Source organism: Cryptomeria japonica, chromosome 4, assembly GCF_030272615.1.
Source record: "Cryptomeria japonica chromosome 4, Sugi_1.0, whole genome shotgun sequence".
In the NCBI taxonomy this organism is placed as follows: domain Eukaryota; kingdom Viridiplantae; phylum Streptophyta; class Pinopsida; order Cupressales; family Cupressaceae; genus Cryptomeria; species Cryptomeria japonica.
In genome coordinates this window covers 693049891-693194069 of record NC_081408.1, presented here as the reverse complement: position 1 = coordinate 693194069, position 144179 = coordinate 693049891, and the positions used below count along the sequence as shown (strand labels likewise).

At 37.2% G+C, this 144179-nt stretch overlaps 1 protein-coding gene across 2 annotated transcripts; it reads left to right on the top strand.

The window, feature by feature from the left end:
* The first annotated feature begins 38951 nt into the window (after nucleotides 1–38951).
* Nucleotides 38952–118739, top strand: LOC131041631 (uncharacterized). Of its 2 annotated transcripts, XM_057974781.2 has the most exons (15): nucleotides 38952–39357; nucleotides 40298–40383; nucleotides 70629–70783; nucleotides 77631–77695; nucleotides 77837–78019; nucleotides 78115–78169; nucleotides 95406–95633; nucleotides 95796–95929; nucleotides 96288–96477; nucleotides 96660–96719; nucleotides 96864–97127; nucleotides 117335–117593; nucleotides 117700–117905; nucleotides 118061–118111; nucleotides 118226–118739. In XM_057974781.2, the coding sequence occupies exons 1-15, from the start codon at nucleotides 39287–39289 to the stop codon at nucleotides 118511–118513; spliced, it is 2295 nt and encodes a 764-aa protein (XP_057830764.2). In that variant the 5' UTR covers nucleotides 38952–39286; the 3' UTR covers nucleotides 118514–118739. The 2 variants fall into 2 exon arrangements, with proteins under 2 accessions (XP_057830764.2, XP_057830772.2); XM_057974789.2 differs by lacking the exon at nucleotides 38952–39357 and having other exon boundaries at nucleotides 40297–40383; nucleotides 70615–70783.
* The last annotated feature ends 25440 nt before the right edge of the window (nucleotides 118740–144179 follow it).

Sequence of the window (144179 nt, the reverse complement as noted above, 5' to 3'; positions counted from 1 at the left end):
CCAAAGATTCATTGCACAATTGGCTAATAAGTGTCACCCATTCACACACCTGCTACACAAAAACATCCGCTTTCAATGGGATGCTAGATGCCAGCAAGCATTCCAGATGCTTAAAGACTATCTCATGAGTACACCATTATTGATCCCACCAGATCCAAGTAGACCGTTATTACTCTATATCTCAGCAACAAGTACAACATTGGGTGTACTACTGGCACAACATAATGCAGAAGGGAAAGAGTGTGTTGTTTACTACATTTCTCGAACATTGGTTGGCTATGAACTCAATTACACACCTATTGAGCGAGTTTGCTTAGTAGTAATCTTAGCAGCCACTAAACTGAGGCACTATCTGTTAACACACAAGGTACAACTCATTGCAAAGATTGATCCACTCAAGTATTTACTCAGCAAAGCAGCATTGACAGGCCACTTGGCCAAATGGGTGATGATTCTAAGTAAATTTGATATCAAGTATGTGGACCGTAAGGCTATCAAAGGCCAAGTTATTGTGAATCAGTTGGTCGATGCACCACTCATAGGCGATCATCCTCTCATTTCCAATTTTCCAGATGAAGAGATATTCATGATCACAATAGCACAACCATGGAAACTATACTTTGATGGTTCGTATACTAGGCATGGCTCGAGGGCAGGCATTCTGTTTATCACACCTCAAGGTGGCAGCATCCCGAAGTCTTATAGGCTCACATTTCCATGCACCAACAACATAGCAAAGTATGAGGCCTTGATCACAGGACTCAAGCTAGCCGTACAATGGAAATTACAAGAACTACAAATATATGGCGATTCCCAACTGGTCATTCGACAAGCAACAGATGAATATCAGACCAAGGATGATAAACTCATGCCATATAAGCAAATGGTGGACAATCTAAAGGCATCATTTACTACAATTGCCTTTGAGCAGATACCAAGAGATTAGAATCGAGTTGCTGATGCCATGGCTACCATCGCATCTCTCCTAGATCTTCCACAGAATTCAACATGCTACAAGTTCTTGGTAGAACGGCTTTGGATCCCCGCTTATGATATCCCCGAATTCGAGATGATATGTCGCCTTGTCGGTTCTGAATCCCCATGGTACAGTGAATTATACACCCATCTCCGCAATCACACCCTTCCTCCCAACCAATCGAATAACCAACGTAAAACCTTCATTCGCCAAACTGCTCGATATACCATTATTGTCGAAACCCTATACCGACGCAGTCTTGATGATACTCTCCTTCAATGTCTGGAACAAGATGAGATAACAAAGGCCTTGGAAGAGATACATGAAGGAATTTGTGGGACTCACTCAAGTGGTCCGTCACTAGCCAAGAAACTCGTACGCAATGGATACTATTGGCCATCTATGGAAAAAGATTCCTACTACTTTGTCAGAAAATGCAAGAAATGTCAAGTTCATGGAGACCTGATACATGCACTGGCATAAGAATTACAACCAATCACGACACCATGGCCTTTTTGTCAATGGGGTCTTGACCTTGTGGGTAAGATTCATCCATCTTCATCCAACGGCCACAAATTCATTATTACCGCCACTGAATACTTCACAAAGTGGATCGAAGTTGTTCCACTTACCCAAGTCACCGACAAGCAGATCACCTCATTCATCCTCAATTACATCATCTATCGGTATGGTGTACCCATGTCCATCATCATAGATAACAGTCTTCCTTTCAAAAATCAGGATGTCCGTGAACTTTGTGAGAAATTTCATATCCAACACCGCTTTTCCACTCCCTATTACCCACAAGGCAATGGTCAGGCCAAAGCATCAAACAAAAACATATTGAGAATCCTAAAGAAGACAGTCAATGATGCCGGTCGTGATTGGCACGTTCAATTGAATCCAGCACTAAAGGCATATCGAACTAGCATTCGAACCCCTACAAGCGCAACTCCATACTCATTGGTCTATGGTGCAGAGGCTATTTTACCTATTGAGGTCGAGATCCCATCACTACAGGTTTCCTTACACAATCTCATTGATGATGAAGCCTACAAAGTATCTCGTCTTCAGGACTTAGAGCTACTTGATGAAAAGCGGCAAGCTACATACAATCACCTCAAAGCCTATCAGTAGCGCATGAGCAGAAGTTATAATCATCGAGTTAGGCCTTGTACATTTGAGGTAGGTGATCTTGTTCTTCGAGAAAATCCTTGTAACCAACCCAACCGAGATCATCAAGGAAAGTTTGAATCAAATTGGCTGGGTCCATATGTTGTCACTGCTGTATTTGGGTCTGGGGCATATCAGTTGGCTACTTCAGAAGGAGAACCGATCGTAGATCCAATCAACAGCATGCACCTCAAATGGTTTTATACCTAATTTGTACAGAGCATCAGGCTCCCCTACATACCATAAAAATAATCCAAAAACATTCAGATAAATGTCTTGAAGAAAATACAAAACGTCAAAAGAATAAAGAAAAATCATGCATCCAAATGGTGAACAAACACTCCGGTGGCACCTTGGGTAAGTGTGATGGTGAAAACCTGGCAAATAGGTGTCACTCATAAAGACTATGGCTCCATTATCTTTCAGGCTCGTTGCAATCACATTCATACATACACACATCCATCCATCCAAACCATGGCTTTTTATTTGATCTGTAATCAAAGAAAGTACTTCATGCATCTTGCATCCTGCTTTTTCATAGTCATGTCTAACTTGGGGGCAATGCCCTCAATCTAGTTGATGGAAGTGGATTCTACATTACTTTTGATTCATTCGGTTCATCATTCAAAACTGTCTCACAAAATCCAAAAACATTCAAAAAATCACAAAATCCAAAAAACAATGGAAAACATCGGAAATCACACAAAAACATGGCAACACCTTGTACATACTCATCCACACAGATACCAAGCAAACATTGAACAAAATAATTGCACAAATGATCACTTATCAAAATTGACCAAAACAATCAACATCAACAATCAAACTGTCTTCAAAAAGGATGCATCCTTCCTTACCAAAACAAAGACAAAAATGACGTTTTCTTTGATAAGAAAATTATGTTAAGCTATCAAATACTTGGTTGATTTGTGAGTAATTCATTCGTTTATCTGTATCAGGATCTTTCAGCATTATTTGTGTATCGTCGACGCATTATTCTGACGAAGTACTGGGGCATGTACTAATGGTGTCTACATGGGAAGTTCACTAAGCTACATGATCTTATGCAAAATGCAGTCATAGATCACTACGGCTTGCTGACTACAGCGTATACCTCGACCATATGAGCATGAACCATTACCAAGGATCCATATTCTTTATTCTTTATGTATATACTATTTATTTGCCGGTACAATGCTCTTTCTTTGGTTCCTCCTACCTCATCCAAACTGGATAAAGGTTTTATCTCTTATTACGGTATGCACTTGTCTCAGGATATGATCAGCCTAAGATCAAGGAGGACGATCCAAGTCATACATGAAAGGAGATAAACCTTGTCTGTTCTGCAAGCAATACTCTGGTCAACTTGACCCATTATATCAAGTTGCTTGTATTAACTTGCTATATCAAAATCCATGAAAGGAATACTCGGGTCATCTTGAACCATTATGTCAAGTTGCTTGTATTTTCTTACAACATTTTAAAGCTCAATGATGAAAATAGAGCACTATTGATCATCATTTCATCTCATCTGTATATATTGCATTTTGTTGCATTCCACCCATCCATACATTCATAATAGATGCATATCATGCATACATAGTAATGACAATGCATACTCTATTTTCCTCTTCTTCCATAGGAATGAGTCATAGGTCCTCCATTTCTTCTATCTAACATCGAACCCCCCCCACCCTCCCCATCTCGATAATCAACATCACATACCCTTCATCGTTTCCCATCAACTCAATCAAGCAACGTTCATCACCATCCATCTCTAACATGAGGGACCGCGCTTCCCATCCTTAGTCATCCACACAATCAAGCAAGTTACTCTGTCTGCACAGGTACATCAACTCACACACCTAGAATATCAATAGATACTTTGATCAAGTATCTTCGAGTCTGAATAGGTAATCGATCATGGTAATCCTAGACTACATCGGGCATTTATCATAATGACCTAGTCTCAACGGGGCTGCTATGATTAACCACAATCATCCATCACCTGCACACACTATCAATTGATCAACCAATCAAACACAATCTAACGGACAATTACATCAATTGTCTAAGTCTCAATGAGTATTTTTGCTTCATATATCTTGACTTCATTAGGCAATTGCATCAACTGTCTAAATCTCATCAGGTCACTTTGATTCACTTACTCAGACTTTATCTTGTCCAAGCAAACAACTGGCATCAACTGTCATGCTTTGACTCACCCGGGGCAATTAAACCAATTGCACCAGATTGTTCAACCATTTTGATCAATTATATAGCATCAATCCAAAGCACAACCACCACATTTTCACTGTATCTCCTGCATGACCTAAAGGTACTCACTGGCTTGATGTTTCTCCATTTTATCTCCGATTTCTTCTATTTTTCATCCATATTGCTAACTTCTTCTCTTCTACCACCCTGCCAATTTTCATTCTTTTTCGAGAGACCGCCCGATTTTTTGAAATTTTTCGACCCATCTCTCGAGGGGGCATACCACCCATTAAATCTACATTTTATGGGGCATTTCTTCACACCTATTTTTCTTTCTTTGAAACGACGCAATAAACCACACCATCTCAAAGAGGGGCAAATGTAGTCACATAAATTTGTCCAATTTAATTAAATGAATATTTCCTATTTATTTGATTGAAAATCCACTAGCCATCAGTTAATTAAATTAATATTTAATTAATTCATCTTCAAACATTCTCCTATTAATTAAATAAATTATTCAATTTATTATAATTCATTCATTCAACCAAATCCACACCCAATTAAATGAATAAATCTTATTTATTCAATTTAATCCCCCTATTCCTCTTTTAAATAAATTAAATAAAACATTTATTTAAATCATTTATCCCCCCCCACTTGCATTTTCCTACAAATGCAACTTGCACACATTTATTGAAATAAATGAATTTTATTTTAATTAAAATCCTATTTTCCCTCACCCACCAAATCCACTTGCAAATCTAATCCCCTTCTACATTCTTCTAACCCCTTCCTAATTAACCTAATCCATTCCCTAATTATTGTCACATTCCTAAGCAACTTGGAGTCACTTCTCAAAGACTTCAAAGTCTTTGAAAAGCATTTAATGCTTTGTGTGTTCAACAATCTAACCTCCAAAGTCTTCCAAAACCACTAATGGCTCTTACATGACCATTTATGGCTCTTACATAACAATTTATGGTTATTTCAACTTGCACTCATGTGTAGCATTTATTGCTTTGACCATGGTTATCCCTTTTGCCTTTTGCACAAGAGTTTATCCATTGGATAAAAGCTTTATTCTTTGAATAAAGAATTTATTCATTCAACCTAACCTTGACCTTAACTTCCAAGATAACCCTCAAGTCATGTCAAACATTTAATGCTTATTCCCTCTCCTCTCAACCTATCTCACATTGACACTTGTCATCCTGGGATTGGGTTGAAAGCCCTCACATGGATCTCAAACCATTCAATCCTGACCCTTGTTGAGATTACTCAATCTCAACCATCCATTGCTCCATTTTTCCTATAAATAGAGCCCATTTCTTCATAATCCGGATCCTGAAAACTTGTATGCATTTAACCTATAGGCATTTTAGAGAGCATTTAGCATAGCAATCTAATATCTTGTTATTTTGGTTAAAATCAATCATTTTCAATAGCATCTAGTATTTTAGCTTTTCATTTTACATTTGGAGCAAAATACTCAAATCTCAATCCTCCATAAGCATCCATAGTGCAAAAAGCTATTGAGAGCTACACTATTTTGGAACTTGGAAAGGAGAGGAACAAAGGAGAAGGAGCCAAGAGCATGTTAGGAGGTATTTGGAGATGCCTCGTCATATTTGCTTCTTTAGTTAAATATTCTTTCATGTTCTTAGTATCTCTTTTGATATGCCTGTTTAGATTAGCTTTTGGTTAACTAACACTAACGATCTCTTGTGTCTTGTGTTGTTTGTCATTTGCTAACCTTGTCCATTTTGCAGAGCATCAAGATGTGTATGAAGCCTTTCATACCATGCTCTAGGTGCCTACTTTAATCCTTATAAAGCCTTATGCAATTTGCATACCATGTCTTTCTCATCACCCAAAGAATAACCATCTGGTTGCTCTATATATACCTCTTCTTCCAATATCCCATTCAAAAATGCAGACTTAACATTCATCTGATATACCTTAAACTTTTTATGGGCTGCAAATGCAAGTAAAGTTATGACACCTTCTAGTCTTGCTACTGGTGCAAAAGTTTCACCATAATCTTCTCCTTCTTCTTGCGCATAACCCTTGCAGACTGATCTTGCCTTATTGCGAACTACAACACCATATTCATTCAACTTGTTCTTGTATACCCATTTAGTACCTATAACATTCTTATTTACCGGTCAAGGTACTAGGGTCCAAGTGTTGTTTTTCTCAATTTGATCCAATTCCTCTTTCATAGCTTTAGCCCAATGATCATCACCAAATGCCTCTTTAGCAGTTCTTGGTTCAATGGTGGAGATCATGCAAGAATTCTCTTTGATTCTTTGTCTAGTTAGCACATCTTCTCAGGATTGTGATTTAGTCTCACATATCTAGAAATAACATGATCATTATCTTCGGGTTCAACTTCTTCATTGTCATCATCTTCTTCAGAATTTATCTGTTCTGGCTGAACTGGTGTATCAAAATTTGCTTTTCCAGTTTTAGATTTCATAGTTTCTGATTCCAAAAACAAAATGCAAGGATCTTCATCCTTTTTCTCTGAACGAGTTCCTTCCAAGACTTCAGGAAATTCATCCACTTGAACATTAGCACTCTCAACAATTCTCTATGTCTGGTTGTTAAAACATTTGTAGGCCTTACTCTTGGTGGAATAGACAAGAAATATGCCTTCATCACTCTTAGATTCAAATTTGCTAATGTAATCACCTCTCTTAATAAAACATTTGCTTCCAAATATCTTAAAATAGCTAACATCAGGTGATCTTCCATACCAATATTCATAAGGAGTCTTTTCCTTACCTCTCTTTACCAGAACCCAGTTCATTGTGTAGACAGTTGTGCTGATAGCTTCTCTCCAAAAGGTTCTTGCTACACCTCCTTGTATCAACATTATCCTAGTAGCTTCAACAACTAACCGGTTGTTCCTTTCTATGATACCATTCTCTTCACAATACCTAGTGAATTCCTCATAAGTAAATTCACCGCCTTGATCTGTCCTCAAACATTTTATCTTCTTACCGCTCTGTTTCTTAGCTAAGGCCCTGAATTCCTTGAACTTACCAAAAGCTTCAGTCTTATCCTTCAAGAATGTGACCCACGTCATCCTTGAGCAATCATCAATGAGAATCATAAAATATTTGTCACCTTGAATGCTTTTTGTTCTTATTGGTCCACATAGATTTGTATGAACCAAATCTAACAAGTGCTCTCTTGAAAAGGATTTGCGTTTGAAAGTTGAAGAAGTCATCTTTCCTAACTGACATTCTTTGTAAAGAGCATTAACCGGTTTGTCTAACTGAGGCAAACCTCTCACTGTCTTGGACTTACTTACTTTAACAATGTTATCAAAGTTTATATGACAAAATCTCCTATGCCAAAGCCAACTATCATCTATTTTTGCAATAAAATAGTTGCTAACTTTAGAATTAAGATGAAACAGGTTACCTTTAGTTTGTTTCCCGGTTGCAATCAATTCACCTTTGTTGTCAAAGATTTTGCACATACCATTTTTAAACTCCAGTGGGTATCCTTTGTCATTGAGTTGTGCCACACTCAAAAGATTGTGCTTTAGTCCTTCAACCCAGTAGACATCATCTGCACTGCTGTTCCCATTAAGAGAAATAACCTCTTTACCTTTAACCATGCAGGGTGAGTCATTGTCAAAGCTAACAACACCACCATCAAATTCTTTCAAGGAAAGAAATATTCTCCAATCACCGGTCATATGATGTGAACAACCACTATCAATGATCCAATCATCAGAGTTATCCATCCTAGATACTAATGCCTTCTGGTTTGATATCTCTTCCTTAATAGCTATAAACATAATATCTTCACTAGCATCACCATCAGATTCTTCATCAGTGAATGCCATTATCAATAGCAATAAGACAATCTCTTTTGCCTTTACCCTTATACTTATTGAATTTATCTCTCTTGTGGTCATTTTCACCATTAGAACAATTAGCCGCTATGTGACCAATCTTGTTTTATGCAAAACATTTTAAAGGTAATTTACCTTTGATGCTCTGCAAAAAGGAGATTGTTAGGACAATGTAAAGTTGAACACAAACAACAAGCAACAAAACTAGGCATTAGTGTTAGAAATCACAATTTAAACAATAGCCTAATCAAGCATATCAAGAGAGACACAACACATAAGATAGAAAGCTTAATGAATCTAAGAAATGCAACAAGACATCTCCAAATGCCTTCCACCATGCTTGCAGCTTCTCCTCCCTTGTTCCTTTCCTCTCCAAGTTCCCAATTGAGTGTAGCTCTCAGTAGCTTTTTGCACTATTTTTTGGATGTCTTATGGAGATTCAAGATTATAAATAAGATCTCATGAAAATGCAAACATGAACAAGCTAAAAAATGAGATATTATCTAATATAGTGTTAATTTTAGTCCAAAAGAATAAATGTAAATGATTATGCTAAATGCTCTCTAAAATTCACTATAAGTTAGATGCATACAAGTTTTGAGGATCTAGATTATGAAGAAATGAACTCTATTTATAGGTAAAATGGAGTAATCGAGGGTTGAGATTGATTAATCTCATCAAGGGTCAGGATTGAGAGGTTTATGATCCATGTGAGGTCTTTCAACCCAATCCCAGGATGACAAATGTCAACAAGAGATAGGTTGAGAGGAGAGGGAATGACATTACTTGAAGGTTAACTTGGGAGGTAACGTTTATGCTGAGTTGAGTGAATAAATTCATTATTCAAGGAATAATGTTTATCCAATGGATAAACTCTTATGCAAGAGTTAGTGAGGATAACCATGGTCAAAGCAATAAATGCTTGAAGATACCCATGGGTTAAATGAGGGTTGAGTTAGAGGTAAAGTCTCTAACCATTGGAGCAAGTGGATTTTACCATAAATGGTTATGTAAGAGACATTAATGGTCATGTAAGAGCCATTAGTGGTTTGGAAGACTTTAGGGGTTAGCTTGTTGACCAAATAAAGCATTAAATATTTTTCAAAGACTTTGGAGTCTTTGAGAAGTGACTTCAAGTTGCTTAGGAATATGACAATATTTAGGGGATGGATTAGGCTAATTAGGAATGATTAGAAAGTGGTTAGAAGGGTCTAGAAGGAGATTTAGGATTGCAAGTGGGTTTGGTGGGTGAGGGAAAATAGGATTTAAATTAAAATAAAATTAATTTATTTCAACTTGTGGTTGCAACTTGCATTTGTAGGAGAATGCAAGTGGGGGGAGTTTAATGATTTTAATTAAATGTTTTAATTATTTATTTAAAAGAGGAAAGGGGTTGAAATTAAATAAATATGTTTATTCATTTAATTGATTTAGAGGCGTGGTTTAATGAATTAATTAAAATAAATTAAATAATTTATTTAATTAATAAGAGAATTTTTTAAGATGAATTAATTAAATGTTAATTTAATTAACTATTGGCTAGTGGGTTTATTAATCAAATAAATAGTAAATATTCATTTAATTAAATGGACAGATTTATGTGACTACAACCTTTGTATTTACCAGTGCCTCTAGGCAACCACTTTGCCAATAATGCTTCAAGCTCCACTAAACTGTCTTCATCATCAGCATCTCTGTTGGATCTAGATTCATAACCATGACTAGTATCTCTACTTTTTCTCACAGATGGGTTAGAAACAAAAGCTCTAAATGCATACTCATATTTCTATACACTACCATCATAACCATTTAATTCAAAAGCAATAAGCTTGCCAATAATGGAGTCAAGAGTTACCTTAGTTTTGTCAATGGACTTCAACTCCTAAATAGCTGCAACTCGAATAGCATAGACCAATAGCGGGGTTCTTAGTACCTTACTGATTACTGTGGCATCTTCCACTTTCCCTCCTGCACTCTTAATTTCACCGACTATCTCTTTTATCCTTTGACCATACTGCTGGATATTCTCACCTTCAGACATCCTCATGTCATCAAACTTTCCTCTTAGACTCTCTTCTTTAGCAATCTTAACATGTTCATCACCGCTATAAATCTCTTCAAGTTTTTTCCATAGTTCATATGCAGTTTCAAGACCATGAACATCTACATATTCAACGTCAGACATGGAATTGATAATAGCCTCCAATGCTTGATAATTTTCTTGTTGTTCTTTCTTCTGATCATCAGTCAGAATTACAATAGGTGCAATATACCTAGTAGCTACATGATCCCAATATCGACTTCCCAGTCTCTTGATGTAAATTTTCATTATGTCGCTTCATTTCCTATAGTTTTCTCTATTGAAATTCGGACTTTCCTTCTTCATCATGATCTAGCAGATATTTTCCTCAAGTTGTTAGGCTTAGACCTTAGAGGACCTGAGATGCTCTGATACCAATTGATGGTATGATGAAAGAATAAGTATTTGGTAGATTACTGAGAGGGGCGGGTGAATCAGTAAATAGAAAAACTGATACAAACTTCCCTAAATTCAAACTCAAACATACAAAGTAAACTTATAAATGAAATACCACTGTCAAGATTAATACTCATAAGAATACCGATTGACTGTTACAGCTACTTAATAGTAAACAACATTTAACTTGTAAACATCCAAATGTTTTATCATATGTCAATGCTTCATTTCTCAATGCTTTTGATTATCATGCCTTATCAAAAATAGTTAAATAGTTAATCAAATCAACAATAAGATCATAACCACAAAAACATTCACCACATGACACTAGTATATATACGTGGAAAACCCAAATAGGTAAAAACCATGGTGAGATGGGACTCACAAGATAATAACTAAACTCTTCTAAAGTTTGCCCTATTAGGAGCCAAGCTTGTTAAAGCTTTTACAAAAGTCCTGTTAAGAACTTATCCTATTAGGAATCACCCAGTTAAGGGATTGACTACAAATGCCTTGTTAGAAGAAAATGTCTTCTAAGGAGTAACCTCAATAGAGGATTTGAAAATCCAATCTAATGGACCACCTTGTTAGAGGATAAGTAACCAAGCTTGTTAGAGCTTACCCGGGTAGGGGATTTCAATTATGCTGTAATTGTTAGAAAACAACAAGAGTTTCTTAATCTGTTTGAATAGCACTACATTTGCTTGATCAGATCCATTTAAGCTTCTATCTCCCTTTACTTAAATTGTAGACTCATTCTCTGGTTTGGTAACCACACACTCAATTGATTTCTACCAACTTTTGCCAACACTAAACAAAACAACTTCATTGACCTTAAATACAAATCAATTAGGTTGGTAACACAACAAAAATCTAATCCTCATCGAGATTACAAACAAGTCGGTACAAGCATGACCGTTGGATTTCATAGAAATCTCTACACATCAATCAAGAAAACCTCAACCACTCCTTGATTACCACTACGTCAAGCTCAATAACTCATCACACGCTTTTCATTAGATGTAATACACTTTGCTCATTCCCTAGACAAACAATCACGCCAAAACATTTTGAACTTATCTTCATACAGTGACCTTACGTGTCACCATCATTACCGCTCAACATCAGATCATAAACCAACATAACCAATTCAACAACCTTAATCAGTTAGGGTTTAACAAAAACAACTAGTAGGGTTTACCGGTTACGTAACATAGAAAGGGTTTAACCTTTTACTTCGATTATCGGTTCAACTCACAAACTTACATACCAATTTACAATATCCTTCACAAAGCTCTTCCTACCGGTTATAAGACAATATCAACAATATCAACAATATCATTACCGGTTCAATTGACATCAATGACAATATAACATATCATTAATGCAATCTTCATACAAATGCCAACAGAGTGCAGAGTTGAAGGTCTGAGGATGGGTAGAGTGCAATGTCGAGGGATAGGTGACTGACTGAGTGAAGAGTCGAAGGTGTAAGAAGGAAACCGGTGTTGTGTAGAGGAGACACAACTGGTGTATATTGAGTGTGATGCATATTGAGATATGATCAAGCTATCAGTAGCTAATTCAACAAATCATCCATTTGTTGCTTTCTAACAACTGCAACTTAAATCCCTTAACTAGGAGGACTTTAACAGGTCCCTATTATAAAATCCCTTAACCGGGTGACATCTTAACTGATATTCTAATTTCTCTAACCAAGCTACCTTTAACAGGGTAAAGGCACTAACCGGCCTTGTTCAAAACCCCTTAATCGGGTGGCACCTAATAATGTCTTTGTAATCTCCTAATAGGGATGGCTCTTCACCAGGCATACTCCAGAAGAGTACAAATTTTGTGAGTTCCTACTCACATCGTGGTTTTCTCCCTATTGGGTTTCCACGAGATAACTCCTTGGTGTCACTGTCAACTTTTCATGCTTGCATATTTTACTTCAATGATTAAGTATATTGTTGGATCTTAGATGAATGCAGATTTAAGATAAAAGTTAAATTGTGAAAATTTGATTAAGTGTTGATTCACCCCTCCCCTCTCAGCATCGATTGGGACTAACATGATTGATAAGACAATTTGATTAGTTGATTACATATGTTTGACAAGATAGTTTTATCCTTTGCGAACTTCATGCAAAGTGTTTGTTGGATATATGCTAGGGTGTTTGATTCTTGTGAGACATTTTATTGCAAGTTTTTTTATTGTTTTTTTAATTTTTAGTTCTTTTTCAAGATCTTTTTCGATGTTTTTTGGTTTTTTCATGATCGTATTTGAATTTTTTGGGTATTTTTTGTTGTTTTTGGTATTTGTTCAAGATATATCTGAATTTTATGAATTTTTCACAACTTTATCTGATTTTTATGATTTTTCTTAGGAGTTTTTCGATTTTTAGGATTTTTTCAAGGCTTTTTCTGATTTTTAAGATTTTTTCAGGACTTTTTCTTTTTTTAAAGATTTTTTCAAGACTTTATACAAGCAAGATGTCCTTGTTTACCCCTAGTGTCTAGCAAGGCAAGGAATATTATGAATGGATGAAAGATGGAGGTAGCTTATTATGGAATCATAGGTGAGTTGGTTTCCAAGGACCATCTCGCGATGGATAACATGCTTCTTGGCTAATGTATGGCAATGACTTGTGGTCCACATGAAGGGACGTGTCAAGAGCTTTTTGAAACCATGTTTTTGCATTTTTCTTTTTGTCCTTAGTTTTGATCAAGATCAAGGATGGAAAAAGGGTATATGGATTAAGATAGGGATATGGATAGGAGAAGCAAGATTATAGATAGTGATGGATGATGGAAGAAAGGAATAGATAGGAGAAGGGATATGGACTAAAAGGTATTGATAAGGTGAAGAAGAGAGGATGCCTAATGCTTATGAATATCCTTAGCTTTGTCAAGATCAAAGATAGAAAAATAAGATGGATGCATATAGGGTGATGGATATTGGAAGAAGGATAGTGGAAGATGTGGTAGGAAGAATAGAGTGGATGAAAGTTACCCCCATGTATAGAGGTATCCATTTGCAAAAAAGGTGATATGTGAGATCGTCACAACATCTAGTGTCACTCGAATAAGTGTTATTGAACATTTCAAAGATAAAGACCCAACCCACACTTAGAACATCTGGAAAATTCAACCAAACATATCTAGCGACTAGGAAGCATATTCAAAAGGGAAGAAGAATCCCAAACTGAATCAAAGTACTTAATCTTTGATTACCCATGTGTGTGAAAATGGGTTTATTTCGGCTTATATGATCATTGTAATATTTAAAATCCGACATGGCTAACTACATGAGTTATCCTAACTTCAAAAGCATCCTGGATAGAGCCTCGCTGCCAGTAGATGTCTATAGCCCCGACAAGGTTATTGTTGTAATCTCGCGAATATTCCTCCATTTCCAGCCAGGCGTCAATAGCCTTGATGGAGTTACTTGCATGTTCCCATAGCCAAGCATTTTGATATTGCATTTCATTACATTTTTGTTTTTCCTACCTTTTTTTTGGATCTTTTGATATTGCTTTTTCTCTTGTCATTGATTTTTTTGTGCATTGGCTTGTAAGAAATGAAGCTCATAGAAGTTTGAGAATTACAATGGCATTGAAGCTGGATTTTAGATTTTTCACTAGCTACGTCTTCACCTAAGAAACCACAATGACTTAGGGCAATTGATTAAGTGTGTGAGATATAGTAATCAACAAATGTTAGTATCAAGATACAAAAAGTGATTCTCTCACTGGATTGAGTATGCATCCCAACAAAAAGATAGTGTCAAAGAGGAACAACCTCGTATCCTAAATGATTTCATGAATATATATCTAGGAAATTGGATAGACATAAGATTGAGTGTGGGAGAGCATGTGAAAAAATAACACAAACGCCTATTTCATAGATGAAGGATTTATGCAAAGGATTGAATGAGAGGGATGAAAGGATGGGAAATAAGTGTTGGATAATAGATAGGATGCTGGAATATTTGTGTAGGGATAGATGGAAATGTATTCAAGATCAATGTTGGCACACACCTTGAGGGGTAGAGTGATGGAGGACAAGTGGACTTTGGATCTTGAGATTTTGTTGAAGTGGATGTGAATTTCGGGACATAAGGACTTAAAATTAATGATGGACGTGATGGAAGAATAGATTTGGAAAGTGGGAGATGCATGGATGGACGATTGAGGGAAACTTTTGGAATAGAAAGTCTAGAAGCCAATTTCGATTTTTCTTTGGATTGCAATGCTTTTATGGGAATCCACATTGATTTTGATTTTTCTTCTGTTTCTGGTTCTTTGGGACACATTACTTCTAAGAGTGATTTAGGAATCCACATATTTTTGGATTTTTCTTTTCTCATAATGGGCCTTTGTAGCTTTTTGGATATTTCTTTCTTCTTTTGGATCAGAATTAACTTTGATTTGATATATCTTTTAGATTGGACATGTTGATCTTTTGATGCATGTGGATTTTTGGACTTGTCGAATTTATTCTTGACATCCAAATTGCTTCCAAAGGGAATGGAATTCATGGATAGATAGGAATGATACAAAGGTCTTTTGGATGGGTTGATGAAGGTAGATGGTTGGAAGGTGCTCAGACATGTGTGATTTTGATGGTCTCGATTGGATTGTGAGCTAGGGATCATATGAATAGTAGATAGAGAGATGTAGGGTCCTAATATGGATGGAAGGGAGGAAGGCTTTGATTTCAGGATAAAAGGATCCAAAATGGATTTGAAGAGTGAAGGAGGATGGTTATGTTAGGATTTAGAAAAAGCCATGTGGAATTTAGAAGAAGATATGGAAGAAATAACAGGATCATGAAGTAGATCGGATCGAGATTCATGAACCACTTGGATAGATGCAACAAGATCTAGTGGAATATTAGGACCATGAGAGGGATATGAAGGAATGATGAGATCTTTAGGTGGATATGGAGGAATGTGACATAGAGGTGAACAAAATCTCTGATCTTGAATTAAAAAAGGAGCACTGGAGTTTGTGCTTTGCTCTTGATTTTAAATTGGATCATTAGAGTTTGCACTTTGCTCTTGATTTTGAATTGGATCACTGGAGGAGATGGAAGGGATATTATGATCTTGATTAGGAGGTGGATGTTGAATGGGACTTGGAAAGACACTTTTATCTAGAGATGGAAGGTGATCTTCTTGGATGGAATAAAAAAGAATGAGGGGATCATCATAAGATTCTTGATAAGTGGGATCTTGATCAAACATTGGGTAGGATGGAAGGGTTTGTTCTTGACGTTGATTTATTTTAGGATTCATTTCTTCTGACTTTGGATTATCCTCTTGACACAAGGTAGGAGTTTGGAAATGCATGGGAGACTCTTGGAAGGTCTCAACACTTTGGCCTGATGGGAAATGATTTTGAATGGGACTCTCTATAATAGGAATATATGGTGTGATTGGGTCTTGAATTTCTGAAGCATGGAAGGGACTTGCAACATGAATTGTATTAGCTTGGAAAATTATTGTGGATAGCCTTTAGGAGGTTGCATTAAAAGATAAAGATGGTGTGGACTTCTCTTGTGTGACTTTAGGGTATGAGGAAATGGCAGAAGATATGGAGGCTACTTGAGGTGCAAAGTCTTGATGAGAAGAGCCAATGCTAGACATGGGTAGATGATCATGTTCTGAGATAGTCTCTTATGCATGGACTAGTATTTGAGGCAAATCATCAAAATTTTCAGGTTGGCATTTTTGTTGTTTAGATGATCGTGTTTGTGAAATTGTTCTAGTTTTTGTGTGTTGCAAGGTAGTTGTCGATTGACCTTGTTGCATGATAGGTGACACATTGACCATGTTCGATCGATGTCCAAAGGGTGACATATTTGTAAATACATTTGCATTCATTTGGGACACCCTTGGTGGTGTATTTGAAGACATGAGAGGATATTCACAGACATGTGATGTGATCAAAGACAAAATTGATTGTGTAATTGGTTGTGAGTGGTTGACTTGTTTGCACAATTTGTAATGCTGAGAGTTGTGTTGTTTGTTGTATTGGCTGTTGGACTTGCATTGTTGGATGTGTTTGTTGTTGATATTGGTTTCTAATGTTTATTTGTGTGAGAATAGCTGGTATGTTTGATTGCATAATAAGAGCTCACACATTAACTAGCTCTAAGTTTGTATTGGGACCTCTAAATTTTTGAAATAGTTTGGACATCTAGGATCTACTCTCTTCACTTTTTTTAACCTTTTGTTCCAAGATAGATCTATTTCTCGAGCTAGTTTATCTTCAAGTGATGGAGAAATAGGTATGGCACTTGTTTGTTCTTGATAAGTTTGATGCATGTTTTGGGACATGTATATGTTGGATTGAGATGATTGATCATTAGGTTGTAGTGACATGGTCCCATGAAAGTTGGAATTTTGATAAGGGTAATGTTGTCTCCTAGAAGTTTGAGAGCTTGTTTCAATAATTGCACTACATGCCATTTTTGGGGGGATTTTTGAAGTTTAGGGATGAAATGCAATGCAACCAAGGGGTGAAACTGCAACCCTATTTTATTGGATTCCGAGAATTTTAAAGATGACAAATGCAACCTATGTTTTTGATTTTTTTTTTGACAAATTGGATTAAGGAATGACAAGATGCAATCCTAAAGAATAACAATGCAACCTATGTTTTTGTTGTTTTTGACAAATTGGATCAAGGAATGACAAGATGCAATCCTAAATAATAACAATGAAAAATAGAGATAATGATTTGACCCTATGCCTTATGAGGATGAAGACTATGCAAAAACTAAAACTGGGGTTATGACGATTGTGCTAGGACAAAGTGAATAATGATGACAAGGGAAAGACTATGCATACACTATTAGGACTTAATTAAGACTAAAGCAATAATAACATGGACTTCTTAAGGGCAAAATGAGAACCAAGAATGAACCATGAAGACATGAACTATTTAATTGTGCAAGATAAAGATTAAGATGAACTATGCAACCTATGAGACTTAGGATCACAAAGAGAAGTGTTTTTTTTTTCATTTTTCAAAAGTGTGACTATTGTTTGGTTTTTTATTTGATCAGCTTGTTGAGGGGATATTGTTTTGGTGATAAATTTTCTGACTTTTGAGAACACTTGTTTGTGAAAAAGTACGACCAATGTATTTTGTTCAGACAAACTTTGAAAAACATAGTTTCGTAAGGAAGGGCCCGAATTAGCCCATATCAGTAGTGACTCTATACTAGTTTGGAACATACGATACACAAACAATCATGGTAGACATTGTTAGACAACTCAGATAACCAATGAACAATTTGAGAGGGGGGGGGATCAATTGTTAACAAACTATAAAACTTTAAGAATTAAAACCTTATTACCATAATACATAAACCAAATACCAGAATAGCAGATATAACAATTAAGCACAAATATAATCCAAAGAACATTTACCAACCATCCAGAAAAGATAACACCAAGATTTGTACATGAAAAACCCAGTAAAGGGGAAAACCACTGTGGGAAGCCTACCCACAGTCAGATAATACCTTTGCAGTAGCTATGTGATTACATAAAGATGGGCCTACACATGTAGGAAGCCCAACAACCTAGAGCACACTACTCATCACAAAAGGAGCCTGACTGACTACAAAATAAATCTAGACTACAATCCAGAAAGAAGAATGAACTGCAAGAATAACATCTCCTATGCCTGAATATAGTTTTGGTTAAGCTCAGTACCAGAGGTCTTAAACCTCTTTCACTAACCCAATTTGATCACCTATGATCAACCAAAACCTTTGCATATGATTACAACCTTATTCACACATAGATAACCCTATATCCCAAAAACCCACAGAAATGCCTATACACCCATGATCTACAAAGAGATCTTACATCATATTTATACCAACCTAGGACCTAAACAATTAGGTCTGCCACCTAAAAGATAATACAATAAATTCATAACATAAAACCATAATCTAATGATCAACCAAGTCGACCTAAGACCGAAACAACATAATCCAATGAATAGATCCAACCAAAAACGCATTGGGGTCATCCACCAACACGTTACATAAACCGGTCCATAACCTAGCTGAATAAGATAGCATTAGGTCCAGACCCAAATCCAATACCACTGATCAATAGGAACACAAACAAGATAACCAATAGCATCCTGGAAGCCATCTAGAATTCGTGCCAACACCACTTATCGTGTGCATCAAAAGATCTTTAACAAAGCTCTGCCAGTAGAACCCTTATCGGTGACCAAAAGGCTTACTACAACAAATGATAGCTCCTAAGTCATCAAATCCCAAACCAACTGATCGTGATACACATCTGAATAGCATGAATAATGGATCCAAACCAATTCCACAAACTGAAGCATACTAGAGCATACCGGATCAATATCATAATCCAACCACTCTACCAAAACCTACCGGAAACCGGTAAACAACCAAAACAACCGGTGTTGCCATAAATGACAAAACATCAATACAACACATAATCAATTCCTCCAATTTTCCAACAATCTCCCCCTTTGGCATTGATGGCAACACTAGATGTGAGAAACATCCAAGTGCCAAGAAATGCCAAACAAATCTCCCCCAAAGGAAGACAACTAATAATCTCCCATAGGATGATATTACAGTGAAGTCAACAAACTCACCCTGTGAATGATGGTCAAAGATATTCTGGCTCCAAAATAGACCTTTTGTACAATGTGTTAATCAATCGCAGTCATTTATTGCCAAATCAACGGTGTAAAATGAGCAACTAAAACGCATGTTAATCATTCCATACTGTCGTTTTGGAGCCAGAATAGACGCGTCCATGAATGATATCCTTGTTAAGCTCTGTTTTTCACATATATCTCTCCCCCTTTGACATCAATGCCAAAAATATGACATGAACATCAAAGAAAAATCATAAATCCATTTAACCACACAGCTAACTACCCCCCTGAATAGAAACACCAACACATCAATCTAGAATGAATAGTAGCTCTATAAATGCATACTGGATTGATGCCAATCAACATCACTCAGGTCTCTACTAGAGGGGCAGAAATCCCTAATCTGTCTCTGAAGTACTCAAATGATTCCTTAGGTAAAGGTTTAGTGAATATATCTATAATCTGCTCTTTAGTGTTCACATAAACCAGTCTGACTTCATTTTCTTCCACCTTCTCCTTCAAAAAGTTGTACTTGATAGATATGTGCTTTGTCTTAGAATGAAATACTAGATTCTTTGATATGTTAATAGCAGTAGAGTTATCACAGTGAATAACTACCGATTCATTACAGTCCACCCTTATATCCTTCAACAATTGCTTCATCCATAGAACTTGTGTATAGTTAGTAGCAGCAACAACATACTCAGCTTCAGCATTAGATAAAGAGGTACACGACTACTTCTTGTTGATCCATGAAACAAGTTTCTTTCCAAGAAAGAAAGATCCACCGGATGTGCTCTTCCAGTCATCAACATCTCCAGCCCAATCTACATCTGTATATGCACATAGTGTAAAATCATCATTTTTAGGATACCACAAACCATATTCAGTTGTTCCTTACAAATACCTAAAAATCCTTCTCATCGCACTCTCATGATTCTCTCTAGGATCACTATGATATCTTGATACAATACAAACTGCATTTATTATATCCGGTCTAGTTTGAGTCAGATATAACAAATCTCCAATCATAGACTTGTACCTTGTAGGATTTATCGGTGCTGATGCATCTATCTTAGTCAAATTTTTACTTGTAACCATAGGTGTACCAATCGGTTTAGAGTTTTCCATACAAAATTTCTTCAATAACTCCCTAGCATATTTAGTTTGATAGATGAAAATACCTTTATTAGTCTGAGTAATCTCCAAACCTAAGAAAAATTTCATCTCCCCAATCATAAACATCTCAAATTAATTCTTCATATTATTAGAGAATTCCATACATAACTTATCCTTGCCTCCAAAAATGATATCATCAACAAAGACTTCAACAATCAATATTTCATCATCAACGATCTTATAATATAACTTATTGTCAGCATTACCTTTATTGAAACCAAGCTTCAAAAGATTTTTATCCAATCTTGCATTCCAAGCTCTAGGGGCTTGTTTCAATCCATATAAAGCTTTCCTTAACCTGCAAACCATGTTTTTGTCATCTGAAAGTGAAAATCCATCAGATTGCTCAATGCAAACTTCCTCTTCAAGATCTCCATTCAGAAATGCACACTTAACATCCATCTAATAAACCTTGTAGTTCTTATGGGCAACATAAGCAAGAAATAATCTCATAGCTTCAATCCTAGCTACCAGAGCAAAAGTCTCATCATAATCAATTCCTTCCTTTTGAGAATATCCTTTACAAACCAATCTAGCCTTATTCCTCACAACTTGTCTGTCTTCATTCAATTTATTCCTAAAAACCCATTTAGTCCCAATAACATTCTTCTTTTTATACTGGGGAACTAAAGTCCATGTATTATTCTTTTCTATTAATCTAATTCCTCTTCCATAACTTTTATCCAACATTCATCTTTACATGCTTCAATTACTGATGTCGGTTCAATTTGAAAAATTAAACATACCTCATCAGTTGCCAACCTTCTTCTTGTCATCACTCCTTTATTCTTGTCTCCAATGACCTGATCTTCTGAATGATTTAACCTAACATACTTAGGAGTCTTCTGATTTTCTGTTCCACTGCTCTGATCTTCAGTTACTATTTTAAGGATACTGCCAGAGTAATTGGTTCAATATTTTGTTCTGGTTTAGGTGCTACCGGTTTAGTTATGATCATTTCCCCTACTGGTTCTCTCTTATAAGTTCTGATTTGACTTCTGTTAAGCTCATCCACCTTGACATTAGTGCTCTCCACACTTCTCTGCAATCTTTTGTTATAACATCTATATGCTTTGCTTTCATTAGAATAACCAAGAAATATCCCTTCATCACATCTAGGATCAAACTTTCCAATGGAATCATCTCTTTTGATATAATATTTACTACCACAGATTCTGAAATACTTAACTGTAGGTGTATGACCAAACCATAACTCATAAGATGTCTTATTGGTGTCTTTGATATGAACTTTGTTAAATGTGTATACCATCATGCTCACAACTTCTCTCCAGCAGATATGAGGCAGATTAGCTTCCATCATCATAGTTCTAGCCGCATCCAAGATAGTTATGTTCTTCCTTTCCACAACTCCTACTGAGGTGTTCGGGGTGCAGATAATTGTCTCCTTATCCCATTCTTCTCACAATAATTGTTAAATTCACCAGATGTGAATTGTCCACTCTAATCAGACCTTAAGCATTTAATCTTCAATCTTATCTCTATCTCAACTTTAGCTTTAAATATTTTAAACTTTTTGAATGCTTCATAATTCTCCCTTAGAAAAGTAACCCACAATATTCTAGAATAGTCATCAATGATTAGCATAAAATATCTATCACCCTGAAAACTCTTGATTCTAGCAGGACCACACAAATCAGTATGAGTAAGATCAAGAACATCATTATATTTGTCTTGTATACTCTTAAAAGAAGTTTTGACTTGCTTTCCCATTTGACATTCCTTACATACTGGATTATAGGGCTTCTCAATCTTAGGTATATCTCTAACTGCCTTAGTAGAATTGATCTTTACAATACAATCAAAATTCACATGACACAACCTCTTATGCCATAGCCAACTCTCATCAATTTGTGCAATCAAACATGTCTTCTCACAGGAGTTCAAATGAAACATGTTACCTTTAGTCCGAGTACCGGTTGCAATCTCCAATCCAGATCTGTTGATAATCTTGCATTTTCCATCCTTGAACTGTAATTGAAATCCCTTATCCACCAATTGTCCTACACTCAAAATATTATGCCTTGAACCTTCAACATAATAAATATTATTAGTATCATGCTTACCATCCAATGATATAGTTCCTTTTCCCTTGATCATGCATGCTTTGTCATCTCCAAATCTAATCAGACTGCCATCAAATTCTTGCAAAGATAGAAACTTCCTTTATCTCCAGTCATATGATGTGAACATCCACTGTCTATTACTCATCCATCCTTGTCTTCAACTTTAGTAGCAAGGACCTTTTCTTCAGGTACCAGATCATCTTCCTTGATAACCAAGAGTACCCATTCCTTTCCATTGCCAGATCCACTAGCTGAATCTTGTGTCGATTCATCATCAGAATCAGTCACACCTTCCTCATCCACATAGTAGCATGATTTGTCTTTGTTCCTCTTGTACTTATGCTTGTTCTGATAATCATGGTTAGGCCTAAAAGATCTTCTAGCTATTTCCTCAAATCTTGAATTCCTTTCAGGACATCTAGATGCAAAATGACCTATCTTATTGCATGTGAAACATTTAAAGGGTGATTTTCCTTCATACTTACTTCTTGTCGGACCTTTAGGTACTCTTCTAGCAAATAGGGCTTCAAGTTTCTCAAACTTTTCATCTTCTTTCTTCATTTCCTCTAGTTCCTTAGCATATAAGGCTTTCCAATCACTCTTGTCGGTAGATGATGTAAACGCATGAAAAGAAAGTTCAAATTTTACAACTCTAGAAGAACCAAATTCCTCAAGCTCAAAAACAAATAACTTCCCAACCAAGGTATCTCTATTAACAGAGGTGTTTTCCATTGTTCTCAACTCATTAATTGCAGTAGCTTTCATTTTATATGTCGGTGTCAAAGCTCTCAATACTTTAGAAACCATTTCATCTTCGCTCAGAGATCCACCACAACACTGAATTCCCAAAATAATTTCATTAACTCTCTCCATAAAAGCAATAATCCTTTCACCTTCTTCAATCTTAAGGTTGTCATATCTCACCCGATAACCATCAAGTTTAGCAATTTTAATAGTAGGGTCACCTTCATTCAGAGTCTCCAATTTATCCCATATAGCCTTTGCAATTGATTTATCAGTTAGTCCCATAATTTGTTGATCAGAAAGTGCACACAAAAGGGATTCTCTAGCTCTACGATCATTTTAAATATCCTTATCCAAGCTTGTCAGAGGAGGATTGCCAGATGTCAGGTTATGAGGTATATATCCTTTCTCAATGGTCTCCCAAATCTCCTTACCAAGACATCTCAGATGAGTCTCCATCTGAATCTTCCATACTCTGTAATTTTTTCCATCAAGCCTAGGAATTTCTCTCCAGAAAACAACTACAAATTAACTTGAACTATTAGATTCCATAGGATCTTCCTCAATCGGTTAAGCTTCTACAGAGAGGACCAAGATCTGATACCAATTGTTAGACAACTCAGATAACCGGTGAACAACTGAGAGGGGGGGTGAATCAATTGTTAACAGATTATAGAACTTTAAGCATTAAAACATTATTACCGGAATACATAAACCAAATACCAGAATAGAAGATATAACATTTAAGCACAAATTTAATCCATACAACATTTACCAACCATCCACAAAAGATAAAACCAAGATTTCTACGTGGAAAACCCGATAAAGGGAAAAACCACGGTGGGAAGCCTACCCATAGTCAGATAATACTTCTGCAGTAAGTATGTGTTTACACAAAGAGGGGCCTGCACATGCAGGAAGGCCAACAACCTAGAGCACACTGCTCATCACAAAAGGAGCCTCACTGACTACAAAATAAATCCAAACTACAATTTGGAAAGAAGAATGAAGTGCAAGAATATCATCTCCTATGCCTGAATACAATTCTGGTTAAGCTCAATACCGGAGGTCTTAAACCTCTTTCACCAACCCAATTCGATAACCTATGATCAACCAAAACCTTTGCATATGATTAAAACCTTATTCACACACAGATAAACCTATATCCCAAAAACCCACGAATATGCCTATACACCCATGATCTATAATGAGATCTTACATCATATTTATACTAACCTGGAACCTAAACAATTAGGTTGGCCACCTAAAAGATAATACAATAAATTCATAACATAAACCCGCAATCCAATGATCAACCAAGTCGGCCTAAGACCGAAACAACACAATCCAATCAATAGATCCAACCGGAAACACATCGGGATCATCCACCAACACATTACATAAATTGGTCCATAAGCTAGCCGAATAAGATAGCATTAGGTACAGATGCAAATCCAACACCACCGATCAACAGGAACACGAACAAGATAACCAACAACATCCCGAAAGCCATCTAGAAGTCACGCCAATACCACTTATCACGTGCATCAAAAGATCTTCAACAAAGCTCTGCTAGTAGAACCCTTATCGGTGACCAAAAGGCTTACTAGAACAAATGATAGCTCCCAAGTCATCAAATCCCAAACCAATTGATCATGATACACATATGAATAGCATGAATAACATATCCAAACCAATTCCACAAACCAAAGCATACCAGAGCATACCAGATCAATGTCATAATCCAACTGCTCTACCAGAACCTACCGAAAACTGGTAAACAACCAAAACAACCAATGTTGCCATCAATGACAAAACATCAATACAACACATAATCAATTCCTCCAATTGGCCAACAGACAAAGCCTAGGCTGGATAGTGGAAACCATTCAATGGGACCCCCACAACAAAATACCGAAACAAGATAAACAACTAGAAAGTCTAGTAGCATTAGCTCCACTCCATGTCACACACTTCTCCGACATGCCAGACTCTCTTACCCCAAAGATCTAAAGATCTTATAACCGAGGATTTTTTGTCTCATCATGCAAGGTACATGAGGGTATCTATGGGGTACAATCCGCACTCTCAGAACCATTGAATGTGGGATTTTTGGCTACTACTTTGGTTCTTATTGTAATTTTGAGAGATCTCAATCTAATGACAGATTCTCGAAGCAAGCCACTTAAGGCTTTAGTTAAGCTTATTGGTGCAACCCCCCCCCCCCCCCCCCAACATATGTTGAATTCACTCCACTTTAGTTGCCTTACCAATATATTTATATAGTGTCTCAAAAAACCCGCTCGAGAGTACGATGGGAGAGATGATATCCCCAACGCATCTCAATTCGAGATACCAATGTGAGGCGATGAAATCCCCATCATCAATAGCCCTCAACTACTGAAAATAAAAAAAGATGGGTGTTGTTATCACTTTTCCCAATCCCCCAAGACCTCAAAGGCGAGTGGAATGGTACTTCGTGCAATGGTAGGTCCACCCAAGATAGAGGGCAAGCACTCTAGAGTTATTTTCCTTTAAGATTGCAGTATGTGAGCTATCCTAAACATAAAGTAGACACATGTCCATTTTAAACCCAAAATACAAATGTGAGATTCACAAGTTCATGTCCATTTTAAACACAAAATCCAAATGTGAGTTTGTCTTGTTCAATTTTAATCCCATTCATTCAAGAGTATGTTTCAGGTTCTTTTTAAGCACCAAATCAAAAGATTAAAGCATACATGTCCATTTTTAAAACCCAAATCCAAAGATTGGCTAATTCTAAAAATCCTACAAGAACATATTAGTAGTTAGATAACCACAATCTTCAACCGATCGTGCCTTCCTAGTTCTTCTTTGCCACACACTACAATGGAATATCAGTAGAACCAAAAAACCAAATAATAGAGAAAAATCAAAGAAATAGGAAATTCCAAAATTATCCAACAATATCAGTGTGAATGCGTAACAATATGATAACGAATGCGCATTTTTGTTAGCACGAATGTGAATTATTATTTAAGCGAATGTGCAAACATGTCAAGACAAATGCGAGATAAAATGACAAAGAGATTTCAAAATAAAATTTGGAAACCTGCAAACAGAGAGTTATGAATGAATGCACAATATTATAAACGAATGTGCAACATTTATGACGAATGCACAACATTTTTGATGAATGCACAATGGTTTTAGCAAATGCACAACATTTTTTGTGAATGCACAACGTTTTGGTGAATGCACAAAGTTTTTGGCGAATGCACAACGTTTCAGCGAATGCACAATGTTTTTGGTGAATGCGCAGCGTTTTTGGCGAATGCACTTTACTAATAGAATGACCAAATGCTTTCGGTCATGATAATGAACAAAATGGGTGAGATTGAATACCCTTGCCTAAACCCTCTTGATATGTCAAAATACCCTTCTGGGGTTCCATTTACCAATATTGAGAACCTTGGACTTGAGATACAACTAAAGATCAAGTTGATATACTGTTTAGCAAAACCAAAGCCTTCCATTAATTTGCATAAGAACCTCCAATCTACTTTATCATATGCCTTCTTAATATCAAGCTTAATGAGCATAGAGGGTTCTGAATTGTGTTGGATCGAATGAATGGTTTCCTGAGCTATAATTACACCATCCAGGATATATCTCCCAGGAACAAAACCAGTTTGTTCTTCTGAAATGATAAGTGGAAAAACTTTCTTAACTCTGTTGGATGGAGCTTTATATAATACTTTGTATATTGTATTGCAAAGTGATATAGGTATGAAATCGTACAATTATACTGTTGTCTCTTTCTTAGGTATAAGTGCAAAAATGTATTGTTAATCTCCCTCAATATCCTCCTAGAGTTTCTCATATTTTCTAAGGCTTCTAACATTTCCGTGCCTAAGAAGTGCCAACACTTTTGGAAGAAACATGTTGGGAACCCGTTCAACCCAAGTGCCTTATCAAGGTGAAGCTGATTTAGTGCAGCTTCAATTTCTGCTAAAGTGAATTTGCATTTAGCATCTTATTATGTTCCTCTGTAATTATTTTCGGGATGTTAGCTAACATATGTTGCTACGCTGATAAGTCATAATTGTTCCAATTATTAAAGTGTGTTTTTGAAGAAATTACTACTTCTTGAGCTATCTCTATATGTTTTTCTACTAAGATTCCCCTATCTCCTCTTATACTAGTGATTCTATTGATATTTCTTCTTATTTTAGTATTATTATGAAAGAATTTAGAATTCCTATCTTCTTCTCCCAAGCAATTTTCCTTGGATTTTTGTTTCTAGTAAATTTCTTCTTTTGTCAGAACATCTTCATATTTGAGTAGTAGCCCTTTCTCTTTGTGGTATTTATCCTGGTCCATACCATCTTTGATGATCTCTTCATTTATTTTGTCTAGTTATGCCTCTATATCTTCTTTTATCATGAAGATATTCATGAAATGTTCTTGATTCCATTGTAACATTTTCTGTTTGAGTTTTTTTAATTTCGAATTGAAGTAGAACATTTTGGATCCAAAGAACTGCTCTTCCTTCCACCAATTTTCTAGTAAACTTAAGAAATCCTTGTCCTGAAACCATATTTTTTTAATTTTAAAATCCACACTTTCTAGGTTTTTGCTCTTCTCTTGCTTCCAACAAGACAAGGAAATGATCTGACCCTCCAGTGGAAAGAACAAATGAGCTAAGAGTATTTCTAAAAGTTGTGAGGTCTCCTTTGAAGAGGAAACTATCCAATTTTTCTGCTATGTGGCTGGATCCCAACCTCCTGTTATTCCAAGTAAAAACTCTATTGTTTGTTCTAATATATGATCATATTATTGTTTCGCACCCACTCTCTAAAGTTTTTTTGAGCCTATGATTCCTGTTGAATGCCTCCTCTTTTTTCTGAGAGATCTAGTATGGCATTGAAGTCTCCTCCCAGAATATAAGTTGAGTCAGGGATCTGGCCCATATAAGCATCATTTTCAACCCATACTACCCTTTTGCTAATATTGTTGATCGGTCCATTGACATTAATTAGATTAAATCTCAGAAATGTGAGGGTACTTTTGACCCAACAACCCTATCAGTGTGATCTATTTGTAACATTTTCAATACTTACTCTCCTTGGGTCCCATATAACTGCTAACCCTCCTGCTATTCCTTCTGCTGGGCTATTATCTATTTTCCAAATCCCCAACTTCTTAATGAAATTATTCATTTCATCATTGTTCGACTTAGTCTCTTGAAGTAAGATTATGTTTGATTTAAATATTGATAAGCTACACTTTACTAAGTGTTGTTTATTAGGGGCATTCAGGAATCAGGCCCCTAACATTCCAAGTTATAACCCTCATTTCTCCCAGGGAAGGCTTTCCCCCTTCCCAACATTTAACAGTGAGGTAATTTTGGCCTGGTTTTCTGTTGAACTTGCCAATAGCCTTAACTCATTTAGGGACTTCCTCCCTCTCTTTTTTGCTGACTTCCCACATTCTGGGGTTGTTTTCTTAGGATAGTTACATTCTAATCTTGCCTATGATGCTCATGCTCTCAACCTGCCTGGTGGTTTCTAAAATTTCACTAGCTGCCTCTTCAACCTCAACCATCTCCTTTGCATCTAGTTCCATAATATCTCTTATAAGCCTTTGCTTTTCCTCCATCACACTCGCAAAGTCCTCATCCTCTGTATCATATTCTACCTCCAATGGGCGATTGATTCCCATCAAATCATGAGCCACTTCTTATTCGATAAAAAATTGATTCTCTTATGCTTCCTAGATTTCTACTGGATCCATTCTATCAGTCCCCACCCCCTCATCCTTTTGATGTGTGGCAACATTCTGTAGCTCCTTTACCTTGAGACTAGCTTCCCCTACTAATATTTATTTCCTTACTTCCACCTTGAGTTCTACTTCTGTTGAATTCTTATCCAAGACTGTATTCTCCAGAAATATAGATTGCTTCATCCCCATATCTTCAATGATAAAACCCCCCAAGTCATCATTAAACTTAATTTCAATCCCCATAGGCTTTGGAAGCTCTATATTTGGCTTAGCTAGGTTTTCTACTCGATCCTTGTTTGAAATAATGTTTCCATAGATGAGACCGTTGAAGAATTCTGGCCTAATATAGTAGGCTTCCTAAGTTGTTGTAATTTCCAAAGGGTCTAAAGTCTTCGCCCTATTATCCATTCTACTAAGATTTTAACCTCTACCGCTTCAACAAAGTTCTCTTCCACCTCAATAAAGGAGCCTAGAGCATTGCCGATCTCTGTAAAAAAATCTAGGTTTAACAATTCTACTGGCAAAAACAGGATTTTGATCCATTTACCTAAAATTTTATTGGTTTATATGTAGACGGGTTAAAATTCCTTTTCCAATCTAAAAAATGAAAACTGAATCCTTTATAGATTACAGGCTTACCAGACAACAATTTATTTTTTAAAGATGCTTCTTTGCAATCTATGAAAAGAAAATCATTTGGAAGGATAGATATACTTACCTGGTTCAGACAAGCCCATTTCCACCAATTCACAATTTGTTGAATGGGTTGCCCTATGCCGCTCCATTTTGCAAAAAGGCCATACTTCTTGCAATGATTCCACCTCTCCTCCATAGGGTTTTTGTGGATGATAAAAGCCTTATAGTCCTTTCTTTCAAGTTGTGGCATATCTTTCTTATGTTTGACTCCCTTATATAATTGTTGACTTCGAAATCCATAGTGCTAATCATTTATTTTCTGATTGAATCTGGGTAGCAGCTTCCACTGAGAATAAGGGTTTCTAGCAAATTGATTATAATCGCTTCTCTCATATTCCTTGCATTCCTGAAGCCCGCCTTTGAATTGTTCCTATCTATTCTGTTAACCCCAGATGTTTGATCCAACCTTCTCTGGCCTAAATTGCATTCCACGTCTGTCCTAGGGATAGTTTTGAAGAATTTTGCCCTAGGCGCAGAACCAAGACGATTTTGAGCTTTTTCAATTCTTTTTACTTTCTTTAATTTAACCATTTGCCACCCATTACTGGAGTTACCATAGGTATAATCATTGATATGCCTTTCCTGCTTGGCCAAAAAGTTCCTATTGCCCGTCTTCTGCTGAGCATTGAATTGGATTTGTTTGTTGCGTTTATCCACCCAAACACCATTTTCAAATACCCATTGCAAACGGTGCCCTGTTCTAGTCAAATTTTGTTGTGTCTCATTTACCATATCATGGAATGTTGGCAAATTGGATCTTGTAGCATGTTGAGGGGGAGCCACAGGGATACAGTTTGCCTCAAAACTACATTTTTGGAAAATTACACCTCTGTAAGAGTTTTCCATATCTGCTTGGTTGCCAAGTTGAAGTTGTCGAAAATGAAGAAGTCCTACTATGTTTTTGTTTTTGTTTTTGGTCGCATTTTCACATTATTCGGAGTAGACCATAAATTTATTATAGTACATTAACCAATATATTGTAAACTTATAATTTATTATTTGTATTATATTTATTAATTTGAAATTAAATTAAATATATATTATATTATAATATTTATTAAAATATTTAAATGATTAAACGTATCAATGAATGCACACTTGTTATAAATTTGATTTCAATAAATAAAATACTAAAATCTTTACATTGAAATTTGTTTTGATAATTTAAAAAAAGAAAAGATGAAAATATAATATAATTAACTATTAATTATAAATCTATAACATATCATGTATTTGACTTTTATGGCAAGCGCATAGAAATATATGGTTAGCCAATCTCTAACTTAATTGAATTTGTTAATTATGTTTGGATCTGCTTGAGTGGATACATAGCTAATTTGAAGCTATCACTTCTCCATTGAGACCATTGTTGCACAAACAACATCATTTTCTAAAGGTCCTGTTGTCATTTTATAACACCCTTGGTCCAACAGTAAGTACCGATCAAAGATACAATCCATAGACCAACATTGCCCTAGTTGATCAATGAGGAAAGCAGAATAATTATGAGGTGTGAAGTGTTGTCTTGTTTGGAGGAGGTCCCTTCCCTTTACTTCCCTTTTCTTTCATGTTCCTCGGAATTCTGGAACCCCGAAGTTCCGAAGTTCCTTCTCTTTGCCTTCTCTTCTTCTCTCTCTCTTCGGAACTCCAGAACCCTGAGGTTCCAAAGTTCCTTCTCTTTGCTGCCTCTCCTTTCTCCTTCGCGGAACTCCGGAAGCCCAAGGTTTCGAAGTTCCTTCCCTCCTTGCCTTTTCTTTGTTCTTCGGAACTCTGGAACCCTGAGGTTTCGAAGTCCCTTCCTTGCTGCCTTTCCCTCTTCTTCGGAACTCCGGAACCCTGAGGTTCCGAAGTTCCTTCCTTGGCCTCTTTTTAGTTCCCTGGAACTCCGGAACCTCGAGGTTCCGAAGTTCCTTTGCTAGGTCTCCCCTTTTCCTTTTGCTTAGTCTCTTCTTCCCTTTCCTGGAACTTCGAAGCACCGAGGTTCCGAAGTTCTCCTTCCCCTTCTCTGGAACTCCAGAACCTCAAGGTTCCGAAGTTCCTTCCTTGTCTTCCCCACTTCAGGAACTCGAGTTTCCGGAGTCCTTGAACTTCTTTCCGGCTGGCAACACTTCTCGGATGGCGTGATCAACACTTAAAGCTTTAAATGCTCCGATGACTTTTGTGACTTGTGCGCCTTCTTTTGTGGAGCCACAAGGGTGCATTTAATGATTTTGGCACGATTTCCATCAAGAGAGGTGTAAGGCCATGCTTGTTGTGGTAACTTATGTCATGTCTGCATGCTTTGACTTTGAAAGGTTAGTCAATCCACCCTTCTCAGGGTTGCATTTTCAGGGTATGGCCAGGTTGCTTACATGTACAAAATGTCAGGTGCATGCACTTCCCTGCATTCCTTGAGTGACATTTCCTTGCACACACAAGGGTCGTGATCACTCTTGTAACCAATCTTCTATATAAAGGCTGTTAAACTTCATTGTAAAGGGTTCTCTCCTTGCTGGCTTGAGTTATTCTATGCTCTTTCACTTCTCTTGTATTTATCTTGCATTTTTGCAACTGTAAGTTTGGCCATTGGCTTTATAATGAATTGAAATCACCATTCTTGTCTTCCTTCAACTTATGTATGTAGTATATGTTTCTTTACCTTCATCATAGGTGTATGTTTTGTGGCTCTTCTCTCATATATGCCATGCTGACTTATTTTTGAGTGTGACTTGTGGGAAACCTTCTCACCTCTTGACATTTAGTGAATTCTAACCTCCATACATGCATTGGGGTCACTCATACAACTGAAGTTTGTGCATCTCCTGGGTATTTCAGTTGATTCTTTGTGTCATTTCAGGTAGGGAAAGAAACAATCTCTTCTTGGTGCATCACCTATTTTTATTTCAAGCATTTCCCTCTTCCCTTTTCCTCTACAAGTTGTTAGGATAGTCTTAGGAGTAAGTTTTGAAGTGTTGAGTTGGTTCTATTGGCATTATGTGAACCGACATGAAGACATAATGATATTGTATGTTGTCATTGATGTCAATATGAGACATGGTGTAAACCGGCACATGTGATAGGTGAAAAGAAAGAAGAACCGGTTTATATGCCAAAGTGAATCGACATATTTGTTCAAGATGAACCGACATGCAGTTACGGGAACCGACACATGGAAGCATTGTGTTACTACCAGTTGGTAGGTAGTTCACACTTTAGGATTTCCGGTTGGAGCACCTCAAGCCTGTGTCACTCAATCGATGATCTTTGTGTGGTGAGTTAGCAGTGTAATGGAGAACAAATCATGTTGCCATGTAAGCTTTGTGCGCGTGAAGGATCTTGCATGAAGAAGACTATTCCTATCTACCTCGGGAATGTGCGAAGTCTGTCAAATGGTGATAACGCGTGATGGGTTATCAGCCGCTATGAAATCAGTGGAAAATGGACGATGGAGAATGCCTTGAGATCGATTCAAGATTGTTGCACTTAATGCAGTATGATTCAACGATCAGGATTGAATCACTTGAATTGCTTAACCTAACAGGTTTAGGGTTTAGGGTTTTTGCTATCGACCTGTTTGTTTCCTATAAGGACGATGTTGAGTTTCTTTCTAAGGTTGTTGGCAAAAAGTTGTGAGTGTGTATCCAAGGGAAGAGATACATGATTCTTGCCAGACCAAAGGAGAAAAGAGATACTTGCAAAGTAAATGTGCAGAAGGAGAAGAGGAGCCGAAACGGATCTGCATTAGCATTGAGTGTTGTTATCAGATCATTGTAATTCCTGTTGATCTCTAACAACTTCAACAGTTGTGAAATCCCCTAACAGGGTAGCCTTAACTGACTTGATGCAAAATCCCCTAACAAGGTGGTCTTAACAGGCTTGATTCAAATCCCTTAACCGGGTGACTCGAGGTTAATGAGTTCTGAGAAGCTATGGAGCTCGGGAGATCCTTTAGCTATTGAGTTCTAGAAATCCTCTAACTGGGTTTAACCCTTAACCGGGTATTATAGCCATCCCTTAACCGGGTGATCCCTAACAGGATCGGTTCCTAGCAGAACCTATTGTAATGTTTTTAACCGGACAAGCCTCCTAACAGAGCGAACTTCAAAAGAGTTCAAAAGCAGCTTGTGGGTATTCATCCCCACTATGGTTTTTCCCAGTTGGGTTTCCACGTGAAAAATATGTGTGTCATGTGTGTTGCTTTTATCTTGTGATGCTTTGTTATTACCTGTTGAGCATATGATGGTTCTGTGTTTTATGCCTGTCTATAAAGCATACTGAACTAACTGTTGTGACGATCAGATGATAGTTTACCTGTTCATGCATGAGGGTGAAATGGTAGTATTGTTTTGAGTTAAATGAAAAGCTAAGTGTTCTACCGGTCAATGCTTGTTTCAGACACTCTTGGCTTTACCGGTTGTAGTCTGTGTTGAGCAGATATCCCTGTTTGCCAGTCGTTTGGAGTATTTGCTGTCAAACCGGTTTTGGACTGTATTTGTGTTTGTACTGATTCACCCCCCCCTCTCAGTACCGGTTTGGTACTAGTGGTTTATCATTGAATTATCAGGTTCAACACCTGCACCTGGATTGAGAAGGAAGTCGACCTTCTCCGGAGACTCAACCCCCTTGCGCAAGGTCCCACACTTTGGGGTTGTTTCCATGTTTCACGAGGTTGCTAAGTTGATAGCTCAACAAGGGTGCAAGCTTTTGTGATAACAAGTCCTACTAATTGGCCTCACTTATTACACATATGTATACAAAAAAATAGCTAAAAAAAATCGAATTGACCTTCTGCACCTTTTTGACGTACCCATTGCACACCAAGGTGCAATTGTTATTAAGACAATAATGATTTGACCCACAAAAACTAAGTAACTAAGAAAAAAGAATTACAAACATAAATTGTTAGTTGCTAACAATGAGAGATCCTTTTATTAATTTTTTTTTTCTTAATAAGAAAATTAAAAACCTAAGCAATTAAGGTGGTATGCTGATACCAGATCATTGTAATACCTCCTTGCAGATATAATCAAACATAAATAACTCTCCCAAGATGTTTCTCTTGAAAAACTTCTCTGTTATATATTCTTAAATTTTATCAATAAATGCTCTTTTCCAATAAGAAAGCAGAGGAATTACAAAATTGTACTATTTCCAGGATGTCATGTTATGTCCCTGAAAATCAATTGGTGGTGTTATGATAGATCTGAAACCAGTCTCTGTGCTATTTAGATATCTTCCCTCACATGATTTGCAATGTGTGCACTAACATGGTTGATCTGCATACTCATTCAAGAGATCGTAAGGAATTTATACCCGTATATCATTTTAGTTACTGAAAAATGAATGCAAAATGCAATAAACCCTAAGTTAAATCTCTGTTAAGTTCTTTGAAATGAAAGTCAGAGCGATAACATACTACTGCTCATTTGCGTTCGTATACAGAGGATTCTGTCCACTGAAACGCTTCATTTATACATCTGTTATACAGATTTGTTTTACTGCAAAAGTTTCAGTGCACTGCATGAAGGTGAGCGAGTTAATGACATTCATTTCTCTGCTCTTTCTTTCTGCATGTCGGATTTATTTATGAAATTTAGGTTCATTTAAATCTCTGTCTGCTACAAACATTTGAACACTGAATGCATGGCAGAGGGTTAATGGCACTGCATTCTGGATCGATTTTAAAAATTTGTACGAGATTTTCAGCTGCGAACGAACAAAGAAATATCAGATTTGGGCTGATCTGATCATCTCTTTAACTTCCAGTATTTCCTGCGCCTCACATCGTGCCTTCATCCATTTTGTTCGGATGGATAAACCAAACAAAACAAACAATAATAGGGTTGTTCTTACATATTAATGGGTTCAAGTTTGATTTTTCATCCATCAAGTCATTTTAGTTATCTAAAATGGGAGTGTTATTCTTAGGTTGAAACTTCTTGGGCTAAGAGTCAAGGTCTGTGGGGTATCCATTCCGTCAAATTTATCAAGGTCACGATCTGGACCTCATCTCAACAAGACTTCATCTTGGTGGGCTCAATAAGAACCTGGTGGGCTCAATAAGAACCTTTCAACTTTACCAATATACCAAGATTAATTTTGGATTTAAGTAAACTGTGTAAACATGGTTTTTGGTCTTTTGAAGTGTAAGGGAATAAAAGAGCCCAATAAGAACTTTCATACTTCATCGATAGACCAAGATTAATTTTGGGTTCAAGTAGAGTTTGTAAACATGATTTTTGGTCTTTTGAAGTGTACAGCAATAAAATGACAGGTTAAAAATTAAGGATATAGATTTGGATGATAATTGAATAGCGTAATATGTTATGTAAAATAAAGAATAATAGATATTTAGTTTTGTGTGTAGTTTGATATTATGTTGGTTGAATTTTTTAATTAGGTTTGCATGTTATGGTTGTATGTTAATGATGTTTATTATGTCTATGTTTTATAAGTTTAAAAAATTAGTGTCTTTGTCATGTTTCTATCTTATGATTACAAATTATGATTCTTGTTATGTCCACACATTTTATATCATTTCCGTACCTTCATTATCTTTATGTAGTCTTCATGCCATCCTTATCATTTGTTTATATTAGGAGCAAAACACCTTTACACATGTCTTCATGCTTATCTCCTACTTATGTGTTTTTATGTGATATTATTTATAGATATAATATGATTGATGTGTTTAACTTTACATGATTACATCTTATTCAATTATTGTATAACTTTCTATTGTTTATCATTACTATAATATATCTTTATTTTTCACTATTTCTTATATCTATTGAAAGTAAGCAATTGGAGAAGGCATATATTGTCATTGACCTTTTTCATGTTTGAGATTTTAAATGGTGTTTGTGTCAAACAAATGCTAATCACATATTCAAATGTAGAGACATCACCACATCACATGGAGTTTAATTACATTACCACATCATGTGGTATTTTGTTACATTACCACATCATGTGGTATTTTGTTACATTACCACATTGTGTGGACCTTTATTGCATGTTTGCATTGTGTAGATTCTCATTGCATCTGTGCATTATATGTGTTTTTTCATATCGCCCTTTGGATAGAAAAAATATCCTATTTCCTCTCTCCTTTTTTTTAAGCAATTAAAGCAACTTGTAGTTTGTGCTTATTTTGATCGTGTACTAGACACTATTCGTTGTATGTTTTTAAAAGTTTTAAAGGTTTTTATGGAGTACTAATATGAACAAAAGTACAAAAAGAATCATTGTATTATTTTTTATAGACAAGATCCTTTACGAATCTAAATATTACTTTATTTTGTTGAGAATATATATTTTGAAATGTAGTTTTATGTTAGATTGCCATTTCCTATTTAATTTTGTGCCCACTTTGATGGGATGTCTTTATAATGAGTGACATACTCTTAGGTTATATTTGGATCATGATCTCATGCATATTCATATCTATTTCATCCCTATTTGCACTATATATCATATATTCATTCCTCATCATAAAATTGACACTTTATCTTTTAAGCTTATTTTTAGGGATTTGAGATTGACCCAAGTCAATCCCAAGCAACTTGGAACTCCCAAATTTAGAACTTCAAAATTTAAATTCTAACTTTTTCCAAGCTTTCCCACTAATGCTAACTATTATGAGCCAGTGTAACACATGTTTCATGAGACATTGTTATGCCATGATATTTAAAGACATCCATTGTGCACCATAACATACATTGAAGAATATAAAAAAGACTTTTGAGAATAATTAGAACACACTTCAATTTGAAAGGGCAAAAAATGAACTAAATCATCATCATCATCATCATTAAAGCCATTTACACATTTGCAAATTTTGTCTTTAATCTTTCTCATCATTCTTAATTTGATTTGCTAAGGGGTTTAACCTAGAAGAACCTACTTGCCGATTGAGTTGACAAACTCTTCAATGGTGTCTGCATACATTATCTTGATACATTCAAATATTTGGAAGGCAAAGAAAAATAGATTCCAAGGAGGTTTTCTTTCAAATTGATCCTACACATCTCAGATCATCCTTGTACACAAAATTGATTGTTATGGTGCACAAATTGGATAACTAAATTCTAAGAATAAACCAATTCATGTTTGATCTTCTTTTTCAATTTTTTTTTTAAATGTGATAAAAATTACAATCAAAATAATAAACAAGACTAAAATTTTAAATTTTGAAGGGCCAGGTTGGATCATACTTGATAACTTTTAGTAAATCTTTGACCCTCTAACAAAAAAAAAATTTAAAATAACTATATAATAAAATAAAATAAAAGCATCAATTTTTTATATATAACAAATAAAATAATTTTATGATAAATAAAATAAATAAATATAATTTTAATGTTTATCCATCTTAATAAAAAATTTAATATAAATGCTTTCAAATATCTCTCAATTTCTTTAAAAATATCTATATTAATTAAATTAATTTAAATAGAAGAATCCACATATACGATCCAACTTACATTAGGGGAAAGGACCCAGTAGTCGTGCACCCTAACTTCACGCTTCTCAAAATCCTACTTGGAAATTTCGAATCACTCCAATTTTTTTACAGCAGCTTACTTGGCAAGTCCCCTACTTATAACTAAGGTTTCAGGGCCACATCATCAAATATGATGCCACATCAGCATGCTTTTTGCCAAGGTGTCCAAAACAGCCCCAAAAAAAGTGAGACCAATAGGCGTGCATTAGAGACCCCAATAGTTGTGCAGCCGATGTGGCATCCCCTGATTGATTACTTTTTACAATATTAGTACATTTCTTAACAACTATTGGTACATTTCCTAACAACTGTTGGTACATTTCCTAACAAAAATTGATATTTTTTGTTTCAAACAATAGGTTTTATTTGTTCAATTTTTGGAACAAAAGGTATCAACAACCCTCACAACAATTGGAACATGCTCAACTACTGGGTCCTTTCCCCTAGTTTTCTATTTATAACCATTTCATACGCATAATAAAAACATATTCGACATACGATTAAATTAATATTGTCGGCGGCGATCTACACTACATTCCCAACGGCAAAAGTCTTACGGGGATTTCAAAACATACCTTTCAGCACATGTTAGGTTATACACACAAATTGATAATTCAATAAAATTAAGGCTCCAATCTACAAATTAAGATTTGATGTCCTCATGTGAAAGAACTGTACAGATTAAGATTTGTTGAACTGTAAGAGATTCCCTTTTAAAACTTTTTAACATAAATCCGAGCTATCTGTTAAAGGCCAATTTTGAATTCACACAGACAAGTTATCTGAACCAACACGACAATTTATGGGTCGATTTTGAAACTGGCTTTTCGTCCTCAACTGAAAGCAAATCGTAGCAATCCTTTTAACAAAAAATGATCAGTTGACATCTGAACTGGTACTAGTATCTAGACTAATGATACAAGGAGAATAGAGCAAAGAATTCAAACAATGTCGAATGCTGTTGTGGAGATCTCTATCTACATTCACAAATTTCATAATCTCGATCTCTTCCAACAAGGGTGCGTTTTAACTTGTCTACATTCAGTTAAAATAAAAATGTAGTTTATATCGTTGCCATTCTTTATATTATATTGCGTTGGACATCTAACTTTTTAGAAACAATTGTTTACACTCATGTTTAATTCTGATCCAGGACTGGTTTGCCCATGTACTCCATGTATCATTCATGGCCTTTATTTTGCAAGTAATGGTTTTGAGATGTGGGCTATCACCTACGTTTTCTAACTAATGATTTTGAGACGTGTGTTATGGTTTACGTTTAACATCTGATGGTTTTGAGATCTGGGTTTTGTGTATATCGATGCTTTTGTTGTGAATGTAGACGAACTTCACTTTTTATGGGATTTTTTCTGCTTTGGTTTTGTTTAGTTTTTCTGTAAGGTGCTGTGTAAATGATTAGATCATCCCACAGTCGTGAAATTTGCGTTGATATAGCCTACTGTGGAAGGTGGTCTTGATGGTCTAGTAAATCAATAAGAAATCTGCACTGGTCTAAGTTGATTTGCAAATTGTTGATTCTTAGGTGAATGCTCATTTAGGTTTTCACTTTCTTCTAGTATTGGGGATTTCAATTGTTGCCTTGTAATAGTGTACAGACACGGGAAAATTATGAAGAAAGAAAGAAATTATGCTAAGGAAACATGCATATGTAGAAGTTTAAATAGAAACCATTGACAATTATTTTTTCCAATTTTAATCTGTAGGTTTGGAAAGAAAAGAAAAATCAAAATTCAATAAGTATTATGAGAAATTTTTTCTGCATTCTCGAAAGAGAAAGGTGTTTTTTTAACTATAATTGAGGGAAAACTTTGTTCTCAAAAGAAATTGCTAAATAAACTAGGTTTACTAGGTTTCCTTGGAGACTGATTATTAAAACTTAATTTGAAATTCAAAATTCCTCATTTCGGTGTTTTGACTCATCTCTTTGGGGTGTGATAGATGGTACAAGCTAAAGGTGAATTCAAGGTTGGAGGGTTCTGAAGATGCTGCTCGGGGCGTTCCTACTCGTGTAGTGCAATATGATGGTAAACGGTTGCCAAATTTATTTTTATCCTTTATTTATTTATATTTTGATATAATCACATTTATATGATATACACGTACAAGCTATATGTAGGTACAAAATCAGTTCACATCTGTTTTTCAAGAATATTCACAATAATCACTTGGTAGTATAGTCTAGACTCTACATTGTTATTTTTTATTTTTATTGCATTTTTTCTTGTTGCATTGCATACAGTACTTGAGGTTGGGTAGGCTTTGTTTTTGCACTTAGTAGCATGTCAGTGTACCTCTACTCTCTGAATTAATAGTATACATATCACTATGTATGGGACAATAAACTATCCAGAATACGCAAATTAATAGAATGCATAAATACACGAACATCGACTACAATCAGCAAGTGAAATTCTTTTGCTTATCTCTTCAACAATAGTTATGATGCATGCATAATTTGGATAGCATTTGGCTTCCATACTTACGAGACAATGTTGCAGCCTCTAAGCTCCCTGTATGTGATATGTATATGAATGATACAGTGAGAGTGTAGCTGCTTATACAAGTGCATGTGAATAATTAGGAAGGAAGTGAATTCATCCCTAAAGATTTGATTCTGAATTTCTGTTCTCTTGCAACTTATTATCTTGCTGTCTTCTATATGGAAGTAACATGATCTACCTTGAATTTAGAGACATATTTACTATGGTAAAATATTTTCCTCTTCTATTAGATACTAGAAAATTGCTGAAGGAAATTTTGAACTAAGATGTGCATAACCTTATAAAAGTTATTGCCAAAATTAGTACAGTGGTTTTTATACCAGGTTTTTTAATTTTGTTTACGTCTAAGTTACCAGTCTTGTTGTGGGTGTGGATACGGGTATGGCAATTTTTTCCCTTGGGTATGGGTACAACTCTCTCTCTCTCTCTCTCTCTCTCTCTCTCTCTCTCTCTCTCTCTCTTTTTCCCCCTTGGGTATGGGTACAACTCTCTCTCTCTCTCTCTCTCTCTCTCTATATATATATATATATGTATGTATGTATGTATGTATGTATGTATATAAACAGTGATACTCATAATTGCCAATAAACAGAATATTTAAATACTAAGTTACCGGGTTCCTGGTTCGAGTTCGGTTCGACAACAGTCAGTAAAGTCAATACACCCCCCGTTGCAGTTGCCGTCGACGAAAACACTTGTTTGCAGGTTGCCGTCGATGAAAACACCCATTTGCAGTTGCCAACACTAGTTTGTAGTTGATTGTTGATGGAGGGAGAGATAGAGTTGCCGTCGATGAAGGGAGGGATTCGACGAAGAAGGGCCGGCTTCGAACAGTGAAGCCTTCGATAATTAATTGGCTTTCGGTTTATTATTTTACACTTTAAAAGCTTTTCTATAAATTCATAATTCACTGATTTATGATTTTATACACATATTAATAATATATGTTATTATATAATATATTATTATATTATATAATAATATATATTATTATATATTATATTATATTATTATATAATATTATATATTTATATATATATTTTTTCTATTGTTTTTGTACTAATGAACCCAAACCCCTTTTCAAAAATTTGCCGTACCGGTTCTTCGAACCCGAACCTAGTAACTTAGTTTCAATACCTTATATTCTTAATTTACAAAAATAAAAGTACTCATAGATTCATTATTCAATGATTTGTCAAATCAAAATGTCAAAACACAATGAAAAGCATTTAAGTCAACATTTAGTTTAATTTCATTTGAACCACAATCAATCGGAGTGCCACTCCTGCTAGCTATGTCACATGCAAAAGTTGCCTCATCTATAGAGACTTTGGCAAGTTGTGCAATTGTAGCACCTGATTCGGCACACTCAAGTCGATGTCAACCTCTCATTGTATTCAGGGGTCTTATGTGACAATAGATGAAGGTTGGAGTGCACAAAGACTAAACCCTTAGCTTTTTTTGCACCTAATTGGATGCGCTTAACCAAGTGGATAGATGTACTCCAAGTCTACTTAGCTGAAGAAGAACTCACAACTTGTTGAATTTGTATATAACGTTTTGTATTTAATTTTATAAATACAAAATATAAATTATAAAAATATATTATATTAATATATAGCAGCAAATGAAAAATAGGAAAAAATGATGCATACTTGAGAGAGAATTATTATTGCAAGAGTTTGCAAATAATAGAGCCTTGTCTACCACCAATCATTAGCATCATTTTTGTAATTGTCTCGAAGAGTGCAAACATCATGATTCCTTGAAGATAGGAAGTTGCCAAACCCCTCGAGACAAAACTTTGGATATGTAGATCTAGAAATATTCTTCTAAATGCAATCTTGTAGTTAGTAGCAACTTATTCATCCTTATATGGTGCCACCCTCCTCAGCAAGAAAAATATCTCTTTGCTATAATACTTTGGGGACAAGCAAATGCTAGGAGATGTAAGGGCGTGGTCTTCTTGTTCCAACGGTCAGCAATGATCTTTTGCACACTTTTGAAAATCATTTTTGTTCAGTTATTCCCTTTGGCTTATATTATGGTTCTTATTTTTCCAACCGTAGAGTCTATGCCTGATGAACTTATAAGGCACTGAGAGGGGAGGGGTGAATCAGTGATAGTAAAAACAATACAAATCTGATTATCAATTTCACCAAGTTAAAACTCAATAGGCATATAAGAAATAAAACCAAGTATGCAATCACCACATAAAGCATAAACCACGTGACACAAGAGTTTATACGTGGAAAACCCAAATGGGAAAAACCACGGTGGGAGTTAGTGTCCACAAGAACCACTATCTGCAGTATAGAGATTTGACCGGTTAAGGTCTACAACACCCGGTTAGGGGTACACCCTGTTAGAAGTGTCTAAGCCCGGTTAAGAGCTATACAATAAGGCCTGTGAGGACCAGCCCTTCTAGGAGCTACCCAAGTTACTGGGATTTGCAAACACAAGTTAATGTGTCACCTGGTGTTGATGTGTATTTTGTACCCGACCAAACACAGGAATAAAATACCTAGAGGTATCTTATCCTCTCTTGAATAAAGTTTCCGAATGCTAAAGATATCGCAAAAAGGATCAATCAGAGAAACTTCAAGGTTCTGTTATGTAGGTTCTCTACTCGTGGATAAGCTCTTCGTGGTATGATGTGATTTGCTGGAATCACAAGGGGACTTACACTCGATGACCTGAATGTCTGATTTGCTGGAATCACAAGTCCTATTTACTAACTGGAAGACAAACAAATGGTAAAAGATGCAGGGTTCAGGAAGTCTACTCTACTACCTAGAGTGCGAGAAGATGGATGAACGACTAGGTGGAGTCCTACTGGGCTGGGTCTCATCATCAGGCTTGAACAATCCGACACCAACTCAGTGCGATCTTCTAAGGGATGCTTCCAATACGTTCAAATCGTACGCCATCAGACACGGATCACCATTCAAGATAATGTATGAACAATAAACGTGTAACGACTTAAGATTAAGCTCATTTTATGCTAGTTGACCATGCAGGGTGCACTTACAATCAGTAAGAGGCTAGTGGTATGGACTAGACGGATTCCACATAGGTGCATTCAACAACTTCTTTCATTCAATTTAATTATCTATCATCTAAAATGAAGATTCAACAAGAGACCATGCATATTGCAACGAAACAACACACTACACCATAACTTCAATGAAAATGGAGTTTGTTTACAATCACTGGCAACAATTTCTTGCCTTGTCCTCCTAATTTACTCTAATTGCTATTCTATCAGCTGACTATTCACTATTAGCTAACTATTCACCCACTATCAACTATTGACTCCACTACTGACTATTGACTAACTATTCGCCTTTACAAATGAGGAGCCAGGGCTTATATAGTGCTCTCAATACAATTCAATGGCCTAGATCAATTTGAGATCATGTCCCCATTTAGGACTTACCATAATTTAATACTGAGACATCAATTTCAAATTAAAGTGAGAATGATAATATATTAATAAACATAAAATTATTAAAAAAAACACATTTCATTAAAATATTGAATTTAAAAGAGTAGTACTTATCTTGGCACTCTCCCAAGCAAAATTCTTCAGCATGTTGTTGACTCCTCTTAAACATTTGTTAACCCTTTGGCTCAAATCACAAACCAAAATTCCCAGATTCCTTGTAAAAGCTTAAGTGGTGTTGAAATTGAAAACACAAACAATATCTCCAAATATTACAAGTGGGCCCCATTCCCTATAGTGGAGCTGCTGCTAAAACACACAACAAAAGTTGTGAAATCTTCAACCTTTTCTACAAATACTATTGGAAGATTCTTTTATTATAATATTCTGAATAATTATTGGGTGGGCCCACAAAGCACTTTGGCAAGCTCCTTCTAATATTAATTAACTTAAATTTCTGTTGAAGTCTCTTTCCTTAAATTCTGATTTCTCTGTCAGATCAGAGGCCTCCCATGTGGTATTTCTTCCTTTATAATAAGATATGGTGTTCTCCCAGACTGCTGACTTTGTTCCTTATGCAATTGATAGTATGCCCAAGGTAATTGCTCACAAGGAGCGATCCAAAATGGATCACTAATAAGAGACAAACTTCCCACGATCCATATGTATATATTCACGTATACAGTATATTATTAACTTGTTGATGTCCTCCCCCTGTTGAATGATTTTGAATGCCTCCTTATATCTTGTGTTTGGAATGATAAGTCACATTGCAAAAGACTTGACTCATGCCTATCCTTGGTCGCACCATTTCATGGCATTTATGGTTATCGATTAATCTTATTCATCGATTAAATAAGCTTAATGATGCTGAGATTATATTGGTCAATACTTGCATATGTCGCTGTTGTCCTGCATCGATCTCTTAAATTAATCCATGTCTTTAATCAATATCCTTATGATTGTATCCGATCTTTCATACCTTAATATACGACAATATCCCTTTCTCATATTGGTCCATATCTTAGTTGATACGATCTTCACTCCTTGACAAAGATCATAATCTCATCATTGTCAATATCAATCATTAGTGATGTTCCTTATACTATGGATGTTGACCGCTATATTATCGCAGACCATGGAATGTCGCCTCACCAGGAATTACCGCACAGAATAATGAGAGACTTATATAGATTTGTTTGTCCATAGAATTATTGATGAAAAGGGCGGTGATGAGGAGTTGTTGTTGACTCTTTCTCTCATTGATGTATCATTGTTAGTGGCTTATGTTTTAAACAAACTAATCGGTGTTTTACTATGCTAATAACTCATTGTTATCGTGCCTTCTCTTAACCACCGTCGACATTTTTCTAATTGCCTATTCTCCTTCGATAGTCTTGCCTTCTATATTGGTATTGTAAATCTCCACATTCGTATGATTGTCGAGCCTTTCAATAATCAAGTGATAGTATTATTTATTTAGCTTCCCACTCTTACTGGTCGTAGTTCGATACATATTGCCCGCATTATTGCCGAGTCATAAGACTTACCAAGAGACCGATGGCTTTTTGAAGACAAACCGATTCATAAATGTAATCGAAATAATAACCAAACCGATACAGATATAATCGGTTATGTATAATTAATAACAAACAACCATAAACGATATTAACCAATACACTAATATAGGGAATCGGTTATGTAAAACCGTTCATAACCAAATGTGATGCAATAAGATAGTCTTTGTTTCATCACCGCCATCATCTCATGGCCCGCAATCGAGTGAATGCCCGCAAGGAATATGAGTCATGATCTCCAATATAGGAGACTCTTTAACGGTCTAAGTATAGATCTTCCGCATTCGTGACTCTCCATTCTTCCACGGGTACGAAGGAAAAAGAGTTCTATTAGGTCCGATGCATATGGGTTATACAATATGAATTAATAGTCAAACACTTCCGATAATTGATTTATCGGTATGTATAATGATTCTCGTGTTTACCGGTTCTCATCATGGTAAACATTAAAGGTCGTCTTCAAGAGATATTTTCGATTTTGCTGATTCTCAATCTATTCTAACGCTTATTGCATTATAATTGTTTGATAGTTGCTATATAAATAATAATAAATAATAATCATATATAACAATAATAATAAATAATAATCATAACAAATAAAAATAAACATTAATAATTATATATTAGAGGAAAATCGTGAAGTCTCATAAATGAGACGATTTTTCAATATTATTAAATGTTAATTTAATAAATGTTTTAATTATTGTATTTATTTAATCCAATGTCCAAAGAGGGGTTATGACAGTCCGCCCTTCCCAAATTTGCTTGTCCTCAAGCAAATGTTTATTTTAATTTCCTCAACCAAGTCATCTACCAACATGAGTTAAACAACACAGAGCATATACATGGGAAACACGAAGCATACACGTGGAAGGCACAGAGCATACACATGGAAAACACGAAGCATACATATATGCAAACATGGAGTATACATGTGAATACACACATTGTGAAATTTCTATGAGTAGAAACATAAATCAACACCAGCTTGATGAAAAAAAACATAAACACTCAATCTAGTTTGTGATCTCAGGTAGAGTATTTAAGAATTTCAAATGGAGTAAATATAATGAGTTTGAATAGCCATATCGACAAAGAGGATAGATAGCACAATGTTTGGATACTTTCCTCAAGTGTTAATTAAATGGACATGGCTTAATTCCCTATTTGCCATTAATGAAAGAGAAAAGATTTAGACACAACGAGACGCCCGTAGCGCTTATCAGGCCCAAGAGCGGTGCACTCCCCCTTGGCTCAACTGATGGCAGACTTCGAGTCATCCACAATGGGTTGCCTACCTGACAGAGGCCTAGTTCTGCTGACCTCATTGCTCTATCTCTCTCCCACACTAGTGGTGAATGTGAAGTATACATCTATTATTAGTCAATTTCTTTAAGATTATACTATTATCAATGAGATAATTCCATACTCATTCCCTAGTGAGACCAAGGAGAAGTAGGTGTAATAGGATGCCCGTAGCGCTTATCAGGCCCAAGAGCGGTACACTCCCCCTTGGCCCAACTTGTGGCAAATCTTCAGTCATCCACAGTGGGTTGCCTACCTGACAGAGGCCTAGTTCCTGCTATCCCATGACCTTATTCCCTTGTATCTTACTGGGTTTGGGTATGCGATTTATCCATTCATCATTACTTACTAATTAATCCATGGTTTCTTTATGGGACTAACCCTTGTGATCTTAAAATCACATTAATAATGCCATTTAATACTGACTTGTAATTCCAATAAATATTTGTGTATGCATTAGCCTTCTCTGTATTCACTTCCTCAGTGAGATCAAAAGGATTTAGACACAATGAGACGCCTGTAGCGCTTATCAGGCCCAAGAGCGGTTTCCTCCCCCTTGGCCTCACTAATGGCAGACCTACAGTTGCCATAGCGGGTGATGTACCTGACAGAGGCCTAACATCTGTTGTCCTCATTGCTCTACCCCTTTTCACTAATGGTTCATATTGAATTTATGATTAATTTATTCTCAATTTAAATGCTAGCTTATTTGTTATATATATATATTTTTTTTGTCATTATCATTATATATATATATATATATATATATTAAGTATTTTAAATGCCACATGGATACACCTAGTTATCCACAATTCTAATTTGAATTATTCTGAAGTCATACCCATTCAATATCTATTTGGCTGATAATAATATATTTTAAATTCATCTTACGAGATGGCACCCTCGTTGCTTATCGGTCATGGTATTTGCCTCTGTTTATTGACTAGAATAATTCGTTGATTCAATCTTACCCTACAGGATGGCAAGAACATTGCTCTGATACCATTTGTAATGTCCCCATTTAAGACGTACCATAATTTAATACTGAGACATCAATTTCAAATTAAAGTGAGAATGATAATATATTAATAAATGGCCGAGATTTTACAATGAAAACCCTAATTAGGGTTTGTTACAACAAACTCAATTCTAGCCAATGAAATAATTGCATTATTTGGACACATGTCTTCTCTGAAATATTCGACCAATGGATAACCGGGGTAGGTACATCAAGGTTAGTGTCATCTTTGATGAGTCAGGCACATTGAATCTGGACCCGCTGAGATGGACCAATCTGACTGGAGGAGTGATGACTGGGATGCCACCTTGTCTGACACTTGCACCTTGGTAGATATTCAATATGATGATGCTGAGAAGCTAACTTTAATTAACTTTTCTGAAACTATTGGCTTCTTCAATGGATCCTTGCTTTAACCTCCTTTGTCTTTGATGTGCTGGATGGATGGTGTACCTTTCCTTGAAATGATGGATTGGAAGAGGTCATCCTTGATCTTGCTGGATTGGAGAAGGTCGTCCTTGATGATGTTGGACTGGAGGAGGTCGTCCTTGATCCTGCTGGACTGGAGGAGGTCGTCCTTGATCTGGCCTGGCCTTCTTTCATCTGCAAGACAAACCATAAGATGATTCAGGACACATAATATAATTATTCTAACATAGCATTTTCTACCTTAAATCATCAACAAGAAGATATCAAAATGAAGTTTGCTCGAGATTCCTTTCAGGGATAGGCTCTATAAGAATTTCGCCTTGGACCCTTTGGAAGGGTCAGGAGCGAATTTTGCATTCCTGGCCAATTCTATCACTTGTTTACTCCACAAATCCTCCCAAGGCAAATATATGATAGTTTTCCTTCCTCCAGAGCCCAGGGATCCATGCCTTGACCTTTATCATGAGCAATCTGAGTGAAATTAGGAATTTCGCTCTGGACCCTTTGGAAGGGTCAGGAGCGAAATTCCTGTTTTAGGCTTATTCCTCCATCTTCTTCACTTTCAATTTATCTTGCAAGGCTTAAATAACCTCCCTCCAGTCTTTTCATGCCTTAGGAATCAAAATCTTGTCTTGACACAAAGAGGAAATAGTGACTTTGATGAATTTCGCTCTGGACCCTTTGGAAGGGTCAAGAGCGAAATTCACTTTTTGCTTGCCTATTCACGCTAAATTTCACTTTCTTCACTTCACTTCATCTGGAATCCCCCATATTGAATCCACTTCTCAAATTGGCAACATTGGTTCAATCTTCACAAGGCCCAAAAAGGAGAATTCGCTCAAAAAACTAGCTAGGGACAGGACCTATCCAGAATTTCGCTCTGGACCCTTTGGAAGGGTCAGGAGCGAATTTCCAATTTTAGCTCAAAATTTGCATCTTTGGTGGATAAACATCTTTCCAAGGCATTCCAAATAGCTTCTCTCGCCCTAGTCTAGGCCTGACTTAGCACAAAATTTGGAGAAAAGGATGGTTTTAGTGTTTTTCGCTCCTGACCCTTTGGAAGGGTCAGGAGCGAATTTCTTGTTTTGAGCTCATTTCTTCATATTTGATGACTCTTGACAATTCAAGGACATGGCTAAGGACACCTCTAATCTTGACCCACACTAGACTTGGCATAAATTTGAGGGAAAAGATAGGTTTTGCACAATTTCGCCCTGGACCCTTTGGAAGGGTCAGGAGCGAATTTCATGATTTGCTTGTTTATCCTCATTCAATTCCATTCTTTAACTTTGCTTACTTGGACTCTTATGCTTGGATCCCTCTCCCATGCTTGCAACATTTTGCTTGACCTCAAAGTGAGTAGAAAAGAGAATTTCACTAGAAATCATGGCTAGGGACAGGACCTATAATGAATTTTGCCCTGGACCCTTTGGAAGGGTTAGGAGCGAAATTCTTCCTCTAGCCCAAAATCATCATTTTTTTGAGACAAAAATCCATTCAAGGGCAATCTCAAGGGCTTCTATCATCTTTGTCTAGGCCCGACTTGGCACAAATGTGAAAGGAATAGGTGGGTTTTAGGATCTTCGCTCTGGACCCTTTGGAAGGGTCAGGAGCGAAAATCTTGTTTTAAGCTTAATTCCTTCAATTTCAATGATTCCTAGCAACTTGAAGTTACTCCTAAGGACCTCTTCCATCCCAGTTCACTTTAGTTTGCAATTGTCTTGACACAAAATTGGAAAAAAGGTGGTTTTGGTGAAATTTCGCCTTGGACCCTTTGGAAGGGTTAGGAGCGAATTTCACATCCTAGGCTTGATATTTCATCTTTTATTACTTTCCATCATTCCTCAAGGCAAGAATATGTCTATCCTTCCTCCAACATGCCTTGGACACTAAGAACTTGGCCTAACAAGGAAGACAATGAGGTCCATGAAGATTTTCGCTCTGGACCCTTTGGAAGGGTTAGGAGCAAAAATCATGATTTGAGCTTGATTTTTCATTTCTCCAACTCCAAACCACCTCAAGAGGCAAAGACATACTATCCCACTTCCATCCATGCCACAAAGAACCAAGGACTCGACCTCCGAAATTCGCTTTGGACCCTTTGGAAGGGTCAGGAGCGAAATTTGACATTTTGGTCTCTCCGTCAGGATCATTTTATGGAATATAACATTTAAGTATAAGTTAAGTTATATTCCATATATACTGTCAGGATGTTTGAGAGTGGTTTCGGACCTCCAGGAGTTATATTGCAAAATCTAGTTTTTGGAGGATTCTTCAGTTTTCTAGACTTAGTCAAATTTCAGGATCAGGACATTCCAGACAGCCAAATTTCAGGGCATTTGAAGATCAGGATGACATTCCAGACTTCATCACTCATCAACTCGACCTAACTCAGACCTTCAAGGATGATACTCACTCACCAAGCAAGACACAATTAGCAACAAGAGCAAAACCAGGCCCTAAGGAAGACTCTCAAAGAAACCCTAATTCTGGGGCATCTACTGGCTCAACCTAGCTCAAGCAGAGCCTGCTATCCAGTGATCCCCCTGACAGCACTCATCACGCAAAGGCTAATAGACAAAACCCTAAAAGACCTAGAAAACAAACCCTAGAAAGCAAAAAAAGTAGGGGTCCCCATTTGCAATGGGGCGATGTGTGAATACGTCACAACACCTGGTTATAGGATTTAATTATCAGACCTGTTAGGATCTGACTGCACCCTGTTAGGAGTGACTTTGTGAGAGGATTTTTTTGCTGCAACTGTTAGGGAATCAACAAGTACAAATGATCTCAGTATAACACCTTCAGTGTCTGATAAGACCCGCTTCAGAATTTTACAACATCACATAGACTTCATCTCTCAACTCTTCTGATCACCGCACAATCATAAATACAAAATTTGCTAATGATCTTTCACACTATCAAGCTCATACACATATATCCTTTCATACCTCATCACACATGTAAAATCATCATAAGGTTGGCTAGAACCTTGTTACAATTCCCTAGGTTTAATGCATCTAGACAATTTTGCATTGTATGCTTTAGTTATGTCGGCCACTGACATAACAAATCCAATTCTGTGCTATTTTACCGATCTGAGTGATTTTCATCACTACCGGTTAAGTCTCAGTTAGAATACCTGCTCTGTCAATCAAATCTTGTTCATCTGATCGAATCAGCACGTGTGGTCACGAACATAACTTCATCTACCATCCTTCATTGCTGCTGTCAAACCGCATCATCTCATTCTTCATGAATTTCACGTACTGGTTGTCGGAATGTAACATTGTCTGTCTTTTACCGGTTGAAGTCCTATTTGTCGGTTCTAATAAAAATTGTCTCTTCTTACCGGTTAACCCTTATCGGTTGAATTGTAGGACTTAGATGACTTAAAGAAACATAGTTGCCATCAATGACAACATACAAAATAGTCATCATACAGAAATCTAATTTCTATACACAACAGACATATACTGGTTGCATCAAGCAAACACACATTACCGGTTTAGACCAAATGATCAAATGCCAACAATGCCATCATAAATTTCACCCTTGTATCAACATATTGAATCTTGCTCATGATGGGCTAAGTGAAACTCAAAACATATTCCACACGAGCCTATGACTCATCATCTAGGATCAATACTTCGACTTTTTCGGCTCTCTCTATACTTGATTGCCTCCATACACTCCAAAGATTGTTGATGACTATAGCACTCAATGCATCTTGTACCTTCACAAGTAATTTTAAGACGATTGTGTGATGACAACCTAACATGGTGTAAAAAATAAATTTAAAATATTTAAGGTAGATGACATGTCAAATATCAACAATTAAAAATATTTAAAAAAAAATAAAAATTTAAATTACCTCCAATAGCTCCAAGTTGGAGAGGGTCTTGAACATTTGAATTTCGTTAGCCTCTATGTAGATTTCTTTGACCTCCTCAATTTTTCTGCCAATCTTTTGCAATATCAAATTGTAAAGTCCTCTTTTGGGATTGCCGTAAATCTTGCTCTAAAATCACAAATTTCATTCAAATATATAAGATTGTTAGAGATATCACTTTACCATTTAAAATGCCTTTTAACAAGATAAACATATTAAACAATATTGGATATATATATTTATATAATTCATAAATCTCAATTATTTTATTTCCACTAGGGTTAGTAATCACACATATAAGTACAAACATATATAATTATCATAATTCATTAGATAGGTCTAATCACAAAAGTTTGAATGAATGAGCATGATTGGATTGGCCTGAAGCAATCTTCACACTAACCCCAAGAGCGGACACTCACCCTCTTGGCTCCAAGTGGTAGGCACATTGAACATCCAGCATGGAGTGGTTTACCTAGTGGAACGGTTGTATCTGCACCCCCTATCCATTTTTCCTTCATCACCATGTGGGATTCTATAAGACTTTCGCTAGTAATCCATCCACATTATGGAGTCCAAGATCTTGGAATGACACCCACCATTCGGCCTCCCAACCCCACCCGAGGTTGGCGTACTTGATGGAACTCAATGCTACATGCTTACTTATTATGTATTTCATTCTTCCCACCATGATGGGATGGTTGGTTGGATAAACATTAAAGGAATCCTTAATATAATTTTACTTATCATTCTTACATATTATTAAGTGGAAGACATGACAATAAATTATCAAGAGAAGGGTTCTATGCATTATACATCATACCAAGCACCAATCAAAGTCTGCTGACTATCCTTTGATCAATTTTGAAACCAGATATCCAGTTAGGATCGATTGACTTCTTTGTCTGATTCGATGCCTTTTGATGCCAATATTGGCTTGCCCTATATGCTTCCTCAATTGGAATGAAGAGTCATGTCCTCTCCCAACAACACATTAGTTCCCCAAAGCTGTGTCCTTTCATGCTATCCCGTGACTCTTCCTTATATCGCTGATTTGTTAATATTCTCTAATTATTCATATTATGAAGGGTATTTACCAATTCGAAGTCTCATTCCTCTGCTTGTCCTTTCCTTTTCTTGTGCCTCTCCTTCCAGGCAAACGATTATTAACCAATATGCTGATTAATGGATCAAGCTGTCTTCTTCAAAAATTGTAAGTCTTACCTAGTAAGACAATTTTTTGAATTTATTTAATTAGGATAGTGTTGACGTGTATTTTGTACACTGCCTAACACAGAATAAAATACCCAAGGGTACCTTATCCTCTCTTGAATAAAGCCTCTGATTGTTGAAGATGTCGCGAAGAAGGATCAATCAGGATGACTCCAAGGTTCTGTAATGTAGGGTCTCTACGTGTGGATAAGCACCAGTGGTCGTTGTGAATGCTGTTTCATCAAGGGGCCTTACGTTTCCGTTCAGGAACAGATTTCCTAAAACTAACAAGTTCTCAAAAAGGATCAAAAGGTAAGGTTTGCAAGAGACGAATTCTAATCTAATCCTAGGAATGACTCAATGTAGGCTAGACTTGGTAAGATCCGACCAATTTCAGTATTGCCAAGGAATTACAACTCTATTGAGATTGATGCGATCTTCTAAGGTGATTTATTGATTTTCAAATCATCAAGGATCATAGACACTACCATGAAGGTACATATCAATAGTTCAATGATGATTGAAGGTTTAAGTAATCCAAATATCTCCAGTTGACCACACAAGGCATCCTTACAATCAGTAAGAAGCTAGTGGTTTGGAATGTGAATCTCACCAAAGATCAAGCTCAACACTTAGTCCTTCAAATTTAAACACTACTTCGATTGAGAATGATTCAAGAAAGTAAACAACCATGAAGATAACCACGAGAATTGCAATAAAACACCATAACTTCAATATTTTATTGATCTCAAAGTCAACATAGACAACAATTGCTTGAAATTCTTTCTTCAATGCTCAATCTTGCTACAAAATAACTTTCTTCTCTCCAAAAGCTCTAATTCTAATTCTAATATCTCATTTCTAATTTCTAATTACAAAATGAAAATGAATGAGGGTATATATAGCATCCTCAATTACAATGAACGACCCAGATCAAAAGAAGATCAATGGCTGAGATTTTGACACCTAAACCCTAATTAGGGTTTTATTACAAAAAGTTCCCCTTTTATTGAACAATATTAAATGCATAGCCAAATATTTAATTGGCACAAAAATCTAGGAAACATAGACCAATGATAATTAAGGTGCCACATCATCTATAACAACCTCTCTTCTAGAACCTTGTTCCCTTTCCAATGCTCCTTCTTAGCATATGCAACGAATCTAGACACAATTCCTTCGATCTCAGCAATAGGAATCTCTGGAAGATTCCTCATTCGTTCCTCCAAGTGGATGACCTGATCGAAAGCCTTGAGAAGAGCTATGTCCCATCCAGGCTCGAGTTCTTTGATTTTCTCAATCAGGAGCATAGTGGCGAACATTTGATCTCTTTGCTCATCTGTGATAACATTCTCATCTTTGCAAAAGATGACCTTGACCTTCTCCTCCAACTCGTGAAGATTCACATCTGTCTCATCTTCAATCCTCTTGCCAAGAATAGAACATAACACCTCAAACACCTTGTCCTGAATCGGATGAATGACCTCCTCAACTTGATTGCATTTCGTACTAATGTCTTCGAAAAGAACTTCCTTCATCTGAAGTAGAGTTGACCACTGAAGTAAATTATGAGCTCCTCCATCCATTATCTTTTCTTGTGCTAAGATCTTCCTTGGTGTTCGCCTGATTACTTGCAGAACAGGAATGATAACATCTCTAGTGTGGGCAAAGGCGGCTACTGTTATCATTAGGTTGTGAATGATCTCAAGGACCTGGATAGCTTGATGGATGGTCTGCATCATTCTTGTTGCGAACTCAATGGCAACAGTATGGGATTTGTCAATCCAAGAGCTCAAAAGCTGAACCAAGCTCTTAACTCTTTCTGCCTCACCAACTGATTCAAGGGGAAGTGCTTGCATAGGAGATACTGCCGGATCCTGACGTCCCAAAGGCTGATTGAGATGGCTAAAGTAGCCTCTCCAAGCACTTACCTCTCGCTCAAGCTTTCTATTCTTTTCCATTTCTTCTCTAAGCTTGTCTTTAAGTGCCTCAAATGAATCCGTTGCCTCATCCAGTGTTTGCTCGGCTGTGAGTGGACCAAGTTCAAAGGTCTCTACATCATATACCTCTGCCAGGATCTCACCTTCATATTTGTCCACTGCTGGTGTAGCTATCTGCAATTTCCTGGACCCTGTCTCATCTCTGATCATCTTGGACATTTTGGTAGCCTTCCTTCTCTTTGTCACTTCCTGAGAATTTCCAACAAGGCTTTCTAAATCAATTACATTATCTTCATCTTCGATCACAATCACCCTCATTAGCCTCTCCTTTAACCAGTTTGGAATGGCGGACCTTGTCTCTCTAACTTGTATTTCTTTAGGCACTGATCCCTCTTCTCGAAGAGGAGATGTCACTTCATCATCATTCCTGTCTTCATGTAGCTCATTGACTTGGGGAGATTGACTTGATGAACGTTGAGGTGCTTGCCTTTCTTCATGTTTATCATTCTAGACCAGTGATTCCATAGATTCCTCAACTTCAAGTACCCTCTTCTCTTGTCCTTGACTTGTCCCTTTTTCATGTCGGGAAGATGTGCCAGATGAGTGATCTTGATGGGCTTCTTGCTTCTTCTTGGAGGGTTCCCTTTTTTCAGGTCTTTCTTTCCTCTTCGCGCTTCTAGGATGAGGATTGCCTTCACTTACGCATCTAGGGTGAGGATTGTCTTCATTTGTGCTCCTAGGATGAGGATTGCCTTCGCTTGTGCTTGCTCCTCCTTCCCCTGGCCTTTCCTCCAAAGTAAAAGTCATTGGTGTGTTTTGTTCTCTCAACTTTTGATGTTGTATATCCACCCATCTGCGAGTACAAGACAAAACTGGAGCCATCAAAGTCCTCAAGTTTGTAATCTCAGGCTCGTTCCAATCTATCTTCACTGTTTTGTCCTCTCGGTCATAAGATGATTGGAGATGTCTGCCACTGTCCTGGGCTTGATCGGCCACTCTGTAAACTTTGCATTTCCTAATGAGATCTAAAGGTAATCTGGAATGCATCTTTCTTTTCACTTCTAAATCACTTGAGAGATTCATCAAAAAGTCCTCTATCTGAAATTCGTGCTTGTACTTTCTACCAACTGTTTCTTCTACATATCCATAAGGATCAAAATTCTCTCTCAAGGCAAAGAATGAAAATGAATATAAGGCCAACTCTTTCTCTGCATCATCCATGGCTAGAGCATTAGGACATACCTCAACTGAATTCCCTAGTATGATAGGCACAGGAATTCTATTTCCATGCCTGTGTCTGAATGCCTTTGCGTAAGCCGCCAACTGCCTAGTCACCTCCAGTAACACTATTCTGTCTGTCGGATATCTTGGCAACATATATGGTGGTGAAGGACACCCATGAACTCTAATATATGTAAACTTCTGGAATTGGATAAACCAAGCACCATACCTCTTTACAAGCTCCTGTGCATCTTGAGATATCCGATTGTGAATCCTCCCCTGCAATGTCCTGGTGATGTTCATCGTGAAGGTATCATTAACTAACTTGTAGTTACTTCCAGGTGGGTGATGCAAATGACAATAAGATTCACAAACTCTGACTTCCCCGGGCCCTCTTCCGATCACTCCTCTGTGAGGTAGTCCTGCATATTCAAAACTCCTGATCAAGGCATATATGATGTATGAGCTCATGTGGAATGACTTGGTAGCCTTCAGTCTTCTCAACTGCACGTCCAAGCAATGGCTAATAATTCTAGCCCAATGACTTGTTCCTTTCCCTTGATCTATCACTTGGATGAAGTAGAACATCCACTTCTCAAAATAGAAGGCTTGAGGAGCCCCTGTAACTCGATTAAGTAAGGTTATCAAATCTCTGTATTCCTCCTGGAAGTCGATCCTATGTGGTGTGTTTGGAATCTTGCTCAGGCGAGGACGACTTTTGAGTAACCAATTCTTATTGATGATGCTTAAGCAGGTGTCTGGATCATCTTCGTACATGGATCTAGCTCCTTCCAAGCTTTTGTAAATCATATCTTTATGTTCTGGCAGATGGAGAGCTTCACTGATAGCCTCCTCTGAAAGGTAAGCCAAAGTGTTTCCTTCCTTGGACACGATTGATCTTGATTGCGGGTCATAATGGCGGGCACACTCGATCATCAGCTCAGGACACTGGACTGCTGGAGGGAAGCCGGCTGCCTTGATAATGCCACTTTCAATTATTCTCCTTGCGACAGGTGATGGCTTTCCAATGTAAGGGACCTCTCGAAACTTCTTCACACTGAAGTTTCCCAAGTTGGTGTCTCCAATGTTGCTCCATTTTGACACGATCTTGGTCTCCAATTCTTCATTCCTTTGATCTTCCTTCATGAGAGCTAGACGACTAGTGGATGCTCCTGTCTTCGGGGTCGCCATCTTGATACCTACACAACATTTCATAATGAGCAATATACTTTGCAACGTAGAAATATAGACTGGATTTAAGTTTTAAATTTAGGAAACTTCATGATAAATCTTTGAATTATCATTTCCTAAATATGACTACGTAATTGGAAATTCAAAATTCAAAATTTCAACATTAAACTAGGAAGATCTCGTCATACCTCCACTTGAGGACTAATTCTAAGAAAAATGATGCAAAAAATAGGCAAGTTTGCTAGGCAAAATGTGGGTCGAAGTCTTTTAGCAAAATGCGCTTCCTCCTTAGTCCTCACGTGCCTCAATCCCACCACCTTTTGGTCTTCAACGCCTTGAGGAAAATTCGCTCCACCACTAGCCTCTAACAAAGTTCGCACTCCTTAAATCAAACTTCACACTCCTTCTTGGACCAGATTTTGCACCTCTATTGCTTCTTCAAATCGCACTTGAAATGATGGATTAACATCGCTCAAAACACCTCCCTTATATAGGCGCTCACCATTGCAATTTCCCATAGGCCGACTGGGAAAATAGGCCAAAAATAAATAAAAATTAAATAAAAGAAGAGGCCGACTTTGCAAAAAACATTAAAAAGATACCTTAAGCGCTCCATTTTTGAATTTAATTTAATAATAATTAATTTTAAATGCCTTTATAATTAAAAATTTCGATTTTTTAAAGGCTTAAATTAATTATTAAAAGCCCATGCGCTCTTATTAAATGCCAACTTAATTAAAATATTTCAAGTTTTTTTAGCGAATTTGGCATTTAATGCAATTTGAAGGATATTGGTGCCTAAGCATGGGAAGAATAAGGGATAACAACATCGCTCTAGTCCCTTGGAGAGGGACAGGAGCGCCCATGCATTTTTGGCCTTGTATTTCTTACTTTTCACGTTCAAAGTCTTATCTTGGACGTCCAAAATAGCATTCTTGCTTGGAATTTTGAGTTCAATTCATTCCTTCTTTGGAAGGAGTTTGCATTAAAACATTTTCGCCCTGGTCCCTTGGTGAGGGACAGGAGCGATCTTACCTTTTGTCCTTGGTCTTTGTCTTCCAAATCGCCAATTCATGTTTGGGGTAAACAAATAATCTTCATTCGTCCTTTCAATGTATGTTTCACTTGCTTTTTCGAGGCAAAATTGACCCTCTTAAGGTTTTCGCCCTGGTCCTCCAGTGAAGGACAGGAGCGATTTTTGCATTTGTGCTTAAGATAGTTGATTCTTGGGGTTGATTCCTTGTTCATCGTCCTTTGAAAGGCATTTTGACTTTGCACAACCTTGCTTTGGCATGGTCTTGGAAGACAATGGTTGATTCTATAGAAATCGCTCTGGTCCTCCAGTGAAGGACATGAGCGATTTTTAGCTTATTGCACACATTCATGATCATCTCAACCTCGAATTACACTCAAGGCGTAAAACGTCATTCCTTATTCCATCTTGAGTGTTGGAAACGAAAGTGGTATTCTAAAATTAGGCATACTTGAAGATTTCGCTCTGGTCCCTTGGTGAGGGACAGGAGCGCCCTAGCCATTTTCATCAAGTCTTGTGGTCTTTGCAACTTCGTCCTTCCTTGTAGCACTTAAATATCATCGCCATCATGCGCCTTGGCCTGGATTCGACCAAATTTGGAAGGGAAGACTTGATAATGTATTTTTCGCCCTGGTCCCTGGGTGAGGGACAGGAGCGCCTTGGCCATTATGAGCTTCACTTGTGTTTTGCAATCTTTCAAAATTATCTTCAACGGATTGATTACGCCTTCCTTCACTCATCTCAAACGTAAAACTTGCTTTTCCTTTGCCAAAAACTTGTCTCTTGAGAAAATTGCTCTGGTCCCTGGGTGAGGGACAGGAGCTTCCTTTGAAAATCGCTCTGGTCCCTTGGAGAGGGACAGGAGCGCCCTTTGCAACTTGGGTTGATTTTCTCCTTTGTAGGCTACTCAAGTTATATTCAACGGGCAAAGCATACTTCCCTTGTCCTCTTCAAATCGCGAAATCACTTAAATCTTGCAAGGATAATGTAAATTTGGATTTCAAGCTCCGGTCCTTCAGTGAGGGACAGGAGCGCCTTTTGTCCTCAAGGCCAAATCTTTCCACTTTTCACATTGAAATCTAGTTGCTGGGGGAGATATCATCTTTTTACAAGCCACGAACGAGAGTCCAAGTCTAGGAAAGGTCCCAAAAGGTGTGTGTGGAGAAAATCGCTCTGGTCCCTTGGAGAGGGACAGGAGCGAACTTGTCTTTTAGACAAAGATTTCAACCTTTCACTGCTTTTTGACTAAGTCTGGATATTCAATTACGCTCACTTCATCCTTCCTTGTGCCTTCGACGCTCGAATTTGATGAATCAAGGCCAAGAATGACCCTGATAAGCCATTTCGCCCTGGTCCTTCAGTGAAGGACAGGAGCAAATTCACCTTAAACCTTAAAAACTTGTCATTTTTGAGTCTTCAAAAATCTTCAAAATCTTCAATTTATGTCCAATTGTATCCCCTGGCGACCTTGCATAAAACCATTAAAACAAGTCAGTAACCAAGATGCACCAAATATCAATTTCGCCTTGGTCCCTGGGAGAGGGACAGGAGCGATTTTACCTCCATAAGCCAAAATATCCAAAATTTAGGTCTTCAGTCACTTCACAAGGCATAATTAGGCCATTTCCAAGGCCAGGAATCGGTTATCAAGCCATCAAAAATTTGGTCAAAAATTACCCAGACAAAAAAAAATGCACAATTCCATCATTAAAATGCTAACACTTAGACAAAATTTGAATTTGCCCTCAAAATCCTGACTGGACCTAAGAAGACAAAATTTGAATTTGCCCTCAAAATCCTGACTGGACCTAAGACAACCCTAACTTCAATAATCAATCTTTAGGAGGGATGCGTAATAACCTTCAAAATTTGACTAGACTCGGCTTGAAAATATCCAATAGAAACCCCTAAGGCTTAACCCTAGTCCAGACAACTCATTCACTCACTCAAAACCCTAAGAGCAGAGAGAAGAACAGGCAAAACAAAAGCAAAAAGAGGGGGTCCCCATTTTAATGGGGCGATGTGTGAAATGGTCACAACAGATAGCGACGATGAATGTATTATAGCTGGGGTCATGACAATGAAGAATGTAATCCTGATGGGCGCATGACACAAATTGAGTGAGTGGACCACACATGGTGTCCAAAAAATGTGATCATATGTACCCTCCATTATAGTACCTATTGCCCTACAATTTTCATTGTTGTCCATTATGATTTGGACAACATTTTTAGGGCCCACCATTTCAATGGATTCAATGAGGATATTGGCAATAAAAGTTGCATCCTTCACTTGCCCATCACAATCCATTGCCTTCAAAAACATCATCCATTTAGGGGACACTGCAACGAAATTGATCAATTGTCTATTTCTACAATTTTTCCATCCATTAGAAATTATGGACACACTTGTTTTGGGCCATGTATCCTTGATTGCTCTCAATGATGCCTCTATTGAAGCTTTCTTTTTCGCCAATAAGGTGGTTCACACCTTTTCACACCCAAGACTAGCATAATCAAAAGGTGCATTACAACGACCGTCACCATATCTTGCCAATATGATGATTTAATGACATTGAAAGTAAGCCCATTGCCATAAATGCAATGAGCAACGCTTTCCATTGCAACCTCCCTCTCTTCATTCTTGAAGGCCTTTTCCATTGGGTCTTTTTTACACCAAACATTCTCTTCTCAGGAAGATGGTGGCAATGGCATGAAAGGATGTGGGCTAATGGGTTGTGATAAGCCACTAGGAGGTTTTTGAAAGTTTTTTTGGCAAGAAGATGCGCTCTTTCCTTTGACCTATTACTTATCATGTTGACATCCTCTTCCTCTTTAATATATGCCATTATTTGCTGCTTTCACTCGAAAGTACGAGCTCTATACTTAGTTCCACATTGGCTACAATGCCAATGATAATTCCCACCACCAAGAAGTTGTTAAATCATTGTTGTATGTCACCAAAGAGGTGATGATGCATCAAATTTAAATGAACTCTCTGCATTTGAGAAAATTGAACTAGAACTACTAGCCATTTTGTATGAACCTAGAACAAAAAAACATCACAAATTCACTAACACTACAACTATTTAAAAAAATGATATAAAAAGTTTAATAAAAATTCAAAACTTACCAAAAGAATAATTTTTTTTTTTTTGAAAAATTGTCAAAAAAATTATTTAAAACTTGAAAAAAACGAAAGATTCACTAACCTTTGATGCTTAAATCTGCTTTTTGTAGCTATTTCTCACTTGTTGGTGTAGGTTTAATTCTTTTGTAGCCCTCACCTTAAGAAAAAACTGAACCAACCTTCAAAACACAACAATGGCAGCTTGGAGGAATAAAATACTGTTTTGGTCTTTTTTGTTTGTCAAGTGAGTTGAACAAAGTCTTATGCCCTCACTTTAGGGCGAGTTGATGCTTTTAAGTAATTTTTTTTTTAATGTTTTTGGGATCTAGTGGCCATGGGTCCCCCTAGGTTCACTCGAGCTTGTCCCAGGTAGTGCTCGAGCACCCCAAATGGTACCTAGGGGGAACTTGGGGCCAAATTGGGACCAGACCCATGCTCAAACTGGACCTATACCAATTAGGGGGGCTACCTAGTGAACCAAAAAACATAGGTTTATGGTTAATGGGGTAGCAAGATAAGTAGGTTTGATGTGGGAAAAAATATCCATTATTAAGCATACTTGAGATAGAGTAGGATGGGACGAGTGATTGGTTGGAAGTCTCAATTGCTGGGTATAAGTCTTGATGGCAACTGTTGATAATATGAATATGTAGTAGTTCATTTTACTAGTTTCAATCCCACTGCTTCACTCTTGGCGTCACCTTATTTGGGGGAAGTCTCGGTTATTGGGTGTAAGTTCTGATGGCAATGATTGATATAGAGTATGCAGTAGTTCATTTTACTAGTTTCAATCCCACTGCTTTCCTTGGCATCACCTAATTCGGTGAGTGTCAATCAGACTATTCTAGCTTGTGGGATATTAGGCATACAAGAAATCATCAATCACAAATGGATCATAATTGTCAATCTTGAAAAATGATATCTTGACTAGTTGCACTACAGAAAGTCCAATTGCTTGACAAATGGCTTATATCAGATTTGGTATAATGACTTCAATCAGATAAGTAATTTAATGAAATGTTAATAAGTCTACTAAAATTCGAGGACATTTTCTTTCAAGGAGCCCATCTATGCTTGGAGCAAAGAAGTTAAGAGACGATGCATTAAAATTTTAAGAAGCTATTCCTTTAAATCACACTTATTTTCACTATGGAAATTTGCATGGAAAATATGGATGAGATCTTCTATCAGAGAAGCATTGCATACTATTTGGATCGAAAAAAATGTTTTGACACTCCTCAATTAATCTATGTATTCCTCTGAGACTATCATCTTTGCAACTACATACCAGTTTTAATATTTTAACCACAAAAATCTGATTGTCTTTCAATCTGCATATCAACACTTTCTAGTAAAGTGGTCATCATAGTTCTTATAGAAAAGTAGTTTCCCTTTATCAACCAACGGAATAGGGAAAATTCAAAATACTAAGGGTTTTTGTCATTTTGAGGCTTGACTCACTTATGCACTACTTGCTCCTTCTACCTTGTCTATACTGCTATAATTGCTCCTTGTCCTTCTTACATGCTTCCATGTAGCTTTGTCATTTGGTTGCTAATCTAATTCAGAATTTTCTAAATGTCAGCAATTGCTGAGATTGGTGTACAACATAGCACAATTATGTGTCCTTTTTGAGTTTGGCGAGGCTTTTTGCTTCTGCTATTTGCTGAAGATTGACTTGAATCATATACTGCTTGATTTTTTCGATATATCTCCTCAATTTGCCGAATTGCATGAAGAATTCAGTCCAATGTTGCCTTATTGAACATGTTTATAGGGTATAACATAGTAAATTTTTGTCCAAAACATGTAGCACAAATTGATAGCTGTTTACTGCCTAATTCTACTTGATTGGATATCACAGAGTAAACAGTACAATAAATGCAAAAAATATAAAGAACTCATAACAGCAATTACACAAAGATTTCTCAATATATTCATTTATGAGCTTGTAGAAAACTGATTCAGGGAAATTCCAGGCAAGTGGTCCCCCATTCACATTTACAATAGGAGTATATAAAGTGACCGATGGTTGCTGAGAACTACCAACTGTTGGCAACTATCAACCATTTACATCTGAGAGCTGTGTAAATTGACTACAATTAAACTAACAAAATTATTTGTTATGTACATCAGCCGCCCCCCCCCCAAAAAAAAAATAAAGTCATCTTCTAGATGACTGAAAACAAAATTGGAAGGCTGAATATAAGGAACTAAACATTTATTGAGGAGGCAGTGGAGAAGACGTCCTTAGAGATGTATAAACTAAGGAGGACGAAGTGGATTGCGGAGAGATGCTTTGGTGGAACCTATAGACTTTCTCTATTCAAAGCTTTAGATGATGGGGAGCTAAGAGCTCTCATTCCTAAGTGGCCTTTTCCAGTTGAACAACCTCAGCCAATTGGCATTTGGTCCTCTCATATTCCAACTGTAGCTCAGGAAGCTGCTTCTCCTTGTATGTGAGCTGGTTGTCCTTCTCATTCAGTTCCTTTTCCTTCATTGCCACTTTAGCCTTCTCAATTTCAATGATACATGATTGCTGAGCTAATTGTTCTTGAAATCTCTTGGTGAGCTCATCGGATTCAACATCTAACTACTGTGAAATTCGTACAGATTCATCCACCCACTCCACTAGTTGACTGTAGGAAACCAAATTGTGTTGTAGTAGATAGAGTACTTCCCAAAATATGGATTCTATATGATAGAGAGCTATGAAAACCTTTCCATCTCTCACCCCAAAGGAAGGTTCTATCTTGGTAGGTTGCCATTCTATTTTCATTCAGGAGTTGGAGAAGAAGATTCTGTTGAACTCCTCTTCACATCCTTCCTCCATGAACTTCAGGATGCATCGGGCCTCTTGCAAGACTAGAAGGGAATGAGTGTTATCTAATTGTTTGGCAATATCAGTCACTTCCTGCATAACCACAACCGTTGGTGCCAGATCCTATACATACCGCTCAATGGTATCCAAGGGATCCTCTAGATCGGGCTTTATAATTTGGATAGTAATTTCCTCAAGATTTCTGGAATCTTCATCTTGAGTGAGTGAATCCATAGGTAATCCAATGGGCTGCTCTTGTATCTCCGAAGGTTGTTGCTGTATTAGGGAAGGATTACCTTCCTACAGTGGCTCAATGTTATGTGTAGTTTCTTGGGTAGGGCACCACTGCATACTCTTACTAGTGGGTTGGATCAATGTAGGTTGTTTTGTTTCCCATGGAGGGCTCAGTGGAGGATATTCCTTTATCTCAATGGGAGCCCCTAGTAACTTAAACCCTCTATCTGCTCAAAGGCCTCAATTGACAAGTCGGCTGGGTGGAAGTGATGTAGTAGGAATGTTATTGACTACGGAAATGGTATCCATTGTGGAAATATCTCATGCAATGGAAGAATGAGCCTCCATTATGGCTTTGATGATAGTAGAAATAACTTCGGCTTTTACTCCTAGATGGGCTCGGGCTTTTGATAAAAAAACCTTAAGTTTATTTGACTATTCCCTTCAATCTTCTACTTTGTTTCTTTGTCCTTAGGGATCTTTTAACTTTGTCTCTAGTGATTTGTGATTGCTTTGAAACCTTTTCTTGTCCTTATTTGGATATAAGGGCATTAATTCTCGGGAATGCATTGTTGGCTAGTATAGCGCCCTGCTTCTTCCCTTCAGTTCCTTTCCTCATATCATTATAGTATTTGCTGTCTACATTGTTCTTGTTCTTTCTCTGCATAGAGGTCTTGTAGAATAATTAAGTGTCATGCAAGGAATCTTGGTAATTGGTTCAAAAGATGGCTGACTTTGTCATTTACTCGTAAGTTGTTCCAAATCTGAACATGCTTCTCAACGGATATATCACATAGGTTTACCAAATTTTGCGTAAGACCGTCTTCCCTTTCTTTGTTTGCTTGTACTAGTTCCTACGTGGTCTGCCCCATTACATTACCATTTTGCTTGTCCTTGCTTTGTATTCTACCAGGATTCTTATAGGCAATGATGCCAAATGTTTATTGCCTAACTCTACATAATTGAATATCACAAAGTAAACAATATAATGAAGGTAGAAACTATAAAGAACTCATAACAGCGATTACACAGATTTCTCGATTTATTCATTTATGAGCTTATATAGAATGGATTCATAGAAATTCCAAGTATCCAGTCCTCTGTTGTTGTTTACAATAGGAGTATATAAAGTGACTGATGGTTGTTGAGAACTACCAACCGTTAGCAACTTCCAACCATTTACATCTGAGAACTGATTAAACTGACTACAATTTAACTAATAGAATTATTTGTTAACTACAATAGCTTCCTCCCTTATCCCATTCTCTAATGTAAGAATACTCTTTATTGTTTGGTATAATCAAAGGCTTTCCTTCTACCTCGTATTTCTTGATAGGCAGTCAACTATGTTCTGATGAGAAATTGATCAGCAGGAATAATTGAATCAGCTGTATTTCAGCTGGATGGTTTATAAGACCAGATACACTTCACTCTTATACCCTCCCCTAAATGGAAGAAGGATAAAAACTCACAAATGAAGAAGGAATGGTGTTAGAAATGAAACAGAATTGGAGGAAGTTGATGGAGGCTTTGAGGATAGTCCAAAACCTCAGGAAACCCACTGGATTCCCCACCTGGCAAATCTATCCAGCAGATATGATGGCCATTGGATGGTTCAGGTAGATTAGTGCCTTAGCATGGGACTTTTTAATATACACCTTTACATTCTTGCTATTCCCTCTAAGATCAGTTGTATCTAAAAGTGGCATGACTTGGCTGCAATGGAAATTGCAGCTGTTTTAGAAATGACAAAGCTAAGTTTTCACCTAATGCAACATTTTTCACATCATTTTCAAAGAAGTGGGGGATCAGCCTACATTTTGTTTTCCCTTTAGATTATAATTTAAAAATGACTTGAAAGTGGTGATGTCTCCTCCTTGTATTGGTATAAAATTTAAAACTTGAGACTTCATCTCTGTTTGAACTGTAATTAAAATGATCTTCTTGTCTTCATGATGTGCCAATTTCTGGGACATTTTAACTTCACCTTTCTTCCCCCTATTGATGCTTGACATCTAGTGATTTTAATCTTGTCGGATTTGAGCCTCACCCCAATTTTAACGAGCATTTTAGCAAATGGTAATGCTTACATCCAATATTTTGCCTTGAAATATCCTCATGGTGCTTTGAGGAACGTTCTTTGATGTTTTTTCGATATAAAAGTGATTCAGTAATTGCAAAGAAGTGAAATGTCAGAAATGTAAATGCTCAGAGTGACTAAAATGCATACCCACAAAGGTATATGGAGGATAGCCATGCACCCAAATATTCAATATATTCAGGAATTCCTTAATTCAAGATTTTGTCTGTTCAAAATTTAGACTCTGCTATTTCTTATTGAGATTTTCAAAACTAAATTACAATTCAATATTACAGTGCCGTTATCATTAATTTTAAACAAAAACTAAGAACTCAAGAGACTTAAGTTGTGCCATTCTCATCTTTGGGTTCCTGGGTCAAGTGTGCATCAATTTTTTATGGCAGTTACAGTCCAATGTGATCTAAATTGAAGCTGTCTGTGAATCCTATCTTGAATTTCATAAGGAGAACCTGAAAGATTCAGTGGAGTGGGCTTCTAGAGTCCTCCTGAGTTCTGTTATCATACATGTGCATGCAGGGAAGATGAAAAGAACCTGTGTCACATGCCGGTGCTTCTGTAGCAAGTTCTGTTAACGATACATGGACATTCTGACAAGTTTAATATTACCTGAAATCTGGCATAATGGATTGACATTGTTTTCAGACTTTGTTTCATCAATTTTTCTTCTCCTTCCTGATTGGGTTGATTCTTCCAGCCATTGTCCAACATGTGGATTTTAGATATCTAACAAAAGTGCATTCTTGAAGTCATTCTCCAGATTATCAACTGAGAAGCCAACCTGTTGAGCTGGTTGTTTTCTCTTGCTGATGTGGGGAAAGATATCTAGCCAGTGCACTTGACCTTCTTCTAATTTGTTCTGCCACTCTCATAGCTATGAGCCCCTTATCATAACACATTTTAGATTTGCATGGTGTAGATTTAGCACATCAGCAATATTATTTTGTCTCATGGGTCACGACTTCTGCAATTAAGGCTATTGCTTACTGAAGAGACTTTGTAAAGACCAATCTTCTTCATATGGAATGGAGAAGTTTTAAAGGATAAATTCCCTTATTACAAAGCCTCTAAACACTTTAACCTTATTTTCAGAATCAGTGATAACCTTAAACTTAACAGAAGATTAATAATCCATGACAAAACTGAGAGATTTCATCTTCTGAGAAAGATGATAGGTCTCCCATGAAATATCCACACATAATTACCAAACAAGGAAGGATGAGCTACTAACAATGTTATTGTCTTAGACCATAGATGGTATGAACCAGTGACAAGAAATAAAAAAATGGTATGGAAAGAGAGATTCCTTATCCCAATTAAAGACCATAGTAAGAGCAGGCTGGATGCCAAACAGTTTTTGCAAAGGGACTCCTAACCAGTGATATATGACTTGAGAAGTTTAATAATTTATCAATTTCTCCACATGGAACAGGCTTATGGAGGATCGCTTTCCTCTACGGATGTAAAAGCTGTCTTCAATTTCTTTGAGTTGAAGCCTATCTGATGCCCTATGTAAAAGTCCATTACCTTCCTCTACAGATGGTAAAATCTGTCTTCAATTTCCTTGAGTCAGCTGATCTGACACCCTCTGCATAAATTCATTCCAAAATCTATAACATACCAATAGGTTGAAAAGCAGAACATTTTTCTCCAAAGCAAATTTTCTCTTAATAAAAAACAAACCTTCAAAAAGTGATCTTGAAGCCCACATGCTTTCACGATTACCAAAGAGTTTTTTTAGCACTCCATGCTTGTATCAGTGAGCATATTGGCAACCCTTTCTATTCTGTCTTTTATGTTTAACCTCGGCGATAGTAAGATAGGTTATTCTGCTAGTCCCTTATGATAGAATCCAGTCTCCAAAGACCTGCATTTACCTTGTTTGATGGCATGGATAATGGTAGAAGAATATCCTTATATGCTTAACTTATTCTAGCCTATTTTGTTGACTACAGAGAGCTTTAAAGGTTTAACTGGTCAACCCATCACTAGGTTGTTTGGCGACAGCCTAAAATGAATTGCATAAGCCAGAAGTCATTGCTTTCTGTCACTTTGGGATATGCCCCTGCTTGTATATAGGGTATGGCTACCTTCAACCACACACTGAAGTTTAATTTTAGTCTTCCACTTGACTTTTAAGCTTAATTTTCCTATCCAGTCTATTTCTTTTACCATGGGTTTGATACTGGTCCAAACAAGGGATTTTATTCCAAGTCGTGGACATGTTAAGTAATGAAATTTCTTTTTTTCTCTATCATACATCTTCAAAGAATTTGATGGCTTTATATCCTTAATTTTCTTCAATACAATGGGCAAAGTGTATCTTACTGGAAATGGCAAGGGCAAGCGATTACTTTTAGCTGAAAGGGAAGATAAGATATAATAGATTCTCTCATTATCTTGCAATGCAATATAGAAGGTGGATGTAGTAGGTATTAAACACATTGATCTAGATAATAGAAAACTTATGATACTCTAGAAATTATTCTTACAATTCAAAGTGAAGCAAAGAAGAGATGTTTATTTACTACCAATTTTTAGAACAATTTGATTATAAGAAGTGTAGACAGTTAAAACTTAAGATATCTAAGATTGTCATATGAATTGTACCATTTAGCAAGTTTTCCTCATTTGATTTTTTATTTCTAATGAATAGTAGATGGTTTTAATCTTGGAAAATATGGATTAACTTTTGTTCATGAATGTATCATATAAATTTTAAGGAAAAAATTATGCCTTGGACTTTGTTGTTAGGATACGAATTATATATCTTTTGGTTTTCTTGTTGCATTCAAAATTTACAATAAACCATGTCAGCCTCAGAATACTTAGAAACTTAACCTTCCTCTTTACTTAATTTCAATTTTTTGAGCTGGAAACAGTTTACAACTATAGTGAGTCAGTGACTAATCGTATAGTTTTGAAGGATGCCATGATATTTTGAAGTTTGATATTCTGCCCAGTTTAGTTTGATGATCAGGCTCTAAAAGCTGCCAATATTTTCTATTTGTAAAATGTTTCTTTGAAGTTATTCCTCACTTATCATATATTTTTTTCTATTCAGTTTATTTCTGTGGAAATCTAGATCACTTTGGTGCTTATCGAGAATGTACAGTAATTTTAATTATTAGTTATTACCTACATGTTGTAGGAACTAGGAGTGATCTCCATTGTGAATGCATACACAATGATCCATGTTCATTGTTTAGTGTTTTCTGTGCAGTGCCAAGTTCAGGTTCAGATGAGAATGCTGGTGTCTGGCAGATTGATAACGACGACCATAGTTTTTGCACTTGTCCTTTTCTAATCAAATATGCACGACAGGATGTTTATCTGTCAGTGATGGTGTCCTTTACTTTGGATTTAACAGTGTCAAAGGTAAGAGTTTGGTATGGATTTCTAGATGATCATACAATTCAATATGATATCCAAAACTTCAAAGATAATTCTCATCTGTCTTATTTTTCAATGTGGAAAACATGCTTAGGGAGACTTTTTGAATATTAGGGGACTACTGCAAATAACTTTTGTTGATTTTTTTGGTCAGAAGATGCATTTGCGCATAAGCAAACGATTTACCATAGCTTATAAAAAAACACAAGTTGGAAGATAAAATCCAGTTTAAGCTTGATTACAACATTTTCTAGTAAATAATTTAAGATGCACTCTCAACTCTCTCAATGGATTCCAACCCTTCAAACATGTATTTTTTCTACTATCTTAAATAGGAATTTGACTTAAAATTTATGTAACTTTGGATTTGCCTCTTGTGATCACAATTTAAGCTGTATATATCTTGTTCTTCCAGCTATAAGAAATTTAAGCTGTCAGTCAAGCATCAGGAGTAATCTTCCAAAGTTTATCTGCATTGCACCATTAAATTTTTGTCTGGACAGAGCTTTCTTTTATTAAGACTCTCTGTCACCTCTTGGGTCCTCATTTTTGTTCTTGCAAATATATTGCTGAATAGTTCAGGTTCAAGCTAATTGTACCTACTTGAAGAAGGTGGCTTCTCTGGGGTGTATAGTTGTCCTTGAGCACAAATGCATAAAATATAAACTGTAGTAGCTGAACATGATGGCACGACTTTAAACACAATTCGCAATATCTTTCTGAACTTCCAGGCCAAGAAATAAATTTACTCAGAAGATATGCTTTCCAACTCAGACCAAGCAAGTCTTCATCACTGCTGTAAGCCAAGACACGGTTCCATAGACCTGTGCACAAGAACCCCATCCACACTCTTACACCTAAGTGCATATTTAATTTGTTCCATGGAAATGTGCCTCCCTGCCCCTCTCCTCCAAAATCACTGTGTTTATTGGATGGGGATGTCCGAAAGATGTGAAAATGCAGGGGAGATCATCCTCACAGGAAACTGTGTTGGATTGTGGCTTGAGGATGTGCAGATAGAGTGTGCAGTATTCTGAAAGTGCATTTAGGATTTTATTTAACCAGAATACAAGATTTTCAGAATCGTGAGGGCAAAGGAAAATTGTGGGCATTTGAGCTTGGCATAGCAGTCATTTTTATAGTTTGAGGGCACACCTGATTATTTCCATGTGAGTCATCTGCAATGAGGATGCATGCATTTAATTCTGTAGTTTGTCAATAGTTAACATCAGTTAGGACATTCAGCTACTCATTCAAATATTAACACTTTATTCATTCAATAAATTATATAAATATGGTCACAATCATTTGTATGTTTGAATTTTTAAATTTATGTGAGAACATTTTTATATAATAATTTCAACTTTATACATAGCCATCCCCCCTCCTGTAATGAACCTTGCTGTACCTGCCTTGCCTTCCTGAGATTAAGATCAGATTCGTGATTCCCATGGTTTGATTTTGGGCAATAAGTCGGATCTAGGGTTCTGTCATATTCCCATGTAGACAACAGGCAATGATTAGAAACATTAAACAATACATGTACATAAATATATATATATATTCAATACATAAATTATTTTTACCACTTAAAATACATTTTATCTTAAATAGTAATGAAAGGACGCGTCCATTCCCAAGCCACCTCCGGAATAGACATCACGTTTCAAAGGGAATCGCGTGGTTTCAAAGAGGTATAAAACCGCACCCCAAGGAAACACAAGAGAGGGAGTGACAAGGAGAGAAGGACAAGGAGAAGCATCCAACAGGTAACTTCGTTACTCAGTAATAATATTTATTTCAGTTTTCATAATTTATGATGCCTGGACAACCATGAGGATTGCCCGGGGAATGCATCAGTCAGCAGATGATGTAAAAGGGCTAGTTGCTGGTTCTTCCCAGCGATGAAGAACCAGCGCCTAGTAAGCATTCCTTCCCATCACCAGTAGGCTGGTACGTCCCCAGGCCAATCCGCTTAAATGTCGAAATGTTGAAGTATGTTTTGTGCCAGTTGTATTAAATCTGTTTTCATTCCTCAGATAACAGTAATTAATATAATTTAACTAGTGACCCAGATTAATTGCTAAATCGGTTCCATGCCTAAAAATGTCTTACCAAATGAACTAAGCACATCTATAATGTACAAAAGGGTAAAAATGAACTTAATCTTCACGCTAGATAGGTAACCTGCAATATCAGGTTTAGAATGCTGCATTAAAATACACTTTAGTGATAGACAAAAGAATAAAAATAATTCATTCATTCTCAGACACAACTAATATGTAGAGAAAAGGAATACTAATTAATGATAGTCATGTTTTTGCAACTAGGCACAAATATAATGAATTAGTCCCTACAAATTTATATATAATGGATAAATGTTAACCAAGTAATATAGTCTTGAATCTATGTTTTATGTATGCATTTGTTATCTTCCTGATATTCTCTGTTTGTTAGTACATTCAAGATAATGAGTGCAAGCCAGGGGTATGCTGGGCCCATCCTCAGGTGGCCCTATTAGCCCTAAGAGACGGGATGGGTTTGGATGGGTAGCCCAGCCAACCTGGAAAATCCTCAAAATCTAGAATGGGTCGTGTATGTATTTTGTGCTGCAATAATTATGCCACCGATCTAATATTACTGCTGACATAAAATAAAATATCTAAATGTTGCAGGAAACCGTAATTTCTTTTTGTGGCCCTAAATCCAACCTTCGGTGGATAGATCAGGCCCTAATTATCAGAAAGGCAAGGTAGGTACAGCAAAGGTTCATTACAGGTTCCCTACAGCATTATAGACATTGCAATATAGATGTATCAGCAATAATAGTAAGTTAGTTACATAACTGTTACATGAAAAACATGCCCATTCAGGATGTTGGGGATGCTCCAGGATGACTGGCTACCCATCCAAACCCATCCCATCTCTTAGGGCTCATAGGGTTACCTGAGGATGGGACCAGCGCACCCCCTGGCTGGGACCCCATATTCCAAATGTGCCATCAAACAGAAAACAGTAGGAAGATAACAAAAGTCTACAGGGACAAAAATTAACGATTCCAGAAAATGTGTTAATTGGTCATTATTTATTCATCCTGTTAATTGGATAGTTGGTTAATGACATCTGGTTTAATTTCAGAATACATGACTGTTATCATTCTTTCCTTAATTTGTAAGTATTGCTTGTGAATTATTTTTTTATCTTTTCTGTCGATTCTTAGAGTACCTCTTTACGACTTTATACCTGAACCTGACATTGCGGGTTGTATTATTTGACAGGGAAGATATCCTTTGGCATGTTATAGGTTTGATGAATTTATGTGGCAAGAATGTTCATTCATTGATCCAAATTTGTGATTGATTAGCAATTAATCTATTCAATTACTTTGATTATGTTTATTCCCATTGATGCAGAGATGAGTTACAGAAAATCAGATTGAATTTAATTTGCATATTTAAACACATTTAATGATCGGTAACACATGGATGCTCTGCGATATCCAGATGGACTGGCCTGGGAATGCACCAGACTGTCGGCGATGGGGAGGGGGTGCTCTATACGACTAGGCGCTGGTTCTTCATTGCTGGGAAGAACCAGCGACTCTCCGTCCACGTCGTGCCAGCCTGATACATGCACAGGCTATCCCGTGGGTGGTTTAAGCATTGTAATGAAACTAAATTACTATTATGGCGGAGTAACATAGTTACCTGTTTGCAGATTCTCCTTGCTATTTTCCCCTTGTCACCTCCTTCCCTCGTGCTTCCCTTGGTGTGCGTGGTTTATACCTTCTAAAACCACGCGACCCCCCCCCTTGGAAGCATAGCGTCTTTCCCAGAGATGACTTGGAGATGATTGCATCCTTTCCTTAATGATATTAGTTAAGGTATAAACACATTTTAATTGGTTAATATAATTTTATTAATTTGAATATTGGAAAATATACATATATGTACGAATCCCATACAGTTATACTTCTAATGATTCTGCTGTCTATACAGGGATATGACACCTCCATTCCCAAAATTTTGGAAAATTTCGCTCTCCCTGCATTCCCATCCCTCCATCCCGAAAACTTGTAGAAAAACCTGTATATATAGTTGATCTCTCATTATAATTCTTATATATGCGAGATAATTAGATTTTTTAAACCTGATCAACATAATACAGTATATAAATGCCTGAAATGATTTCTAATGAACTCACATAATGAGATGTCCCTCTTTGTTATCGTAAGTTATTTTCTGATTTTTGTATATTTTTTCTTTTATTTTTGAAATTATGCAAACTGAAATAGTATAAGTATATACAACTACAGCCACTTATGATAAACTTGAACAGTAGCAATCGAAATGGAACTAACAATAAAGGAAACTCAACATATTTAGTCACCCACAACACTGGAATGTTTACAAATAAAAATGTACTGATCTAGAAATGCAAAGTTCAAAATTACATGGGATAGATACCAACTAACTAAATACCCTACTGCAGATCTGGAATGTTAAATTGAATACTGGTTAATGAATGCTGTTAAACTGTGAACAGATCTTATGGTATCTCAGATCCTTTCACTCTCCCACAGATGATCAATGGATCTGCCTTGAGTCAAACTATATGATATTGGCCAGACCTGTAACTCTAGAGACATCCTATCTGCCTATGAACAGCTGTAGGGTTGCCGTGATCCCTTCTTCTATGAATTGCTACTCATAATGTGGTGCGGTAAGGCTGTGATGCTGCCACTAGCTGGCTCAACTAAATCAGCAAACAACAGCAAAAATAACTCTAGGGTTTTAGTAACAATCCTCCCAAATCTGAGACCCCAAGTGATCCCTGAATATGTTAGTCACTCAGCTAATAATGCTCAGAATTGTATGTCCACCCTTGGAAAATCCTTAAATGGTGCAACTGCAGACTTGTCACAAATGCAGGCGCTACAGTAAATCAACGATATAGAATAGAAAGAAAGTCTGAAATGAAGAAATTATGATTATTTGAAGATGATAAATTATTTGCTTGCACACCAAAGCACCGAATTGCATGCAGAAAGAAAATGTATATCAGCAACCTTGGGCTTGGTGATGGCTAGAAATAATATTTATATTCTTCTCCACAAAGTAGCGCTCCAGATCTGGCCCAAATGTTGATGAACAGCAGCAATAAGTTTTGAAAACCCAAAATGAAACATTCTAAATACCAATCACTAAGTTTGCTTGCAAATCTACAATCAGTCCCAATGCAACCCTCGTGTGAGGATGCCCTAAAAAGGAATAAGGTTTTTGTCTTCAGTTCTGAGAAAGAAGTCCAAGCTTTTGGTCCTCCCAAACCCCCAAAAAGAAAGGGTTTTCATCCTTGGATGCCCTATCTTGAACACACTGCTCAAATTCTAAATATTGGATGGAAAAGGTAACTTGAAAATGATCCCCAAATGAAGATAGGCACCTGCTTGATATATCTTTTCGAATTGGGACCTTGGGTTCTAAATTTCCCTCTATTAAAACGGTTTTTTAAATTTTAATTTAATTTAATTTATATTTTAAATATATAAAAATACTTTTATTTTAATACTAGTGTTTAAAATCACCTTTTATTTTTAGTTAATTACAATACTATTATTAAGTTCTTAAAATTAGAGATTATTGGGCCCAACTTAAATAATAATAATAATATTATCAATTTAATTTAACCCAAAAACAAAATTACTGATCTTAATGGGCACTCAAAATACCTAATGGACACACAAAGCTTCAATAATATGCACTTGAGCTGATTATCCTCGACCATTGTAACACGTGCAAGGGATCAACTTCCATTTCTTGTCTAGCATTTCCCAAACTGCTTTGCAACATTTGTCCTTTCCAAAAACTTGTTTTGGTTCCTTTTTTTTCTTGATCGTTTCCCCCACAAAGAAATCCTATAGCAGGAGTTTACTCTTTTTACTTTAATGGTACTTTTTACCGTGGGTTCACATGTTTTCAAGGCTTACATAGTAAGCTTCTGAGGATGACTCGTCCAATTGTCATTTCTAGATGTCTTTTACTTAATATTGAGCTTTTCTTTTCACGAGAATCATAAGCCTGATGCAAAAGATTGCTCCTTCAGTTCTCAATATGTTTTAATAATATATGTTAAAGTGTTGTTTTCCCTTGCAAAAGTAGCCATGTGATGCAAATCTTTGATAAAAACTCAATTAAAGACGAAAGTTGTGAATATTTTTAGCAATGTTTTTGCTTAACATGTGAGCACTGTTTTCATTAACAGTGGGCTTCCTACGTCTTCAAGAAATATTATAAATAATAATTAATTAAATCCTTTCACAAAGTGTTCAATACAGAGTTCAAAGCTTCTCCATAATTAATTTAATAGACATTTACCCAATCAAAGCGATTATTGAAAACCACATGGACTACATTCTCTTCTTCAATTTGTAGAATTTTTCTTCAATGAATTCAAAAGGTTTATCTCCTGGCTTTTGTTCATTTCTAGCATTAAAAACTTTGAAAGACTTACTCTTTTAGCCTTTTTAGGACAATCAGCCAAAATATTTAATACTATTCCCATCAAATTAGCAATTTTTTAAACTTGAAATGTTATTGTATCTCTGTATCCTTGTTTCTCTACCAATATCTGTATAATGTACACATTTTTATATATCTATTTGTGGATGCTGCTTTGATGATTTTTATTTGTTGCTAATAAGTAGTTCAACTCTTCTGACATTCTTTATGATGTATGACCATTTCTGTGGATGCTTGAGTGTCATTTTTTGTGATAACAAAGTTTTATATAAATCTTTGTTTACTTATTTCTTTGTATTTGTAAATTATTTCAGACGCTTTTGACATCTGGAGTCTTATTGAAGTTTGAACTATTCTATGCCTCAATTCGTGAAACTTCGTAAGTGCAGAACTTGGTTTTGAATTCATTTTCATCCTTTTTTAGTTCCAACTTTCAATTTTCAAATAATGAGAATATATGTTCATTGTTTTTTCTGTCCTTATAGGAGATGTACTGTACTCATTGGTTATCTTTTCACAGTTTGACAGCTGAAAGTCCTTCCAACTTTTCTCCTGCTTCCGTCCATGAAATTCGCGTTCCTCCGAAAGCTCTTTTGGGTTTGCATTCTTATTGTCCCATTCACTTTGATGCATTGCATATGGTGCTGGTAGACTTAAGCATACATGCTGTTCTCTACACAGCTATTCCCAAATTATCTGCAAGGTATGAGAAGGAAATAATCCAATTCTTTTGCTTAATATATATATATATTATTTTATTTTTCTTTTTCTTAATATGGCTGAGCTGGAATGTTGCAGCAATGAGAGTTTGCCAGAGAATAGTCAGAAAGGGGTTAGAACTACAAGTGATCTGGTGTGTATCCAAGCACATGTCATACATTCTTATGATGTTTGTAAATCACTTAATACTGAATATTGCTTATTGACCTTGAATGTTACTTATTTTGGATACAAGTCATTCGATCTTTAGAACTGTTGTTCCTTTTTCTTTTCCCTTATGTAAATTCTAACAAGGAGAATAAATTTGTACAAATTTACTGCAACACTTATTGAAAGAGGTAAAAATGTCTTATGACTCTTATATCTTATCCATAATTTAATCAATATTCAAAATTGGCATCTACAAAGTTATAAAGTTTCATTTCTAGTTGTCTTCTCAAGATGTTTTGTGTCTCCACAGCTTTGATATTTTTCCATCGTTTTAACAACCATGTTTGATTCATGGTTGTCAATAGAGCCAGTTGTCATCTAGAATCAACCATTTTCCCAAGTTTGGGCGATTATTGAAATAAAAACTTATCAGGACCCTATGAATTTTATTTAGTAGTGAGGTTAACCACCTTTTACACAAAGGAAATAGTAAACCCTTATAAAAAGGGTATAACTGAAATGTTTTTAATGCCTTTGTGCACTAAGATCTTATCATAAGTAAATTTCCTATGTTACTGGTTTGGGTTCAGTTCAGTAGTTTGCTGATTTTATTTTTTTCTGGGTTCACTATGGCTGGGTTTGGCTATAAAGTATAAACACTGTGCATATGTAACATAAGTATATTAATGTCCATGAGTGACCAAAACTAGGTCAACGGGACTGGACAATACATCATTGAATGGGGGAAATTTCTAGGAAGAGAGCATTCTAGGAAAGCAAAATAAAGGAACAAAAGCACAGAAAACAAAATGAAGTAATGCAACTCCAACACAGGTGGTTAAGAAACCAATACAAATAGCCATGTGGGGGTCAACAAAACCCACAAAGATCAAGGGCTGATTAAGATTCAAAGGATTTCATCAAATATCTTTGTCAAGGCTTGGAAAGGAAAAATAAAAAATCATTTGTGTCTTCATCAATCATTGTGAAACGACCAACGCATGATTTGGTATTGCTCACTAGGGAGTGTCAAAGATTGGTGGCTTTGCATGGTGATGCAAGGAGGAAACAAAGTGCTCACCTCTAGAATCTCTCCTAACATCCAAGGTTGGTGTAACTCTTGTAGTATTGAAGAAATTTTTAATTTTTGTTTGTTCTTGTGGCCTATGGGCTGGTCAAGGAGTAGGACTATGATGTTGAGGAGCAAAGCCATGGTGTCAAGTAGTAGAATGAGGGTGTCGAGGGATAACGTGTAGGGGCATTTGAGTAGTAGTGGTATCTTGGTAGAAATAATGTCAAACATGTCTATTTGCCATTGTGTAAAATAATTGTATTCAAAGGGTGTTTAGTGCCACCAATCTCCTAATGGACTAGAAGAATGAGGTGATCAACGTGGGGGTTCTAGGGCATGTAGGGACTCCCTTTAGGGATTTGTGCTGAAGGTTGATGGCCTTCCAAAGATAAAGGGCTAGGCATTGTTGCTTTGGATATTTGAAGAAAGTAGATAGAGTGTTGCTTGAGTCTCTGCAGATGCAATGGTATCTCCCTTGGATCTCATAGTAAACAAGGCATTTGAAAATGAATTGTTCCTATGTCTCTATATTATCAAGGGAGAAAAAATGATGGATTTGGTCCTACTAGAGAATATGATGATTAGATTCAATTTGTAGTTGGTGAGTGCCCACCCTTAATTGGCCAAGAGGGAACCTCGATGGCATTAGTGATAGTAAGGATGACGAATGATACTATCCACCACTTGTAGGAATTGTTCTATGTAAAAATAAAGCTTGGGGTCGAGTGGCTTTGTAGGAGAGGTCTAGGGGACTTGTATATTGTTTGTAGATATCCTCTCTGGTAGCATTAGTGATGACCATAGTATAATTATAATAAATGATATTGTAATTTTTTGTTAGTAGCTAAGTATTTTGTTATTACTTGTTCGCTTTGGTTAGTTACTTCGATGAATTACATCTGGTTTTGATGGATTTGTTCTAATTGACATCCACTGGCTCCCCCCTTTAAGTTGATCTCTCATAGATAGGGACATGTCTGATCTTTGGCTGATCATCACTAGTCTAATTTTATACAAGAAGCCTCATATGAATAAAGCTATACATCAATTATTTAATTTGGTATGCATTGTCTTTTATGTTCATTTATGCCAGTATTAGTCTTGTTGGATAAAGGAGCAAACATTGACATGTCGCCTTTAAGAAGTTGTGTTGGGTTTAAACAAGGGGTAGCATTGGTTAGTAAAATCTTGAAAAATGGCCATATAAATTTGATGACCAGGAGGAAGTAGTGAAATCTAATCAAGAAAGACAAGATGGTCTCACAAAGGTCTTCTGATATTTGTAGGAGAGCATGTCCATGAAGATGTTGAAAGGACGCAAATATTGCAAGAAACAATTTTGAATGATTTAGCAATGATGAAAGAAGTTGACACACTATTCTATTGTCTTCCCCAAATCCACACTAGACACTTCATAATATAATAAGGCCTTACTGCTAAATGAGATTGGGAGGCATGCAATGAACAAATAAATTAGATGTACAAGGAATGGAGCCACCAATTTCACAAAATTAATGCTTAGGCCTGTTGACGTGTATTTTGTACACTATCAAACACAGAATAAAATACCTAAAGGTACCTTATCCTCTCTTGAGTAAAGTCTCCGAATGCTGAAGATGTCGCAAAAAGGATCAATCGGGATGACTTCAAGGTTCTTGTATGTAGGATCTCTACGTGTGGATAAGCTCTCTGTGGTATGATGTGATTTAGCTGGAATCACAAGGGGACTTACACTTTAATGACTTGAACTTCTGATTTGCTTTGAATATTGCTGGAACACAGGATTTTACCGGCTTTGATTTGAAAAAAGGGAAAAAGACGAGGGCGAGGAAAGGATCTAATCCTAACACTAAGAATGTAAGAGCAATGAATGATCTTTGATGAAATTCTAACTAAGTCTTGTTTTGACATCCCAGGACCATCTCCACAAGGTTAGTGCGATGTTCGAAGGAAAGCTTTATGATGTTCAAATCATCACTACAGGCATAGACACCATCAGGCTGATGCATATCAATGAAGAAGCGACAATTGAAGTTAAGCTTAAGCTGAATGATTCCAGTTGACTACACAAGGCAAGTCTACAATCAACAAACTGCTAGTAGTATGGATATACGAATTTCACCATCAATCAAGCACATTTCTTCCACTCATCTAATAACATGAAATCAAATATGAGAAGTATAGAGACCATGCAAATTGTCGAATCGACCCATAAATTTCACCATTTCTTCAATGAAGTTTTACAAGTCTTTTACAACATCTTGGCAACAATCTTTGCCTTCTCTCTCTACTCTACTCTAATTGCTAACTTCTTTCTAATTGCTTTCTAACTGCCTTTACAAAACGAATAGTCGGGGCTTATATAGTGCCCACAATATAATTCGATGGCTCAGATGAATTTGAGATCAATGGCCAAGATTCAACAATGAAAACCCTAATTAGGGTTTGTTACAACCATTACATAACATTTAATGCTTGACCAATGATAAAATTACATTTTAAGGACACATGTCTTCTCTGGAAAATTCAACCAATGGATAGCTGGGGTAGGTACATAGAAGTTTGTGCCACCTCCCATGAGTTAGGTACATTGAATCTGGACATGTTGAGGTGGACCTATCCGATTGGAGGAGTAATGACTAGGATGCCACCTCGTCTGACACTTGTAATTTGGTAGATATTCAACTTGATGTTGCTGAGAAGCTAGCTTTAATTAACTCTTCTGAAACTATCTGCTTCTTCAACGAACCCTTGCTCTGACTCCCTTTTGTCTTTGATGTGCAGGATGATTGATGTACCTCGCCTTGGAATGCTGGATTGGAAGAGGTTAGTCATGATGATGCTTGACCCAAGAAGGTCGTCCTTGTCGATGCTAGACTGGAGGAGGTCGCCCTTATCCTTGCTCGATCATCTTTGATGATACTGAACTGGAGGAGATCATCCTTGTCCTAGACCAGATCTTCTTTGATGAGAGCCTGCCGACTTATAGATACTCTAGCCTTAGGAGTCGCCATCTTGATACCTACACAACATTTCAAAATTAGTAATATATCTTGAAGTCTAGAAATTAAACTTAAAAGGAAGATTTAAGATTTTAATTAGGAAAGTTCATGATAAATCTTGAGTTATCATTTCCTAATTAACCATACAATACTTAGATTTTTCCAAAACAAATGTCCAAAAATCAAACCTTAAACAAGGGTGTCAAGATGATTTTACCATACCTCCTCTTGAGTATTACTCTAAGAAATGATGTAAAAATAGATGAATTTTGCTAGGCAAAGTGTAGATCAAAGCCTTCTCTTGAACAAATTGCGCCTATATTAGCTTGGAAAAGAATAAACTCCACTTCCTTCTAGCCTTCATTACTTGAAAGAAATTCGCTCCAAGCAAGCCAGATTTCGCTCCTCTAATTAGCTCTCCAATTTCGCACTTAAGGAAGTGATTGAATGATTTGAAATGTGAAACAAAACCTCTCCAATATATAGAGCGCTCACCCCTTTGCTTCCTCTAGGCCGACTTGGCAAAAAGGAGGTTAAAAAATAAATAAAATCTCAAAAAAGGGGGCCGACTTGGTTAATAAAAGCAAAAATAAGGCCTTGAGCGCTTTATATTCAATTTTAATTTAATAAAAATTAATTTTAAATGCCTCCAAAATAAAAGTTCGATTTTCTCAAGGCTTAAAATTAATTTATTAAATTAAAATGCTTTTAATTTAATGCTAATTTAACTTAATCTTTCCAAAGGCTTCGAAATGAGCAATTTTGAGGAATTTTGAGGAATATCAATGCTCAAATATGGTAAAAATAAAGAATGCCACTAACTTCGCCCTGGACCCTTGGCAAGGGTCAGGAGCGAACTTTCAATTTAGGCCTTGCATATCTCACTTTTCTTGTCCAAAACTTCATCTAGGCATTTAAATGGCATCTCTCATTGGGGTTTTGAATTTGATTTCATTTGATCTTTAGGAGGAAAGTGTATTTAGGGTTTTTTCGCCCTGGACCCTCAGAGAGGGTCAGGAGCGATTTTTCAATTTTGCTCTTAATCCTTCATCTTTTAATTGTCAATTCTCCTTGTGGGGTAAGCAATGATCTCCTTTACTCATTCCATGCATGCTTGATTTGCTTTTGCAATGCAAAATAGGGGCTTCAAAGATTTTCGCTCTGGGCCTCCAGTGAGGGTCAGGAGCGACTTTTGCAGTTTAGGCTAGGATCATCAAGTTTTGGAGGTAAATCCTTGTCCATCACGTTTTGGAGGACCTTTCCACCTTAGCACAACCTTGCCTTAGCGCAATCTTGAAGGGAAGTTGTTGGTTTTGCAAATTTTGCCCTGGGCCTTCAGTGAGGGTCAGGAGCGATTTTGAGTCTTTTTACACAAATTCTTGATGACTTCAACTTCAAATTACCTTCAAGGCATAGAATATCATTCTTCACTCCCTTTTGAGTCTTGGAAACAAAAATACCATCTCGAAATACAAGGGAAGTGAGAATTCTTGGAAATTTTGCCCTGGACCCTTGGAGAGGGTCAGGAGCGATTTCCCCTATTGTCATTAAATTTGCACTCTTAGCATCTCCATTCCACTTCAAGGCATTTCAAACACCGTTTCTAACTTGTGCCTAGGCTTAGCTTTGCTCAATTTTGGAGAAAAAGGTTGGATATTAGGTTTTTCGCCCTGGGCCCTTAGTGAGGGTCAGGAGCGATTTTGCAAATTCAAGCTTATTCATCTTTTGTTAGCCCTCCAAATTATCTTCAACGGGCAAAACACACCTTCCCTCATTCATTTCAATCATAAAATCGCTTTGTCCTTGCAAGAAAATTGTGCCTTTGAAATTTTCGCTCTGGGCCTTCAGAGAGGATCAGGAGCGATTTTCTCTTTGTTGCCCAAAATTCACCAATTTTCAAACTTTCAAACTTTCAAATGCATCCAGTAATGTCCAATCTTCTCTCCGGAAAACCCTGCACAAAACGAGTTAGCCAAAATTAGCGAGAAATAAACTTGAACAACATTTTCGCCCTGGACCCTCAGCAAGGGTCAGGAGCGAAATTTACAATCTAGGCTAAATTGCTCAATCTTTTAGTTTCAAACCACTTCACAGGGCAAGGTAAGATCATTTTCAAGGCCAGGAACAAGGTTTCAAATTCAAGCGTGTTGGCATATGATGTCTACAATGAATTTCGCTCTGGACCCTCAGCAAGGGTCAGGAGCGAGATTCGCTTTGGACCTCCTGAGAGGGTCAGGAGCGAAATTTGAATTTTTGAACTCTCCGTTAGGATAATTTTATGGAATATAACATTTAAGTATAAGTGACATTTCTTATACTTTAAGTTATATTCCATATATAATTTCAGGATGTTTGAGAGTGGTTTCAGACCTCTAGGAGCTATATTGCAAAATCTAGTTTTTGGAGGATTTTCAGTTTTCAGACTCAGTCAAATTTCAGGATCAGGACATTCCAGACTTAGCCAAATTTCAGGATCAGGACTTTCCAGACTTAGTCAAATTTCAGGATCAGGACATCACTCAAGCAGGACCTGCTATCCAGGTGATCCCCTTGGTGACACTCAAAATGCAAAGGCTAACTGACAAAACCCTAAAAAACCTAAAAACAAACCCTAGAAAGCAAAAAAAGTAGGGGTCCCCATTTGCAATAGGGCGATGTGTGAAAACGTCACAACAAGGCCCTAACAAAGGCAGGAAGAGACCACAACATGGGCAAGACCAAGAGATCAAAGATGATCATATGATCTTTGAGATTGCTGGAACATACAAAATAAAGAAGATTACATGAAGAAATTCTATTAGTACAATTACATTGTTGGAACTAAAGTGAAAGTTGTAGCACAAGTTGAAGTGTGAGCTAAAGTTGTAGTTGGGAACAAAGACATGAAAGCATCCAACCAACTATAAATGCTCAAGAGTGTATTGAGGAAGAGTGGGTGGAAGTTGGAGCACAACTTCACCTCCTTGAAGAAGTGTGGGCTTATCTTGGAAACCACCATTAGTTAGAGGAAGACATGATTGAATCTTTTGATTCTTTCATTGATGAGGAAAGTTTGCATAGGGAAATAGAGTTGAAGGAATTCTTGGTAGATGTAGAGTGGGAATTGTATGAAAGGAATCTTTGAGACATTGAAGAATTGTTGATTGAAGAGGAACCCAAGTCTAAGACGCTAGGATTGAGGGTTGAAGTGGGAAGAAGAGAACTTGAAGGTGGTACTATTAGTGTTAGGATTTTTGATGTGTCTAGAAGGGTTGAGGTTTTGGATGTGTTTCAAAGTACCTAAAGAGTAGAGGAACAACCTAACTAGAACTTCTTGAGAAGAAGGTTTTAGATATTGTAGTCATATCAAACAAAGGTGACCCCTCTAGCAAATCCTAATGTTGAAAGGTAGAAGCTACCAAAGTTCAACAGAATTAGAGGAACAAAAGAATAGATTACAAGCTCACCTTGCTCAACAAGCCTAGTTGGTAGAACTAGAAAAGGGTAAGTTGGCATAGAAGGAACACGAAATACTTGAACTTAAAGAAGCCAATGAGAAGGCTAAGTATTACCTTATAGAGGTAGTATAGATGTTGAAAGGTACAAGGGAGTGTAGCATTGTAAATTGCATCCCTATGCAATTTCTTGCTCAACTAGGCCCTATTTTGGCATGTATGACCTCCCGCCTCTGGTCGCGTTCATCACAACTCAATTCCTTATGTCATTTTGGCTTCTCCTTCTCATTTTGAACATCAGGTCCCAATTTGAGGTCGCATTGAGGGGAGCAAGGTGCCTAGTGCACCCCACTCCTCGATGTTTGGCCCCATATTTAAACCGCAACACACTTGGCTATGTTGAGTGGGAAATATTTTCCCCTGTCGGCCTACTTTGAGTTTTGCACCCCAAAATGCTCGGGAGAGGTATATAAGCAAGGTATCCTCCCTCATTTTAGGTCTACTATGATTAATGGCTAGTAGCAATCATGAATCGCAAACTAAGCACAGGAGGAGAACTATAGGCAATTCAATTGAAGCATTCAAACCGCAACACACTTGGCTATGTTGAGTGGGAAATATTTTCCCCTATCGGCCTACTTTGAGTTTTGCACCCCAAAATGCTCGGGAGAGGTATATAAGCAAAGTATCCTCCCTCATTTTAGGTCTACTATGATTACTGGCTAGTAGCAATCATGAATCACAAACTAAGCACAGGAGGAGAACTATAGGCAATTCAATTCAAGCATTCAAGGCATTTCATCCCACCATATTGTTCGTTGTGGCAACCTTCAACAACTTTCATGCAAGCCTGTCTTTTGTGTGGAGTCATGCTATTGCATCCACATTTATGATCATCTTCAAAGAAGCATTTGCATCATCAAGGTACAAAACATTTCTATTCTTAGATCTAGCCTCTGCTATATATTGGCACTTTCCTTTCATGTGCAATTCAATTCAATTTCAAGGTTGATTCCAAAATTGAGGTTTGACTTAGGCAAACCCCTTTCTACCCAACATTTTCCCTCTTTTCTGTTGTGTAGGAACATGTGGCACACCTACAGAAACAAGTATAGGCTAATTAGGTGGAGATCTACAATCTGTAATTTGTTGGAACAAAAATTGTCAAGAGCGGGACGAGCACAACGCCCCAATCTCGAGAGTGGGCAAATTTGGGTGCCCTAGTCCCTGCGGTTTTGCCTCAAATATGGACTATGGTTTTCTATTTCACATATGATTACATTGCTTCTTAGTTACATTTATCAAAATCATGTGTCAGACAATAGTTTCTTTCTCTTCATGTTGCTTATTTTCATTCATAGTACTCTTGCATATGGCATCATTAGAATTTTGAAAATCTTTCCTAATTGCAAATCATTTCTCAAAGCTTTTATCCATGTTGCATGTTGTTTTATGATGACATTCTTAAGAAAATGAATAGCACATGTGGACCATATAAGAGCTTTTATAGAAAGTTATAATCCTAGAGATGACATTGAAATGAATAATACTTCTACCTCCCCTAGTGTATCTTTTGTTAATGAGGCTAGAGTCCATACTCTAAGATCCTCTCCTCACAAAGATGCCTTGGTGCAAGAGGGACAAGCTAAACATGCTAATTTGACCACTTCGATCACTCTCCCTATGCATCCCTATGCAATTTATTGCTTAGCTAGGTCCTATTTTGGCACGTATGACCTTCCGCCTTCGGTCCCGTTTATCATAGCTCAATTCCATATGTCATTCCAACTTCTTCTCATTTTGGACCCCGGGTCCCAATTTGAGGCCACATTGGGGGGAGAAGGGTGCCTAGGGTGCCCCACTTGCCGATGTTTGGCCCCAAATTCAAACCACAACTCGCTTGGCTAGGTTGAGTGGGAAATCTTTTCCCGTGTTGGCCTACTCTGAGTTTTGCACCCCGAAATGCTTGGGAGAGGTATATAAGCAAGGCATCCTCCCTCATTTTAGGTCTACTATGACTACTAGCTATTAGCAATCATGAATCGCAAACTAATTACAGGAGGAGAACTATAGGCAGTTCAATTCAAGGATTCGAGGCATTTTATCCCACCATATTTTTCATTGTGGCAACCTTCAACAATTTTCATGCAAGCATGTCTTTTGTGATGTCCTTTTAAGTCTTTTGTGTGGAGTCATGCTATTGCATCAACATTTGTGATCATCTTCAAAGAAGCATTTGCATCATTAAGGTACAAGACATTTCTATTCTCAGATCTAGCCTCTTCTATATATCGGCACGCTTTCCTTTCATGTTCAATTCAATTTAATTTCAAGGTTGATTCCAAAACCGGGGTTTGACTTAGGCAAACCCCTTTCTACCCAACATTTTCTCTCTTTTTTGTTGTGCGGGAGTAGGTGGCGCACCTACGGAAACAGGTACATGCTAATCAGGTGGAGATCTACCGTCCGCAATTCGTCGGAGCGGAAACTACCATGAGTGGGCCGAGCACAGTGCCCTAGCCCCAAGAGCAGGCCAATCTGGGCACCCCAATCCTTGCACTTTTGCCTCAAATTTGGATTGTGGTCTAGTTTCGGTTTGCTTTGCTATATTCTCTTCCGGAATCGGGTTCTCAGCCTGTTATAGCCTTGCACACATAGAAAAGGTCATCTTCTCACCTTACCTTACATTCTTCTTCCTAATTTGCAAAGTCACTTTCGATTACCCCCCACGAGGGACTATTGAATTCACCTTGTGCCAAGTTGATCATTCGCCCTCTCAATGTAATCAAAGCGGAAATAGGCCTAAGTTTCCTAGTTTGCTAGTGAACCCTATTTCTCAGCCATTATAGGGAGCATGAATTGGTTGCCACACACCACTTCGAGGATTGCACAATAGAAACATACAAGCTCAAAGCTACCGCTAAGCAACTTCACACTCTAGGCAAAATATCTTTCAATTGTAGTACTTCCAAGGATACCTTTTGTCCCATTAATACTTTAAGAATTTTGGTTTTGTTGGCTAGAACTTGACTTCTCTTTTAGGAGGATGATATTAGAGCAAGTGTAATTGTAATGAATTTTTATTAGCCAACTCTTTTGTTCTCTCAATTGTGCACATTCCTAGATGCCATTGTTCATTTGTATTAGATAGGTGCTCTGGTTTTGAAACATGTTGCTTTTCACTCCAGGACTTAGCAGATGGTTCTAAAACACCTTGGTAGTCATAGAGAGCTTTCCTTTATAAATTTACACCTAGCCTCTAATTTAAGGACCTTGCTTCTCTCCAACTAGCACACTTAACAAACTTTGTATGACTGCCTTTTTGCAGTTTTGTTGAGAACTTTGAGGATTGCATATTTTGCATCATTGCTAGAGGTTAGGATTTCATTTTAGTATCTCATTTGGGCACACCTACACATTTGTTTTTGTCTAAACTCAAATTTGCATGTGCATCACCTTTTGGGGTTCGAGAATGGAAAAGTATTGCACTTAGCTAGATTATCTTCCCTTATCTTCTTATATGTTAGAAAAGGAAAGGAAAAAGCTTTAATTTCTATTGCAATGGTAAATTGCAAGGTTGCACTGAGATGGGGGTACTTGGAGACTCTGGTACCGGCACCAGTATTGGAACGGCTATTTTTTCAAAATAGGAGACGGGGTACTTGGAGACTAATTTTTTTAAAATATAATTTAATAATTTATAGAAAATCTGGAAATATAATGACATTGAACTTTCAAAGCAAAAAATAGCCTTAACTTCGAAGTTTAAGTACACAAATATGAATGTCATACAATCATCGTGTCAAAGTTTCAAACTAATTACATATTGAAATTAGCTTGACAAGGAACAAGCTGATATGCAAACAAAAAACTGAAAATGAAAATCAGAAATCTTATATCTATCATCTACACTTCTACGCCATGATCGTCCATATCAAGGTCCTCAGCTATGATGCTCTTCAAATAGTCGTCACTCTCAAATTCAGGTTCTTCTAATGGTAGAATAACAGGGGGTAAATCAGTTTGTCCATTTGCTTCAACCACTTGATCCACAATGGCTGCAACTTCTCCATCAGGTGAAATTTGATTCCATTTTGCTGAAGTACCCTCATTGTATCCAAGATCTACATGAGAGAGAAGACGAAGTGAGCTATGAATGTACACTAGGTTCTCTGCTTTCTTTGACTCTACTTTCTTTTATCTTAATTAGTTCCTCTTTAGTGAATGAATGAACCCATACGTACTCCAATTTCTCTCACAAGATGAAGAGATGGCTACTTGTGAGTGCAATCATATTGTAAATGATTGCGATTCAAGGTTTTCATCTCCATGGTTCTACCACCACTCTATAAGGTTTTTCTTTACTTTCATAACATACATAGGTTCCACGGAAGCAAAATCACCTTGCTCACGTGAAAAATTATTCCATTGACTCAAAATTGAAGCATCCTCACCTTGGCCTTTTTAAATGTAACCCAAAATCCCTTCATTGCCTCTCTATCTTGATGTGGAGCCCTCTTATTGGTCACTTCTATATCATACCATTTACGATTAAGGGCATAGGCAGCACAATGAAGCTTTGTGTTAAGCTTGTTCCATCTTCCATGTAACTTTTCCTCTTGTAGTGTCGTAAATTGTATCCCTATACAATTTTGTCCTCACCTAGGCCTCACTTCAGTGTTCCGGCTTCCTGTGCATTGACTTTGTTTTGATTTTCTCACACAACCCTAAAATCAGCATCTTCAGTACCTTTCTAGGACTATGTCTAGATTTCAGTCTTGATGGGCAGGATAGGGACACCTTGGGTGTCTTTGTCTTTGGATAGGGATGCCTTTGGTGCCCTTGTCCTTGGATAGGGATGCCCTAGGTGCCCTTGTCCTCCCAAAAGGGGCCCAAATTTGGACCCCTCAACGGTCATAATTTGGAGGTGAGAAAACTTTCTCCATGTTGGTCCACTTTGAAATTTCAAACACGTTTGGTGTGGTTAGTTATAAAAGAAAGCTTTACCCCCTCACTTTAGAGATCTCTCAAGTTGGAATTCAATCCCTATCAAGCAAATTCAAGTGAGCAAGCAATCAAGCATATTCAAGGCAATGAAGTAGAGGTCAAATTCAGATTTCAAGCATTCATGATGGTATCCATGATCTAAACATTATGAAGACATTCCACATGACAACATCAACCTTGGCATGAAGACTTCAAAGCAAGATTCATCAAGGTATCAGGTTCCAATTCAAACATTTTGATTAAGGTCCAGCCTTGCCCTCTTAAGGCAAGCTTTCAATTTCAATTTCAATTTCAATTCAAGGGTTAATTCCAAACTTGGGGTTTGACCTAAGAAACCCCTATCAACAACACCATTTCCCATCTTTTTGTGTGTAGGCAACATATCTAGAAGCTACAAACGGAGATTTCGGCAGAGGAGACAATGGCGATCAAGTCTAACTTTTGCAATAGTGAAAAGTGGAGGACAGGGTTATCCCATACCACCTTATCCAACAAATTTCCGATGCCCTAGATCTAGCATTCAATTTCAATTCCCTTAATACACATTCAACTCAATTCCAAAAGGGAAGTGAATTTGATTTGCATTCAATCCATTTTATACTTAAAGTGAGATTAGATCAATTAAATTCACCCTCCTTTCAATGTAATGCTTGGAAAGTAGGTGTAATTCCTTGTTTACATGCATAAACTTGTAAACCCTATTTTCCACTAATACACCTCTATCAAAGGATATAGAGAAATATCTTTTGCATCTATTATCTTCTTGACTCTTTCACACATGGAATTTATTGCTTCATAAACCTCTCCCAAAGATGTCTTGTCCAAATTTGCCAATCTAATCACCTCACATATGGGCTTAATAAAGTCCACAACAAACTTAGCATCAGTCCAAAAATGCTCATCAAGGACCATAACTCTCACCTCAACAACAATATCTAATGTAGATTGTCTCCAAGCTACCCATGCATCACTAACAACCATGGAACACAAAGCTCCTTTGACTTCACAAAGTCAGTCAAGAAGAATAAAATAAGAAGCAAAATGTGTATCAGCAGGTTTGAGAAGTTCCACCTTGGCAAATTTACGATAAATGGCTTGTGTGTGATGATGGTTACATATGAACATTGTATTTTTTTGCCCTTCTCTGTGAAATCTGAAATCCAACTTGCCAATATCTATGAGTGCATTGATCAATGAATGCACACAACATGTTGTCCAAAATATATGCTTATACCTTCTTTGCACCAACACGTTTGCTGCTTTACAAACAGGGGCAACGTCAATAACAACTTGGACTACATGTGATGCCCCCACCTCCTCAATGCCATACATATCTAGTTATGAAGAAATTATGGATTCTTTTCTTGCCTTGAACAATCTATTGCCTTCAAAAAATAAGGTCCTTTGCTACATGTTACCTTGATATTAAGTAGTGGAAGATTCGTAGCATTTTTCCACCCATCCATCACAATACTACATCCTTCTATAGTCCACACTCTTTTCAAAGGTGCAGTTTGTTCCTCTAATTGAGTTTTTTCTTTATCGATTAGAGTAGTGTGAATATTTTCATACCCAGGTGGTTTATAGCCTGTTGGTGCATTATTGATAGCTTGGACCATCTCTCCATAGAAAGGCGAGCAAGTGACATTAAATGGTATTCCATTTGCAATAAAGAATCATGCAATCACTGCATCAATTGCTTCTCAACCTTGCACATCAAACAATCTTCCAATGGGGTTTGAGCTGCCAATGTGTGGTCTTTTGTGAGCATGTTCAGTTGTTACATCTCTAGAAGTCACATCGACCGCTGACTCTCTATTATGACTTCGAGTTGTAGTAGTTGCCCCTATTGTTGAAACATGAGACCTTCTAACAACAACTTTCCTATTAGCCCTTTCTTGATCCCTCACAACATCATATCGTTTTGACTCATTTTGACAAGGATCAACACCATTTCCAGGTTGTTGAAAGAAATGAGCCTTCACCCTCATGTAGTTACCTTTCCATGCCATTGGACAAAGTTTACATTTGATAGTGGTTGTTCCACCTGAACCTTTCGGCCTCGGAACACGATCAACATACTTCCACAATGGGTACAACCCTTGTTTTCCTCCACCCGACATTCTACATGGAAAAATAAAAAATTATCAGATTTGACATGAAATTATCAAAATAGTTGGATTGCAAGTTTGTATCTGACAGTGACAATATGTATTTTTAATTTTATTTGCCAAATTTATTCACTGTATTTTGTATTTTGTATTCAGTGCAACCTTGGTATTCATTGTATTCCGTATTCACTGTATTCAGTATTCAACATACCAATACAATATAAATTGAATACCAAATACATTTGATAGTGCAACCTTGGTATTCACTGTATTTTGTATTATAGACTATAGTATTATAGTCACAAATTTAAAGATTTTAATACTTCTGATTTTAAAGAAATTTTACAATATTACTATTAGTATTAATTTATTAAACTATTAATTATTAAAATGTTGCCTAATACATAATATCAATGTGAGTATTAGTGTATTAGGCAACATTTTAATATGAAATTTCAATATCTCCAGGTTCGAGTTGGCATTGATCCAGTTTTGGTTTGCAGAATATCAAAGTGATTTTTCACATTTGTTTTCAACAAAGCATAAGAAAAAACTGCAGACTAACCCTGGTTTTCGTTGAAAAATGAGGTCTCTGCTCTTCGATTTCCTGCTATGTTTTTTCCTCTCCTGTGTGTCGTTTAGGGTTGCATTGATGTTTTTTTATGTTCCCCATGCGTTACATCATGTTTTTTGTCTTTGCCATGTGTTTTTTAGGGTTTTTTTTACTTGCGTTTGTAGGGGACAATGGGAGATGGGCGGAGACGTTGGCGGGGCGTCTCCTCTTTGCGGAGATGTTCCCGACCACGTCTCGGGTACAGGAGTTTTATCTCAGTCTTTGGGATGCGTCCTAGGGGGCTGGGTACATGTCTCCCTACAATGTTGGTAAATTGAGACAGGAATTATGTGAATGACTAGTCTACAGTAGGCTTTCATTTGATGTTCCTTCTTGTACGATATTGCACCATAGACCTAGACTGCTAAATTTGCTTGAGATTTCTTCCAGTCACTTTGACCTACTCTTGGTCATTTAGGGGCATTAATATAATTTATTCTATTTAATTTTCTTTCTAGGTCTGCCTGAGGCAATTTCCAGTTGATCTAGATTCTAGAATCTCGTAACATGCTCTATAATGTGACCCAAAACATAAAAAAAAGCAAAATCATTTCCTGCTCTAAACCTTAGATTATAAGCTATTTGGTCTATGTCCGTTTCTTCCCATTTCTGAATGTATTTTATTCCTAAAACTGTGCAGTACATCCTTTCTTGCTCTTGGTGGATTAAATGATTCATCATTAGGCCACCCCATTAGCTTAATGCTTCAGAAGCCTAGGCTGTAAGATGTTCTCTGTACTTGGTTGCTTCCTATAGGTTGCAATTAGTGCACTTATTACTTTACTCTTCTTTACAGGTGATGAATATGTAGTTGATGTTTCGGAATTGTCTCAACTAGGTAAATTTCTTTACAATTTTCATATCAATTCTAGAAGTATGGTGTTGCATATCAAGTCTTTGTAAGACATGCCATTCTATTGAGGCCTCAAGTCTAGAAATAAAAATATGGAGTAAGGTTTTGAATCACTTTGGAAAGCATCCTTCATTTGCTCAATGTAAAATGTGTGTGTGGTCAAAGTAGGTAGTAATTGATTAGTTCTTTTACATCATGCCTTTAAAGTTGATTTAGTGAAGATAGCATAGAAAAGCCTTTGAATCCTTAAAAAACCTCTATATTTCATGGTTTTTACAATTTGCCAAGACTGTGTTGAGTCCAAGTTCTGAACCTGAGTTCGAGTCCGAAATTAGCCTGCCAAGTCTGAGTTTGGTAACTATGACATAATCTTCTTCTCTTTGGTTTGGTGTCTTTGCCTTGTTGTTATTATCTATTCCAGTGGTCCTTGTGTCTGGATGTTTGGTTCTTTCTGTCTATGTTTCCTCTATTTTCATACTTTCTTGTTGAGTACAAGCTGTCCATTTTACATAAGCGGTCTTCTTGACTAGGACTTTCTTCATTTTACACTCTCTGATCTGCACAATTTGCTGTGAAACTGATTTTCCAGTGTTTTTGTGAAAAATTAACCTACTTAAGTGTATTTTCTTCAAGAAAAGGTGTGCATTAGGTGGCCACCCCTTAAAAGAAGAAAATCGCAAGTTTACAAGAAAGTGAAAAGCTAATGAAGAATTTTGTGATCTGAATTCTTGATGGTGGAAACACTTATCTAGATGGATGTGGTTATGCAAGTGTCTTGATTTTTAACCTGAGTGTATATGGATTTGTGGCATGATGCAGTTTGATCAAACTTGACTGATAAAGACTAAATATATATAAGAAGATAAACAAAAAATGCTTTAATAGTTTTCAAGGAATGTGTTGTGTTGTTAGGTACCAAGGCCTGGTTTGGGATTTTGGATTCACAAAAGATAAAATAGATTACATCATAGTTTGATGATATTGTTATACTTTCCTATCCCACCAATTACTTCTTAATTTTGAGAGAAATCTTGTTTCTTATGCTTGAGATTGGCTGTTCCATTAACATTTAAATAACTGAAAGTTGGTTCATAACAGCAGATATTGATTGGATGTTCAAACTTCAGGCTATGAGCTCTACAGAATCTGGAGTTGGTGCTGAGGATATTGCCCTGTGGAAATTGCTGTGTGCTTCCCATAATATACTTATTAATGAGATTGAAAACATTGGTAGGGGAATCAATCGGAATATTGATGATCTGATAAAAATGGAACAAGTGACCCTTAAATCTATTCTGGAAAAGGAGAAATTAGCTTCTGGAGAATCAGTAAATATATTTACACCATTGGACAAGGTACTGAGTGCTTACCTTCTAACAAAAGCACAAACGAATATCTGGTTGACAGTTATGATTGCAATCTGTCAATGTACACATGCTAGTTTTGGGTTGCTTTTCTTAGCTATAAGAATTTATTCTTACTTGATTTCGAATTGGTGATTTATTGCTTTTGGGCAGCAAGATATTGAACTGTCTGAAGTGGTTGAAGGGAATAACTGGTCAGTGATATCCAAGGCAGATATGCTAAAAGCATTCCGGGCATTGGAAACCCAGCTTTCATCTATTTGGAGTTCATTTTTGGCATTCCACAGGTATTTGAAATTTAAAGAAAGAATCTTATTACTTTTTTTTAAACCATAATTATATCACCCTACAGATAAAGGAAACTGGATTTTTCCTTTGAATTGTCACAGTGTATTTCTGTAAGTCAGTATGCAAGAGGATTACTTTCATGTCCATTGAATATGCATATATGTTTCAAATTTGAATAAAATGTATATATTTTATATGCAGTTCATGATTTTTATAATTCAAGAAGACTTGAGTGCTATAAAACTGTTTTAAAAGAGAATATGGCAATAAGTCTGACTTGCATAGTGCACAGACTTTCTTTAATTTGTTTCATCCGCTAACACTTTCTAATCCTCTCTTTTTCCCCTTTTCTTATAGAGAGCATAGGATAGAAATCCTGGAGTATTTACGTCATGTATGGGTGGAAGATCGGAGCACAGAGTGGTCAATGTGGTTGGTACACAGGATGGAACTTAAGCAAAATGATGCATCCAATGGAGATTCTAGTGATGATTCTCGCTACTTGCAATTTTCTAAGGAATCTTTCGCAAGAGCTTCCAATGAAGATGTAAGATGTATTCGTTGTAACACCTCTGTGAGAAATCAATTTAGTACTGACAATTCAATGGCTGGATTTTGATAGGCTATCTATTTTGATAGAAAATTGCCAACATAATTGTCTTACTATCATACTTTTCAATAATATTGTTGCGCGATGAGTTTTGCCTTACATTATGTTCTCGTTCACAGCCAGCATTAGTTGCAGCAGCTTCTGCTGAGCTGCATCGAAGAAGCATCGAGCAAATGAAGGTATATGATTACTTATTAACCTTCTATGAAGCTCTTCACTTTTAGTTTCATTGCTGTTTAGTAATCCTATAAAATATTGTGATTTGAAGTTTGTTGTAGTTATCATTGGCTTTTTTAATGTTAAAGATGGTATTTTTGGTGCAGATAAATAACCGCTTTCTTCAAGATATGCAAATTTTTGGTAGTCTATCTCAGGTGCCAGTCCTTTATATTGAACGTCATTTGATACAGTCTCAGAGTTCTTGTTTGGTTGAAGATGCCGTTTCCTCGACCCTAAATGGTGCTTCAGACAAAGTTGGAGATGTCATCATACCAAAAGAGAGAGTAGCAAGTTTGCCTTCAAAAATGGCGAATCCTAGTTTAGCTAGAAGGGCATTGAGGGTGGTTGTCTTTGTCCATGGATTTCAGGTTAGCTTATCCATCAATGGTGGAACTCTTGGTGCAGGATTTATTCCTTTCTATTTAGATGAAGCATTGTGTAACTTGATGATCAACTCACTTTTCTAACTTTTATTACGTTCATTTTTGAGTTATCCCATTTGATCCTTCATAAAGTGTAGGAAAATCTGTATTTATGATTGATTAAAGCATTAGAAATCAAGTAATGTTTAATATGCAGCAAGGACTACATTTTGTATCTCTTGGGTGCTTCTATTGTACAATTATAGGCATTGGTCAAACTTGGGCTTCTCATAGATAGAAGAGGTAAATGAATATTCCTAGCAGCTAGTTTCCTATGAGACTTCAAAATAGAAAAGAGGGAATACTAATATGGGAAAACAATATCCTTATAATCCATTTGTATTTTATAAGAAAACAACTTCCCATTTTGTTCAGAAAACTCTTTCAGAATGGTGTAAACAAGAAGGAAAGAGAAAAAGTGCACTTCCTAAGAATCTTCATAATACTGTATATAAAATCGGTGGCACCTGATAACAAGGAAATCTATTTTGGGAAAGGATCAGAGTCTTGAAATTGCCTGGAAGTCTTGACATTGATCCATTTTTCAGAAGTAAATTTGATGGTGCCTCCAAATAAAATCCAGGAAAACCTGATTTAGTGGGTCTAGTTAGAGATGCTTCTAATTTTGATTACGTATCTCATTCATTTCCAATGGTTGGCAAAACATTAAGTTGCCTACCATTTGGTCACCATTAAAATATCTGTAGAGTATGTATTTTAATAAAATTAAACATAACTTTTCTAGGTGTGTGGATGATAGCGACCCCATTTACTCATTCATTAGGATCCTATTGGCTTCTAGGATGTATAATCATTATAGGAATTTTGATTTGTTCTTCAACCATTAAATCTGTATCTTATTTAGACCTACAAACTATCAACTGTGCTTCAAAATACATGATAAAAAGTGCACAAACAATCCATACGTTAAATAGCATCTAAGGGACTCAATGACATTATTTCACAGTTATACCATTTAGTTATTTATTGAAACAAAAATAGGAGAGAATTGTAAGAGGAGACCCTCCTTGTGGACTTAGGAAGCTTAACTTTGATGGTGCCTTGAGAGGCAATGTAGGTAGGGTAGGAGCAATAGGGTTGATTAGAAACTCAGATGACTAAGGAAAGTTCCATGGAGCTTTCACCAAACCTTGATAAATAACATGGTGGAAGTGGTAGGAATTGTGGAGTGATTGCAACTTGGTATAGTGTCCAACATTTGAACATCTAGTTGTGAAGGGGAATTTTAAATCCGTAGTGAAAGCCATTTAATTAGGTGCAAGTCCTAGTTGGAAGAGTTGCGTATCTTGAATGAAGCATGCCATTTTTCACATTTTAGCAGAGTTATATGGAGGCATTGCTATGGGGAAGCTAAAAAGGTTGATGATAAATTTAGCTATGGGGCTTACATATAGCACTTCCTCGTAGTCTTGGAAAGGCTTAGTGTCTTTGATTGAGAGGGACTTAGGAGCACCTAGGAACATGAATATTGTGGCTATGTTGGTTCCTCTCACCTCTCCCTAATGTCTTAAATTTTTTAATCAGCTTATGTCACGACACCATAATTAAAAGTTTGGCATCCTATAGATCTCCCCCAAGTTTATGTATGTGTAATCTTGTGAAAAAGTAGCTGCCTTCTAGCCATTCTAGGTTGCCAAGAGACCGGTACTAGTACCAGTATGAGAGACTAGTATTGGTATTGGTATGGGAGACTAGTACTGGTACCAGTATGTCTATTTTTGAAAATAGGAGACTAGGTTACTTGGAGATGCCTTTTTTTCATATAATTTTATAATTTATATAAAATAATATGACATTGAACTTTCAACTTTGCAAATCCTTTGGCAAGGGTATGCCCAAATACTAAATAGGCAATGAGAAACATTCAGGAGAAAAAGGAATTATCAAACACCCAACAACAATCCAGATTATAGGATAAAAGGAGCAAAGGGTTCACCTAGAACCAAAACATTCATCAAAAGCAAAAGAAACTTAATAGGAATCAATCAAATTTGACAAAGAGTATAAGAAAACTGAAGGCAAGGGCCTAACTAAGAAGTTGAATCTTTCAACATTGCAAATCCTTTTGCCATTCTGTGTGATTATATATATGAGAATACGAATATAGACATACTCACAAGAATGAAGAAAGAAAATGTTGTTTGCCCTCTCGGGTAAACGGTTAAATGCAGAAAGTAAATGCACAAAACATAATGGAAATATATTAAATAACCAGCCTCTGTATTAATTCCACAGTCCATGTATAATAAGTGCTTATAACATTACATCTGACACGACTAACATGATCCTACTTCGAAGAAAAGGTACACAATATATAATACCTGAAGGGGTGCGACACAACCGTCGCGACTCCAACTACCTACCCGTCAGCTAACTAACTGACTGCTGTAACTCATTATTACCGACGACAACATAAACATAATATAACAACATAACATAATGATTATTCCCGGCAACATCATCCCCCCCAAGAAAAGAAGTCGACTCCAACGACTTAATACAAAATAGAGATGAACGGCAGGAACTACTGACGTTGGATACACTTGCTGCGTCCTCGCCTGAAAACCCTTTTCTGCTACCATCCGATGCTCAAGTGCGGATTTCACCAATATTGCTTCCTTTGCCATCACAGTCCTCCTGTGCCTAACCCAAACTTGTCTACAAAACATGTTTTTCAGTCTCAGGTTCCACCAACTGCTACTCAAATGATACTGTCTCCCTAGCCAATTTGTCCTCAATAGCCACCCATGCTGCTCTCCCGGCATCCAACTCCTGGGTATGCTGAACTAAGTCTCACGGGACTATTGCCTCCAACTTGGTGGTCAGCTCCTCTTGAACCCTCTGTGCATCCACCAAGGCAACCTCACGTCCATCCGAGACATACTCCGAGTTCCTCAAAGCGTACCAGTCATGCCTGGAGGTGGCCACAATCCGCTGGCACAAATGCTAGGAGACACCTCAAATCCTCCATCACACTCCCCAAAGGCTAAAAACTGAACTGAATAACTCCCTGGTGTCATACAACTGCGCGGACCTGCAATGCCTTCCCTCAAACTCTGTTTGTTCCCAAACTCCAAATCCGTCTCCCTCTACGGCTTATGGCTTCCCCGCCAATGCTTAGCTATAGGCTTCTTTCTCATAGTACGGACAACCACAACACTTCCTGTGGTATTCTGTAGCTCAAAAATAAACTGGGGGTCTGGGGGCAACGTCCCCAGCGGGGTCGAGAGGTAGCGCCCCTCGCGGGGTCTGGGGCAGCGCCCCAGCGGGGTCGAGGGGTAGCACCCCTCGCGGGATCCTGCCCCCGCCGCCAACACCAATTTACAACCCTCAGAACCATATGAAAGTCCATGGCGCACAACATTTCTGTGATATTTTAAGATGCCAAAAACCCTTCTTTTCCACTCTGAATTTCCAATGTCCTGGCTTCAAACTCCAGCGAATCATTTTAAATCTGGTCGTCGTCGTTTTTTTTTGGGCACTGTAATGTCCCCGATGGCACCCTGGCCATACAACCTCCCTGTACGGTCAACAACAGCACTGGCACCTCCGATCGTGCGGCCACCTTCCCAATTGTGTGGCCACCTTCCCATGCGGCCTACACCCCTCCACCGTACGACGAACCATGACGACGGAGCGGCTGTGCGGCTTTTTGTGCGGCTGTGCGGGGGTTTATGCTAGGTGTGCGGTTGACCACCGCACGATGGCATCCACCTTTGGTGGCATCCACCGTCGGTGGACCCACCGTCGGTGTGACCGTGGTTCCACCTTCGGTGGAGCCGGTGGCCTCACGTTTTTCTCTCTCTTCTTTTTTTAACCATTTTTTCCAGCCGTACAGTCATCTACAGTACGGCCCCGTGCGGTGGTGTTTTTTCACAATTTTTTTCCTACAGTACAGTTAACTATCTCGTATGACCGTACGGTTTTGGTTTTTTTTTAAAAAGTTGTCTAGAGAGTCTTCGGCTCGGGTCCCCTATCTCTGGGATCGCCCTTCATCCTTCTCGGTTTTCCTCGCCCAAAAGTCTCCTGCTTTTGTCCCGTGCCTCTCGAGTCGCTTGCTCGGCCTCTCAGGTCCCCTTCCATCCTCTCGGGTCCCCCTTCGGGCTGTTGGGTGTTCGTCCGGCCTCTCGGGTCCCTTGCGCGCTTCGAGTGTAGGGTTTCAATTTGTACCTGTTGGTGGCCAATCTATTTTCAATGTCCATCCGAAGACCTGGAACCACAAATTCTATAGGGACCACGGTCTCCTTCCCGTACATAAGAAGAAGAAGAATAATAAAGATTTTGAATGCTGCGGCCTTCCACACAGGGTTCCAATCGTTGCCAACACTCTTCGGATTATCTACATCTCCAGGGTTTGGGGCGTCTCCCTTCCAATATTCTCTATATTCTGGCAGGTACACCTCCTCTATTACTTGCTCTGGTTCCTCTACTTCGAGCCTGTAGCTCTGGAACATTTCGTAATCCTCCATCTACCAGTGGAAGAGCCCGTTAAGCGAGCATACCTCATCTTCAGAACATCCCTCCAATTCGAGCGCCCCTTCACTATTCGGCTCCATCGCGTTCTTGCCCTTGCTTTCATCGGGACCCCCTTCCCCTTTATTAGAGTCCTCTGAGTCCGAGTCGGAAGAGGCGAGCTCTTCTCTCCCAGGATGGCGTCATAGCCTTTCTTCTTCGAGGGAATAACCACGAAATCTAACAAGAATGGTTGCGTACCAATTGTCACTTGCTGGGCCATCAACAGGCCGAGTGGCTTAATGCCGTGTTGGTCCGCTCCCACCAGGTTGAATGTGGGTGGCCATAGGGTGGGCTTCCCCAGCCGCTTCCATGTTTCTTCTGGTAGTACATTCACCCCAGATCCCCCGTCCACAATGGTGTCCTTCAGAATGGTCCCACGGATACCCATTTCTACCACAGCTGGGTGTCTACCACTGCTCAAGGCTAGTAACATCGGGTCAGTCGAAGGGCTGACGGAAACCTCCACCTGTGGTGTACTCTTCGAAGCAGTGGCGGGAACCCCTACCTGTGGTGTGCTCGACGATGCGATGGCGGGAACCCCTACCTGTGGTGCACTCGACAATGCGGTGGCGGGAACCCCTACCTGTGGTGCACTCGACAATGCGGTGGCGGGAACCCCTACCTGTGGTGCACTCGACAATGCGGTGCTTTGCACATTGGCGAGGATGGCAGTCCTCAATTGTGGCATAGAGTCTAGAAGGTCTTTTACCTTTATCGGCACCTCTATCTGCAAGATTTGCAGATGTTATTTTCCGCTTCCGTACGGAATGATGTACTCGCCACCTCGTTGTCCCGTCTTTCGGTCGTCATCTCACGTTCAATATTGGCCTTTGCCTCTCGTAATCTCTCCTTCTCCGTACGGGGGTCGGGATAAGTGGCTTTTTTCGTCTGGGCGCGGGTGATCGCCAGTACTTCTTTCTCACCAGTCTTCTCAGTCTTCTCAATGTTGAGGAGATTAACCCCTGCCTGTGGGCAATTTGCGTCCTCATGGTCGCCTGGCCCACACCAATGACAGAGGTGCTGAGGGGTGGCTTCCTTCGTGCAATTACGGGCGAAGTGCCCCCACCGATTACAGGCCCTACATTGGATAATTGGCCAGCCCTTGGCGTCATACTGGATACGGCTTCCGTTAATGTTATTGTTGCTATTCCTTCCACCACTGCGTCTGTTGTCCCGGTAACCTCCAGATGATGTCGTTGTGTTGGTATGTGAAGTTCCGACGGCCGTTTGCTCTTGCGTGAAGAGAATTTGTTGGCTCCTGGTTTTCATATTGTAGGGACATTCCTTTGTCAAATGTCCCGCAATCTGACAAATGTCGCAGAAAGCCTTCTTGGGACAGGACCCCTTGGTGTGTCCGTCACTCCTACAGTCGGTACACCACACGTCGTTTTCTTCAGTCTTACTTGTATTCCCCTTCATGGCTTTGAATTCTTTCAACATTCGTTCCATGTCCTTTTGGAGAGCGTGCACCTTTTTACTCGATTTGCCACTGCTGCTGCTTTCCCCGTCAGAGTCTTCATCATCGTCAGATGAATATTTATTACTTTTCTTCTTCTTTGACGTTTTGTATTCTCTCTCTAGGTCCATCGCCCTATTATAGGCATCGTCATATGATGTAGGTGGTACAATTTTCATCTTCCTCCGTAGGGAGGATTTCAACCCTTCAACGAACCATCGTTTCTTCAATCCATCTGCGGGTTGGCTTTCCATTTTACCCAAGAGTTCTTTCAGCCTCTGACTGTATGCCCGTACTGTCTCCCTGGTACCTTATTTGGTATTGTATATCTCCGTTACAATTTCCTTGTCATCACGGAGCAACCGAAACTCCCCCGTGAATTCCTTTTGTAGATTGGCCCACGTGGCCACTTTTTGCTTGTCCACATCGGAGTACCAATCTATGGCAACTCCTCGTAATGTGGCTGGGAACTGCTGTACCCAGTCATCCTAGTCTGTTACTCCGTTGGCGGACCAAATGGTTTCACATGTACGGCAGTGCCATAAGGGGTCTTCCTTGCCCTCCCTTGTGAACTTTGGCAATTTTTGTTTACTCGCCATCCCACCGCTGGGTCTCGCTCCTCTAATTCCTTGTGTGCTTGTACCTGGCGATCCTCCGCCTCCTGCAACTGAACCTCCACTCGTGGGTCCTCCGGAAAAAGTTGCTGACACCGAACCAAACAAATTGCCTCCCGTACGGTACCCTTGTGCTCCCTCGGCACCTTCGGTCGTACCGTCACCTTCCGTTGTCTCCCTCCGGTTGTCCTCTGAAATGGACAAATTCTTTAGCAAGTCTTTGGTAGCGTCAATCAGGTTTAGACTTCGCCTTGTTTGTTCCACCAACTCTTCGCGGCTTCTTACCCTACGGTGGTATTCTGGCGAACTATAGAGTTCTCCTTTGGCACCCTCCGTGACTCCTTCTGGCAGCCCTACAACAGTGTAGACAGTGTAGTTCTCTCCGTCTATCTCTGCCTCCGCAACCTCCGTGACACCTCCTGGGTTCCCTTTGGGCAACCCCTCAGCCGGTCGTCCCTCGGCAAGCTGCCTTAGCCTACGCCTTCGTTCTATCTGCTATCTGAGATTCAACGCGGTTTGTGCCACTTCCCATTCGTCACTCTGTATCTTTTTATTTTTGTCCTTATTTAGTCTATTGGGCATAAGTCACTTCCATACACAACAAACACACGCCATGTACACAATTTTTTTTTTATTATTTTTATTTTTTATTTTGCCTTTCAGCCACAATTTATATCAGCAGTGTGTCGGGATTATTACAAGGTTCAATTTCCCCTTCGCCTCTTGCCATCACGCTTTGCGTCCCACGACGATTGTTCCCTTTGAGCGTCGTCGGCCTCTGGGTCAATCTCACCGATGGGTAGGCCCGTTGTGTCCGTGCGCCATCCGTGTCTTTTGTTCCCGAGTTCGTCTAGGCAGCGGCACCAAATGTTTGCCCTCTCGGGTAAACGGTTAAATGCAGAAAGTAAATGCACAGAACATAATGGAAATATATTAAATAACCAGCCTCTGTATTAATTCCACAGTCCATGTACAATAAGTGCTTATAACATTACATCTGACACGACTAACATGATCCTACTTCGAAGAAAAGGTACACAATATATAATACCCGAAGGGGTGCGACACAACCGTCGCGACTCCAACTACCTACCCGTTGGCTAACTAACTGACCGCCGTAACTCATTATTACCGACGACAACATAAACATAATATAACAACATAACATAATGATTATTCCCGGCAACAAATGTATTATCACAATCAAATTCATGACTCCCAAGGATCTATTAGAATTTAGAATTCACCCCCATTGTGTACACTTCAAAGTCTGCATAAAGGAATTAAAAGAACATCAGCAAGAATATAGAAAATATGAATATCTTTTGAGCTTTGCATCAAACTGCAAATATCCAAATGGCAAATACTTGTGGTCTCGTCGGCTCATGTTGGCTCCTACCTTGCACCAGCTCCTATTTTCCCTTCCATGACATGTTTATTTTCCAGCTTCCCAATGCATTTAACTTTTAAGCTTTAGGTTTTTTGTTGTTTTATTTGTGTGGGAGAGAATGCCTTTTGCGTGGGAGACGGTGGGAGTCTGCAGGAGACTACGGCTGAAAGTCTCCTATGACCAGAGACATCTCAAGCAAGTTCTTTGGTATCGGAGACGTGTCTCGGTCTTTGAGATGTGTCCGAGGGGGTCAGAGACGCATCTCCTAGTAACATAGCAACCACTTTAATGACATTTCATTTCTGTACATATTAATATTTCAGCTTATTCTAATCTCTAACTCTTTGGTTTGTGGGTTAAGGTGATGTGTAGGAACATTGGTCAAGTCAAAATGCACAATTATTGTTTAATCCAAGATTCTTGTATCCTACTATCTATTGAAACCAACATTCTCCACTGTTTGCTACTATATTTGATAAATTAAATACAGGAAATAATATCTCAGATGACAATGCATACCAAATACAGTAGTAAACTATATCTGCATTCGCTCATGAAATTATTACAGAGAAGAAGACTAGAGATGGTCGGCCAAGGATTACAATTGATCCGACTATACCATGCTACCTTCCTTGGCGGTACACAACATATTTTAAAGGACCTGACAGTTGCCAAGAGGGACACGACTGTTAACTGACACATAACTACCCGAGAGTGACAACCCACTTAATACAAATAATTAATACATTGGCAGTAACCAATATTAACGAACATAACAATAGACATTGTACGCTGACTACATCCACCCCAGATGTGAAGGTCCTGAAATTTGTGCTAGGTCCTAATGGTTTGGTAAGGAAGAATGGAGTCAAGTTTAGCATTACTTTTCTTAGGATGATTTGAGTTAGAAATTGCCTAGGAATGTGAAGGAAGAGAGGTTTGAGATCTTCTCTTGGTCTAAGTATTTTACTCAAATTCAACTTTAGTAATACTACCAAGCTATCAGTTGAATTTGAGGAAACCACCCGGTCCAAAAAATGTGGTCCAAATCCGGTCCATTCAAGATCTTTTCGACCAGTTGGATTTGATTCAGTCTGGTTTTTTTAGTTACCATTGAAATTCTGTTAAATTTTTCTAAAAGTCTAGATCTCTTAATTATTTTGACCTCCCAAATGAATTGAGTTTTAGAAACTTGGTAACTATGCTGCCAAGCCCATTTTCATAATCTACAATAAAGCCAACTCATATTTCCCAGTCTGCACTACTTACAAGCACTCTTCCAAAGTTTTCAGTATCCTAAAATCATCAATCCATCTCCAATAACTATTGCACACACATTTCCAATGGTACAAGCCAATCTAAGCAATTTGGATGGGGTGCCATCCAAGCATCCACTAAACCTTATCTGTCTTCATGATTGAATTTTTCAGGGTTCAAGATACCTACAAACTAAATTGCTAAGGTACACACAACACATGGTACCACCTAGGGCTGAGAATTGATTTTGCCTTTGTCCTTAAAGGGCAGAGCCCCTCCATATCATTAAAAGATTCAAGAGTCACATGGAGCTTAATTTTTTCATCTCACAAAGATTCTTTAGATTTCATTTGTAACAGTATATATACATATCTTGATCTCTAGATAGCATCAACATAACATAGACTAGCTAGTGGAAGATAAACAACTACGCATCTCCCTAAAGTGTATCCTATGTCAAACACACGGAATAATAATTTTTTTGTTCCAATTATAATATCTTTCCTATGTTTCTTTGTGCAATTGTTATTTATCATCTCTATATAATCTATTGTTAATTTTGCTTCTGCACATATAACACATCTAGGTTCTCACGATTTAGTGTGTTGGCCCCCAGATATGGCCTAGGGTCTTAATCCCCCCTTGCACTTGTTCTTGGGCTTAAATTGCAAGACCAATCATCCTTATTAGATTCAGCCAACATAAGCTTCCAAGATCATTTTGAATTTAAAGCACAATTGAATAATTCGGAAAGATAGCAGTCGGAATAGAGAAAAATCAATAGAGATTACCATGGCTAAATAAGGAAGTTTTGTCTTGTGTAAGATGGGTTATTCAACACATTGTGAGTGATGGACATTGGTCTGCATTCCCAGTTGACTGCCTTTCTCCTTGCCTGTTGGTAGTCCTTGAATGACCAAGCCATCTCTTTTTAAAAGAGGGGAAGCTCTACCAAGGAAGAAGCTCATTTCTTTTGTGCACAGGCAGAAACTAACCTTGAGAAGCTGGTCCATGCTCACTCAGAGTAGGAGTTGGCTGACGAAAAATAAAAGAATGATGGTAGGCTCACATCAGCAGTGTTTGAGCACAGTCCCTATAGGAGCTCAGGTGGTCCATGCTTAAGGAGCTTGGATTTATGTGTTCCATGATCTTTTTTATCTTCCTTTTGCTAATTTGTAATATTGAGAGACAGTGGCTGGAAACTGTTGGGATTCTATATAACATCTATTGTCTATTTAGTAGGTTGATATATAAAGTTTAAATAGTTAGTATATAAATAATAGTAATGTTAGTGTGTTGAAAAATGTTGTAAGTATTATTCGCAGAGAGATGATGTAACAAAGGTGACCTGGAAAGTTCACCTTGGCCTTTCATATGGATTGAGTGCTGGTGTATTTGATACCAGTGCAATGAAAACCAAAGGGTTTTCAGAAGAAACATTGTATCTCTTTGGGGAAGGAATGCGAGGAAATGGAGAACTTATCTTTCCACAAAAGCAATATGGAGATTTGTAGCACAGTTGGAATGCCTGGTTGAGGTTACTGTGGGATTGCTTCCCTTTATGTCTCACAGATCTAAGATGAATTGAAGAAGAGCTCATAAGAGAAAATGTAAACTTTGCAGTTTTTAATAAAATGGGAGCTTTCCCCTTGGCAGCGCTTATTGATAAAAAATTTAACTAGAAATGTTGTTAGTATTATATTTTTGTGTTTGGTACTTTATGTATTTGTGTAGGAATTTTTGGTAAGGTAGTTCTAGGGTGGTTGATGGAAACAGCCTTTCATAAAGCCAGTGCAAACAATGTCATACTCTCCAGATGAAATCAATATACTATAGTTCTATTTGGTGTTATTCTCTGCAATATGATTTACTCTTGCAATATATGTGCTTGCCATTTCAACATGGTATTGGAGCAGTTTGATGATTCTTGAAGCTGGAAGAGGATGAAGTGTGAGGCATTTATTGAGTCTGATTTTTGCCGAGTGATTTAAATTTTATTTATTTGGAATTTTGGAATGCATTTTAATCATTGTGTTGCTGTTGTTGTCTGTCGTTTGCATGAGGAAATAGTAGAAGAGAGACAAAGGTGCCAAAGTGGAAGTTTGTTTGCTGCATATAAGACAGTGTTTTGCACTGAGCGTGAGAATTTGTAAGTGTATCAGTGTCTTCCTGCCAAGTCTGGCCATGAATGTTGCAGGCCACCAATTGTAGAATTTGTGAATTATTTGTTGCTGACTGCAGTAGTTGGGCTTGAAGGTGTTGCCAGGCGAACCATTGCCGACCCTTGCTCTTAAAGACTTTTTATGTGGTATATAATCTGATTTCTGTGTTTGATGTAGGGGTGCAAAGGATGTGTGTTTAAACCCGCAAGAAGTTGGTGGCCCATCATGTTAGTGTTGTTCCCACTGAAGTCTTGGCTGTTTCTTCTATGCACAATATATTCATTTGAATCTCATCTGTGTGAAAAACTAGAATAGGTTTCTACTTGCCAAGATGCAGATTCATCTAAGTTTCACAAAGAGGGTTGCATAGTGCTGCTATTCACCAAGACATGATTTGTTAACATAGTGTTGGCTACAGGATTAGTTGCATTTCACTGTTGCTGGTTTGACCTTTCTATTCATGTTGGCAGCTTGAAGAAAAGATCCTATTAGCAATCCTGCAAAGTACTTACCATCACAAGCAAGAGTATTGAAGCATTTGAATTATCTCACATTGAACAAAGACCTCCATAACTATAATTTTTCCCAGAATTGTGGTTATCCCATTTGGGGACCGTGAGTGATTGGGTATTTGGATTGTGATATCAGTTTGTTTTTTTGATAAGTTATTAGTCGTGCAATTAGGAATTGTTACAAAGTTGGGTTGTTATTGAGATACCTAAGACGTTTCATTGGTGATCCTTTACATTGGTAAGTAGAAGAGTCTATGCTTCCATTTTTCATAACTTAATTTGTCCTGCACATTATGACTTAAAGGATTAGAGTTTATAAAAATCCCTACTTTCAATTTGGTGGAGCATAAAAATTTATTGTCACTTATCTTGAAGTAATAAGGATTATTATTGTAATGGATGCACTATCGGTCAAAATCAACACCTTGCATTATGTACATGGGCACATTGATTTCTGCTCCTATCAGAGATTCTAATGCATCATTTGGTGAGCAAGGACTAAGCAGTCAAAAAGGAGGTTGGAGAATTTTCCCATCTTGAGCTAACTTCTCACTCCAAGATGGTCAATTGTTTGAGAACCACAATTAATTGGGTCCCTTCTTGGAGCAAATGGGGCTTTCTGGTACTTGACAGGATTTGTGGATAGTGTAATCATTGGAAGAGGTATGGTTAGTTTATCTATGCTGCTTGGTTGTATTCCTGTACTTCATTGGAGAAGAGATTTTTTCCTTCTTGGCATTGGAGGAGGGATTTTGACACTCTTAGAGGAGGAAAAACTGTGAGAGAAGAGTTGTTCTCTCTTTGTGTGGGTATTGAAGGATTTTGACACTCTCAAAGGAAAGTAGTCTCTCATTGTTGATCAAGATTGGGATTTGTTCTCTCATGTGAGATATAATATTTTTTCAGTTACTTGTTTGATAGTCAAGACATCCACTGATGTGATTAGTTTGCTGTGTTCTAAGTAAGTTAGGAGGTTCGGTGGATTCGCTTTATCAAATTTATATTTCAGGCTTCTGTTTTTACACTTGTGCAGTGTTCCTTTTTTCGTATTGATGTAATAAGGGGGAAAATGTTGGGATTTAATATTAGATCTATAGTATAGTTAGTAGACTAATAAATAAATAGTTACTATATTAGTAAAGGATGTTAATGTGTTGAATAATGTTGCTAGTATTATATTATCAGGTTTGATAAGATTATGTTAGTTGTGTGTGGGAATTTCATTTAAGGTAGTTGTAGGGTGGTTGATGGGAAGAGGCTTTTATAAGGCCAATGCAAACAATGTAATACCATCGCAATGAAATTAATGTAATATAGTTTTATTTGGTGTTATTTTCTGTGATATGGTTTAGTCTTGCAATATTTGTGCATGTAATTACTAATTTCTAGAAACTTTAGATTGGAAGTCTAGTATTATAGGCTAGAGGCCATTTTACAGTATGTGACTTTTTGTTTTTTTATGCTTGAGTCTTGGCTCTAGATACCTAGGCATGTGTATGGTACTGAAACCATAGTTTTAAAAATTGACTAAAAACTAATTGACTCGCGAGTTTTTTGCAAGACAAATCTGCTCCGAGTCACTTGCCTAAAAACTTAACAGCAATATTTTGCAAAAAGGGTGACTTTTTAGCAATAAATTTGCCAAGTAATTGTATGTCCATGCTAAATTTTTTTAGGTGACAAGAATTGACATAGCTCTCCTATAACCTGTGCAGTGCATCAGGCAAACCTTTTAACATGACTGGTGACGTTGCATGACACACCCTCTGGTACCACGTAGATGGGGTGATTGGATGCCGTCACCACTTGTGTGCAACAGGATGCTTTTGGCCAATCGAGCCAAGGCCCCTGCCCAATACTAAAAAATCACATCATGGAGGTAAATGACATTTTTTAAGTTGAATTTTTGAGAGTGCAAGTGTGTACCATTTAAAAGGAGAAACCAGTTTGGAAAGTAAAATCTGCTAAGACTATATAGTAGGCATGCCTAGAGAAACGAGCAGATAGTATAAAATTGAAATTCACAAACAAAGTTATCCAGTGTGTGCCTAGCAATAGGGGAAAATGACATTTTTTATGTCGAAAATTGCATTGTGTAAAACATGGTGCCTTCTTTTTATTTAAAAAAGTTGGTGGGGCAATTCAGAATTATGTGCCCAATAGAGTGCAGTATTGGGTTAAGAGATTCGTAGACAATGGTAAATTCGCACACCTACGGAGGGTTGACTTAGGGTCTTTAAAATTATTTTACAGAATACGTTTTTTTTTTTATGTTTGAAAATTTCGTTGAGTTTTGGCAAGTTTTTGTGGAGACGTTAAATCTGAGTCAAATTTGGGTTTGCTGAGTCATGAGTTTTTAAACTATGATTGGAAGTTGGAACAATGAACAATTTTTGTAATATATCATGATATTTTAGTAATTGCCAAGGGTGACCTAGTGTTTTGGTTTTGATTCATGGGGTCCTATAAAACTCACGTGTATGAAGAGCTCTACATTCAAATGGAATGAAGTATTTGAGCTTGAAATTGATTATGATGATGACTAGGCTGACCTCTGTGAATGTTGTCATTGACATGTTAGGATGTCAGCTGTCAAAAATACAATTGAGCATAGTAGCTATGTTCATAGAAAACAAAGCATGGATTTTCCAGAAAAGTGTCAAATTATGGCTGTCAATTACCTAGGCAAAACAAATTTTAGAAAAAACTGAGTAACAAACCAACAGAGAATTTTTCAAGCAAATATCCCAAAGCATGAAGTAGATAAACAACATCCATCATATACAAAATAGACTTCAGGAGAAGAGAAGTATTAAATATAAGATGAATAAGGTTTATAGATGGAGCGGGTTAACATTGATTCACTCTCCTTATAAAACAAGGTTTTAATTTGAATGGACAAAATAACAAGAGATGTGTTTCAGTTATAGCTTTTTTCTCAATTGATTTTTTTTTCCTACTCTACAATTAAATATATAAAAATATGACTTATTTGACATCACTTATTGCCAATTGGACCAATCTTTTCCCTTTAAAAAGCCATTGAGGACATTGATTGATGATTACAGAAAAAGGGACTTTGTTTGGGTATCATGCAGTGGCATCAAACAATGATGTTGACTACCTTTGGGGCTGCAAATCACACTCACTGAAACTGATGCGGATAAGCTTCTACTACCTTTGCAAATGAATAGAACCTCCCGTTCATACTACAAACAAAAAATAGTAGCAGAATTACAAAAGATAATGTGGAAGAATCATAATCAGGTTATCAGGTTACAACAAAAGAAGATACTGCCAATTTCCTTTTATTCATGATTAAAACAGCTACAGAAAATGAATGCATACTATAGAAAAAGCCTTTGAACAGTAAAAAAAGTCACACCACAGTACAATTCTATCTCCAATACGTCTGACTGAGATTATTTCTCAAATCACTCTATCTGAATTGACAAACTCTCCTATAAAACAAAAAACTGCCAAACTAAATAACAAAACCACTGGAAGACCACTATGTAGCCTCCAGTAATGGATACAAACTAAATTCCAAAAATATCTAAACAAAGGATTAAAATGGATGGTTGCATCCTCCTCACCTTTTTAAAAAGTCTGAACCTCTTGGTTCAGAATAATTTGATTTAATAAACTAAACCTTGAACTATTTTGCTACCCAGATGGATGTGCTAATTTCCTTGTAGTTTGATCTTCAAAGTATTCTTGTGGGATTCCTTGGCGCAATCTGATCCATTGTTAAATCTTCCACCCATGCTCTTCTAGGATCAGGAGGAGGCCAGTGTTGATTTTACCATTGGGTGGGGCTGGGAAGCCATGTGAAGTTTATAATGCAGATCTAACAAAACAATCATCGTGCTACCACCAGTAGCCTTGCAAAATCCTCTCCTTGTCCAAATATTGCTTAGACTGAGTCGGGTTGTCACCAATGACCAAACTTTTGATCACATTCTTGGAGAATTTTTTAGTATCTTGTTCATACATCCACAACTCACTATTCCTCTCAATCCAGTGAGAATTACTTGTATGATCTCCAATGTTTCCTTTGAATGAAGGTCACAGTCAATTGAAACTTCCATTTCTTGAGGTGCACCTTTAACCTTGCCAATTGAGTGTGAATTACTTGCAGGATGTTCCAATGTTTCCTTTGGATGAAGGTCACATCAATTAAACTTCAACATCTATCTCTTGAGAGGCATCTCTAACCTTGCCAGTTGAGTTCCAATGCAGCTCTGCTTCCTTTTCATCAAATTCCTATTGTAGCATACTTGTCAAGTCATCTGCATTTTGGCTCCTAAACATGCTTTTAGCATCTAGAAGAGACAAAGCTGTCATTTCAAATGCTCCTTCCTCTTTCCATGATTTTAAGAGTGTTTTCCTTCCTTCAGCTTGTACCTCATAAGTATTCTCTTTACCAGGGTGTATTACAGTCTGGTCATATTGTTAGGGCCTACTAGGAAATGGCAAGCATCCATGGACACTACATCATATAGCGCTTCATCCATGTCAGGACCAATTTTGAAAGCAGCAACACAAGATTTATCCACAAGTGCACCATAATCCTTTTTCAACCAAGAAATCTTGTAAGGGTTAGACTTTGGAATGCAAGCAAGCTATAGTTTGTTAACGATTTATATACTCACTAGATTGTCAATAAATTCACCATCTATGATCCCCTTGCACACTTTGTCGTTACACTTGCATATTGTTTGGAGGAGCTTCTTCCTCCAATCGACTTTTGGGGTTTCTTTTTTCCTAGATTTCAAGGATCTTCATAGCATCAAGTTCTCTTTTGTCTTTGTTTCAACTTCTGTCAAAAGTTATTCTTCTTCTCGGGCTATGATTGCACTTTTTGGGTTTTGAGGGTAGCCTATAGCTTCATTGGCTTCATTATAACTGAACATCTCAAAGGCATCCAATCTCTAGAAGATTGCTGTCCTCCTCCTCTACCTTGTAGCCTTCTCTTCCTTTAGAGTTGTCCTTCACATTCTTGCCTTCTTTTGTCTCATGACTCATGATAGGTTTTGAAGAAACTTCTTCCCTCTATTGTAGTTGCTATCACCCCTTATACTCACCATCTTTCTTTTTTAGTTCAATTTCTGCACCATTAAGGCATATTCACGTTCATTGTCCATGGTAGGCACCTTCACCAAGGCAAGCTTATTTGGAAGTTAAAATTTAAGGCCATTGACATATCAGGCTGTAGCTTGCCCTTCACTCTCCTGTATATTTGTCCTAATTTGAAGCCTCATAAATTGATTACTAAAAGCTTGTACTGATTGACCCATTTGTTTCTGAAATTCTTCAAATAATTTTTGTTGGTAATGAGAAGGTAAGAATTGAGTTCTTAGATGTTTTAGCATCTTAGGCAATAGTCTGAATTTTTTCTTCCCTTGTCTTCTTCTCCAACTCTGCATGATCTCCCACCATAGAGCTACATGCAACTTCAAGTTGGATGCTGCAATGCAATTTTTACTCTTTTAGGATCATCCTTGTCAATTTTTCCATTTTAAATTACTTCTTTAGCTCCTAGATCCAGTCTAAAAATAAATCTGTGTTGAGCGTACTTTTGAAGTCTAAAATATTGACTCTTACCTTGGAGCCTTGTTTGGTCACTATTTCAAAGAACGTCACCATATGGTCTACTGCCCTAGCAGCATTTCCCCAGTTCTCTTATTCCTCGTTTCATTGAGATGTAATCTGATACCAATGACTTTTAATCTCCTGAGCCATTCATCAATCATCAACATTTCTTTGTGTTTCTCCTACACCTTCTTCCCTATTTCATGCATACTCTCCTTTCAGCCATTGCAACCTTTGTTGCTGCAGGTTTAATAAACTTAGTTTCAATAAAAATCAGCAAATAACACAGCTCTAATTGATTTCTACTTTCTGCATCTATGGCCATGGCCACAGCCATAGCTCTCCTTGAAGTCATCCAATTTTTTTGTCTTAATGACAGCTAAAGCTGTCCCACAAACTCTCTACTATCAGCATCTTTGAATGCTCTGATACCAAAACTGATGCAGACTACCTCTGTGGCTGCAAATCACATGCTTTGGAACTGATGCATGTAAGTTCCTACTCCTGCAAGCTAGTCTCTAAAACAGTACTCTGGCCCTGCAGATAAACTTCAACGGAACACCCTTTTCATGTGATGCATACTCCAGACAAAAAATGGTAACAAAATTGTAGAAGATAATGTCAAGAATCATAATCAGGTTATAGTTTATAGTTTATACAAAAGAAGATATAGCTAAGTTCTTTTTATTCATGGTTCAAGCTCCAGAAAATGAATGTACACTAAAAAAACCTTTGAATGATAAAAAACACATCCACGATACAGATCTATCTCCAATACATCGGACTAAGATTATTTCTCAGATCACTCTCTCTCACCTGAAAAATTCCTTCAAAACAAAAAACTGCACAAACTAAATATGAAAACTACTAAAAGATCATCCAGTGACAGTTACAAACTAGATTCCAAAAGTATCTGAACAAAGAGAAACAGATGAATGGTGGGAACCACAGCATAAAATGGATGGTTACATCAAAAAAGATACACAATGATGTCAGCAAAGATAGAATCTGCAAGCTACTTTATATTTGCCATAACTGCAGATCTCAGCTAGTGGATTTGACATATGCAACATGAGTTTGACTATCGTTCGAGTAAAAATTACTGATATCAATGCTCTAGACCTGTAAAATATGCTGTAGACTAAGTTAGAGAGTGTCAATTGTTTATTTGACCACTGATATAAGCAAGGCAATTCCAAATGGTTCCTTGGCTGATGATGCAGTAGATTTTTAGCTTGACTATCATATAAACTATGAATCTGCTCTCATAGATAAGGTTTTATATATCTAAGAATTTAATTGTTGTTGTTAAACTCAATTCTTTGCACCCGAGCCCCATATTTCTTATTTTTAATCATTTGGTGCTAATCTCTCTATTGAGTCCTTGTGGGGTCAAACCCTTTTAATTTCGGCGCTCTTTATGATATGTACAGTGGTTTATTGGCAATAACTATTGGTGGGATTTAGGATAGTGAATATAATACTTACGTTTTTTAATTATACTGTCATGGGTGTCAATGATTTTAATGTATGCTCAAGCATCATGTTGAATTAGAGCAGAGATGCAGAGATTTTTTTATTAGTTCTTAACAATTACTTGAGGTTAAATACTGAGTTTTTCTTTTTGAAAATGAGCAGCTATGGTTTATGTTTTATATGCTTTCCTACCTCATCTTTTAGTCCATTGTAAATGGACATGCAACATGCAGATGAAATGAAGGTAGCTCCTTTAGCATACATCAATATCTAAATTTCTAAAGCAAAATGTGTGTAATATGGTTCAATTTAAAGATGCCATTCTGCTTTATCTGTCTCAAATACAGCTAAATGTCCTTAATATCAAAGTTTTAAAACTTGAACTTGCCACGGACTCGGCAAACCAAAAATCTGGACTCGGACTTGGACTCGTGAAAGACTCGGCAAAAAAAAAAACTGTAGTTTTACAAAAAAATATAAAGAAATTAATGCATTTAGAGAACATAAGAGCTATAATTGAAACATTACACATGTCATATGATCTACAAACACGCAATATTTGAAATTTCATCATTCATGCTCATAGTTTCAACTCTAAAATGTATAATAGCAGCATAAGTTTATAAATGTTTACAAAATTACATATAATGATATGTCCAACTCCAAATATGAAAAACAACAATGAACAAACTAAAGAGAAGACTACATCTTCCTCTTTGTATTTCTCCTCCTTCACACCCTACAAACCTGTCATAACCAAGCAAGAATGCCAAATGAGGGCAAAAAAAAAAAAAAAACTCACTTTTAAAGCTTGCATGACGTTTTTTCTGGGTTGCACGAGTCCATCTGAAAGACTCGTGAGAGTCTGTGCAAAAGACTCGCGAGTCTTTCAGATGGACTCGCCTCGCGAGTCGACTCGTGGCTCCCATGGACTCGAGTCCATGGCGAGTCCACGAGTTTTAAAACACTGATTAATATATTTCAAAATAATTGATTTTGTGACAAAGTTTTCTTCAATTTTATTCGACATTCAGTGTCAATGTGTTTTGTGAAAAATAGTGTTAAAAATTAAAATACAGGAGGATCTGGAGACTTGTATAGGTCCAAGCAATCTAGGTTTGCTTTTATGTAATGCAACAGATGTTTGTTGGACAGGGTCATCATCTAGATTTACGATTAGTCCGGAATCAATGGCTCTTGATTGATCCAGGTGCTGAGATTATCATGTCAAAGGCCAACGAAGATAGAACTACTGATGATTTTAGAGAACTTGGGCAAAGGTTAGCACAAGAGGTTTCACATTTTTTAGAAAGGAAATTTGCTACAGCTTTGCGAAAGGACACTTACGGTAGTTTCAGGCTAAGTTTTGTTGGACATTCGATTGGTAATATAATCATCAGAGTTGCATTAACAGGTATATTCCCTATCAAATGTAAGCCTTTGTGTTTGTTCAAATTTATCATGAGGCACTGGTTTCGGCACAAAGTTTTAGAATCTTGAGTTTATTTTGCATGTTCCAGATGCTGCAATGAAGCCCTACCTGAACAACTTATATACCTTTCTGTCTATATCGGGGCCTCATCTAGGATACTTTTACAGTTCAAACACTTTGTTCAGTTCTGGTTTATGGCTTTTCAAAACGCTTAAAGGATCTCCTTGTATGCACCAACTAACATTTACAGATCAAACAGATATTCATAACTGTTTTCTTTTCAGGCTAAGTCAGGTTTCACTTCATACCTATTCTCATTTTGCTGCTTCAATATATATATGAATTTTGTGAATCAATCTCAAACTTAAAATTATTCCTTTTAATTATTCCTGTTTTTATTGTATGAAGAACTCTGCCAGTCTAATCTTTGATTTGTAATTTTGGTTCAGGAAAAAACATTCGAGCATTTCCAAAATGTAATTTTGCTTTCATCTCCACAGGTAGTTTATTGACATAGTCTATCATGTTGCATTTGTTGCTACTAGCTTATATATCTTGATAAATACATGAGTGATGATTGATCATGGGAAAATGCATATAATGTGACCAAACAGGATCGCTATGTTCCCTACCATTCTGCACGTGCTACAATATGTCAAGCAGCCATTCAGGACTCCAAGAAAGGACCAGCTTATAAAACCATGCTGAAAAATTGCTTGGATCAGATATTAATGCCTACTACAAGTGAACGCCACTTTATACGTTGTGATGTGAACTTTGATACTACTTCTCAGGCTGGAAGCCTCAATAATTTTATCGGCCGAACAGCTCACATTGAATTTTTAGAAACCTGTCTATATGCAAAATTTTTAATGTGCTCGTTTCCTAAGATGTTTTCTTGACTATAGGTCGAGTACATAGATATTAATGTCCCTATAAGGCTGCAAGACAGTTTATGGAACCTATGTAGCATATATGGTCATCTCTTATGCTCAACCTCCACACTAGTTGTATCTTCTACTGTAAGATGTGCTTGAGATTGACTGATCATCTTCTGCATAGGAGGATTTGTAAATTCATTTTGCCTATGAGGCTAAGGAAAGGAAATTATGCTAATATGTCGATCCAGTGTACTGTATAAACTTGAAGGTTAGTGCATATAATCTTCAAGTCTCCATGTGGAAATTACTCTCATTAACACACAGATAAGCTGTCAACACGAGAGACCTTTAACTTTTGGCTTAAAATGCATTGAGTATGGATTGTTCATAAAATCAAACGGTATAAGTGGAAAAGATTTTGGATTTTTGTTGTTTTTTGTGTTATAGAAATAGAGAGGTAATTGTTAAAGAAGATTCCAGCAAAATTACCTACACGCATGCATAGTGATGCACCTTCATTTTTGGCCATTGATATTGCTTTAAGTTAGGCTTCCTCTATTTTTGGAAGATTATCTTTTTGTTATGGATTCTTTGGCATGAGTTGCCTTCTTGGTTAGTCAGGTGGGACTAAAAAAATTTCTACTTACATATTATATAATATGAAAAGTTTCTTCTCTAAGTTGTGGGTGAAATTTCTTCCCACCCTTGAGGTGAGTTCCTAGTTATATTTGTATACACCTAAAAATGGTCTGAAGATAATTATTAAATATGCAGTTATTTAATTAATCCCCCTTTTCAATTAATTGAATTCACAAACAATTTGATTAATTTCTTTATTCAGCTACTAGTAAATAAGTCTTAAGTGATTTATTTATATAGTTCATTTAGTAATCCCTTTTTGATTAATTAATTTCAAAATTAATTAATTTCCCTAATTTTATTCAACTCTTCTAATTCCTAATTAAGTTTAACAAACTCAAGTTTTTTAAGATTAATTACCATTTTCCTAATTATTTGAATTTCTAAATTCAAATATGAGCACATGGCTCCTAACTTCTAACCACCTAGCCTAACCACCTCCCGACCTAACCCATTCTATCTAATCTCGAGTTTAACTAACTTTATCCTATCTTGCACATCCTAACTTCTTATGGGTTGGATATTCTCCCTTTGAGACACATGGAACTTTTGCCACGTCTCCTCACTTGGACACTTGCCCTCTCATGAGCAAGGTTCCTTGACACTTGTCACCACAAAGATGACATGTGTCCTTTCCTCCAACCTCTTCTCCAACTTTTTCAATTTTAGCCCTTGATATTTTCAAATTGAATCCAGATCGTCAATTCTTGCCGCCTCAGCTTTGGCCTTGGAATTTTTATAAATACCTCTCATTTTGGAGCAATAAAGATCCCTTGCATTCATAGTTTTTGCATTGTTATTATAGGCATTTTACATCATATCTTTTAGCATAATTAACATTTTAGATCAAATACTAGCATGCTTAGAATAACTTTTATCATGTTAATTTAGTTTCAATTATCCAATCATGTAGCTTTAATTGTCATTTTAGCTAATCAATCATCCTAGTTGTAATCATGCATCAAATCATCCTAGCCTCATGTATTTGCATTATCATGATCATATAGCTATTCAACTTTTGAGTTGCCACTTCGGAGGTCATTGCTTGCTGAGAGCCAACAATCCAACACCTTCAAGGTCTTAAAAAATAGAGGAAAATGAGACATCTCAAGGAAGGCTTATGGTTTGAATTCATTATCTAGTTTTCAATTTGCTTTCCATTTATGTTTTGTTGTCTCATTATATGTGCGTGTTTAACATAATTTCTCACATTTTTTGCAGCACATTACAATGACACTTACAATGACAATGAGCAAAATGAAGAAACTTGCAATCGCAAGAAGGATGATACAAGAATTCCTAATGATACAAGAACTCGTGAGGACACATGAAGAACTAAGGATGACACAAGAAGGAATCGTGATGACACAAGAACTCATGAAGACACGCGACGAACTAATGATGACACAAGAAGGAATCATGATGATACAAGAAGAGATCATGATCACACAAGAACTCATGATGATACGAGGAGAAATTGTGTTGATGATCCTCTCCTAGCTCTCACGCAACAGATACAAACTCTTCAAACGCAAATTCAAGATATACAAAAGGGAACTACTAAGAGGTATTCGCTTCAAAAAATTTGTCTTTATCCATTTGACAGAAGTCTCAACATGATACCTTTTCCTCCAAATTGTGAAACTCCTAGATATGACAAATATAATGGAAGAATTGATCCCAAAAATCATATAAGAGAATTTTGCACAATGAGCATGAAATTCGCACAAGGACACATACTTAATGAGGTTATTTTTAAAGAGCTTAAGTGGACAAGCTATGGAATGGTTCTCAAAACTTCCACCCGGAATTAGATCATTGCAGAATTGGAGGACAAGTTTGTTTCACAATATGCGTACAACATACAACATGGAATCACAATGTTAGACTTGTGTCACACCAAACAAAAGAGTGGAGAACCTTTCATGACATTTCTACAAAGGTGGAGACGATTAGTTGCCCGATATCCTTGTACGGTGCCAGAATATGAAAAGATGGACATATTCATTGACAATCTAAACGAAGAAATGAGTTATAAACTAAAAATGCAAAGTCATCCAAGTTTCGAAAAGATGATTGATAATGGAATCAGGATTGAGGAAGCTATGGTAAATAAAGGACAGTTGAAGACATATGAAGGAGTTAATCCTCCTCCCAACAACAATACTAATAATAACAACAATGATAAGCCCAAGTTTTGGAACAGAAATCGAAACATCTCAATGATGGGATAGTGGATAATAATAATGTGAAACCAAAGCACTCAGTTTTCAATTTATCAAATCACACAACAGTGGTTCAACAAGATAATAATAAACCAAAACCAACTTTTAATAATTTCTTTCATAGGAAATTTACCAACATTGGTGAATCACTTGGGTCAGCATTAAAGACACTTCTTGCAAACAAGTTAATTACCTTGCCAGAAGCAAGAAATTTTGAACCCAAGGTAAAACCTGCTTGGTGGAACGACAACCATTATTGTGATTTTTATCGAAACAAAGGACACCAAACAGATGATTGTCAGTGGTTAAAACATGTCATTCGAGATTTGATTGACAATGGTGTAATAACTGTGGATGAGCATAAGACAAATAGATCACACACAACTTTCAAAACTTTGTTTCCTAATTATGAGAAGGGTGAATCATCAGCAACGCAAAATGGCAAGGGTAAAGCAAAAGTGAACTATGCTCATACTTATGATAACGTGGTTAATGTGATTGTGGTCAAAGAGAAACAACACCAAGAACCTGCTCATGCTATCGCAAGAAGCAAAACCAAGGTTACTTTGTCGGGTCCTACAACCTGACACGTCATCCACTTCAAAACAATATAGTATAGTGGAGCAACTAAAGAAAACTCCCATGCAAATATCAATTTTAGAACTTTTAAAACTTTCACCCGCACATAAAGAAATTTTAGAAAGAGCGTTAGTAGATATGCCGGTATCCAAAGATCTTGGCGTAGATCAGTTCCAAACTATGGTGGGACACCTCACAACACCTCATTACTTATCATTCATAGAAGAAGATGATATGTCTTTGCAACATCCCCATAATGCTCCCTTGCATATTGAAGTCCTTATTCATAAAACACGGGTTAAATGTGTCCTAATAGATGGAGGAGTTGGCTTGAATATTTGCTCATTAAGTCTTGTTCGTGCTTTAGGTTATTCTGAAGAGGCAGTTGATCCCCGTAAAAAGATCACAATCAAAGTATATGATGAAGAAGAGCGTTCCTCCAAAGGAATTGTGGTATTAACCATCAGAGTAAGACCCTTGCAGAAAGATACGACATGCCAAGTTCTAGACCTAGATTTATCATACAACATACTTTTGAGAAGACCATGGATTCATGACATATAAGCTATTCCCTCAACTTATCATCAGTGCTTGAAGTTTCCATACAATGGACAGGAAATCACAATTTCAGTAGACTCGAATCCATTCCAATATTGTAGCAATTTGAAACCGTCACAAGAGGTCACAGTTCCACATAAGAGAGAGGCATCCTCTTCAAGCACACAATCCAAGGAAAAATCATTTTCCTCAATCTTGTCAAGTTTTGAAAAATAGATACAACTAAGAGATCAAGGGAACGAAGAATATTCACTGCACAGTTACCACTTTCTCCTAAATCTTATGGTAAACCATCAAACTCAAAACAACAACCAATTGTAAAACCTCTTTCAATATTTGATGGAGCATTTGTTAGCATTGGGACATTATCTGAAGAAACAGAGGACAAAGATGTGCTACAATGACTATAGAAGGATGAAGAAGTTCAACAAAAAATCAATAACGTCATAATACCTACAGAAAAATATGGAAAATGATTTAACATCCTTCAGAAAATGGGATACACTAGAATGGGTCATGTAGGAAAAAGAAAAGAAGGTATCTTAGAACCCATACAATCTCATACTCAGCAGGCTAAAGACAAATCAGGCTTAGGGTATGGACAAGTTACTCCACAAGAAGAAACATCTTCTAGGCAACAAAAAGATGAACATGACAAACGACAAGAGCAACTTGCAATCAAAAGAGAGGAAGCATCTACCAAACAACAAGAACAAACAAACATAAGATCACATAAAGAGAGAGCTTCTAATCAACAAGAAAGACAAAATAATGACACTTCCCAAGCAGAGTCAACTTCTAATCAAAATAGACAAGAAGCTGGTATAAAGCAAGGAGAACTAATAGCAAGACTAACAAAACTAAATATCAACCCAGAGGAAGCTGAATATGAGAGAAGAAAAGAGATAGCGAGGAAAACAGAAGAAACAAACCAAAAGCTATATGAACAAATCTACAGATTGCAAGCTGCCAGTGAGACAGATTCCAATGAATGGGAATGGGATTCTTATCATTCTGAACAATCAGTTGAAGAAACCTGCTATGAAGAAGATGTGGGTGTCAATGTAGTTCATGCATTTGCAAGACCAATGCTAGGAACTAGGTCACTTGAATTAGAATCACATTCGGTCGACTTGGATTTAATCGAGGACGACTAGGAACTACTTGCGAGAGGTCATTCTGATGAGAGTATCGTCCTAGACATTGAAATATATATTGAAGACTATGACATTTCTATCATGACCCTTAATGCCTTTGAAACATCTCAAACTGAGGATCCCTTACCTTTAATACATCTTGAACTTATTAACTGGGATAATGAAGGACATACTGAAATTGATACCTTTCCCAATGACCATGCTATTGCCTTATACCTCAATGCAATTGATCCCACAACAACTTCCACTAGGGATTTCGCCAACGCATATTCCAGTCAAGTGGGTGCCAAATCTCCCAGTCACAAAAGTAAAGAAAAAAATATGAGGTCTAATTTTGAAAACCATTTATTGGCAACATTAGACCAAAGAAAAGTAAAAATAAAGGACACATCTAACGGTGAAAACCTCCTTGAGGCGCTGGAAAATGGGAGATTTGACGCCTTACCTGAATATTATCAAGAGAGATCATCTATATTGATTGAACCAACATAAGCAGTCAACATTGGAACAACAGATCAACCAAAGATTCTACATTTGACAACCTCTTTATTAGAACAAGAAAAGCAGAAATATCTGGAATTTTTCAAAAGACGACAAACCAATTTCGCCTGGTCATATGCAAACATGCCAGGGTTGGATCCAGATCTTATAATGCATCACCTAAATGTCGCTCCAGGAACCAAACCGGGTAAAACATAAATTGAGAAAGATGCATCCTCATATAGCTCTCATTGTCAAAGCAAAATTGAAGAAATTACTAGATGTGGGATTTATCAGACCTGTGGCATATTCCCAAAGGGTATCAAACATAGTTCCTGTTTCTAAACTGGATAAAAGTATCAGAGTATGAACATAGTTCAAGATCTCAATAATGCATGTCCAAAGGATGACTTTCCTTTGCCTAATATTGACATCATTCTCGATTTAACTGCTGGACATTCCATGTTTTCTCTAATGGACGACTTCTCAAGATATAATCAGATTAAAATAGCTCCAGAGGATCAAGAAAATACAGTTTTCACGTGTCCATGGGGTACTTTTTGTTGGAATGTCATGCCATTTGGACTCAAGAATGCAGGTGCTACTTATCAGAGAGCTATGACACCAATCTTCCATGACATGATGCATACATTCATGGAAGACTATGTAGATGACATATTGGTAAAATCATACAATAGAGATGAACATCTAGAAATACTGGAAAAGATCTTTGACCGGTTAGAACACTACAAGCTAAGGCTAAATCCCAAGAAATGTGCCTTTGGTGTCACTTCAGGTAAGCTATCAAGATACATTGTTTCAGCTAGAGGTATAGAAGTAGATCTGGCTAAAGTTAAAGCAATCATGGAAATGACATCTCCCAAAAATATCAGTCAACTCAGATCACTTCAAGGAAGATTGCAGTCAATTAGAAGATTTGTTGCTCAGTTGGCAGATAAGTGTCAAACATTTACTCATCTGTTGCACAAGAATGTTAATTTCAAATGGGACAATCAATGTGAAGAAGCATTCAACAAAATCAAGAAATATCTCATGCAACCACTAGTCCTAATGTCACCAATTCAAGGTAAGTTGTTGTTACTATATGTATCGGCCACAAAAGTATCATTAGGAGTTCTGTTTGCACAATAGGATAATGAAGGAAAAGAACGAGCTATTTACTACATCAACATAACATTAGTGGGATACGAGCTCAATTATTCACTAATAGGAAAAGCATGCTTAGCAGTAGTGTTCGCTTTTAAAAAATTGTGACACTATCTACTCTCCCACTCAATCAAACTGATTGTTAAAATAGGTCCGTTAAAGTATTTGCTCAACAAGGCGACATTAACAGGAATATTAGCAAAATGGGTCATGATCCTAAGTGAATTTGATTTTGAATATGTGGACAAAAAATCTATCAAGGGACAAGTCATTGTAGACTAGCTGGCAGAATCACCACTTCAAGATGATCATCCCTTAAACATTGAATTTCCAGATGTTGATATCCTCACAGTCACCAAACAAACATGACAGTTGTACTTTGATGGTTCATATACACAGCATGGATCAGGAGCAAGCATTTTATTCATCACACCGCAAGGTCACACAATTCCAAAGGCATATAAATTGAGTTTTCCATGCACCAACAATACAAGAAAATATAAAGCTTTGGTCACATGAATCAAAATGGCCATAGAATGGAACATCACACAACTACAGGTTTTTGGAGACTCCCAGCTTGTCATCAATCAAATTAATGATGATTATCAAACAAAGGATGACAAACTAATGCCTTTTAAAAAGATGGTAAATGATTTCAAAACGTATTTTGTAGAAAGCACTTTTGAGCAGATTCCAAGAAATGACAACAAAGCAGTAGACGCCATGGCAATACTTGCTTCTCTACTTCAGACACAGGGAAATCGAGAGTGTTACAGATTCTTGGTGGAAGAGTTGTTTTACCCTGCTCATGATTGTCCTGATTCCCAAATTATCTGTCACCTTGTTGGGCATGATTCTTCCTGCTATGGCCAAATTTATACATACTTGAAAGATAATACCCTCCCTCTTGACTTGTCAAATAACCAAAAGCGAAATTTCATCTGCTAATCCTCATATTATACTCTTGTCGCAGATACCCTTTTTAAACGAGGTCTGGACGAACTCTCTTAAGATGTCTTGAGAAAGAAGAATCTGAAAAGGCCTTAAACGAAGTCCATAACGACATTTGTGGCACTCATTCAAGTGGTCTTACCCTTTCGAAAAAACTCATACGCTCGGGCTATTATTGGCCAACTATGGAACGAAATTCTTTTAAGATAGCTAAAACATGCAAATAATGTCAGATCCATGGCAATTTAATTCATGCACTAGCACAAGAGTTTCATTCTTTGGCAACATATTGGTCTTTTTACCAATGGGGTCTTGATCTAGTAGGAAAGATAAATCCTCCTTAATCCAATGGTCACAAATTCATCCTTGTAGCTACAAAATATTTTACAAAATGGATTGAGGCGGTACCTCTCACAAATATCACAGGAAAACAAATTGCTGCATTTATCTTGAACTACATCATATGTCGTTATGACATACCCATGACCATTATCACTGATAATGGACGACCGTTCAAGAACCAAGACGTACAAGAGATTTGTGAGAAATTTCAGATCCAACACATGTTCTCCACACCCTATTATCCACAAGGGAATGGACAAGCAGAAGCATCAAACAAAACAATTTTGAAAATCCTCAAAATGACAGTGAATGATGCTGGCAGAGATTGGCATATTCAATTAAACCCTTCTCTATGGGCCTACCATACCAGTATCTTCACCCCTACAGGAGCCACACCTTTCTCTCTTGTCTATGGATCAGAAGCAATAATGTCAATAGAAGTAGAGATACCTTCTCTACGAGTATCATTTAAAGGCCTTATCCCAGATGAAGAACACCGAGTATCTAGACTACAAGAGTTAGAATTGATCCATGAATGACGATAAAATGCCTTTGATCATTTGAAGGCGTATCAGCAAAGAATGTGCCGAAGTTATAATCACAAGGTCAAACCAAGAGCATTTCAAGTTGGAGAACTAGTGCTAAAGGAAAATCCACGCAACCAATCAGATCGAGAAAAGAAAGGAAAGTTTGAACCAAACTGGTTGGGTCCATTTGTGGTCACAACAACATTTGGGTCTGTTGGAAATGTGCCTCTAATTCACTTGACTTGTGTTTAGACTGATCAGAGTAACCTATCTCGATGGAACAGTTGTCGGTGTGACTCGTCAATGGGTCGATGGAACCCTCTTCTTGTGATCGGGCTATCGGGTGAGCAAGTCCGAGATGATCCAATGATTGTCGCTATACCGCGATGGGAAGATGATCAAAAGTTATTCATTGCGGCTTGGCGACCAAGTGGTGGGGCCCGGCAAGAGAGCGGCTCAGGTGAGATAACGGTAGAGAAGATTAAGGTTGATCCAATGGCGGTCGTTAGGTCGCGATGGGAAACTGCTCGTTAAACTTTCCATCGCGACCCAACGACAAAGAAGAGCTTCATTCCAGGCGAATAGTGAGGCCGTGCTAAGGTGGCAAGATAGGGACTTCGGAGCCAATCAGGAAGTGACACGTGGCATAAGTGAGCGACTAAGGCGAGTTAAAGGCCGAGCAGATCGCAGACGATCGGACGACGATCGCAGAAGATCCAACAGTGGTCGCTAGGTTGTGATGAGAAATTGCTCGTTAGACTTTCCATTGCGACCCAACGACAAAGAAGAGTTTCATTCCGAGCGGTTAGTGAGGTCGTGCTAAGGTGGCAGGGTAGGGACCCCAGAGCCAATTAGGGGGTGCCACGTGGTGGAGTGCAGAAAGAGGAAAGGGGTATCATCGGAGATCGGGAGAACTGGTTGTTTGCTACACCAATACCCGATGAGGTCACCTTCAGCGATCGGGTTGATATCGGTGATCGGGGTGACAAGATGGAAGCTATGTCGATGGCCCGATCAAGTTGTTGTGGTGTCAGCAGGAGATCGAGTCTACTTGTTGAAGGCTATCTTGATGAGCCAATGGAGCTGACTTGTTTGGAGTAGCATTAGTAGATTCGTCTATTGGTTCATCAGGAGATCAGAGCAACGCATTTGTGGTCTTTTCGATGGTCGATGGAGTGGAGACTGACTACGGGTGTGCGTTCGAACCGAAGTCCAAAAGGTGAAACACTTGGACACTGAAGATGGTCTTGTTGGTGTATATGAATACGAACCGACCCGACTTCCTGGTGCATGTGGGATAATTGTTTTCTCATGAATACAGACCGACGTAGACAATTAGATGTCTAACTGATTGGTGCAAACTGACAGTTGAACGGTCGACATGGAAGATGTAATTTGAGTAGCCAGGGGAAACCGAAATGAAATGTTGGTTAGGTGGATGGATGTTACTGAATGATAGATCGTTGGACTCCATAACAATTATGCTTAACCGATACGTTGTAATCGATGGCTGATATATATGTTGCCAGAGATGTAACCGAAGAGTGAGAGAGGTTATTGTGTGATGTATGGTGTGGAGTCCTGTATGTTGGAAGCCTGAGTGTTCTGCATAGGTGATGACTGTGATCCGAACATAGATTATGAGAGAAAATGCCTGTGAAAAGGATCTGTAACTTTATTGTAACCTTTTGTTAAGTGTGAATAAAGTGATCTCTCTTTGGTGGTGGGTTTTTTACCCGTAAGGGTTTTCCCACGTAAATCTGATGTTAACTCTCTGTTGTGTTTTCTGTGTGATTAGTTTTTTCATTAGTGTGTGTATATCTTAATGTTCTGCAAAAGAATTTAAAGACATACTTGCTTGATTCCCCTTAGAATTGACATTAGGAGAGCGCTTTCTACACTGTGCTTTCCTTACAAGTGGTATCAGAGCTTGGCCTGTTGTGTTATCCTTGTTGGGTAGGGTTGGTTCTTTGTGTCAATTCTGGTTTTCAGTGGGAGTCTATCAGAGTGTTTATTTGTCTTGTTTGCAGTTTAAGATGGCGAACACCTCTGTGCGAATGGACATTGAGAAGTTCAATGGATCCAACTTTGAGTTGTGGAAACTTAAAGTTGAAGATTTGCTAGTTGATAGAGATCTCTGGATTGCAGTGGCTGGAGCTAAACCTTCAGGCATGAAACAAGAGGATTGGGACCTTGCAGATAGAAAATCCAAAGGGTTGATCAGACTCTGTTTGGCAGACTTTGTTCTGTTAAATATTCATGAGGAGAAGACTACTATTCTTCTGTGGAAGAAACTTGGTGATATTTATCAGTGAAAGTCTCTAGTAAATAAGTTGTTCTTGAGGAAGAAGTTGTATTCCTTGAAGATGGATGAGGGTACATCTTTAGTAGATCAACTGAATGTTTTCAACATGATTGTTGCACACTTAACCTCCGTAGGAGTCAAGATTGATGACGAGGATCGATGTATGCTTTTGTTATGTTCTTTGCCTGATACATGGGATCATCTAGTAATGACCATTGGGAGTACAACAACCACGCTCACAATGGAAGGTGTGGTTGCTTTGTTATTGTCAGAAGAAACACAAAGAAAATCTTTTGAGATGGTCAAGGAGGCTCTCGCTGTTAGAGGCAAGCAAGAGGACAAGAAGTCTAAATCCAAGTCAGAGGAAAGTTCTAAGTCTCCTGGAAAGAAGTCCAAAGCGAAGTGCTGGAATGGTGGGCAGACTAGTCATATCCAAAAGGATTGCAGAGAGAAGAAGAAAAATAAGAGTTCTTCATCTTCTGGGCCCTCTCAGAATGATGATGGAAATGTCTTCTGAGCTTCTTTGGGAAGTCAGACATCTATTGATGTCTAGTTCAATCTTCATGAAGAAGATGCTTATCACGATGCCATGTAAGACTTGGTACCATGTTTGGCAGTGATGTATATTCATCACTTGATGGTGGATGATCTTTATGTGACTGAAGATGATGACATCTTGAGAATTCATAAGTCCTTGGTAGAGATGTTGTTTATGTTTTAACATGTTATTCTTGTTAAGCTGTTTTTATTGTGTCGTGGTACACTCTTGAGATGCATTTAGAGTTATGGCTGATATGGAGCATGATATCTCTTTGGATGAGATGTTTTAGATCACGGTTGTCATGTTTAAGTTCTTGATTCTACAGTTGGAATTTTGACATTGATCTTGGTTTTGTGTTTTGAGGACATTGATCATTTACTTGATACTTCATGATATTGTGGTTTTTCATTTGGAGTTTTGGCATGGGTTGATCAGTTAAAGGTACTCATGGATACATGGAAATATAGTATACCTTAGAGGTATGTATAGTTGGATGTGCTAGCACTTTCTATAGGTGCTTTTCTAGCTATGTTTGTGACAAATGTTGGTACATTCGGTTAACCTTTTTGGATTGAGAGTTTTGTATTCTTGGGAGACAGAGAAATGTTTTTTTGTGAAACAGATTATATAGTTTTCTCAGTGGATAGATTCTATGTGTGTCCAGTGGAAATGGCATGGTAGAAGGTAGGTATGTCCATGAATGAGATGTGACTACTTTGCAAGTATCTCAATGATGCACACAGTAAATTCTATTTCCTAACGATTTATGATCGAGTTGCATATCAACATTGATGGGCTTTAGAGTCCATGTTTCTCAGTTATGTCTGTAAGTGTTTGGCAGTCTAGTGAATTCCTTGTCAAGTAGGAGTTTGTTGGAAATGTGCCTCTAATTCACTTGACTTGTGTTCAGACTGATCAGAGTAACCTATCTCAATAGAACAACTGTCGGTGTGACTCTTGTCAATAGGCCGATGGAATCCTCTTCTTGTGATCGGGCTATCGGGTGAGCAAGTCCGAGATGATCCAATGGTTGTCGCTATACCTACGATGGGAAGATGATTGAAAGTTATTCATCATGGCTTGTCGACCAAGTGGTGGGGCCCGACAAGAGAGAAGCTCAGGTGAGATAACGGTCGAGCAGATCAAGGTTGATCCAATGACGATTGTTAGGTCACAATGGGAAACTGCTTGTTGGACTTTCCATCGCGACCCAACGACAAAGAAGAGCTTCATTCTGGGTGGATAGTGAGGTCGTGCTAAGGTGGCAGGGTAGGGACTCTGGAGCCAATCAGGAAGTGACACGTGGCATAAGTGAGCGGCTAAGGCAAGTTAAAGGCCGAGCAGATCGCAGATGATCGGACGATGATCACATAAGATCCGACGGTGGTCGCTAGGTCACAATGTGAAATTGCTCATTAGACTTTCCATCGTGACCTAGCGACAATGAAGAGTTTCATTCTGGGCGGTTAGTGAGGTCGTGCTAAGATGGTAGGGCAGGGACCCCAGAGCCAATCAGGGGGTGCCACGTGGCAGAGCGCAGAAAGAGGAAAGGGGTATCATCAAAGATTGGGAGAACTTGTTGTTTACTACATCTATACTTGATGAGGTCGCCTTTGGCGATCGAGTTGATATCGATGATCGGGGTGACAAGATGGAAGCTATGCCGATGGCCTGATCGAGTCGCTATGGTGTCATCGGGAGATTGGGTCTACCTGTTGAAGGCTATCCTGATGAGCCGATGGAGACAACTTATTTGGAGTAGCATTAGTGGAGTCATCTACTGGTTCATCGGTAGATCAGAGCAACGCATTTGTGGTCTTTCCGATGGCCGATGGAGTAGAGACTGACTACGGGTGTGCGTTCGAACCGAAGTCCAAAAGGTGAAACACTTGGACACTGAAGATGGTCTTGTCGGTGTATATGAATATGAACCGACCCAACTTCCCGGTGCATGTGGGATAATTGTTTTCTCACAAATACAGACCGACGCGGACAGTTAGATGTCTAACCGATTGGTGCAAACTGACAGTTGAACGGTCGACATGGAAGATGTAATCTGAGTAGCCAGAGGAAACTGAAACACAATGTTGGTTAGGTGGATGGATGTTATTGAATGACAGACCGTTGGACTCCATAACGGTTATGCTTAACTGATACATTGTAATCGATGGCTGATATATGTTTCCAGAGATGTAACCGAGGAGTGAGAGAGGTTACTGTGTGATGTATGGTGTGGAGTCCTATATGTTGGAAGCTTGAGTGTTCTACATAGGTGATGACTGTGATCCGAACATAGATTCTGAGAGAAAATGCCTGTGAAGAGAATCTGTAACTTTATTGTAACCTTTTGTTAACTGTGAATAAAGTGATCTCACTTTGGTGGTGGGTTTTTACCCATAAGGGTTTTCCCACGTAAATCTGGTGTTAATTCTCTGTTGTGTTTTCTGTGTGATTAGTTTTTTCATTAGTGTGTGTATATCTTAATGTTCTGCAAAAGAATTTAAAGACAAACTTGTTTGATTCCCATTAGAATTGACATTAGGAGAGCGTTTTCCGCACTGTGCTTTCCTTATAGGGTCAGGAGCTTATCAACTATCAACGCCAGACGGGGATCAACTCAAGGAACCCATCAATAGCATACATTTGAAAAAGTTTTATGTCTAAAAGCAAAAAATCCCCAAAAAATGAAAAAACAGAAAATCCAAAAACAGTGAAAAAGAAGAAAATTCAAAAAAAAAAAATTCAAATATCAAGAAAAAGTGCAATGAAAACAAATGGTGAAAACCTAGAAACGGGCGTTATCTGTCAACTAGCTCTTCCATCTATTAGTTCATGCATCCTTCCGCTTGCATTCATTTTCATTGGCATTGTTCATATCCACAATAAAGCCTTTGTACATACGTAGGCTTTGCAGGTGATTTCTCACCATGGTTTGGATCATTGTATATACCATAATAAGTTTGTTTCTAGACTGGGGGCAAAATCCTGAACCTAGCTAGGGGCAAAATTTCATTGAGCTTAATCAAACAGGTAGAACAACAGTTAGGCAACACTTGTCAAGCAAAAACTGAGACACATCCAACGTTGAACACAAGATCAAATTATCTACCATCAACCATCAACTATCAGTCTAAACATGACAAACACATATCAATGGATGATATCTTTTGACTAATGGTTTTAACACTTTATCAACAATGGTTCAACTTTTATATCTTGATTTTCGCTATCATAATTCCTGAGTGACTCAAGGATGTATTTCACTAGAGGACCAAGGAAGGAACATGATATTTTCTTGTCTACTGTTTGTAAATTAATCGTTAATATGTGCAAATTTGTCTCAGGACATGATCATCGGACTTTCATCGAGGACATTTCAGATTTGCATATAGAAATGGTCAATACTAATTGTTTTACGCAAGCAACACTCAAGTCATCTTGGTTCAATTATACCTCGATGCTTGGGTTAACTTGCAATATCAAAACCCAGGAAATTAGTGCTCAGGGCATCATGGTTCAATTATACCATTGATGTTTGCACTCACTTTCCACGTTTTAAAGGCTCAATGATGACAAAAAGAAATGACCAAATGACGGGTCTGATCACAACATTGCATTTCATTTGCATTTTCATATTTAAAGTAGTTTGCATTTCATCTTGCATGGGATCACAAGAGCTCATCTTTTCCAAGGCCAAAAGCTTCAACATGGTGTTATCTCTCTTATTAAGTGATTGCGTACATTAGACATTAACAAAAATAATCAATTCATCCATCTTGCACTAGTACATTTGGGTCAAAATTTCGATGGCAAATCGTCGGAATTCCGACACAATTTCGTCGCACTACCGACAAAAAAAGCCGTCAAAAACTTTGTGTTGGAAGTTTTGACTATCCTTGTGGTCGTCGCAATTCCGACATCACCTCCAACCTTTTCGATCGCTGCCATGGATGCTCATACCCCGAAAGAATACTGTTGCGATCTCGGCCTATCGTCGAAATTCTGACGATAGGCCGATTTTTCGGAAATTTTTTTTTTATAGAAAAAGATTGACATTGGTATCTCTCTTCTGTCTCTCTTCTCTATCTCTCTCTACTAGCTCTCTTCTCTCTCCCCTCTCTAGGTCTCTTTCTCTATCCCTCTTTTCTTCTCTCCCTCTCTACTTCTCTTTCTCTACCCTCTCCAGGTCATTATCTCTTCCTCTCACCCTCTCTCTCTCTCTCTCTCACCTCTATAGGTCTCACCTTCCATTCCTCCATCATTACCCATGTTGTCAAGTTGCAAGATATTTCCCAAATTACTTGGTTGCTAGGGTTGATTTTCTTAAGTGTTGGAGTCAGAGTTAGATGAGACCTGCATGATTAAGTTGTATTAAGTGATCAAGTCACCAAGATCTCAATTGTAAACATGACTAGGTTCTAGGGTTTTAGGGTAGCAAAGGTCAAGATTGAGGTATGGTGGTCAAGAATTACCTTCCAATGACAAAAGACATCCAAATGATGAAGAATGAAGGCGATGAACTCATAGAAGTTTGGAGGAGATAATTTGACTAAGTTAAAATTTTGTTTAAGTCATGGTCATGATACTAGCTTGCTCATCAAGAGCAATTTGTGCGAATGAACCCTAGAAATGTGCCCATGCTAGAGAAGCGAGAATTCCAATAAAACCTAAGGCAATGCTAGTAAGGGGTCAAAATTAAAGAATTAGGGTACAAAAAACAAAATTTGGCTAAGTCGAGATGTTGCTCAAGGATGACCTAAATAATGGAGTGTATATCAATCATGAAACATGAGAATGGATAGGTCTTGACCCAAGCAACATAAGTCCCCCTTGTGATTCCAACAGATATCACATCACAATCATTGAGTTTAATGGCAATATAAAGTCAAGACCTGACTATTGGAATCTTGGAGTCATCCCATTTGATCACGTAGTTTAGCACTTGGGAGGATTTTGTTCAAGAGAGGATAGAATACTTAGTATTTTATTTTGTGTTGCATAGTGCATAAAAAACACATCAACATAAACCATTGAAAGGTTTGGTTAAAGCCTTCGAATCACAATCTCTACGAGAAGCTATCGAGAGTGCCCAAAATTTGGAAACTTTAGTATCCAAGAACATAATTCATAAGGCACCACTTTTAGAGAAACCAAAGAAGCCTATCAATGTAATATTTTATTTACCTTGGATATGTTTTATCCTAAGTGTGATATTCCACTATTAAAAAGATTAATTAGGTAATATTTTTACTTAGGTAGAATAAGATAATGAGTTGCACATTCTCCTTCTTTGATTGAGATTCTACTTTTTCCTTGTCACAAATTTGGAAACTTGGATAAGCAATTTCTTTTTTTGGTTTTCTACCTCTTCATGATCCTCATGGATTTGGAATCTTGGAAGCTATATATTGTAGGTTTTTCCTCGATTAACATATCAAATGAAACTATTGTGAGCTTTCATATCTTAACATACCAAGGGCTTAAGTTTGGGGACGATAGGGGGATGACGAAGGGGGCGGGGTGGGATGCAAATATATATACAACTTAAAAAATTAATTATAAAAGGATGTGTATAGAATAAGTATAACAACTGTAAATAAAACTTTGCCACACTATGTAAATTTTACAATAAACATTAAAAATATGTCAATGATTGCATTGAAATTTGAACATTAACAATGGTGGTAGAGTTTTGGAACTTTGGGAACAAACTAAGAATAAGTATAAGAATTGCAGATGAAGCTTTCGCATACTAAGTGTTTAAACTAGTCAACATAAAAAAATTGGAAACAATTGCATTAACAATAAGAATGGTGGGTAGAGGTTTGGGGTCAATGGGTAGTGCGCCTTGTGGAGGGTTTGGGGCAGAGCCCCCATCAAGGTTAGGGGGCATTGCCAAACCTTTAATACGGATGACATTTTCACAATAATTTCACCATTTTTGTTTAGAATTGGAATTTCTAATTGGGGGCCATGGGAGACTCATAGGCATCCTCAAGATGGTCAAGAGACTCCTTGGAGTCCCTAGGACATCCCTAAGTGGTGTGGCAAGGGGATGTTTCCCCTAAGTATTGCATCCTGAAAAAATAGGGATTTTGGAGGGGGGGAAGGGGTCCCCATGTTTCAATGGTTTCAAAAGATTCTAAGTTTTTTTTTTATCTTGTCATAACAAAATATACTCCTCTTGCATCCTTGGATGATTTGAAAATTGAAAACAATTTGACAAGAAAAAACTAACTTCTAAAGTTTAGACTTAGTTTTCTTTTTTTATCAAGTCACTACAACATTTCAATGATCAAAGTAGCTTTTTTTTGGTGGTTTCGAAGCATCCAAAAGGCTTGAGAAATTCAATATTATCTTTCATTCCACCAAAATTGGAGATCAAGAAGCATGCTCACAAACAAGGATTTGTTTGTAACTTAAGGCAATCGACTAGTTTTTGGGGCATTTTCAGGTCTAAAGAACCTACCATTGTGTCAAAAAGGCCCATAAGACCCCATTTTCATCTAAAACTTGTCTCTTTTGGTCGTAGAAGCATTTAAGGAAAAAAAAATCACACAACCAATGATATGCCTATACCATATATATTTGAGTTAAAATAAAAATAAAAAATTGACAAGGTTTGGAGACCATTGAACAATTTGGGAGATTGCTAATACATACACTCAATTTATAAAGTCTCAATTTGATGTACTTAATCTTCGAGAGGCCTATACAAAAGCATTTTGTAATTGCGAACTAAGATAAATTTCCATTTTTGGCAGTTTTCATCATGGATTATGGTATTAAATTCCGACATTCTATTGTCAAGATAAATTCAGAGAACCATTTGTACTCGAAACAAGGGATAGTGAAAAATTACATTATGTAGGATCTCCTACCCTATCTCATTGAATTCATTCCTACACCAAGTGACTATGAACAAAAGTGTAGGTATTTAACAACAATGACATGGTCCATGGACTAGTGATCCTCCTCTTGATACTCCATCTACAAATGAGAACATCTCTTATACACGTTGCTACTTCAAAATTAAAAGTTGCTTCTTCTAGAACTTTCCATGATTCTTTGCAATAGGATTATATGTCTTCTAGATTCACCCCACTAGGACACATTCCTATCAAGCATCTTTACTTTTTTGAAAAGTAGACCACATTTCAGATCTAGATGACACCATAATGACTTTGATTTCCTCTTGCAAGATATTCCTCCATCATGTATTACTTCATCGAAGTTCAAATTTGCTTCTTCAAGGGCTCTCAATGATTCTCTATATAGGATTCTTCGTGTCTATGAGATCCACTTCATTGGGAGGCCTACTTAAACATTTCACATCTGTTTGTGGACTCTCACCTTTCAAATATTGATGAAACAATTGAGAATATTTGTCTTCTCATTGATGACAATGCCCATCGAGTTACATCGACTCCCATTGTAAATTCACTTGTTCTATCCCCACCATATCATGCAACATGACACATTCTATTTCACATTAATTAAGGTCTCACACTTCAATGATTGTAGTCCCTGAATCTTCTATGGAACATTCACAGCTTAACATCAACATCAAGACACATGAGTCGCTTCAAAAACCATACATCTAAATTCCTTTCTACATTCCACTTGAATGGGAATTCAAAAATTTGACAACTCAAGATTTCCATATTGTGAAAGGAAGGTGCATCATTTGTTGCAAATGAACCTACTACAACATTCACCATTCAACATTTTGCATTGCTTTTCTCTCTTCTTTGTGGAGGCACCAACTTTAGGGGATGGGGTGGGTCTATATTATTCTTCACATATGTCACTTGGGATGGAGTTTTGTCCTATGGATTTTCTAGTCTCTACTTTGAGAGGGTACACTCTCTTTATAATTTGGGGTTATTTCATATTTTACATGGATACCTAACCATGTGACCCATTTCTTCTTACCTCAATTGCACTTAAGGGGGTGTGCCAATGTACCATTTTATTCACCAAGTGGATATGTTTTATCGTAAGTATGATATTGCATTTGTTTGTTTAGTTTACTTAAGTAATTTCTTTTAACTTGAGATAATGACTTGCACATTCTCCTTCTTTCATAGGATTATGTTTTTTTCCTTATCCTCAAAAATTTGGAAACTTGGATAAACAATTCCTTGTCTTTTGGTTTTCTATCTCATCCTCGTCTTCATCCTCATGGATTAAAAATCTTGGATATCGAGTGAAGATATTGTGAACTTTTTCATTTTCTCTCTTATGAAATCAACTATGTTATGCTATTTTGATTTTATTATCATTTATATTTAACAATTTTAAAAATGTTATCACTTACATTAATTTCTAGGTTAATATTTATTTTGTAGATTCTAATAGAATTGAATACCATACCCAAACAATATCTAGTATGAACTAGCTAGTTACAGGCTAGGTTCCAAGCATACTTGGTAACACAATTTTTGAGCTTGTGTTTGTTTATGATTTAACGATTGATGCATCTAGCTTTGCTACCCATCTACTTTGAATACAATGAGAGGGTGATTTTGTCTAAGCCAAGAGACCCTACTATCTAATATCACCCAAGAAAGATATTGATATTTTACCTTGGAAATATAAGCCTTTTGTAAGTATAATTCAATGAATTGTGATAATAACTTAAAATGAAGTGAATTAAAATTTGATTGAGTTCCCCATTGTATTTTAACAAATCACCTAGGAAGATGTTCATTCCTAACAATTTCCAATTCTCTTTCCAAAAGGATGAAAAAGAAGAGAAAGGAACTAATTAATGTTGGGACATAATTTAGAAGACCTATGTTTTGTGTCTGAAAGCTACTAGCCTAGAGAGCATGGAAACAATTTGAAGTCATGGGAGAGAGTTTCAGTTCTATCTCCAGAAATTGTGTCCAGTACTCTTGTATTGAATTTTTAAATCCTTCTAAGTTTAAATGTTCACGAGGAAACTCTAAAATTTTAATAAAATACATAAATGAAAACCAATTTTGTTTTCGTCGGAATACTTTTGAAAATCACATCACCTCAGTAATTGAACTGTAACAATAAGATTGCACACAAAGTGCAGGTTTGCTATGAAACATGTTAAAAGGGTTAAACTATTTCAATTAATACAAACACTGGAACTATTAAACAACAATAGCTTGTTGGTAATCAAGATTTTGGACTATACCCACATTTTACACCTTTTCATATAGTTACAAAGAACATAGAAAACATGTACGTGGAACTACAGATTCCAACATATGTAAAAATACAACAATCTAAATAAGAATGGGAAGCATGTGGAGAATGGTTAAGACATGCATAAATAAAAGGAAAACAAAAATCTCTCAATGTGTATCACAAACAAATCAAGGAAAAAAGCTTTTAGGTAGGGGACCGATATGATCATAAAAATTTCAAAACTTCTAAAGTATAGAGCATTTGAGATTTTACAGAGAATGCGCTAATTCAGCTTTATTCATGATGAGGTATATTCACAACTTTTGCAGTCGCACCATGGTGTTGTTCGTGTTCGCTCTGTTGGACCCTGCAATTAAGATTCAATATACGTACATTATTCAATAAGATTAACTGTGCAACATAATGAAATATTGAAAAGTGTGTTATCTTATTGAGCTTCTCTTTGTTTCGAGAATAGTTTAATATTCTCTACTTAACAGGGCCAACCATGTGAAGGTGGAAGCTCATTTGGCCCCTCCCTCCCCTAACATCGCTCTAAATTCCCCGTTAACATCTAACATTCATTCATTCTTTCATCCATTATTAAAATATAACATTCATTCATTATCACATAACGTTCATTAACACATAAAATTCATTAACTTTCATTAACACGCAACATTCATCAATAATCATCAACACATATCATTCATGAACATTCATTAGCACATAATTACATTCATTAACACATAAAAATCAATCATTATCAAATAAGGTAGATTACAATCATTTCTTTCATTGTTTTTTTTTTGAAGCTATGTAAAGTAAGTGGAGAATTGTCTTCTTCATCATTTCCCCCATCTTCAGATGTTCTGCCCTCTTCTCGTGCTCTTGATGTATGCCTAGTCCTATACAAAGGACGAGGATGCTGAACCAAAGGGGGGTCCTCTGCAATAACAAAGAATTGGGTTAAATTCAAAACATTTTTTTATTATTGTTACAAGTATTTCATTAATTTAAAGAACACAACCGTTACACTCTTTACTTGATGGGGCCACATCATCTTCCACATCATTTTGTCTAGCCTCAACCTCGACATGCTGAACACCCTCTAGATCCTCTAGAGTTGAAATACGAAACGTTACATTAATCAATACACCAATTGCAATTAAATTTGTTTAAAGGAATAATAGTGGTCCTCTTTACCTAATTGGGGAACATCACATTCCTGATGTTGTCTACCTAGATCATGCTCCACTTGGTCACCACCGACTACATGCTCTAAAATATTAACAATAAAGGTTACATTAATTACTACACTAATTTTCAATTTAAGATGTTTAATTGTATTAATAATTACATAAAAAAATTTGAATAGCAAATGAATACCTCCACTACTAGGATGCACATCCGGACCTTCATGTACAGGTTTTGTTCCACGATTATCATGCTGCATTCCAATGTCACGCGTAGTGTTATCATTGCTTGCTTATTTAAAAAAAATATAGTCACTTTATGTTGAAACTTAACATCAATTGGATTATTGGTTAAGTATTCAATTTGAAATAATTTTCATTTAGCTTATTTACCATTGTGATAGATGCATCAGAATCTCATGTTTGCCCACTCAATTCTCGTAGCCGTTCAGCCATGGCTATATAGCCTTGCTGGTAGCCAATTCTTTTGTCATCTTCTGTGGGCGCTCTATTGAATTCAGAGCCCTGCATTTTTGCTTAGTATTGTGAATTTTGCTTGTATTGTTTGATAAAAAAAAAATTGTTCAAAATTTATAAATATTTTGATGTGATACTTAATTTATTGATTCTTACAATTCATGCGGCAAGTTTCATATAACCACTAGAGCCGAGTTTGTGTTGCCCATGCTTTTCTTGTCTTGCCTTGGTTGCCTTTGACGTGTCAATCAATCTATGAAAAGTTTGAAATATGTTAGATTATATAAATATAATGAATAATTAGTACATATTCACATTCTTAATAGTATCACATACCTTCTTCTGGTGTCTGGTGGTGTATTTCCTTTTTTTCCTTTCAATTCTCTCCTTTGCATCCAAAATCAAGTCCTTCCACTCCCTCTTTGGAATAATGGGGGGACGCTCATACTTTACGTTCTTCTCTAAATGTGTCCTGTATTGGTCCCTCACATACTTTAGATATGTGCCAGCTTTTTCCAGGAGCTTAGTCTTGTCAAATGTGTCATTTCCAAACAACCCTACCATACGGTTTGTGAGTTCATCTTTTAACTTTTTTTCTTGGTCATTCCACCTTTAAAGCAAAAACAAACCTGTTAGATTTAGAAAGAAACTGAAGCTACCTTTGATATAGTGCAAGAAATGGATAAAAGGAAAACTATTCTAGAAATGATATGAAATCAAAATAGTGGATAAGGGTTAGTTCACGTATGATGTTCCACCTTTTATGTATGGTGGGCCCAAATATTTGCAATGTAATGTCATTAAGATTTTTATAAAAAATATCATTTCCTGCAAAAAAAAACATTGGATCATTAGTCTAAAATGAGTGATCAGTAAGTAAATTACAATTAGACTATATATAATAATAATTTTAAAGTACCTGGAACCTTCTGTATCTTCAAGGGAATCAATTCTTCGTCGCTCACCACCAATGTGGCCTGCAACGTTCCCATACTAGCAATATGGGAAGATCCAGGAAATGATGGTATGTTATCACCAGTAGTCACCTCTGGCGCATCCTCATGTGCATCTCCTGCCACAGTAAATGAATCCACTATGAAATGCCTCCAAGAAAGAACATTTCAAGGGTAATAAACACATAATGAAAGAGAGAGAAAAAGAGGGATCTACCACCAGTGGGCGGGTCAACATGAACCGGTGCAATAGATGATGTCTGCATGCTACATGTTGCTGACATTGCAGTCGGCAATACAGTTGGGGTCGACCTCAGACCCATGTCAGCACCTGAAGAGTAATACATTAAATATATAAAATATTAAAAAAGCAAGTTCACAAGTCCAAAGGAGTAGTTTTAATATATAGAAAATGGTCATCACCTGAACTACCCACAATACCCTGATCATCGCCACTAGGATGATGAGCCCTTATAAATTTCTGTAAAAACAACACGTACATATTTTAGTTAATGACATAAAAGAGAAAAAAATATAAACCATTATTGAACTTTTGTTATGATTAAAGCTTTCATTACTGCTTACTTGCAAGTTTTCCACTGTCTTCAACAATAGTTGCACCCTCTCTGTTATCTCATCAGTCCAAGGGCTTATGGTTGCCAAATCAACAATCTCTTGGTGAATTTTTCTAATATTTGTTTGTACCAATTGTATAGGGTGTGCACTAAGTGCGACATCATCAACGCATAACACTTTCGAGCACCCCACATCCCTATGGAGGTGCTGAGGTACTGCAAGTTCCTTTCCCTTATCCCAAACATCCGTTTGTGACAAGATTATAATTAACACTATCAAAATTACTTAAAACACTCAAGAAAAGATCATAATGTAACAGTTTGCTTCTATCTAATTTGTACAATTACAATGAGGTTTACCTGCTCCATAGAAGTGTTGGGACCTACACCCCTATCTGTGCTATGTGGTGGATCCATGTGGCCCTATGACAAAGAAAAAATATAAAAATGTTAGCGAAATGAAACCAATAGACTTAGCAAAAAAACTTAATAATACAATGGTTTATTAGATTCATTAATTGGAAGTTGGCTTAAATGGTATATATATAGTACGTACCACCCCCATGATAGTAACTTTGTTTGTATCTATACGATTCAAATTGTAATCGATTAACAACTCTTCCCTTGCATTTATTGATTTTATCGCACATACAAACACACAATTTCCCTCACGTGCCTCAAATATGCAATTGGCTTGCTTATTAGTTGACCCAGGTCGTGTACTATTTATAAAACCTGCAATATTCCCTGTTGCTTTTGGCCTTCCATCAATGTATACAGCCACTCGTTTACTTTGATCGTTATCTTTTTGTTGTATATAATTGGCTGACAATGCATACCTACGCATACTTTTTTTATATCGAATAATCTGCATCCAATCATTATAATTGTAACAAGGTCCAACAAACTCCATCAATTCAACAACTTTGTTGTAACAAACCTTTATGTTGTCCATGGAAAATAGGCCCAACCCATGTAACGACGAAGGTGCTATGCAGTATATCCTCTCATTAACACAAAAATCAGTGTTTATTGGAGGAAGTTCCTTGGGTACACATTGTTTTAGTAGATGTTTGTACCTCAAGGGCACCTCAATTTCACCTTTGGTATCATCATCATAAGAACATGACCCCCCTTGAGCAAGAAAAAATTCCTTGCGTTTATTAAATTTTTTTCTAATCTTTTGACCTCTAGTTGATCTTCCTATTTGAGATCTACTACATGTCTCACTTTCCTCTTCTATTCCTGCATTTCCCTCACTCGAGGAAGACACATCTGACAAATACCTTTTTGGTGATACCTGTGCACCATCAAATGAGAGAGTTAGTTGGTAATGAGAGAGATATTTTGCAAATGAGGGTAATATTGATGAAGAAGTCGGCCATAAAGTTGATGTTGAGATTGAAATTTGAGTAAGTCCAACTAGGGCCTCAAGTGTTGATAACTGTATTAGATTTGCTGCTAATGTTGAGGTTTGAAAAACTGAGGAAGTTTGTTTTTCTTGTAATTTTTTTAAAATATATTATTTCTATAAGGTGTATTGACTTATACCTGTCGATCCATGAGACTGTGCATGATCCTCATCAAAGGGGTTCAGGTTCCTGCACCAACAATTGAGCATCATAAGCATTACATTTGTAATTTGATAAACAATAAATACTGCAGTATCATAAGCATCATAAGCATCATAAGCATCACATATGTATCATCATATATGTAATTTAGCATCATAAGAATCACATATGTATCATCATAAACATGTAATCCATCACATACGTATCATAAATCACCATCCATCACATAGCTAATAAGTAGTTCACATTCCGTAAATAAACACAAAGTTCAAAAAA

Bases quoted from the DNA above. Each gene is read 5' to 3' on its own strand.
- LOC131041631 (XM_057974781.2), top strand. From the start codon at position 39,287: ATGTCGAATGCTGTTGTGGAGATCTCTATCTACATTCACAAATTTCAT. The intron at 70,784-77,630 runs GTAAGAGTTTGG...AAATTATTTCAG, and splicing joins TGGATTTAACAGTGTCAAAG to ACGCTTTTGACATCTGGAGT. The intron at 96,478-96,659 runs GTAAGATGTATT...TCTCGTTCACAG, and splicing joins CAAGAGCTTCCAATGAAGAT to CCAGCATTAGTTGCAGCAGC.